This window comes from Hibiscus syriacus, unplaced genomic scaffold (assembly GCF_006381635.1).
Source record: "Hibiscus syriacus cultivar Baekdansim isolate YM2019G1 unplaced genomic scaffold, ASM638163v2 tig00117000_pilon, whole genome shotgun sequence".
Lineage (NCBI taxonomy): Eukaryota > Viridiplantae > Streptophyta > Magnoliopsida > Malvales > Malvaceae > Hibiscus > Hibiscus syriacus.
In genome coordinates, this window is record NW_024063516.1 from 905,068 (window position 1) to 1,049,246 (window position 144,179).

At 33.8% G+C, this 144,179-nt stretch overlaps 8 protein-coding genes, 1 long non-coding RNA gene and 2 pseudogenes across 9 annotated transcripts; 2 read left to right on the forward strand and 9 right to left on the reverse strand.

Annotated features, from left to right (window-relative positions):
• Positions 1-15,507: 15,507 nt before the first annotated feature.
• Positions 15,508-44,421, reverse strand: LOC120194701 (cytoplasmic tRNA 2-thiolation protein 1-like). The gene is made up of 11 exons (XM_039196939.1): positions 44,228-44,421; positions 44,006-44,120; positions 43,591-43,733; positions 43,337-43,456; positions 42,953-43,065; positions 42,736-42,828; positions 42,594-42,634; positions 42,358-42,424; positions 42,158-42,269; positions 41,802-41,987; positions 15,508-15,546 (listed from the first exon to the last, which is right to left on the reverse strand). The coding sequence occupies exons 1-10, from the start codon at positions 44,324-44,326 to the stop codon at positions 41,823-41,825; spliced, it is 1,068 nt and encodes a 355-aa protein (XP_039052870.1). The 5' UTR covers positions 44,327-44,421; the 3' UTR covers positions 15,508-15,546; positions 41,802-41,822.
• LOC120194729 lies at positions 28,296-30,148 on the reverse strand (annotated as a pseudogene).
• On the reverse strand, positions 33,630-35,757 carry LOC120194731. The gene is made up of 5 exons (XM_039196956.1): positions 35,741-35,757; positions 34,407-34,636; positions 34,163-34,252; positions 33,973-34,068; positions 33,630-33,736 (listed from the first exon to the last, which is right to left on the reverse strand). Exons 1-5 carry the CDS (start codon positions 35,755-35,757, stop codon positions 33,630-33,632), a joined length of 540 nt encoding a protein of 179 aa, XP_039052887.1.
• On the reverse strand, positions 36,808-40,098 carry LOC120194700 (L-ascorbate oxidase homolog). Its single transcript, XM_039196938.1, has 8 exons — positions 39,829-40,098; positions 39,597-39,706; positions 38,548-38,818; positions 38,365-38,467; positions 37,930-38,275; positions 37,483-37,848; positions 37,321-37,399; positions 36,808-37,238 (listed from the first exon to the last, which is right to left on the reverse strand). Exons 1-8 carry the CDS (start codon positions 39,958-39,960, stop codon positions 37,026-37,028), a joined length of 1,620 nt encoding a protein of 539 aa, XP_039052869.1. The 5' UTR covers positions 39,961-40,098; the 3' UTR covers positions 36,808-37,025.
• Positions 44,422-45,196: 775 nt separating the features above from the next.
• LOC120194732 lies at positions 45,197-47,768 on the reverse strand (annotated as a pseudogene).
• Positions 47,769-55,109: 7,341 nt separating this feature from the next.
• LOC120194706 (phosphoprotein ECPP44-like) lies at positions 55,110-55,959 on the reverse strand. The gene is made up of 2 exons (XM_039196942.1): positions 55,630-55,959; positions 55,110-55,509 (listed from the first exon to the last, which is right to left on the reverse strand). Exons 1-2 carry the CDS (start codon positions 55,876-55,878, stop codon positions 55,120-55,122), a joined length of 639 nt encoding a protein of 212 aa, XP_039052873.1. The 5' UTR covers positions 55,879-55,959; the 3' UTR covers positions 55,110-55,119.
• Positions 55,960-60,225: 4,266 nt separating this feature from the next.
• LOC120194707 lies at positions 60,226-62,556 on the forward strand. Its single transcript, XM_039196943.1, has 2 exons — positions 60,226-60,567; positions 61,821-62,556. Exons 1-2 carry the CDS (start codon positions 60,323-60,325, stop codon positions 62,026-62,028), a joined length of 453 nt encoding a protein of 150 aa, XP_039052874.1. The 5' UTR covers positions 60,226-60,322; the 3' UTR covers positions 62,029-62,556.
• Positions 62,557-63,317: 761 nt separating this feature from the next.
• On the reverse strand, positions 63,318-63,701 carry LOC120194733 (auxin-responsive protein SAUR68-like). Its single transcript, XM_039196957.1, has one exon. It carries the CDS (start codon positions 63,699-63,701, stop codon positions 63,318-63,320), a length of 384 nt encoding a protein of 127 aa, XP_039052888.1.
• Positions 63,702-106,203: 42,502 nt separating this feature from the next.
• LOC120194685 (cytokinin riboside 5'-monophosphate phosphoribohydrolase LOG5-like) lies at positions 106,204-107,618 on the forward strand. The gene is made up of 7 exons (XM_039196924.1): positions 106,204-106,399; positions 106,492-106,589; positions 106,670-106,700; positions 106,803-106,902; positions 107,000-107,070; positions 107,151-107,294; positions 107,419-107,618. Exons 1-7 carry the CDS (start codon positions 106,277-106,279, stop codon positions 107,515-107,517), a joined length of 666 nt encoding a protein of 221 aa, XP_039052855.1. The 5' UTR covers positions 106,204-106,276; the 3' UTR covers positions 107,518-107,618.
• Positions 107,619-119,248: 11,630 nt separating this feature from the next.
• On the reverse strand, positions 119,249-122,729 carry LOC120194594 (nitrate regulatory gene2 protein-like). The gene is made up of 4 exons (XM_039196858.1): positions 121,758-122,729; positions 121,494-121,666; positions 120,593-120,816; positions 119,249-120,037 (listed from the first exon to the last, which is right to left on the reverse strand). The coding sequence occupies exons 1-4, from the start codon at positions 122,659-122,661 to the stop codon at positions 119,317-119,319; spliced, it is 2,022 nt and encodes a 673-aa protein (XP_039052789.1). The 5' UTR covers positions 122,662-122,729; the 3' UTR covers positions 119,249-119,316.
• A 15,560-nt stretch (positions 122,730-138,289) lies between these two features.
• LOC120194595 lies at positions 138,290-139,349 on the reverse strand. The gene is made up of 3 exons (XR_005522984.1): positions 139,251-139,349; positions 138,908-138,954; positions 138,290-138,581 (listed from the first exon to the last, which is right to left on the reverse strand). It is a non-coding gene; the product is annotated as an uncharacterized LOC120194595 (long non-coding RNA).
• Positions 139,350-144,179: the final 4,830 nt, after the last annotated feature.

Below are 144,179 nucleotides of genomic sequence, written 5' to 3' on the forward strand. Positions count from 1 at the left end.
TGAGTTTGAGTTGAACTTGATAATTTTTAGCTTGTGAGTTTGAGTTGAGTTGAGCTTACTTTTAAAGTTTTCAAGTTCGAGTCGAGCTCAGCAATACTCGAGTTCGACTTGGCTCGTTTAACAAACGAAGTTGTTTGGTTTTATTTTCTAAAAAAACAAAAATCTCGGTTTTTTTCGGTTTTCAGTCGGTCTAATTTGAACGGTTCAATGATTTTGGCTGATTCACTAATAACGGTTCAACCGATTTAAATTAAACTGAACTAAATAATAATTTTCAGTTAAATCAACCGATCCGATCCGATTTTCAAAACAAAGGGCAAAAAGGCTTCTAATGGTGGGTTATTTATTTACTACTGGCTATGTTCATTATGATCCACTGGCTTAGGCTCCTCCCCCACTAGCTTTTTATCTCGTGTCATTCCAAGCCTGACATCTCTGCAGGCGAAAGTGCTTTTGGATTTGCTCTCCCTGTTTATTGCTTTCTCCAAACGATGACATGCACTTGGGCTTCTTCATTATGATTTCTTGAACATATCTTAGTGACAATCCATAAAAATGTTGTATTTTTGTATTTTTTTTACTTAGGTTATTATTTGTTTTAAAGTTGATGTCATAGCATTTTGGTTATACAGTTGTATTTGATAGTAAAGTCTTGTTGTAGTATGGATTTATTGAAAATAGGTAATGTTAAGGGAAAGGTTTTGTTTTTTATGGTGTTGAGTAGACGATAAAAGCTTAAGGAGAAAACATGGCTATTGAGGCATGTTGGAGAAATTGTTGTTGTAGCATTCTGAATATGGAAAGCTGAAAGACTTGTCACAGCAAAAGATGGCTAGCAGATTTGGAGCATAAAAGACAAAATAGTAAAAATATCTTTGGTTAGCTGTCTGGCCATACGTGACTCATCACCCCTACTATAAATTCTAGGACCACCTACCACAATAAACCCTCTTCACGTGATAATGATGTCACCTAGGGTACAAAGAGAATTTTAGGCCCAAAATTTAGAAATATTCCCTCTATAAATACCTAAGGTGTCCTAGATTTTAAATAGACTTGGAAAAGTTTTGGGAGGTGACCTAGAGAAAGGTGGTTACTTATTTACATCTTCTTCTTCTTTTCATCCCCTTTTTCTGGTGTCATCCATAGCCGAGCTTCAAGGGAGGTATCAGCTAGACCTCGAGAGAGGGTAGCTTGTTAAGGCAGTGCATAATGGTGGAGCTAAGTCACTTCAGCAGTTCATTTAGGAGTATTCTTCTCTTTATTCTTTATTTTTCTATCTTATTTGGGCTTGTACTAAACCTTTTTTTTAAAGTTTGCAAAGTACACCACCTCAGGGACCTCATTAAAAAACTTTTCTAACCCTAAATGGAGGAAAAATAGTATACCAAGAGGTGAAAATGATAAAATATAACTATGACTCTTACATCAAACAATACATACCCCAACCACAACCCAACTTAAACAAGCACCAGAACAGTTCACACAACAATAAGAAGATAGGCCAAAAAAACTGCAAAATCTGATCTACAACAGACACAACTATAATGTGAGGAATCCGACCACCAGCCAAAACCAAAGTCATCATACCTGCTACAACACTAGTACAATTGCTAGAAATCTCACAACATTCACTATAGCAAGAAAACATGCAATTCTAAAGCAGACCAGCAGAACTATATAGGACTGACATATCAGGAATCACTTCCTTAAAATGCTCCATAAAGACTGCCAATGTCAGACTAGACACTCCTCCACTTTGGATTCTTCAAAACAAAAACTCTATTCAGATAATACACTCTTTATGGCAATTTGAATCAGCACAATCTAGTCCAACTACAATCCTACTGACTTAAAACCAATGATCGGCGAAACAATCAAGATAGAGAGACTCTTATGCTTTAACATTAACGGCAACCCACATTTTCTTCAAATCCGAATCAGAAAGAGTTCTACCTGATAATTCAAAGACTATTAGATCAGACTTCAACAAATTAAATCTCTTCATCGCTCGGTCTCTTCTTTTTCTCTCCGCTTTCGATAAAACTTTATCCAGAATATCCAAAAAAGAACCAAATTTGTTCTTCTTTTTATATTTTATAATGGACAAATCTTTTTCACATGAATTAATCGAAATATCCAACTCAGGTGACTTAGAAATAATCCCCTCAACCACTACACTAGTTGGAGATTCCTCTACACTAGGAATCTCCACAAACCTTGACACGTTGGATAATGTCTGCACTTCATGTGAATTAACTTCAGGAGCAACACACAAGCCCACTTTGGGCACCACGTGCCTTTGACAAGCTGTCTCCAAATCATATAAAATACCACTCGCCTGGCAAAGTGGAAAATGTGTAGGCGCCATTAAAACCTTTGTGAGGACAATTTCCATTATCTCTATAAACTTTCTCAAAAGTATTAAGATAATTCCATTGCCCAAAAAAACATGCTCCACTATTCCATAACGCAATGTCTTAGAATCAAATACCGAGTGCCCCATGCTATCAACAACTCTCTTTTTCGAAAACCCATCAATTGGCACACTCGGCGCATCAATACCTTTTTCTTCTAGAGTAACGCACATCTCCATCTCAGAGCTCACGTGCGCCCTATTAGCTGCTTCCAAAGCAGTAAACGAGCCAATCTTCTAACAACGAAAATCATGTGCTGCTACCCCATAATGCACTGTCTGAGGAACTTTAACATGAGCCCATAACTCTTCAAAACGAGATCTTTCACCTGCTTCCTCCGCAACTGAACACCACAGACCATCACCTACAATCGAGTCATCAAGGAACTCTCGTAACTCTTCCTGACCAGTCTCCATTTGAATGGAATCAAGAAAAGATTGGGAATTCATTCCAACAAATACCTCTATCTCGGGATACTTTAAAGGTAAGACATCAACAATATCCTCCACCAAGGATAACGGAGAGGTAACATCCAAATCCATCGAAGATAAATCTTCCCAAACAGAATCAGGGCTAAAACAAGGTTCAAACTCATAAACATATACTGTAAAAATCCTTTCTCTGACTTTCAAATCGAATGCTTCTTCCACTCGAGATTGATAACTCGTAATAATCTGAAACAGAGCCCTATCAAAGGAGCCGGGATTTAAGGTCACTTCCTCAATGGAGATGAGTTCTCCCCATTTCTGTGCAATGTTTCTGAATGTGGAATGACTCCACGCAAACGATGGGATCCCCTTGCATGATAGCCAAGCCCGACGGCTGCTACACTGAAAATTCTTCGACCACACTTCCACTTTTTCAATGCATTTTTTCAACGCTCCAGACTGGTTGAATAAAGTATAATCGCTACTCTCTTTATCTTCAAAAATGATTAAGATTGCTAATCCGCTTAACATCATAATTTTCGATCCTAATATACTTTCCTTATGCATAATAACGACCAAATCTTTCATTTTCATAAATTTTCTACACCACCCTACCAGGCTATCTCTGAGAGTAATAAGCTTATCGTCGTCAACAACACCGATAATGGGAACCTGAGAAGGACTTTCAATCTCCACTCTATTCTTGACCTCGATTGGATTTGGACCCGAAAACTTCTTTCTTTAGAAAGCTTCTCGAGGTTGAAATCTCGCCATGAAGACTCTAACTTTATTACCTTGCATCCTCAATCTATCGGCACAGATGATAACCTTCCTCGCATCCTCCAATCTGGTGAAGCGAACAAAACCAAATCTACATCTTCCCTTGCTTTTTTTTTTAGGGATGAAAGAATCGACCACCTCTCCATATTTATCAAAAATTAACCGAAGGCCTTGATGATGAAAAAACTCTGGAATGTTAAAGATGATCACCGAAACGTAATTTCTCACAAACGAACTTCTAACCTTACTCGCCATAAAGAATTTTTTTTGGAATCGCCTGAAAATTTTTGAAAACGCATGATTTTTAGAGAGAATGAGGGCTTGTACAAAACTTGAATATTCTTGGACGAACTTAGCCACACCATGAACTTACTTATTTGGTATTGGATGATTATATTTTTTGCGTTAATGGATAAATGGATGTTTTTATGTTTTAAATGTTGTTTGCTCATTGTTTTTACCTTTATGTGTTATAGCATTGTAAGAGCTTTTGAGAGATTTCCATTTGTTGTAGCGTAATATGCTTAGTCTTGTAAGAGCTTTTGAGAGATTGTCATTTTCTAAGTATATATACCTAGTATCGAGAGAACTAGGTTAGATCTATATGAGCAAGGGAACTAAACTGAGATAGGGAGGTTCTAACCTATTTTAGAGATAATGAGAGGGTTTTATTTGACTAAAAGGGATATGACTTAGTCGATAGGCTAGTGTTGCAGTTCAGTTGAGAGATATTGTTGTAGCATTAGTTTTATCAGGTTCCTTGATTAAGAGAGTTTATGAGCATTTTCAGCAAATCCTGTCGGGCAACATACTCATATAAGAAGAGATCATCCAGAACATAGAATATTATCGTCATAGCAAATACATGCCATTTACCTCCATAGAAGCTTGATTGTGTGAGGTTGTCAAGTATAATCTCATTTTTTCAAGGTTTAATTTATTTAACTATTTTAGCAAAGTTTTACACTTTAGTTAATTTCTTGCCTCAACAAAATTTTACATTTCCAACAATTTTTACCATAACAACTCTACTCCATTTCACTTCCTTCTTGCCACAACATTCCATCACCATATATATATACAATTTTCCATAACTCTACCTTCATTTGTTTATACCATCATACATATATACTTAGGTTTATTTTGTGACAACTTTTATTTGCTATAGCTAGCTTTTAAAATACCTCAAATACATGTGAAGACGATTCTCACTCACTATTGTATTACTTGCATCGATTGTGTATACTTGTATAGATTTACGTACCACAACACTATATATTTACACGCAGTCAAGTTTTTGCCATTTTCGAGGATTGAAAGTTTATTATTTTTAAAGTTTCGCTATAGCTAGAGTTTTAGTTAGTTTTTGTTTTTAGTTTTACTTGTTAGTTTTCTTTATTTCCTTTTCAGGTTTTGTTGTTGCATGACCCGAAGAACTGTCAATGAACCATTTTATCCTCTAGTTTCGGATATCGAGCATTTGTTCCATCAAATACGACATGCTCAATATGTTAATCGAGTCATGAACAATCAACCAAACCAAGGTGTTCAACGAGTTCAAGATCATGTAGATCCAAATGATACAACATTTTAGAATTAAGGACTTGTACTAAGAATGAGAGCTATTCGAGATCACCTAGGACCTATTATAGAAGATCTCAACCCAAGGAGCGTAGCACCCAAGATTCAGGCAGCCCACTTCGAGCTTAAACCTGTCATGTTCAACATGTTGCATTCGATCGGCCTATTTGGTGGCTTGCCTAACAAAGATACAAGGCAACACATTCGTGCCTTTTTGGAAGCTTACGACTCATTCAGGCAGCAAGGAGTGCACGAAGATATGATAAAGCTAAAGTTGTTTCCCTACTCCTTGCGTGATCGAGCAAGAGCTTGGCTTAGTGGAGTTTCATCCGGCTCGATAGAGACTTAGGCTGGTCTTTGTAAAAGCTTTTTGTTGCGGTATAATCCGCCAAACATGAACACTCAACTTCGAAATAACATAGCAAGTTTTCATTAAGCTAATGATGAATCAATGTATGAGTGTTGGGACCGCTACAAAAGTTTGCTTCGCAAGTGCACCAATCACAAATTCCACAATTGGACTCAAGTTGTGATGTTCTACAATAAAGTGAATGCACCCACACGTATGATGTTAAATGCTTCAACAAATGGTACTTTGCTTGACAAATCACTTGAAGAGGCTTTTGACATACTTGATAGGATAACTAATAACGACCATCAATTTTTCTCTTCAAGGTTTGGAACTGGAAGGAATGCACCTGAGACATTCGAGTTAGATGCTAAAGATTCAGTGTATGCCCAACTTTCTTTCATAAAAAAATATGTTGAAAAATATACAACGTGTAACACCCCCAACCCGTACCCGACCCGGATACGAGTCTGAGGTGTCACATTGACTTTTCAAACTTTAACTCTTGACAAAATTATAAAGAAAATTTAAAACTTTCCTTAAAGTAAAAGCAGTTTAGTTACGTAATTTGACCACAATAACCAAAATCGATCAGAGCATATTTAACTCAATCAATTAGTACATGTCAACTATATTCAAAATAACAAAAATCATTTAACTCATCTATTTTCTGATCTGAAATCTTGTAAGGGAGATGCTGACCTGTATTACTCTTCTTCTCTTCTCTTCTTGCTTCTGTACCCTACGTGTGAAACAATCACACGCTAAGTCGAAGACTTAGCGAGGCATAAAAACTTATAATGCACTTTATAATATATATCAATACATGCATGTTTTGTTCTATCATGTTATACCAAATTACATGATTTCCTCGTATCATATAAAATCATATCAGCTTAATTACAGTAAATACATACATACACATAACTCATCATTAACAGTTCATCATGTAATCACATACTTTTATGCTTAGCCTTTTCAATCAAACACTATACACACACAACATCATATCATTTCTATAACATTTATCATATCACTAACATATATTTGTTTATATCTCTTGATTAGCCCATGTACATATGTGATAACTATAGATATGTGAGTTTATGGATGTTGTGCACTAATGTTGTCACCACAGCTCATATAAATGCACCGAAGTGCCATATAGAATTGCACCGTAGTGCCGCGTAGAATTGCACCGTAGTGCCATATAATAATGTCCATAAGGACCACATATCATTCCTTAAGAATCATATACATATACTAGGGATCAAGTATGTGTCTCACCAGACTTCACACATGTTCCAAAGAATACATATATGTCCCGAAGGACCACAATGTCCCGAAGGACCACAATGTCCCAAAGGACCACATATCATTCCTTAAGAATCATATACATATGCCAAGGATCAAGTATGTGTCTCACCAGACTTCACACATGTTCCAAAGAATACATATATGTCTCAAAGGACCACATATCATTCCTTAAGAATCATATACATATGCCAAAGATCAAGTATGTGTCTCACCAGACTTCACACATATTCCAAAGAATACATATATGTCCCGAAGGACCACATAGACCCTCGACTCTTGGCATGCCAACTATACCCCTAGCTCTCATGACACATAACATGGGCATTGTCATTTATATCATTTCACTTCACTTATTCATATCATTTCCTTTCTGTCACGTACCACATATAAGTGTAATCATTGATCTTACAATCACATATTTCATATAGTCACTTGGCTTATTTCATTTCACATTGGGCATGTCTCATAGCATATATCACACATGCATATAATCATGTAACATATATAATAACCTATATCCATTTCATGTATCCATGCACATATCAAAATCATAAATCAAATAACATTGTATTATTACATACTTTGTTCCATAGCCATATATTTACACATCTTATACTTACCTAGTTTACTCTATTTCACATATAGTCACATAATCACGTAATATACTTACGCATAGATCATTTTCATACCTAAATCATATAACACCCAATTCTTCCTCATAAAGTTATATATTATATTCATATAATATCATATTATCCTATAAGTAAATACTTATCTTATGGTTTGGTATCATCATTTATACTCAATTCCCTTCACTAATATATTATTCTCATATTACTCTATAGTTTAATCTTATTTAACTCATCACCTTTCTCATGTAGTCATATAAATCTATTATATTAATTCTTATAATTGATCACGTATACTATTAACATGTATGGTCACCTATCATATAACCTATTTCACATTCCCATACAATCATATAGACCATTCATATTAATTCCTATACTCATCACAATACATGTATTCACATAATCATTTAACACATATTGTAATATTTATCACATACCCAAATCAAACATATGCCTATGATCATAAATTAATGCATTCTAATATAGGAAATAGACTTGTCGCAAGTCTTATTTCCATTAAACATCATAAACTAACTTGTATACACCCACCTGGCCTCACTAGTCCATTCCAATCTCTTATCTTCCCTTTTTATCGATCTTACTTGTCAATGATTCCGGAACTCGTTTAGGCTCTGAATATACATAATTATATATTTTAAGAAAATTATTAGATACATATACCTTGTAATTTGATACTAGCAACTTAAACGAACTTATTAAACCAATATTTACAATTTTCCTTTAGGGGGAATCGGTTCCCTACTATGGGGGTATCGATTCCCTCATGACATTCTGGAAATTTTGCTCGTTTGAAGGGGTATCGGTTCCCCTTGAATGGGTACCGATTCCCCTTGCCCAGAAATCATATTTTTGAGCTCGAAATTCACTTCATTTCAGCTTAAACCTTCATATTTTACTTCCTTTAATATTCCTAACTTCCATACACATATTTAAACTCATTTCTATTCCATAATCACTTCTTTAAACCCAAAATTCCATCATTTACATGGCATTCAAGAATCACACTAAATTTTCAATGTGTTCTAATTCCAATTCTAACACTTCATACTTCTTAATTAGATTGATGACAAGTCAAATTCATCCATAAAACTTCAACAACCATACCATATCAAAATTTCATCTTAAAACTCATATTTCAAATTCCTTCTTAATTCCTTTATCTTATTGTTTAAATCCCATATAAGCTTTCCTTAAGCTTATTTAATACCCAAAGAATCAAAACTAATTTATAAATTCAAGAATTAAGAAGCTGAAATTAAACTCACCCTTATGAAGTAAACCAACGGGAAGAAGAAAGAAGAAGAATGAAGCTTTCCAGATACTTTCTCACCCATAAGATTCTCTCTTTAAATAAAAGATAAATATCTTTTACATAAAAAGACCATAATACCCTTTCAATTCTTCCCTAATTACCATTTAATCCACTATCAAAATATTACACTTTAAATCCCTAAACTTTTCAATTTTTCCTAAATTGATCACCAAATTCTGAAACTTTTCAATTTAGTCACTAACCCGGTATTGCGGATGTTACAACTCTCCCCTCCTTATAAGAAAATTCGTCCTCGAATTTTCACTGCACATCTTAATAAGAACATATCTTCTAATGTTCTTATGTTGCTTCCCTGACTTATTCTTTCTTGTCACCATCAGAAACTTACTTTTCAATCCTTTAGTTTTCCAACTATCTTTTTCGTTTATACATTCATCTTTTGTTGCTTATCATATAAACAATAACCAGTAATACCAATCCATTGTTGTTTTTTCTCTCATTCGATTATGCATTTTTCCTTTGACCTTTCTAAAATTCCATATAATGTCACTCATCTCGTTGACAGTAACATCCATCTCATCACTCTATATCATAAATCCATCTATTTCTTCATAACTCTCTAAATACCTTATAACCATACCAAACTTGTATTTCGTCATCATTTGACCAAAACACAACTTTAAATCTTCTTCAATTGTGATTAAACATATACTTTAAGGAGTCAAACAATATTTTCACATCACCTTGCACATTTTTCGTGTTTCTATATCGAACTTATCATTTACACTTCCATACGAATCCTCACTTCATTCACTATATCACATTTACATAATCAAAATATACAACTATATCCAATACAATTTCATCACAAAATCTTGTTGGTCAACGCTAACTCTTTCATTCTAAAGTACAAATCCTTATCATCTCCACACTCTTTCTTATACACAATACTATCCCATTGTTTCAAATTCATAACTCTGATTTCATTCATATAATGTTACTTATCCTGTAGACAGTAACATCAATTCTTATCACTCAAAATCAAAAATCAATCAATTGATTTCTTTCCTCATTTTCTAATTAATTCACCACAATCCAAACTTTTATTCATTCTTTCATCCTTGTCTGTATTACGATACACATAATCTCTTCATATAATCTTACATACTTTTCTTACTTATATATCAAAATTATAATCTACATTCCATATAACCTTTATTGTATTTGATCCTTTAACTCAATCTCTTTACATTTCTTTATTTCATTCTTCCTTTATTTATTCCTTATACACAAATCATATCTTTCCTTTCATGTTCACATACTCTTGTCTTATCACCTATATTCATCTCTGTGTAACAATCTTCATTGCATCCTCATAACTTTGATATCCTTATTTCTTATACCGAACTTTATTCTTTAGCATCTCTTGTATTTGTATTTTCTTCTTTAAAGCCACTTTTTAAAACATACCAATGCTTATCTCTTTGCCTACATCATATCTGTATGATCAAGATACATAACCACATCCAGATTCATATCATATTTGATTAACTCCACTTTATCTTTCCTCCAATCTTATAACTCTAGCACCTTTACTCTGACAGCTAGATAATAACTTTTGTTCAATCTAGGGCACAAGCCCTATTATACCAATCATATACATCCTTTCCAATCTAAATTATCTCAAAATTCGCTTACTCAACTTATCAATTTCACCTCTATTCTCATACATCCTGAACTTTCTTTTGCTCAAACTCAACATTCTGACTTCTTGTGTCCTATAATCTGATCATCGATATACACATTCTCAAACTCTTCTTATCAATCCTCAGCTTTACTCAAATATACAAATTCTTACTTCCTTTTCCTTTACTATACCACATTACTATGATCTAAATATGCAATTGTATCCAGATCCATTTCAGATTTGGTTATCATATCCTGACAATATCTTATAATCTTATAATTTCAGTACATTTTTATCACATACTCTGGTTAGCCAATGCTAACTCTTTCCATCTAGAATACAAACTCTTTTACAAACAATAACCACGTCACTTGATCTTTTAAAATCCTTATGGTGACACTCGTTCACCATATTCCATCTTATCCACATAATAACAAACTTCTCAATTTAATTTCTCCACTATGGAGAAATGAACATCTTCTAGCATTATCTTCATATCATATATCCAAAGGTCTGTAATAACAGAGCCTTCCTCAAATTCACCCTTGAGATCGGGTGCTCATAACTCTTTTAACTATTTCGATACATTCATTCTATGAGTTAACGAAGTATACAATTAAAAACACATCGGAATATCATTCAATATCATGAATCATTCTCTAATCTTATACAAACATCCCCTGAGGTTTTCGCTCTTCTCCCTGCCTGGCCAGGGCAGGTGAATGCTATTACCCTCAGGTCTATCGCCTTGTGCTTCACTTTGGGAGCTCTCATATATTCATGTGCTCATATCCTTACTTCTATCACATATCACGTGTGCATATGATCATCCAATTCATATCATATAACGTATGTCATTTGTATATGTTCACATATCATCTATCATATTATATAAACATATATATATATCTCATAACTCATTCTCAGTATTCACTTATCTTATATAACATAACAATTTAACTCTATTAACAAGACAGCACACTCCTTACCCTATCAGATCAGAAATTTTTCACTCTATGTTGGCATGTTTATGACACTTTGGACTTCGGTTTATGCCGAGAATCGGCTAAACCTTAGCTCTGATACCATTAAATGTAACACCCCCAACCCGTACCCGACCCGGATACGAGTCCGAGGTGTCACATTGACTTTTCAAACTTTAACTCTTGACAAAATTCAAAGAAAATTTAAAACTTTCCTTAAAGTAAAAGCAGTTTAGTTACGTAATTTGACCACAATAACCAAAATCGATCAGAGCATATTTAACTCAATCAATTAGTACATGCCAACTATATTCAAAATAACAAAAATCATTTAACTCATCTATTTTCTGATCTGAAATCTTGTAAGGGAGATGCTAACTTGTATTACTCTTCTTCTCTTCTCTTCTTGCTTCTGTACCCTACGTGTGAAACAATCACACGCTAAGTCGAAGACTTAGTGAGGCATAAAACTTATAATGCACTTTATAACATATATCAATACATGCATGTTCTGTTCTTTCATGTTATACCAAATTACATGATTTCCTCGTATCATATAAAATCATATCAGCTTAATTACAGTAAATACATACATACACATAACTCATCATTAACAGTTCATCATGTAATCACATACTTTTATGCTTAGCCTTTTCAATCAAACACTATACACACACAACATCATATCATTTCTATAACATTTATCATATCACTAACATATATTTGTTTATATCTCTTGATTAGCCCATGTACATATGTGAGAACTATAGATATGTGAGTTTATGGAGGTTGTGCACTAATGCTGTCACCACAGCTCATATAAATGCACCGAAGTGCCACATAGAATTGCACCATAGTGCCGCGTAGAATTGCACCGTAGTGCCATATAATAATGTCCATAAGGACCACATATCATTCCTTAAGAATCATATACATATACTAGGGATCAAGTATGTGTCTTACCAGACTTCACACATGTTCCAAAGAATACATATATGTCCCGAAGGACCACAATGTCCCGAAGGACCACATATCATTCCTTAAGAATCATATACATATGCCAAGGATCAAGTATGTGTCTCACCAGACTTCACACATGTTCCAAAGAATACATATATGTCCCGAAGGACCACAATATCCCGAAGGACCACATATCATTCCTTAAGAATCATATACATATGCCAAGGATCAAGTATGTGTCTCACCAGACTTCACACATGTTCCAAAGAATACATATATGTCCCGAAGGACCACATAGACCCTCGACTCTTGGCATGCCAACTATACCCCTAGCTCTCATGACACATAACATGGGCATTGTCATTTATATCATTTCACTTCACTTATTCATATCATTTCCTTTCTGTCACGTACCACATGTACGTGTAATCATTGATCTTACAATCACATATTTCATATAGTCACTTGGCTTATTTCATTTCACATTGGGCATGTCTCATAGCATATATCACACATACATATAATCATGTAACATATATAATAACCTATATCCATTTCATGTATCCATGCACATATCAAAATCATAAATCAAATAACATTGTATTATTACATACTTTGTTCCATAGCCATATATTTACATATCTTATACTTACCTAGTTTGCTCTATTTCACACATAGTCACATAATCACGTAATATACTTACGCATAGATCATTTTCATACCTAAATCATATAACACCCAATTCTTCCTCATAAAGTTATATATATATATCATATAATATCATATTATCCTATAAGTAAATACTTATCTTATGGTTTGGTATCATCATTTATACTCAATTCCCTTCACTAATATATTATTCTCATATTACTCTATAGTCTAATCTTATTTAACTCATCACCTTTCTCATGTAGTCATATAAATCTATTATATTAATTCTTATAATTGATCACGTATACTATTAACATGTATGGTCACCTATCATATAACCTATTTCACATTCCCATGCAATCATATAGACCATTCATATTAATTCCTATACTCATCACAATACATGTATTCACACAATCATTTAACACATATTGTAATATATATCACATACCCAAATCAAACATATGCCTATGATCATAAATTAATGCATTCTAATATAGGAAATAGACTTGTCGCAATTCTTATTTCCATTAAACATCATAAACTAACTTGTATACACTCACCTGGCCTCACTAGTCCATTCCAATCTCTTATCTTACCTTTTTATCGATCTTACTTGTCAATGATTTCGGAACTCGTTTAGGCTCTGAATCTACATAATTATACATTTTAAGACAATTATTAGATACCTACACCTTGTAATTTGATACTAGCAACTTAAACGAACTTATTAAACCAATATTTACAATTTTCCTTTAGGGGGAATCGGTTCCCTACTATGGGGGTATCGATTCCCTCATGACATTCTGGAAATTTTGTTCGTTTGAAGGGGTATCGGTTCCCCTTGAATGGGTACCGATTCCCCTTGCCCAGAAATCATATTTTTGAGCTCGAAATTCACTTCATTTCAGCTTAAACCTTCATATTTTACTTCCTTTAATATTCCTAACTTCCATACACATATTTAAACTCATTTCTATTCCATAATCACTTCTTTAAACCCAAATTTCCATCATTTACATGGCATTCAAGAATCACACTAAATTTTCAATGTGTTCTAATTCCAATTCTAACACTTCATACTTCTTAATTAGATTGATGACAAGTCAAATTCATCCATAAAACTTCAACAACCATACCATATCAAAATTTCATCTTAAAACTCATATTACAAATTCCTTCTTAATTCCTTTATCTTATTGTTTAAATCTCATATAAGCTTTCCTTAAGCTTATTTAATACCCAAAGAATCAAAACTAATTTATAAATTCAAGAATTAAGAAGGTGAAATTAAACTCACCCTTATGAAGTAAACCAACGGGAAGAAGAAAGAAGAAGAATGAAGCATTCCAGATACTTCCTCACCCATAAGCTTCTCTCTTTAAATAAAAGATAAATATCTTTTACATAAAAAGACCATAATACCCTTTCAATTCTTCCCTAATTACCATTTAATCCACTATCAAAATATTACACTTTAAATCCCTAAACTTTTCAATTTTTCCTAAATTGATCACCAAATTCTGAAACTTTTCAATTTAGTCACTAACCCGGTATTGCGGATGTTACACAACGTTCCAGCGAGGTGAAGGAAGTCAAAACGCCTAGTTCTACATGTTTCTTATGTCATGGCAATCACCATGAGAGTGAATGCCCTAACAATCAAGAGTTCATCAACTACGTGGGAAATTTTAATCGAAACAACAACAATTCTTATTCTAACACTTATAACCCAAGATGGCGTCATCATCCTAACTTTTCATGGGGTAATCAAGGGGTAAATAACAACATTGTAGGTAACTTGAATAGGGCACAGCAGAATATTTTTGAACCTTCAGCATTTCAGCATCAACAAATGTCGTGGTAGAATGTTAACAAGGGTTCAACTTTTTCTTTAAACTGTAACTCTTTTGAAGCTATTGTGCAAGAGTTTATGGCTTAAATTAAAGCTTTACTGTATGAGCACTCAGCAACAATTAAAAGCCAATCCACACTTTTGCAGGATCAAGTAGCCTTCTTGCAAAGCCAGAGCTCATCTTTGAGATCATTGAAGAACCAAGTGAGCCAAATTGTTTTAGCATTACATACTCACCCACAAGGTAGTCTCCCTAGTGATACTGAAGTCACTAAGCATCATGGAAAGGAGCAATGCAGTGAGCTTATGCTGAGGAGTGGCACCCAACTTAATCAAGGAGACAAGTTTAGGGGAATAAGCAAGAAAATTCATGTCATAACATTGCGCAAGCAAAATATGAAGAGCAACAATAACCTAAAGTACAAGAAGAATTGCATGTGGAAAAGGACAAAGACAATGGTTCAACCAATCACTCTACTGATGGAGGACAAACAGATGCCCTACACTCCCTCAAGAAATTAAAAAATGTAGTGTTGATATTTTATTAAAAAATTAATAGTATGTATCAATCTCACAATGTTAATATTTGTAAATATTAAATTTAAAAATATATTTAAAATTTTCAAAAATATTCACTAATTTTCTTAAAGAATTTTTAATTCATTGTCGAAAGCATTTTACCATAATAATTTCACCCCCAATAATTATTAAAGTATTGTAATATATATATATATATATACACGTAACAACTAAATGCATCATACTCTTATTTTTTATTTTACACATATCAACTATTAGCTAAACAATTAATCAAATTAGTTTTTCAAACCAGCTAATCAAATCAGTTGGTCAAACCAGCTATTGGAATCAGCTACCAGTTATCAGCTATCAATTGTTTTCCAAACACCCCCAATATATTAAGACTTTATTTTAAAAAAATTATTAATAATATTAACATTTATGTGTTGTTGTTTTTAAAAAAATACATTATAAGGTTTTAATGTATTTAAGATTCAGGTTTTGAGTTTGAGTTTGAGTTTGATGTTTCAATCTAGTTAAGATTCTTTTTCATTTAGCCTTTTTGATCTTTTATGAGTTTCAGTTCATGATTTCGAGTTCGAGTCAAACTTGAAAATTTTAGACTCGCGAATTTTTGAGTTGAGCTCTATTTCAGAATTTTCAAGTAGAGTCGAGCTCAACAAACTCAAGCTAAACTCGGCTCGTTTAGGGCTTGTATCTATACTGAGCTAGTGTTTCAATGGGTGAGTGGATTGAACTTATATCTATTATTGGTTGTGCCACTTTAAATGCCACCTTCAATTTTCATGACAAGCTAATCCCAGCACAAAAAACCCCAAAAGAAAAACTTGGGTTTGTCTCTAAGGTCCCAAGGGTTTTATACAAACGTAAAGGCCTAATATAATTGGGCTAAAATGTGCATTTTTTAAGTACTCCGTCTCAAAGATTATCACCACCTTATAATTTTATCTCATTTTTTTAATAAATTTTATCGCATTCACTTGTCTATAAAAATAATATTTTTAAGTAAAAAGGATAAAATTTGGGAGAAACTATACAAATAGTCATTGAAGTATGGGTAAATATCTTTTTCTACAATTAAAGTTTCACGAGTAATGAAAAGCTATTAGTGTTATTGTTTTATAACAAATCGGTCATTCGATTGCGATTGTTACCCCAGTAACAAATCAATTACATCAACCATCGTTTATTGGAACAACAATTATTAATGACTGCATGATATATTTGTCATAAAACAATAATGTTAGTGACCTTTTTTATTACTTTTAAAACTTCAATTCAAGGGAAAAACTTGTATTTCAACTATCATTTATGTAACTTACCCTAAAATTTGATTATTCACTTATTCTTAATTTATATGGAATGTTTGTTATTGTAATATATAAAAGAGTGCATCTTTTTTAATAGGCTTAAGGTGATTTATTATAAGATAATTTTTATATTGAATTTTTTATAATTATTGACAACACATTCGCAAACAAAACTGCTCGAGCCCAATACCTCTATAAAGAACAGCTCTCCATTTAACCGTTGAACTCACTTAATGAATTCCAAACAAATACATACTAAACATGTTTAAACATACATTATTTTGTGAATGAAGAGTTTGGGGTATGAATAATTTATAAGCATTATATAAAAATATAAATCTTATTAATAAAAGACTATACTATTTTAGCAATAAGAAGAAAAAATTAAAATAATAAACTGAATTCATTAAGTGATTTCAGTGGTAAAAAATATTATTTTCCTTAAAAATTTTGGGTTCGAGTAACTGTATTTATAGGGTGTGTGTACGTTATTAATTAATTAAAAGAGATTTCGAACATATACTGCCATGTAATCATAAACTAAGTAAAGTTTAGAGAAACTGGGGAGAAATTCTGTCCGACAATTTGATTCACAAGTTCAAATTAGCCAGCAGAAGCCACCATCATAGACATTCATATTTGACTAATCGGTTCGACCAAACAAATTTATCATTAATTAACAAATATATGATGTTTGCTTCAAATTCCAGAAAGAACCAAGTGAACGGATTAGATAAGGTTAAGCATAATCATTCCAAGTTCCATTATTTGACATCCCCATGGGCTGTTAGGTTGTTCATCTTGAAAATGGGCTCCAAACTTAGCCTCCAACAAGTAGGGAACCTTTCTAAAATAATGGAGAGAACTTTATGTAGACATATCTGCAGTGCAGAAATGACAGATTATTTGGTTGTCTTTTGGGCAAATTTAGTAGAAATATTGGCAGAGAGAGTCACACGGAAATAGAGCTGGAAAGAGATAAGAATAGTAGTATGACAATGAAAGCAATGGTCATCGGCATCATCATTCATGTTTTGAAACTAACATTCCCCACTACGACTATCAGTATAACACAACCAAACTACTTTCCCAAAGATTTTCATGTACCTAACACCTCCTATACAACATGCACTGCTTCAAAATCAGTCATTTCATCCCAGTTTTTTTTAATACAAAAGAATTCAATCGCCTTCTTTTTCCCCCCCAATATACTCCAATCTCAATCATCACCCTTCTTTAGATATATCCAATGTTTTTCCTTGGAAGTTATTATTTCTATCAATTAAATAATTCATTATACCCCTTGTACTTCCAAATTTGGCTTCTATCTAATTGCAACGATGACGTGCCATTTTTATTTTAAATTATGACTTCCTCTAATTTACTTTGATCCAAATATCACGCGAGACTTTAGATACATACTACTATAAAAAAATCTTAAAATTTTATGATTAAATTAAGTAACAATTGAGTTTGAATTATAAATATCATTTTAAATTTAATGGTCAAATATAAATATAATGCCTAATAAATATAAACTTTAAATTAAAAAAATTACGTTCAGTTTATATGAACCTAATTGTAGGCTACTCGTACAAGATCCACTCGAACCACCCTCACACATTGCTCACGATGATTAGAAAAGGTGGATTTCCATGCACCGGCCTGAGATGGAAATTCAATGAAATAAATTGAAAAAAAAAGTGACTGGAGCACCCGCTGATTCGCACAAGAGAAAACAATTGTCCCCACAATCGCACATTTGAAAGAAAGGTTCCCGTAAAGGATAACAAAAGTTGCAGGGAGCAAAGTGTCTGACTTCGTTATTTTTTTTTTTTTTTGGTTACAGTCTGACTTCGTTTTTCACAAAGCTAAGATTGAGCCATTAAAAGGAGTAGAGAAAGTGGATGATATTACTCCTGCTTTTTGCTCTTTCACAATTAGATCTATTGTTCTACCTTATGGGAAATAGTACTACCTGTTTAATGAGGAACAGTGAAGAAAATCCAGATGCTGTCATTAAAAAGTCAAGGCCTTCCCTTTATTCCTTTAAAACCTTTTTGAAATGATAAGGTTCCATTTACTATAAACATTATCGAACCACTTCTCCCATTTGCAGAATAGGTTCCTTCCAACCACTTTTTAATCATGAATAATTTGAAGGGGCTTGTCCAATATTATTATTTTTCTTAATATTAACCTCCACATGTCACATAGCATTGGCTATGTTGTATTTATTAAAAACCTCTAATAAATAGTTTTTTAAAAAAATAACCTTTTAACATATTATTTAAAAAAATAATCTCAAATTGTTCACCTAGGATAATTTGAGTTTTATAAAAAGCTAGATCAAATTTTACGTTTTACGAAAAATAAATTTTATGAGTTTATTATTATTTTTATCTACTATTAAATATTTTATATGAAAAAATTAATAAATCTCGCGTAAAAACATAAGATGCATTAAACACCTTGTATTTGATTGTTCCAATGATTCAATCATGGCTGGGTCTGAGCGTAGCTTAGTATGACAACTGGTGTGTATCCTGGAGAGACTAACGGGACGTTGAAGGAACAATGTCAATATCAACCTGCAACTTCTCCAAGGTGAATATATAGATACAGGTACTGATGCCTATTTTGAAATTTTGAACTGTAAACAATTAATAGAATATAGTTGGGGGTAGGTTCAAATCAATAAATGGTGGTGTGTCATTAATAATCTGTAAAAAAAAGTAATTGTGGGAGTTTGTTCTCTCCTAAACATTAACAGCTGGTTCTGGGAATTAATAAACAAATAGTATATTACTACCATCGGAAGAAAAGGTTTAAGGAGGTAGCTGAGGTCGTATGAGTGATGAGTGCGATGTATCAGTCGACAAAAGGGAAGATTTTTTTTTTTAATTTTGGGATTTCACTTCTGTATCTGTCTGAGCCAAGGTTCCAACTCCATTTCTTCTTTTCTCACTTTTCTTCTTCTTATTTCTCTACTCCACGAATCATCTTATTTGTAATTATAATAATAATAAAATATATCACTTTTGAATATTGACCATTTGATCAGGTAAAAAAGGGATTTGGGGTTTAAAATTTGAAGGTTGAAGGGCCTAGGATTCCACACTTAGTGGTGAAATTCGTAGGACCCATGAGATTGGCTCATTTCCACCAAAAATGGATTAATAAACAACCACCATATTACATACCCTGTGGATGTCCTAAAAACATTGAAAAATTGAAAGTTGGACAGAAACTAGAGGCTGAGTATAGAGAACATAGGGGGTGGTCCAGCCCAGACCGGAAAATTTAGTAACGATTTTAGACTGGTTATTGAATTATTTTCTTTCCCACATAAGCAAATTAATAATGACATGCTCAAGGAGTAAACTAAGTCCATCAATACTCACTAGCCAACTACCTAGCAAAGAATTTGAAGTTAAAAAATAATACCAAACAAGCCTTAATTAGAAAATTTTCTCGATATATAACCGTTGAACCGTATATTTCCTGATCAGGCACCGTTTAGATTATATTTTTTGATCTAACATCATTTGTAGAAAGGCACACTCCCTGCAGCGCGCTTTACACTGATTTGGTGTCACGTGGGGTAAGATGCCCCCTGAACCGCGCCTTATGCTGACATGGTATACACGTGTATAAAAGAGTTATAGCGCCATACAAGGGTAGCACATTACCCCAAAATCTACCACGCATCAGAAAGGCGCTCCCTCCTACGGCGTGCCTTAACTATAATTACCCATATACTCCGACATTTCACACCTTAATCCCTCCCTATAAATATCACAATCTTCAATCACTTTCATTACACCAAATTCTCTCAACTTCTTTCAAATACTCTTATAATCTCTGTCTAAGGTATATTTTATTATATTTTTAATATTTTGTAATTAATTTATTTAATATTTTACTTAATTAATTTTTTTGCAGAAATAAAATGGAAGACAGTCTACTTCGCTTGGATGGAAATCATATATCTCGACACTTTGCTAATACGTTAACATTTTAACGTTTTAATTTAATTAAAATTATTAGTAATAATTTATTGATTTATTTAATGCATGATTATCAGATTAAGAATTAATTTTTGTAATTATTTAATTTTAGGATAATGATCGTGTATTAGATCTTTTTATTAGGAATCTTAAGTTAGTGATACATAGTTGTGTCTTGCCGTATTTAGTAGAGGCTAGATTCGGTTACATAGGTAGATATCAGGGTCACTGTAAGATAGAACCAGACCATCATTTCAACATCATCATTGTTCAATAGTTCGAACACTGTATAAGTTAATGTCAACAATAATGTTGGAAATCTGTACTGCAACGACGACATTCTTCTACTACTTCTAACATGAATCTTCCTCGAAATTTTCGTTATTAGCTCCTCAAGAGTTATGTTTCTCTTCAATGATATTTTAACACGCTCATTTGATACGAAAACAACGCTAGTTTCATCTTCTCAAATTTCACCATCATAATAAACAATAGCTGAAAGTTGCGTCATTCTTTGAGTTTAAAAGTGCGGTAATATTATATCTGTAAAAAAAATTGAAACAAAGCTGATTAAATAAATAATATATGAACGAAAATATAACACAACGAAATTTGTACACATAAACGTAAATAATTTAAATAATATAATTTTATATTATTACATGTACCGCAAAACTATTTCGACGTATCCTCCCGCTTTCTAATTTTACAAACACAGAAATTAATTAACAACAATTAATATAATATTTTTTCAAATAATCATAATAAACAATAAGTATAATAAAAAAAATTATCACAAAATTACCTTATAACGAAAAATCGCACGAACTTCTGAATCAAATATGAGAAGATTGTCGGATTATTGTATTAATTTTTTTCTAATTGAGAGGAGATGTGAGGAGTTACTGAGGGGAAAGGGTATTTTTAGACGGAAAAATCTACAAGACGCGGTACCTACACCGCGCCTTACATAATTATATCAGATAATGCTAAGACGAGCCCCTGTTACGCGTCTAATATAATTGTATTAAAGGTAAGATGTTGTCCCTTGCCCTGCGCTATACTCCTAGGTGGCCTACAGCGTGCCCCAGGGGCCGCGCTTTACACACATGTATATTATGTCATAATAAGGCTCGCTTTAGGGGCACATCTTATCCCACGTGACACAAAATTAACGTAAAACGTATTACAGGAGCGTGTCTTTCTGTAAATAATGTTAGATCAAAAAATATAATCTAAACGATGTCTGATCAAAAAATATACTATTTAATGATGATATATCGGAAAAATAGCTCCTTAATTACAAATTCATTGGATTTTACAGGTGTCATTTCTCATAAATAAAAGAGGGTATAGATGATGAAATTGCCTATGTATTTGATTGGACATTGGGGCCGACCTATATTGTTAAAGCAGTAATTTCCAAGCTTTTTACTCGCATTCTCTTTCGATTTTCCTTTTCCCTCCATATTTCTTTGATGCCCATTCGCTTAGTAAATTGATCACTGTTGTTGTTTTTGACTAATTATCGAGGATGGCCGAAATTAGACTCATGCAGTCGTTGATTTCGACAAATTTAATTGAGTAAAAGATAATGAAAGCAGTTAAACTCCCACTGATAGACCAAATTTTGACAATCTGAAGCCGAGTTTAAAAGGAGGATAGCGGAGTATTTTCATCGATATTAATATTGACCCCATTTCATACTGTAGCTCAAAGTTGTGCAATCGTTGTTTTATTTAAATCAAGAAGTATTAAATTTCTGAGATTTGAATCAGATAATTTAGTATATTTAATCACTCAATAAATTAATAGATCTTAGAATTGAGGTAAAATCGTTGAGGAGTGTAACGGATTCATAAAAATTCATACACGTATTATGGGATTACCAATAAGGTGAATACAATTAACAAGTGTCTAAAAGGGGGAATTTGTGGCTCGACATGTCATTAAAACCACTAATTGTGGTGGTCTCCATGCCTTGGAAGAACAGTTCAATTCAATCTCCCACGGGCAAAAAACACTTTCCTGCTCAGCTCCACCATGATCCCAGACCTTATGAAATGGTGTTTGGTTTTGTCATTTTTGGATTAATTACCACCCACAAGTTCCTTGCTCAAGCAAAACCCTTTTCTTCATCTATCTATATATATATATATATATAGGGGGAGAGAGAGAGAGAGCGCTTGTTAAACGAGGGAAGAGACGAGAATAACCAGGATGGTGATGACGATCCTTTGATCCTTCTAAATATGCTCTTCCCTTACAGGGGTATGAACCATCCGAGCTTATTTATGTTTATCTATTTATTTATTTAATTACACGGCAATTTGACCAAAAAATATCCATATTAAAAAAAATTACCTATCAAACACCATTTCTTAACTATTTATCGATCTAAAACTTTTTTTCAAGAGAGAAAAGGAGGCGCACGACAGGGGATGTGCCTTAGTCAGGGGAGAAAAATCGCGTCGCATGAAACACCCCTTTAATGACATGTCGTACGTAACGCGCCTCCCATGCTCGGTGGTTTTAGGTTTAGGGTTTTATGTTAAAGCGATTTTAGGTTTTGTAATCGGTTTTAGTTTTTTTGTGTTAAGGGTGTTATATTTGTATGGTTTAGGGTTTTTAAAGAAATTTAGGATTAAAATTGATTGTATGTTAGAATGGTTGTGTTTTTAAAGTAGGGTATGGTTAAAGTTGATTGTATGTTATATTGTAATAAATAAATGTTAAACATTTAATTAGAAAATTATATAGATAAACGAAAGGGTCATCTTGTAAAATAAACAAACTAAAATCACATTAATGAAAACTAAAAGAAAATGAAATAACATAAGTTTAAACATTAGAAAATATGATTACATGAGTGGTGGTCAACGGTTACGTGATGATGAAAGAGATGAACACTTTCTCCTATTGTGGTTGGATTTATGCAATGGTTACATCTTAAGTTTTGTCTTGACGTCTCTCGAATATCTATATTACAATGAATTCGAATAGATTTTTCTTATTACCTGACCACCTATTTAATATATATATATATATCATTATATAATAATAAAAAATATTATTTAAAAATAAATTTACTAATAATACCTTGAAAGTAACGAAAATACATATAGCTCATTCACGAGCTGACACAAAAAAGTCATGCGGTACTATGCCCACGAATAGAGAAGCATGAGACAATCGCTCTGATTTCGAGATTTATCAGACATCAATATACCTCCAATAAGTTGTAGTATATATGTCCGGGAAAATACTTTTTCCTCATCCTCCGAACAATTTTCGCGCAACTATTTAAATTCACTTTTCAACCACCCTAATGTTATTCGGCTACTGTTGAAACTGGGCGGACAACTTCCAAGATAATCCCTGCATAAACCCCCGATCATCATTTGTCATGCTACAAAAGACAATTCCATCGATCGAAATCCCCAATTGCATTGAAACATCCTCTAGCGTAATAGTACACTCCCCACATGGTAGATGGAACATGTGTCTCTGACCTCTATCTCTCAATTAGTGCAAATATCAGAGTGGGTTCAAGTTTACAACCTACTTCAATTTTTATTAAGTAACTGAATCTAGTTGTAGATAAATATGGTCATATGCATCTCGGTGTTTCCATTCTTGTTGCGAATAAAAACTTCTAATATTTGATCATTTTCTTAACAAATAAATTCTAACCATTAAAATTTGAACTACTATTTCAAATTATTTAAATAAATTCAAATAAATAAATTCTAATAATTTAAATAATATATAATTAATTTCATAATATTTACAAATTTAAAACTAATGTAGTTTCATATTCTTACCGTATCGACAAAATGACTTGAAATATGATCGGCATCGAATCGCAACAACGCGCCATCCATTTTTTAACTGTAATTAGTAGATATTAACTAAATAAGTTTATAATTAAATAATCAAATAAAAATAAAATAATTAAATACTAAAATAAAATAATTAATTATTTTAATAATAAAAAATTTAATGAATAAAAAAATAAATTATAAAAACAATTGTACCTTACTATATTGACAATTAATAGGAACGAGACATACTTATGTGTGATTTATGTGAATTGGGGGATAGGGTGACAAAACTTTCGAGATAATGTTTTGGAAGAAATTAATTCACGAGATAATGTACTCCCCAGATTAATTGCTCAGGGTGAAATCCACAGTGTTGGTCGTAGGTCGTCATACCTTCCGGGCGACCTACTACGTGGCCAGCTTCCCGGCGAACTCACAGAGAGAATGAACATGTTGCAAGGTATATGCACGTCCCAACACATAGGTCGTCATGCCCTCCGGGTGACCTTATAGGTCGCCATGCTCTCCGGGCGACCTTGAAGGTCGCCATGCACTCCGGGTGACCTACCCTTGCTCGCTCGCTCGGATGGCCTCAGATGCCCAGCGTGTTGGGACGTGCATGACATATGCAATATCTCGTAGCTCGCCGGGAAGACATGACGACCTACGACTAACACTGTGAATTTCACCCTATTTAAGCAATTAATCATGGGAGTGCATTATCTCGTGAATTAATTTATTCCAGAAAATTATCTCAAAATTTTTTCCAGATAAAGTTTATATAGGCAACCGTTTGGGGAAATAAACAGATAGGCCAAAGAATTCGACAAGAATCGAGACGGGATGCGCCTTCTAGTGGTATCAATAATTTTCAACTAAGGCGTTTCATACCAACCTCGCCTTTTATTGAATACGTCTTTTTTTTTTTAAGTGTTAAATCAAGAAATAATTAGAAAAAAAGGTGCTTTGATATGTAGTATTTTTTTAATATGATTTTTTTTTATCAAATTGCCTAATTACACCCACCACTCCCCACCGATGTTTCTTCGTTGCATCTTAAATAGGAGAAGCCCATGAGCATCAACTCCAGTCTCCTGTTTCGCCCTCATTAATACTCTTCTCCTCACTTCCCTTACCTGCTTACTCTGCGTGTCTTTCTGTGTTGAAAACAAGGACTGTTATTTATGTTTTTGTTTGCTTTCATGGGGGGTTTAGCAAAGGGTTTCTCACAGAGTTCATTGGCATTCTGTCCACCTCCTCCGTCGTGAAAACAACGACCAGTTTTTTCCCTCATGGAGGTGGGCATACTGCCAACTGGGTTCTGTTGGCATCTCTTTGTAAAAACCTTGTGATGCGTTTCCTTCCAGTTTTCTCCTCCGGCTCATGGAGTTCCAGGTAACCTATCAAACCTTAATATCTCATTATCTTCATCTATATTTCTGCACTTTTTACTCTTTTCTGTATGATGATCATATGTTTGGCAGCATCTCAGTCTTGACCCTTCTTGGTAGGTAATTTTAACTCTACTGTTTCACTAGCTGTTTGGTACTTTCATGGTGCTTCTGCTGTTTGCAGGGTTTGATTATGAGTTGTTACACATGTACTGATCGCTCAACGGATGCCTGAGGGTTCGTACCAGAAACATGATGCACACACAACCTTTGTTTCTAAACTGGACATGTTCTAGATCTACTTTTGATGTTTCGATTGCCACTTGAGAACCCTAACCAGTTTTTTTTCCCTTTCATATTTCATATTCGTTTTCTCTATTTTCTCCCTTCGCAAACATTGAACACTATTATTTTGTTTATAGTTGCAGGACTTTGATCATGTGTTCCATCTAGGGTTTTATGAAAAGCATTATGTTTTTCCATATGCAAGAAAGATCCATAAAGGATGGATCTGTGAATTTGATATCAGTGAGCAAAAGGGAAAGGGTGGAAACTGAACAGTAACCCTAAAAAACCAAAGGACAGAAACAAGATTATTGCCGGTGCTGCATGAGACCCAAATGATGGGCTTCATTGAAGGGTGTTTGAATTGAAGCTTTGGGAAAACCTTTTTTTTTTGGTTTTATTGAAACACTTAGTCTGATAGTGTAAAATATTGATTATAACCATGTTGATTTCGGATACAAAAGGGGTTTTCTATGTTCATGGCCTCTAGTTATGATTGCGCCACCCATTTCAAAAAATGTCAGTCATTTATTTATTTTACTTGGTATATAATATTAATGATAAAATATACATATACAGTTCAGTAATGAATCTGTAGGGCAGGCGGAGCCTCTTTTATTTAGCTTTGATTGGAAACTGGGTTTATCATTTCGACTGTACACATACATACATTTATTCTAGAACGTGGTCTGATGTATGTTCTCATTAGGTCTATGGTGCATAGGGTATAAGGAGGTCTGAAAGTGTAGTGAATTGGTCAAGTCAGGGCTGGCTCGGAGCAGGAATCTTGGATTTTGAGGTTAATAGTGGGTGGACCATCGTCCGACCTTGACCACATGAATTTGGGTTATAATAAGGGAGATGAAGCATCAGTGGGGGACCCTACTTGATACATTCTAGTGCTACTTTCTTTTGTTTCGATATCTCTTCTGTTTCCGGTTAATTGTGGTGAAGAGTTGGCCCTGCAAAAAAACTTAGCTTGTTCTGGGGGTGGGGGGGTATTTGGTTTTATCGTCCCTAATGTCACCACATTCTTCAATTGGTTGCTGCTCTGGGCCCTCAAACAAGTGGCAATCATACATGATCACCTTCTGAAATCGGGTGGAAATGATTTGATTCCATTGTAGACAGCTTTCACCGTCGTTTAATCATGAAATGGAGGTTAAGATGTAATTTTCTTCTATAGACTTGTTTAAGATGGTTTAAGTAATACCTCTTTTTTTTAACAGAAATATAAATTGGATTGACTATTTAACTTGATAAAAATTCTAAGTGAGAAGAGACTAGGCCTTAATTGGGCCTAAAAATCTTTTAAATAAAGACTCGTTTTTGTTGCGACTCTGATGACAAGCCACTGTCTCTGAGTCGTCGGCTCATTCTTCAACAGATACGCGGCTAGAGCTTTGGGTTCTTCTTGTTTGGGAATTTATGGTTTCATGTTCTATTGACAGGAATTTTTTAATCTCTCTCACGGTACTAGTGGTCATTTAGGAATATTTATTTAGCCTTGCAAGGTAGTCTTTGCCGATTCGTCTCATGCTACTTGGGTCAAAGCATAAGTTAGTGATGTTTTGACTTCTAGACTGTCGCCATCTAGGGTTCAGCACTTCACCGTAGAAAAAACCTCGATTTACCCTGTAAGGTATCTATATTTTTGATCCAAACTTTGAGATCTGTATAAAAAGAATAATCCAACTGCATCGACGGAGTTAATACCGCCACCCAAACTTCTTGTGCCCTCAAGCATTCTCGCAAAAGATGATATAAAAATTAAATGAGATAAAAAAAACTGCACTTGGATCCCATCTTTATTTTTGAAATACAATTGAGGAAACGAGGTTAATTCCAATGATCATTGGCAGTGTATAGAATAGAAACAATCCATTGGTTTATTTTAATTTTATCCCCAAAATCTAAGTTCCGGTTGATCATAATTCATACTGCTTTTCTACCTTTGAGAAAAAGAAAAATGCTAGTAGTTCCTGTTACAGGGGTGACACTTTAAAGAGATCCAGCTGATACAATATCCCTGATTATCTGAAAAGTGATGTCCACTTTCAATGTCTGACCCTAAAGGAATATATACATATATACAACATTCAATCTAATCCGTCACAACTAATGACAAATCAGATCTTTGAGGTGCATGCATATGACGGTGTGGGCTATCTCAATCTTAACCTGCAAGTGCCACTATCAGATATTTTCATGGTTTCCAGGGTTGGTGATGCTTTCATTCCTCAAAAAGCAAGTCTTACCAGTGAGCCATCCAATGGGTGTCTAAGATTGCCATGCCATTATTTGTAAGTCCACAAGTCTTCCCTATCAGAGCTTTCACTTATTTCATCTGAATCGTAGGACGCTGAAATGAGAGAGAATTTGTTGATATCTGACATTGTTTAGGAAGACCAACATCAAATCACCCCCAGCTCATAAACAGAGATCGACTCAGCTCCCTCTCGTTTCTTTGTGGCATCGTCCACGTATAGCATATCATCAATCCTCGCCGTTATGTTGAATGCTAGGCTTTCCATCACTCTCGAGTAGCTCTCGAGGATTGAATGTCCTACATCCTACAAAAACCCAAAAAATGCTTCAAGTAGCAAAAGATGGAATACCTTGTTATGCTGAATTTTGCTCGTGTCTAAACATGTCTGACGAAGGCCTGGAAACCGTAGCCTTAAGTTCTGTAAGAGTGCCTCAGCCCGCTCAGCCAAAACCTTTGTCTTTTCTCTATCACCCACAAAACCCTTAACTTTGCCACCCCATGCCGACTCATTCAACTTTGCACGCAGCGAGTGCCTTCTCAAGTATTTGTGTTTCCAAATATGCACAGAAGCTTCAACCCTGTTGGCCATTTCCAGAGCACTGTATTCCGATTATAGGTCTAAGTAATCAAGAAGACACTGGGGGGAGAACTGGTCGGCAGTTAAGTAATGGTACATAACCTCACCCAAGCAATCCTTTCCACGCTGCAAGACAAGCAAAAAAAGAAGGCATAGTGAACAATATGCTCCCTAAAGGAAATAAAGAGATGCATGGGCAATAATAACCAATCAAAATGCATGAATCTGGCGTGTACATTCCCTACACTGCTGGAATCTCTTCCTTGAATCTTCTGATAAACCAGAGGGGGAGCCTTTGGAAATGGGAGCCAACACTTCTCTTCTAGTCTGACAGATGAACTCCCAGATGGCAAAGACGAAGGAAATGCCTCAATACCACCAGCATCATTGATAACTACTACAGGATCAGGATAATAAAATTCTGAATTATAAAAGCCATCAAGAATGCTTATCAGCATTGCATCGAGTTTCTTCAGTGCTGGGAGGTTTAGAAGGAGATCCGAGCGTGGCCGGGGCACCATGACCTCAAAGGTTCCCCCACCTGAAAACTCTTGCAAAGATGGTTTAAACTCCACTATGGAATCAGTTACACACAAAATTCAATCCATCTCTATACGCCACATCAACTTCCTTTACGGTGATAATGGCTGTAACTTCCATAGTTCCCCAAACACAGAAGCTGCAAGAAATTAGGAAATCAATTTGGATTTCATCCTTTCGTTAATGGTGAACCAAGAAAAACAAAAACAAAAAAGAAATTTGAGTACAAGAAACTAACCAGAAATATTTGTAATGGCAATGGAAATGGCTAGAGCAGTACAAACTCCATTCCCTCCACCAGACATATCTTCACCAAGCAAAAGTTTAGCGAACCTTTCCTTCATCATTTTTACTTCTGCAAAAAACATCGACAGAAATTAAAACACAATAGATCTTAAGCAATATGAATTGGAAAATTTTACATCCTTCGCCTTACCTGACTCGATCCGAAAAATATATACCCTCCATCTGACCTAAACCGACCCGATTTTTTGAGATAAAATCTAAACCCGATCCGATGTGATTTAAAATAATAAAAAATATTATTTTTATTCAATAAAATCGAATCAGGTTAAGTTGAAACTCGTCGAGTTCAGATCTCATATCTATCGCTATTTGCGTTGATCCAATAGTAGAATTGTTGGATTTCCGTGAGAATGCAATGTATTAGTCAATTTTATATTAAAAACTCCAAATAAATAATTATTTAAAAAATATGACACTTGAAATTATTTGGAAAAATAACCTCAAAACGTTCACATTGGACGACCTCGCAGCCTGCAAACCGCGTGTTAAATCCTCGCACCCTCCAACACACGAGATACATCTGACGTGGGCGAACTTTTCAAGTAAGTCAATAAAACAATTAGATAAAATGACATCGTGCATTGCGAAGCACGAGGTAGTATTTATGATCCAAAATATTGCGAGATTTATGGGGACCTCGCGGCATGTAAAACGTAAGGTTCTTTCTAATTCAGTAATCTAATTTGAAACATAGAAATTAAATGAATATAATAAATGAATATAATATTAATAATTAATAATATTAATTATTAAATATACTAAATAATTATGATATATAAATATAGAAATATAGAAATTAAAATAAATATTTTATAAAAAAATTATAATATATTTTGTAAATTTTGAAATAATGAAAATTTATATTTGTAAAATATTAAATATAATAAAAATAATTAATAATATTATAATTATAATATATTTTGAAACTTAAAGCATAAAATCTGATAGTAATCTCACGTCTTGCAAAATCGCGATGTACTAGGAACGAAATAAGTTCTGCGTGTTTTCAACGTCACTCGCATCTTGCAGGACACGAGTTGCATTTAAAACCTCGTTTCCCCGGGTGCGAGAAGGGCTATAAATAGGACCCTTCACTCTTATTCATCACTTTGAGATAAAAAATTTCTTTTATAGAAAAAACGTTGAGGGTTAAAATACCTTAAAGAAAGAGTAAGAGGCAAAATTAATACTCTATCAAATATTAGGGATATTTTTGTCCTAAAAATAAAACGTCGAAGGTCAAAATGATCTAAAAAAATAGAATAAGAAACAAAATGACTATATTAATAAACGTTGAGGGCTAGTTTCAACGTTATGCCAATAAACAAAGGTACTCGTTTGAAACAACCCATTCCAACAGGCGGTAAAATTAAAAAACTTAAAAAAAAAAACACGCGAAAATGCAACTAACCATTGTTGACAAAAGCCCAATAGGATTCTACCACGTCATCATTTTTGCCCTTATTTAATCGCATCTTACGCTCAAATATCACCATATAAATATTCATATTAACTCCATAAACATCCATCGCATTTCAAATTCAAATTATGACCGAAGGTATCTTAATAAACACCTTCGGTTCGATTCAAGTTCCACATTCCTTTCTCCATTGCTTTGTGTAGTCACCATATTTTTCATCCGACCCCTTTAATATTAATTATTATTGTTATTACTACTATATTATTACTTACTAAATTTATTTACATGTACAAACAAATCAGGCCCAGAATACAAAATCAAAATACCCAGCACCCAAAGCCTACAAGAGGAGGCCTACTGGGATTAGGTTTTTATATCTTTCTCCTTATCTGCCGAAAGTCTCAACGGATCAGATCTAATATGATAACTCAAATTAAGGATATAAACGAGTCGAGTATCGCCTAATTCAACTCGAAAACTTTAAACATAAACTTAACTCAAAAACTCACAAATTTTAAATTTTCAAACTAAACTTAAACTCGAAAAATAATATTGAAAAACTCTAACTCAAAAAAACTCAAATTAAAAAAAAATTCAAAAATTCAACTAAATCTCAAACTCAAACTCAAATTTGACTGCTTATGGTAAATTAATTTATGTAAATTAAATTATTGAGTTAGGGCTTTAATTTATAGAATCACTTTGGAACACTTGCTTCTATCTTAAAGATGTGGATATAAGGTCACACTGTGAGTGAGATATATGGCCAGAACTCCGCCCTCTTCCCGTGCTCCGCACCCTCTTCAACACCCTGTTCGGATCCACGTTCCCGGTCACCGTCACGTGCTTCTATCTACAATGTGGGTTTCTTCTTCCCTGTAATTGGTGCCTGAGAGGAACAGAGAGTCGAAGAGGGGGTAAAGCTTGGGTCTTTATGAGTTTTGAGTGATGGACAGAAAGAGAGAATAACTCCATTGTAGTGTGTTTCTGTTGCTTTTAAAGCTTTTATTTAACCTGGGTTTGTTTTTATTGTCGGGGTTTGGGAGCTAGATGGACACCGAAGGAAGACCAGAACTGATATGAATTTGAATGAGTTGCTTTCGAACGATTCATCTACCAAACCAGTTTTGCAGCAAGGATCATCTTCCAGGCCTACCATGGTTACTAGCCAAGCCTGCTTGTAAGAACGAGCCCACTAGTGAAGCAAGGGATTTCACTGTTGGAGAGTTGAGCTTCTCTCAATCTTCTACAAAGCAGTCGACCATTAAAAATGAGACGTTTCATTCAAATTTTGACCAGAAGCGGGCGTGGCAGGCGGAGGCGGTTATCAGTAGCTACTAAATCCTTTCCTGCTTCGGTAGCCGAGACAATGTCCACAACACTGGTGCAGCAGCTTAATAACACCGAAGTGGGGTTGGAGGATAGAAGCCTTACTGGGTGGGGGGAAAACAACTAGACGGCCTCGCAGACAGAGATGCCCTGCAAGTAATCCTCTACCTCTTACCATAACCTAGTAACGAATATAGGCTTTTAATGTATTAATTGAGAATACTATAACTAGTTCATTGCATTGAGAGGCGAGGTCTAAAATGATGATCCATGGATCTTGCCTTCGTACATTTCTTATCCTGAAATTTGGATTGTTACAAAGAAATAACTTGTATCATCCATAAATAATGCTCTGCATGCATCATTTCTTCATAGTATCAATGGTTGTTTCAGAAGATGATAGGTTTAATCTAAGAGATGATAACATCTTACTATTTGTTTCTCTTCTCTTTGAATCAAACAAATGTATATTTCTTTTGAATCAATAACCTTGTGTATACAGTTATTTAATGAACAATAATAATTCAAGTTTATGAAATGGAGTGCTAAGAAAAAAAATAATTCAACAATATTTTGGTGCTTATTTGGTTTGATTATTCAAGTAATCACCTTGGATCATAAAATAATTTCTGGTGCACTTTATTCAAGCAGTTTTTCCAGGTAAACTTTCTGTACAAGAACATTTGAAAAGCATACGGGACGATTCTTATTTTTCATCTTGCCTTGTTTTTTTTCATGGATTTTGATTTAAACCAAACTCAATACAAAAATGGCCATTGCCAATACATTTATTCTTTCATATGCTTTGACCTAATATATCCAACCAATGAAATGAAAACAAGAAAAAAGAAAAAGAAAAGTCCCCTCCATTTCATTCGACTCTGACCTTCTACTTCAAGTTGCAATGAATTCTTTTCTTCTGGTGACATCGCCTCTACCGAACAATCCTACTCCCATCTGCTCCTCGTAGGCAGTACTTGTCTTGAATTTTTTGCTTGTTCCTGCAATTTTCCAAATATTTGCAGCAAACATCACAATTTTATCCTGATGACTAACCATATAATGCAAGTTCAAGAACTTATAAGTGGTTCATGTAACCATCTTTTAATATACGTTTCAAGTTGGATTCAGACATCTCGAATTTCATATCAACTGAACAGATAAGGACAAATGAATTTGAGAAATATAGTCCAACTGAAGGAATTTGATCCTGATATAGGATAAAGAAGTGAAATACTTTCTTTGTTCTGCTTAGACCGCTCTAACAACTGCTTCAGCAAGGGAGATGACTTGAATCTTGCATCAGCTTCAGCGTACTTCTTCTGGTTTTCTTCTGAAAAACCCGTTTTTTAAGGCTAATTTCGTGTCAGCAAAATAGAATATAAAGCACAAATGTTAATGAATTGGACTGTGAATGATGAGCAAACCATTGAAGCGATTTAGGAACTCAATCTCAGGTAATTTAGGACCAGGAACTGATTCGATTCCAGGGAATCCTGACAACAGTCCATCTTTAGCTGCAAAATGAAAAAGAACCTCAAGTTATCATTTTTAACTATGCCCTGAATTTCAACAATTTCGCAGTTTATTTGACTAGTCAAAAGAACAGTCGATGCAATGAACTGAAATTGAAGCCATGGAAATGTACCATCAAATAATTTATCGATGTACCTGGAACTGGAGAAAGAAGAATAGCAACAAAAGCAGCCAGAGGTACAAGAGACTTGGGTGACACCCAGGTATTCAATGGTAGACAACAAGGTGAATAAGAAGAAGAAGGTTTAAGGATTTTAGGGGAGTTAATGGGGAATTTTTTTATCAAAATAAATGGGGATAGAGGAAGCTGTTGAGCAAAACATCGTTGGGTTGTTGTCCTCTCTCTGGCTCTCTCTTCCTGTCTTCTAGATGAACAACGTTAGTAAAGAATGAGAAGGTTAGGGCTTGAGGCTTGAGCTGCTGAAATGAATATTTAGTTTAGGTTTATTTTAATTTAGGTTCTAAATCATAATTCATTTTAGGATTAATTATCATTTAGTCACCGTAATCTTAGGAGTAAATTAGCTTTAGGCTTTTAAATTTATGCGTTTTGTATAAAACAGTCCCTCAATTGTTTAAATTTTAGTTTAAATTAGTCCTTACATTTAGTTTTTTCTTCATTTAGTCCATGTTTAGGATTGTTTTGTTTAATTAGTTGTGTATATTTATTTTGCATATTGATATGTTTATGTATAAATATGTGAATTATTTATTTATGAGTCATATAACATCATTTTGTATAGTTTGGATGTTACCTTCATGTGCATAACTTAAACCCTAAACCCTAACACATTAAACACAAAACCCTAAACTTTAAACCTTAAATCATAACACACAAACCCTAAACCCTAAACCTTAAACCTCAAACCTTAAACTTTAAACCTTAAATCCTATCACATAAACTATAAACACTAAACCTTAAACTCTAAATCCTAAACCCTAAATCTTATCAAATAATTAGTTATGAGGTAAGTACAATATAATATCTTGATATTAAATGCTCAAACCCTTGATATTTATGATATTTGAACCCAAAACCTAAAAATATAACAACAATTTAAAAAAATAATTATTACAAATATTATTATTAGAAATATATTAAATATTTTTCATTAGATAAATAATTTTTTATTAATTTAAAATAAATATAAGAATATTTATTCAAATATAATTTTTAACCATTTTCAATTCAATAATATTTATTTATCAATAATGTATTTTTAATATATTTTTAATAATGTAATTTTAAAAAATCTAAAATTGTAATATAACATTTTTTCGAGCTGCTAACGAGTTTTTCGAGTCGAATATCGAGTAGCTCGTTTCGGCTCGTTAAGAACTCGAGTCGAGTTCGAGCTCGTATCGATTTCATTCGATCCGAGTATTTATCGAGCCAAAATCGAATCGATCTCGAATAGCTCACGATCTGTCTCGTCTCAACCTAGAAAAATTTGAGGCATTAAAAATACAAATCACTACCATGCATAGGCAAATGATGATTGACAGAGGAGCAAGTAGATATCAAGTTTTATTTTTGTAAAAAAAAATATGTATCTTATCTTTGTAAAATTCAAGTATAAAACCCTAAAGAAAACATGTAAAAGGGATCTTTTTTCCCTTATTCTCACAAGAAGCAATACAAAAAAAATCAAGGTAAAAACATTTTTCCCAACAAGTTTTGAATAAAAAAATATTAAAAGGGGAGAGCTTCGTTTCGCCGGGGGGTTCGTCGGAGTAATAGAAACTGAAAGGTCGGGTATTAGTTTACGGGGTATCTAGGTCTTACTTAGGGGGTAATTTTAGGAATTCCGACCATTATAAATGGTGGTCGAAGATGTGAAGTCAGATGTTGGTGACGAGAGAGTGAAGAGTTTAGATAGTTTTTTAGAGGTTTTTTTTAAAATTTAAGAAAAAAAAAATTAAAAAAGGTATATTTTATACCTTGAAGTTAGGGGTCAATCGCATAGTCCCCCGACTTCCGCTGGATCTTTTGCAGAAAACTATGGGTCGTCGTTGTCTTTTAATTTTCTAAGACGTTTGCTTTCCTTTGTTTTCAAGCTTGTTCTGTTTTTGTTTTCCAGAACTTTAAAGCTTTGTTGCTTTTAATGTGCCACAGCTGGGTTTTTTTCATTAATAAATGATGTTGACGTTTCAGTTCAGAAAATACTACTAAATATACAAGTTATGCATAATGTAATAGTAAGTAGTAAAATTTGATTTAACATATTTAATTAATATAATTTAATTTGAAGTTAAATTTTAAAATTTAAAACATAAAATAATCAAATTAAAATTCAGAATTTGTTTTTAATATAAAAATAAGAATAGATTTACAAGGACTAAATCATGAAACCTAAAGTTTAGTGTTAATCAAAACCTTGTTTTAACAAAATATCGGATGTTGGCGAAGCTTAGATATTGTTGTTAGTTTATAATTTGTTTAAAACCAAATACAACAGAACATGAATAACATAAAAAATAAATAAACACGACACATATCGATTTATTACAGGGTAAAGAGCATATATATATATATATATATGATCGGAATAATTAATGGATGAAAACTTGGAACAATAATACAATGGGAATGCAAATGTGTAGTAAGAAAGAATGCGACCTCGAGTCGAGGTCTTTTTAAAATCGTAACCATCATTTCCTTACCATCTTTCATATTAGAAAGCAGTAATAAACAAGTTCATAAGCCAAAACCCTGCCGCTCAGTGTTGTATCCTTTATTCTTCTATGGGTGGCTTAAACGGGTCGGGTTCTCCTGCCGCTTGCCCTACCGCAGAGTAGTGCGTTCTTGGGGATCGGGTACTCATCCCTCAATGAAGTTGAGGTTGTGAACACGCGCAAATAAAACTGTTGTCCCAGGTACCGTCTTGCCCAATTCTCGGACCTTAAGTTCCACATTCCCACATTGTCGAGTGCCACATAAATGGCCGTCCATGACTTGGGGTACACCTGCATTCACAATTATAGCCAATATCTCAAACCTTGTTCTTCAGATGAATGAAGAAACATCAAAGATGTTGAGCCTTTTTACCTGAGTGGTACAACGAGAAACAGCGTCGCGGAGGTTGTATCCGTTCCTACTAGCCGGTGTCCATTGCCCTCCATCCATACTGCATTTCACAGAAGTTTAGAAATCAATGAATTCACCACAAATTTTGAAGCACACGTTTTGAAAATGATGTGTTTAACTTACCCAACAAGGAAGAAATTGTAGCCGTCGAGATGCCAGCTCTGTATAATATCCTCATCGTTCTGAAATACAATCTCAATGAAAGCTCTGTAGTCTGTGTTCATAACCGAAGTGTCAAGGTATATCCCCCCGCCGGTAGGTCTATCAGATATGCTTCCTATACGATAAACTCCGCCGATTTTGAAATAGTCCGCAAGTTTCAAAGGAGTGTCTGCTGGAACAAAGGAAACACTGTTAACCGCATATCTTTGCTTGCCATTGACTTGGCCGGCAGAATTTGAAAGAATGATGGTTCTGGTCGTGTTGATGAGACCATAGTGATACGACCCTTGTGGGTTAGGCCGTGGTCCACTTGCTGTAAGGTTCTTCCTGAAACAAAAGCATGTCAATAATGAGATTATAGGCCATAGCATCTTATCATGTATTGGTTTGGGATATTAAAAAACATACCTAATAGATCGAGCTTGGCTCAAAGACCAATCGATTTGGATGGTGGGTCCACCAGGAATAGGACCAGAGACCGGGCCGGTCGAATTGCTGTAGCGTAGAGTTGCTGTAGTGGTGAGGACCGGGGTTGTAAAGCGAGAAGACACCACAATGTAATAGTCTTTGGCAGGCTGGTCAGCTGTGAATAAAACAGACATTGATTGGCCAACGTGAAGGTCTATTGAGGAGTAGGTAGTTTGCAGAGTGTGGGTTCCCTCGACTTCTACCAACTTCAACCTGTGGTTTTGGATACGGAAATTGAGAGAATTTTGCAATCCAACATTTGATATCCTAAGCCTGTATGTTTTCCCTGCAACAGGACGATGCACAATATTATTGATGATGGATATTCTTGAACGATGACCGGAAAAAGATGGAATTTTGGACCAACGAAAATACCTTGTTCGACATTGAAGGAAGCACCTCCAGGTCCACGACCGTTGATAAGGATTCCATCAGGGAAAGGTAGCTTCCTACCACCATCTAGGTGAGCTTTCAAGTCCTGCACCAGCACATTTACTTGTTCCTAATCCAAAAGCAAGTAAATTTAAACATACCAGTTCTTTAAGGTAGGATCATTACCGTGTGATTGGACTTGTACCAATCTCCAATAAGAACAGTGTAATCCCCAGCAGGATCCGGGAAGGGAACCGGTATCCGTGGGCGGCTAAGGATCCTAATCCCTCCAAAACCACCAGCAGCCTTGTGGAAATCGAGAGAGGGGAAGTAATAGAAGCTGCCTATTTGATCCTTCACTTGAAGAATGTATGTAAAATTCTTCCCCGGAGGAATGGGGCAAGTTGTTCCGTAGACACCATCTTCATAAGAATTCCTCCTATTTTGGACCCCATTCCTGCATTTATCATTTGGATACATGTTACAACTTTACTTGCACTAATCTTAGTGTCACTTAAAAAACATAATAATATTTTCATATCGTGGTTAATAATTCGATCGAATTCACAACAAAATAGTCCTATGGCACTTGGTTGACATTTAAGATGCCAAGTTCATAAATGAATCATTCCATACTAAAAACTAACATATTCCTTGTTCTGGTACGTATCTCTATCCAAAAAATTCCTAACCCACCCGAAAATCTAGCTATATCTGTCATGGGGTGGGCTAATTAAAAAGTGGACCACTTGGATGATTAGTGGGTATTGAATTAGGATAATCGTTGCCTCTCCAAATCAAGGGATATGTCGCTTTCTAATTACAGAAAAGAGAAGAACCTGCTTACTTGTATGTTGATTCTAATCAATGAATTTATGAAAAAAAGATAGTTATTTAGGCTCCACTAATAACCACGATCAACAGTGGAAATCAAAGTGCCCAAACAGTAAAGAAGAAATGCAATGAATTTGGTGACCGGATGTCACCAAGAACATTGATGTTTCCTCTAGCGTTACGTTTAGGAAAGTAGAAAAGAAGGCAATAATGGCCGGTCGAGCAGACGTCTGAGAGACCGATTAAGGAGGATGGTTGCGGGAAGAAAAGTAATAGATCTCAAATATTTCAATGGGATAAATCATTAATGATGAGCTAGATTCGTCTTTTAAAAAAGAAAGGGCGCGTAAAAGTTGGTCGAAAAATCCTCATGGTAACATGAAGGGTGACTGGGATATTACCAGGAAAGGAGGAAAGGAACGTCTAAGTTGTTAAACACGTTGATGATGAGATTGTCATTGGTAACAGAGTGGATATCAGGGCCCGGGAACTGTCCATTGATGAGAATTCCCTGCATAAAAACGGAACCAAACAGATCCTGAGCATAATTTTGTCGTGTATGGATCCACAAACATGATCATTTATCAATTCAAATGAGCCATGTATATATATATCATGGAAGGAGACGCTCACCGTCTGACGAACGCCGAGAGGGAAAATGTCACCGTAGGTGACATTCCAGTTGAAGAATCTGTAGGGATCTTCAGCGCCGGCAATGGAGAAAAGAGTGGCACAAATCAATGCCACAGAGAAATGAAGGCGCATTTTGGAAGTTAAGGAAACGAGAGATTCCCTTTCCCGTTACTCGTTTACTGAATAGTGAAAGTGAAAGTGAAAGTGAAGGGGAGAAATTAAAAGGAAAGTGGGCGTTGGGAAGAGGGAGCAATGAATGAGGAATGACGAGGGGTGGGATGGGACTAGTGTGATACAGAGGATGAAGGGAAGTTTAAAAACAAGGTTCTGCCCTAAACAAAGGAAAGAAAGAGGAAACTCGTGCGTCGGTGATGAGCCGACTATTTTGCACTGTCATTGTCTGCCACATGGGAAGATGGAAGAATATTTCTTTCTTTCCATTAGTACTGCTGAGCTAGCCCTAGGGGGTGTTTTTTTTTTTTTTTTGGTTTTGAAATACGGATGGCCCTCCCTCGAGATGTCACATTACTTTTACACCTTTAATTGCTGCTGTTTTTGTTCCAATAATTCAATCCAAGTTTGTTGGTTTCTTCTGTTTGAGCAGCGCTTAATTCACTAACTAGGCTCAGGTCAAACTAAAGTATCCAATTAAGCAAACTTGAAATCCTTATTATAATTACATCATTACAAATTTAATTTTGGGACTGCTGGTTATTATAGAATGTAGTATTTTTACAGGAAGTTGTAGTATCAACTCTTGGATATATTCCTCTATGAGCATGTGCTGATGCAGATCAGTGTACGCTGCCCTCGGAAACATCTTGCAAATGGGAAAATGTGAAGGTCGTTTTAATAAAATAAAGTTAAAAACAAATTAATTTTACAATCACGACACGACAAATGATTGAGTCAAACTCGTAACATTTGCGTAACTGAGGAATCATGGTTTGCACTCTGATATATATATATATATATATATATATATATATATATTATATGACTCAATGGCCGGTCGAAGCCTTTCAATCAAAAAACACCTTTTAAAGGATTGCTTAGTGTGGAAAACGATCCCTACATAACTTTTCACTTCATCCCCTTAATTTCAACCAATTTTGGAGAATTAGCAAAATGGAGGTAAGCTTTGATTTTGATCTCTCTCATCCCCAATTTCAAAGATTAATCTAGAGTTCGATTCCTCCTCCGGTTAAGCTACAATGTGTACAAGAACAATGGATTTCGGTGGGTAGGGTCCGTAGTGAGTTTGAGAAAATAATAATAATAATGGTGCTACAGCTTCCAATCACATTGGCGAATCGTGCCAAACTTAATAATGGCGAGTTTCCATAGTTCCATCTCCACGTCCCAAATGTGGATCTCAGTGGCCATGTGCCATGATTCCCTCAAATTGCAAGACCTTGGTTTGATGACCATTGAATAATAACATCACCTAAAACACGGCAACTAATTACGCGCTTTAAATGCAAAATACATTTAATTATGGATTTTCTAAGATTTGATCAGGACCAATCAAACCGGCATTAGTGGGCATGCTATTACCTCCTAAATCAAACAAATTAATGTTTCCAAAAGCCGACTCTTACCATTTGAGATTTTACCTGGAACTAGCTTTGGTATCTTACAGAGAATCAACCAGCAGCAAGGCAATGACAGTGTATAATTGAAAGTTAATTAAAAAATTATTACAATTCTTCCATAAATTATCCAAAACAATGAGAGCAGGGCTTGCAAGGCAGCTAGAGATGCTTTCCCCTACTATTGTTCTTATTACCATTTGTTCTTCATCCAAAAATGATTCGATATAACCATGCTTTCTTTCTAGCACTTGATAGCGTGCAATGAATTGCTTTGTTTGCCAAACCATTCACTTGGACAAAGTGAAGATATGAGACCTTGAGAGGCCAATCTGACAACAGTTTTGATAATTCCATAAACAAACAAAACTCTAGTGCGATGAGCGATTGCTACACACTGCATCAGAATTCCAAACTTCCACATTGCTTGCTCTCCATACTTTTTGTTCTGCCGTCTTTCTTAATATCTTTCTTGGCATCCTTGTTTAGGCCTTGATTACGACCAATGCCGAGCTTTGGTAAACCTCGATTCAGCCCCTCCAGCAAGACACAAGCTTTACACCATTTCTGTGCCCCCAAGTATACGGATATATCAGTTTTGGCCACAATGCAGAGGGCTATTAGTGCTTAAAACACTCTAGTGGAAGGGGCACAACTTCATCATAAATAGTGCATTCCAAATGCATGCCAAATTTAAACAATCCTAAGGTGTCAGGCAAGGTAAAGCAAATTCTCACCTGGCTGGAAATATAACCACATCTTTCACAACTTCCCTGCTCAGGCATTTTTGTGGAAGTGGCAATTCGAAAATCCTCCCCTGATTTGATGATGTCAAGTATAGCCCTGGGCCTGAAATAGTAAGCCGAAAAAGCATTCAACAACAAAATTTTCAAACTTCACATATGTGAGACTAGGGCGGAAACACAAAGGTATTAACCTGATTCTCTCCAAATCTTTAATGAATTCACGAGCAAAACCACGATACGCATTTGGAGAATAAATGCCTGAAATTTAAACACCTCCACCAGTTTGTTAGTGTGACATTATGGGGCATGCTGCAATACCCTCTAAACATAAACCTTAACAAAGGAAAAAAGGAAAAAAGGAAAAAACAATCAAATTCAAAATAAAACAGGAAAAAAGGAATATTAAGGAATGGCAAGAAACACTTACATTCAGTCGAGAAGTAGTCCAGCTTCTTGAAATAAGCATACGTGGAGAACTTGTTAAGGTTTTTGCAACCAAGTGAAATGATTGACTACTATAAATTAGTTCACAATTAAAACATTCAGAACGGCAACCATTTCAAGGATATATCACAATCTCCTTCTCATACGTGTATTTAAAAGGTTTGCATCTTGGAATAGGTCCATCTTCACCAGTAATAATTGAAGTGCATCTACTCAGCCTACAGAAGAAAAAGCCATTATCTCAGCAAAACAATCAATTTTTTCTTTCCTTTTTTTTTTTTAAAAAAAAGCATAACAATCAGTTGAGCCAAAACAAAAGAAAAAGTTCGGTAAATACATTACCTTGCAATATCTCCTCGTAATATGTTCAAAAGGACAGTTTCAGCAATATCATCCGCATTATGTCCAGTAGCAACCTTGTCGACATTCAGCAATGCAGCACCTCGATCAAGGGCCTTTAACAAAAAGAAAGTCAAACAAGTGATTCTATCCTCAACCACAGAAACAAAGCAAAGTGCTAAAACTACAGAAGATATATTGGCAATTCTACAACATATAAAACGTCTATAAACTCCCCTAATTGGAGTTGATGAATTTAGTTGTTTTTAAATTTATTAATGGGAAATGAGCCATGTCTGAGGAAGGACCCATCCTAAAATTCAAATATCAAGGACATGTACAGCCTAACAGAAATAGCATAATTAATGAAAACAGAAAATCTTATACCTGACGGCGGAAAACACCGCAAAACGTACAGTTATTTTTTAAGCCAATCATCTTTACTATTTCATCCATGGTCCACCCATACAAATCCTTGTAGGAAACAATTTTTAGTGGCAGCCCATACTGCACAAGAAAACAAGGAGAATCATACATCACAAAAAATGAAGTAAAGGGGTTCCTAAACAATCAAAGCAAACAGCTTGAAACAGTTCATTTCTTTTGGAAGAAATTCAACAAGATAAAAAGAATAAACTGACCTGAAGTTCATTTCTTTTGACAGTTTCGAGCGAGTCATCTCTGTAGCCTGTTATCCCCTCGTCAATAGATAAAAGGAAAAGATCAAGGCCATAGTTATGTCGTCGATTCAGTTCTGACAGCACGTAAGCAAGGACTGTGGAATCTGTAACAACCCCAATTGTAGATATTATTTGAAGCACGAGAAGAAAAGCTACGAAATTGTTTCTATGAGAGTGAGTGGTACTTAATATCTGATTGAATAAAGAGAATAACCTTTCCCTCCAGAGGCGCCGATAGCAATACGCTCACCAGGCTTGAACAGTTTGTTCTCTAAAATAACCTGGTGAATCTCCTCCTCGAACACCGCGTAAAAACACTCTCTGCATATCTTTAACCATGGCACAATTTTATATCTGATTGAATAAAGAGAATAACCTTTCCCTCCAGAGGCGCCGATAGCAATACGCTCACCAGGCTTGAACAGTTTGTTCTCTAAAATAACCTGGTGAATCTCCTCCTCGAACACCGCGTAAAAACACTCTCTGCATATCTTTAACCATGGCACAATTTTAGAATCCATGACAATAGACGAGTTTCCACAATTCGATTCAAGTTTGAAACTGAATCACCGTAAGGAAGAAAGGGTTAAGAAATTACCTGCTCTAGGGTTTTAGGTCTTTTGAGGGCAGCCCTTTGCTGGTTACAAACGCAACAGAGTCGAGCTCCAGGTTTCTTTGGTTTGGTATCAGCTTCCATAAACGACAGATGTTGCGACAGAACTGCGTTTGGGGTGGGCAACACTTTCTTAAGGCATAAGATTTAGGTTCAGGCAGGGTTCAAGACCTTTAAGAATCTGAAACCCAAGTGGGTCAATATGAGAAAAAAGATGGATAAAAAGCCTAAGATAATTTTTTTTTTACAGATATTTGATGAATACGAAGATAATATCTATTAAAAGATTTTCAACCATTAACGTTCATTAATATTTGTGGTGCTTAAATTTGGGACATAAAGGATAACGAAAAAAGTTGTTTGGTTAGTCGGAGGTAAAATCTGTTTTACCCAAAAAAAAAGATTTTAGTAATAAAAACCCTTCTAATGTGCACAAGGCCGATCTCTTCCAAATTATTCGGTCAAAGCCCAAGAGAGAATGAAGTATAATTGACGATGTCGATTTTCCTCCTCGTTGTAGCAACTCCTTTAACGTGTATCAATGACACTATTCGTAATTTTATTAAAAATTTCGTAAAATTTCAAGTTCTCAACCCTCCTTGTTCAAAGTTTTCTCGCGTTGAACCTCTTTAATAGGAATAAATTAAGATCATAACCAAAAAAGGAAGATTACCAAGAAAGCATATAGTGTCATAATGACAATTTTCTATTTCATGTTCAATGGAACAAGACAAACATTTGAACAAACAAATCAAATGTAAAATGAAGAGCATAATACCAAACACGACCCCCCCCCCCGGGGGGGCCGGCAAAGCCAAAGCTTAAACAAGAATATCCTCGATTACGAGATGTAAAACAAAGAAAATGACCCCGCCCCTCAATACAGTAAGAGGTAATTAGAGGCAGACCTTCATTCAACAAATTGTAATATTTTATTTTCATAGTGAAGAAATGCTAGTACTTGTCCCCCTCATATTTATCCTGAAATAGTTGACGTATGACCTGGTGTAGCATCTCGATGTATTCCAGGACGTGTCAGAGAATACTATTGAGTTTCCATGAAATTATCACCAAGAAAAATTAGGCAGACTGAAAGGACAACCTTGCTCAATCCCTCTTCCTTCTTATAATGGAAGCAATTTTTTAACTACAACGGGCTTTAACTGCTGGGAAACACAATTACACATCAAAGACACGAACACAAAGTCGCACGGCCAGACTACGTACCTTAGCAAGATCCTCATCACCACACAACTCACTCAAAAGTTCTGCATTCCTCCCATTGCCATGTACCTGAACTGCGTTTTCTGCAACGGCATGGAAGACGTCACAAGGTGAATTAAATTGCTCAATTCTCTGGGCTATTGACAAGAGTCCCCATGTCAGCATCTCTTGCTATTTAACCGACTGTTATATGATAAAAATGTAACAAAAATTATATTAGAAAAACCTGAAATTTCTATCAAGAGGCTTATTAGCTGCATTAGACTTCCTCCCATCATGATGAACCTGTGGTTTAGGTTCTACAGCATGAAATGGAGGGGGTGCAGATGCCCCTTGACTAAGAGCCTGAGAAACAAAAGCATCATTTGTTGGACTATGTGTGGCATATCAATTCCACCACCTTGTCCTCCCAATCCTGAAAACATGTTTCCAATGTCCTCGCTATCAACCTGCTGAGCTAGCTGATTGACCGTGTTCATTATTTGTGGACTTTGAGTGAGTTGCTGCAACTTATTCCTCAAAACATCTGGTGAACCAATACCAGTCTGCTCAGAAACCCCAGCCAATAATCCATTTATTGCAGGGCTTTCAAGAACTTGAGAGACGGCATTAGCAACATCTAATTGATCATCAGAAGTTTGCACTCCTGATGATCTACTACTCTGAACACCATGATTACTTGAGGAAGCATCATCTCCCAGCCTATCCGCAGAAGAGCTCGGAGATGTAAGTAACTGCAAAATCTTTTAACCAATCATTCTGGCGCTTGAGCTCTGATCAAAAGACCTGGTTGTTCCAGTATTTCCTGTACTGAGAGATGATTTTGCCTGGTTAACCCGTCTCTTACCACAATGGATATTATCAATTTTTATAGTAACTCGAACAATTTAGAATTAAATAAGAAATTATCATCACCTTGCGTTCCAACCCCCCCCCCCCCAAAACCCAATCCAAGTGGAACAGGTTTAGCACTTTCCTCGGTGGATCTCAAAACACTTGCTGAAGAGTCTTCTGAATTTACCATGATTTTTCCACTTGAGCTTGGAAGGCATCCAACTGTGCCAGTTGATACATCCTTCAAACTCTTACCACTCTTGGTAACATTGTTACTATGTTCAGCATGTTGCTGTTGTGACCGAGTATTAATGGTAACTGAGTACAGGTTAGAGTACTAAACAGAATTGCTAATGAATCATTTAAGCTTATTCTGAAAAAAGCACACCTGTTTTTTGGTTTCATGAATTGTTGGTAATGCAACACTAGAATCCCCTGCTCTACTAGCAGTCATATTATCAGGCTGTTCAGTTCCTGCATCATTACCTGCACCAGACACGACATGAATTTCACATCAGATTTTGATTGACCTTAAATACCAGAGAAACCATATGGACAACTGGCATTGTTGTTATTTGCATCTTAAAACCATTCAGTACCATATGCCTGATGCAAAACAGCACTATCTGTACATATTAATAACATACTGTATGAACAAGTAACATTGTGGTTATTAGCATCTAAACCAATTAATAGCCAGCTACCTGATACAACCTGGCTCTTCCCCTGCACATTACTAACAAGGTCTGGAAGCCTTGAATTAACTTCCACAAGAGCAGAGGGTAGAAATGAATCAATGGGTGCAGATTGTGCTACACTAGACACTACACCAGTGGAATGTGCTGGACCAGCAGCAGCAATAATATTTCTCATGGGAAGAACCCGCATTGGACCAGAGCTAGCATTATTAATACATTCTCCTTGCACCCCTTCACCATTGCTTGTTCTGTTACCAACTGCTGAAACCACAGGTGCCAGTGTGGTGCCTGATAAGTGATAATAACGGAAATAATTAAACACGATAAGTCACCTTGCTTCAGTTTATTGAAAAGACAATTACGGTCTCTGTTGAAGCAGCTTACACCTACCAGCATGTATATGGATATTTATGTTCCTTTGAGCATTTCCAATACCAATGGGACCTACATTGAGGGCATTTGATGGAGAACTGGAACTACTAAAGAGGGAGTTGGTTTGAAGGGGAAAAGGTTGCAAAACAACCGACCAATGCTTCCATGATGAACAGAAATCCAAAGAGAGTTCAAAGTTCAAACACTTGAATTAGCAGGACTAAGTAGCATGAAAGTATCTTATACGTTTGCTGCATTGCTTATAAGTGCTCTGGTAATCAGTAATGGTCCTAATGGATATCTCAATATCAATATATGCACAGGATATATCAGCAGGTATTGCACTTATTTGACCATTTTGGTACAATGCCAATAAATATTTAGCAAACCTGGACCATAATAGGATTTGGTCGGGAAGGAGATATATAAACTGTTTTAAAAATTAAGGTATAACATTTTCGGTTATCAATAAAAAAATATTATGAAGAAGGTGAAATCTTTTTTGATTGAACCGAAAATGTTAAAACTTAACATTTTAGATTGCATTCAACCGAGAATACTTTTTATAACATTTTCGGTTGTTCTTTGATATTAAATTAGACTAACGTTCCTCAAACTCTCCCATATATATATATATATATATATATATATATATATATTTTTGTTAACGGTTTATTACTGAAATATACTGAAAATTTTAAATTATTTATAAATATAACATCTTCTAAAATTTATGTTTTATCATGTAATATAAAGGATTACGTCTATTCAGACGTATTTTTTAATATTGTATTTGACATTATATTCTTCAAATAATACAAATGAAGGATTCATTGTATATGGTTCCACCTCTTTTAATTCGGCCCAAAGATTGTTACAAGTCAGTATTATCAAACTCAATGTTGATTTCATTTACATTATTATTAACGAGTGATGCTCTTTTATCAGAACCACCATAAGTAATTTGAGCCTGTAATGACACATTCATCGATGATATATTTTAGATTTTAATAATGTACTAATGATGAAATTTTTGATCAAATATCTCCACAGCTGTTATTCTTTAAAGATCACGCATCATCATGCAATTGAAATGCGTTGATAAGTGAATTTGTCTGATCAACACATATTGATGTTCATAAAGATCTTATTGACAACATTGGAAATAATGACGATTGCAATTTTATTGACGAATATTTAGTGAAGGTGTCATCTAAAATTATTGTACAGCTTCTTTCGGATAAGAAATATAATATCTTTTGTTAGGATAATACATTACTGGAGGTTGTATTGGCACAAATCATTAGTTAAGAATTTGTTGTCTCGGAATTCCTTTGTTGGGTTTTTTTTCGAACAATTGTCCATTCTCCAACTGTTTCTAGAGGCTTTTTTTCTTTATCTATTAGGTCTGCTAAGAAAATCAACAATAACATTATTAGTGTCTTTGATATATAAAACTTCAAAACTAAATGTACATAATTAATTATGCAATCTAATTCTTCTTAGTATTGTCTCTAATTTTTTATTAGTGAGAAATTGTTTAACTGTTTGGTTATCAGATTTTTATTACAAATTTCTCATGTGCTAAATAAATAAGAATTTTTTGTATACCATTTTTTATGGCTAATAATTTTTTTCAAAATTTACATAATTAATTTCATTTGGTTTAAATTTATCTAATGCATATTCACATATCAATTCTTGATTATCCATTGTTTTGGCTTTTAAAACACATCCCTAATGTTTTTCTGAGGCATTTGTTTCTAATATTAGTTTATTACCTTGTTTAGTTAGATAAACTTTTTAAATATATGTTATTTCATATTTTAATTTTTAACTATTTTAAAATATTGTTTAGTAAAGGAAAAGGGTACATCATTTTTTAATCTATCATATACCATACCTATTTTTTCAAATTATTTTTGAAATAAATTTCTTCCATAATTAACTATTCATAAAATTATTAAAGTTGTTTTTTTCTTCAATATTCTCAAAAAATTCTTTTATTTTAATTGTAATATGATCTTGTAGTTTAAGATCATCTGAAGATATTTTTAATCCTAAAAACTATGTTTATGTTTTTTCTAATTCTATTTTTGTATGACTAAATATAATTCCATGTTTTATGAATTATTGTGAAATAATATTTAAATGTTTTCTATGTAATTTCAGTTTTTTTGAAAATATTAAAATATCATGTATATAAACTACGCCAAACTTTTTATATTTATTAAAAATTGAACTCATCTATCTTTGAAATACTTGTGGTGCATTACATAATCCAAAAGGCATTATCGTCCATTGATAATGTCTATTGGGTGCACTAAAGACTGTCAATGGTTTTGACTCATCAGTTAACATTATTTGCCAAAATCCTAACTTACAATCAAATTTACTAAAATATCTAGTTTGTTTAGCTTGACTAATTGATACACCCTTTCTTGAAATAAAATATCCATCAAATATAATATTTAGATATAATCTTTTATAATTTATGACCATTATAGCTTTTTCTCTTTTAATCTCAGTATAGTTTTTTATCATAATTGTTTGACTAAAGTTTGGACTATTAGTTTATTTTATTAATCCTTTTTCTAATAGTTCTTTTATTTGAATGTCAAATTCATCTATATCTTGTTTAGTATAGATTATTGGTTTTACTCTTATAATTTTATTGGGATTTTTCAATTTTATACTACAATATCTATGACTATTTTTCCATAATTTTAATGGTTCTTCACTAAAATTATTTTCTAATATTTTAAACATCCAAATATTTTTTTCTAAATGCTTAATTTTTTTTCTTGGGGGATTAAATTTTTTTCACATATAAATTTATGATTTTACACTAATGGTATTTCTACATAATTTTTTTCTGCATACAAAATTACCTTATTTTTATCTATATAAAATGGTAAGTGTTGATATATAAAATTATTTCCAAGTAATATATCTCCATGCATTTTTGGAAAACGTATTATTCTAGGAATTACAAATCTTGCATTGTTTATGTAGATTAAAATATTCCTAGCTTTATATTGAATAATGGTTTCATTACCATCTATTCTACAGCTCTAATTGGATTTTTCATTGGTTCCCATTTTCTACAGAAATTGTATTTTTCAACAACTACTGGTTATAGCTCACGTGTCTAATAAAACGTGTAAAAATATGTATTATATTCTTTAAACTGAAATATTATTTCAATATATGTATAATATTTTTTATTGAAATCTTGAAAATTTGATTATTTCTTTTTCAATCTTCATTTTTGTATTATAACTGATGTATTTATTTCCTCTATTATATTGTTTCTAGAACTTCTACTTGGTTCAGTTGGGAAATAGGAATATGGATTGTTTTCATACCTATCGGTGTATTATTATTTTTGTCTCCATAATCATTTATTTGACTAGAAGATGGTAAAACTATTTTTTTTTTATAATTTTAATTTTATTATCCAATATGCAGAGTTATGCTACACAAAATATCCCATCAGAAGGATAAAGAACAACTACTTACAACATAAAGGTAAAACCATGTTTTGGTTATTTACTACTGCTGTATTTTTAAAATATAATTTATCTCCTAAAGCAACACACTATATTGTGTTTAGAGGTTTAGGAGTACTAAAATTTTCTAATATTCAGTCTCTTGGCAAAGATAAATCTTTTAAGTGTAATACTTTAAGTTGAATTTCAAAGTAAAATTATTTGATTCAAAGAGTTCAATAATTTTATTATTTACCTCTTTTATTTTTACTTCAAATGTATTAGTATATACATTTATAGAAGTCCAACTAAATGCTAGATCTTATGCTAAATCTTTAATATCAGAAATTTTTTGTTTGAATTCTTAAACATAAACATTCATCAAATAAGGGATTAGCTATGGAAATAAAATAGTTTGGTCTAACTTTAAATACAACTACTCCCGTATGTAAGTTTCATTGGATTACTCCCATATGTGCTTTTATGGGGTTTTCAAATCTTTTGTCAAGTAGCACTACCAATATTAGAACATCATGACCTTTCTTATATAGTGTTATTATTTGTAATCATTATGACACCTAAATGTATATAACTAACTTGGGTATATTTTTTCCTTATTCTTTTTATTTTATCTTTAGTAAATAATGAGATTTCGATTAATCCTTTTTTTTTATATTTAACTACAATATTTCCACTGATTTTTTCAATATGTCTTTGACTCCAAATTTTAAATTTTGATATTTTATATATTTATTTTTTGAAATTATTATTTTTATTTATTTTTTCTATCATTTCATTATAGAGATATTTTTCTTCTCCAATGATAATTCCTAACTTTATTACTTCTTGTTCCTTATTAGGTATTTCTTCTAATTTATTATTAGAATTACTACCAAACATAAATATAGACTCGTGATCATCAATATCATATTTTGTTTCTGATATTAATTCATATAACATTTTTTCAGGATTTATTTTTTATTCTGAACAAATTTCTAACTTTTGTTCTTCAAGTGTTTTTATCATCTTTTTAGCATTTTTACATTTGTTAGGACAATTTGTTGTTATATGACTTTCTTCATTACAGATAAAACATTTACAATTAATTTTTATTTTTATTATTGTTAGAAGTTTTTCTTCTAATAAATTTTCTCCTCATATTATTCTTTGGATACCTATATTGTTTCCAATGTTTCCATCTAACTAATTTATATATTTTTTTATTTTTTCTTTTTGAACGTATTTGTTTACATCCAAATTCTCATTCATTTTCTAAATTTTTTGTACAATATCTACTACTTAATTTATTTTTCACTTGTTTAGTGACTTTAGATCTTAAACAATATAAGTGTCGGAACTGTCTTTCGATTGGGCCCGAAATTGGGCTTCGACTTGAATTGATTGGGTTAGAGTCGCCACCGACCATTTAAAACGAATTTAGGTGGGTCGGGCACCATCTTACCTGATCTGCGTTTTACCATAAATGTGTCGGGCTCGGGAGTCGGTTACGGTCAAGGAAGGATTAGCACCCTTGAACTGCCCTTTCGGTACCAATTAATTTTCGGTTGTCTTTAATTGCAAAAATTAAAATTTAAATTGAAATTTAAAACCTTCGATTCAAATTACTTACATTTGATCGATTGAGATTATTACTAAAAAAAAGGTCAAAATGATGTTAAATTGAAAAATAAATAGAAAAATATCAAATAAAAGGAGAAAAAAAGTTAGAAATAAAAAAGGTAAATCAAATAAAAAAATAAAATAAAAAAAAAAAAAAACAACAAAAAATAACAAAAGTAAAAAAATACAAAGAAAATAATAAAATAGAAAAAAAGGAAAAAATAAAAATCATTAAAATATGTTAAACAAACCACACAAAAAGTGTTAAATTTTACAGTAAATAAAATAAAAATGATATGAAAGAATAAAAAAGAATAAATAAAATAAATAAATAAATTAAAATAAAACTTAGAGTATTAAATTGAAAAAAGCAAACTGCAAAAAAAACAAAATTAGAGGGTTAATTCACAAAGTATAAACAGTGACTAAATTTAATGAATTGAGAATCCAGATGTCGAATTACAAGTGGTGACCGGATTGTAAAGAGAATCAAAATTATAGGGACCGCGGAGAGGATTTAAAAATCTTCTATTTGCAAGGAGGCCCCTGTTATATAAATAGCCCAATTATCATTTTTTCTCTCATTTGTAACTCTCCCATAATGAAAGCTTCTCCCATTCTCTCTTACTCCACCTTCCCCGGTCGAGTGTCGGCCATCGCCCTGTGGCCTATCTAGTGCCGACAACCGTCGTAGTCGTCGCTCCGGTAGCCGAAAAAATAAAAATCACTCAAATGAATCCTCTCACCCCCGTAACCTCAGATCTGAGGCCCGATTCACACAAAGAAACCCCAATCGGAGCAGATCTAAGGGCAAAGATCTCGCTTCCCTAGTCTTCTGGTTTTTATGCTTTGCTTGACCTTTGGGTTTTTCGTGTATGAGTATTTTGGCTTTTTCATTGCACTATTTGGCTTGTATTTTGCAATGATTTTTGTCTGTTGCTCGGTCGATATTCGAATGTTATTTATGTGTTGTGGGTACTGTTGATGATTTTCTCTTGATGTTTTGTGGTTGGTTCTGTTTTCAGCTTGATGGTGGTATGACCCTCTATTTACTGTGTAGATGTTGTGTGTTTCGACTGTGATCTTGGTTTATTGTTTTCTCTCTGTTCCGGTGTAGATGTCCTTGGCAGTGGCTTGGTGGGGTATTTATACCCTCACCGGTGGCCTGTTGGTTCCGATTACTACGGTGACACTCGTCGTTGACCGGGGATTTCAGGATGGGTTAGTCCCGATTTCCCCGGCCGAAAATCTCGCACTGTTATGACGTGCCTTGACTGGCTCTCGGTCTCCCTGCTTCCCTCCTTTGCGATGCCTAACTAGGGATGTGTGACTAGGGTTTCCAAACCCTAAACTACACTGGAATAGGTCAAGCCCAATGTTGGACTTTTGCTAGACCCAAGACGATGGACCTGAAAGACAAAAACAAAAAACAATAATAAAAATAACTAAAATAAATAAATAAATAAATAAATAAAATATTTTTTAAAAATATTTTTTATATATGATTTTAAAAATGATTTTCTAAACCATATAACATAATATATTTTCAAAAAATATTTTAAAACTATATATATTTTCAAACATGTTTTTAAAAAACTGTATAATATATAATTATTTTCAAAATATTTTAAAAACTATATATTATATAAGTTTTCAAAATGTTTTAAAAAATTATATATTATATATATTTTCAAAATGATTTTTAATAACTATATAATATATAAATGTTTTCAAAACTGTATATTATATATTTCAAAAATGTTTTCAAAAACTATATATTATATTTATTTTCAAAATGTTTTAAAAACTATATAATATATAAATGTTTTCAAACATGTTTTCAAAACTATATTATATATATATATATATATATATATTCAAAAATCATTTGCAAACTATATAATATATAGATGTATATGTAATAAAAAATGAACAAAAATTAGTGTCCACAATAAGGTTAATATTTTTTTAGCAAAATTAATTATATTTCTTATAGAATTAATCCCACTAGTTTCTACGCCCGATGATTTAATATGTTTCTCAAGATAAGAGAATGCGATCAACTTTCCTTTAAAGTTTAAAGCTAATTTAATGGATATCCGCAGTATTTGAACAATTCAACATTAGTTTGAAATGAAACGTTGGGACAATACTTGCAAGTATTCAATATTTTCAGTACATTAAAAATTATCTAATTACTATATAATATTTAATATTGAATATGTGTCTGTAATGATCAAAACATTAATAATTCAAATTATAAAATAATTTTAATTAACATCTCATCCATAGAAGCAAGATGTGATGCTATGAAATTATCTTGATGGCTAAAGTTTATCCAACGAAACATTGATCATAATTCATTCAGAAGAGAATAGGAAAAGCAAGTGGGTCTCGATATGATAACGATAAAGCAAGAAATTGATCCATTAAGTACTGTTCAAATCACAGAAAGAAAGGTAATAACATGTCCTTTCTTACATACTGAGCATGAATTGTCAAAAAGCGGGGAAAACAAGGGAGAAACTTATATGAAATATACATATACAAGCCCGAAAAAAATAAAAAGAACAGACAATTTCAGCAATTTAAGAAACACACGATTCCATCATCATTTTTCTTTCTTTGAACTTCAAACTCAAGCCTTCTCCTTTTCTTTCTCTTCATCTGTTTTGGAGTGATAACCAGGAAGCTTCTCCTTGATTTTCTCCAAAATCCCCTTCTTTTCCTTTGAGTCGCCTTCATGATGGGGCTCAGCCGCTGGTGGTGGTGCTGGAGGTGGGCTACTCAGCTCTTCAGCTTTCTTATGTTGTCCGGGGAGTTTCTCTTTGATCTTCTCAAGGAACCCTTTCTTTTCAGGCGTCTCCGGCTGAACCACTGGTTCATCAATCTTCTCAACTGGGATTACGGTGTCCTCTTCTTTCTTTTCTCCTCCTAACTTCTCTTCGATCTTTTCCTTCAGTCCTTTCTTTTCCTTCTTTTTTTTCTTCTTCTTCTCTCCATCTCCACCTTCTTCCTCATCGCTGGACTGCATGTTTCAGACAAAAACAGATTACTAAATGTTAGATAATTAAAAGTATAATCCAAAAGTGAAAATTTGACGATACAGTTAAAACCATAAAATAAGGAAGTGATATAACGTTCTTACGGAGCTGGAGCTGCTATCTGATCGGTGAAGCTTCTCCAGTAGACCATGTTTCTTCTTCTCCTTTCCCTCTGCCTTTGATTCTTCAATCTTAACCTTGTCAAACTCGGTTACGAGCGCCTCTTCTTGGGGCTTCTCCTCTTCTTTCTTCAGCATGAAATCGAACAACCCTCGGTCCTTGGACTCCACAGCTTCTTGACCGGCGACGTTGCTCTCGACCTCAGGGATCTTGCTGGTATTCTCCTCAGCCATTTTTTGTTTGTATCAAGCACGAATATCAAATATGATCAAAGCTAGCTAGAGTTGCACTTATCACTTATTTAGAGAAATGGGAACCCTGGGATTTTATAGCATACAAAACCTCGTCATCACAACGCGGTTCTGACGCGATTAAGAAAAGGGCGCCATCGAAAAGTTAACGGAAGCTAACGGGCTAGCCAATCAAGCGCCATTCATGTAACCGACGTTTGCATTAATCTATGGGTATACTCTCTAAATACAAATGCTTGTATCCTACTCGCTTTTTTGCACTTTGAGCACATGTGCCAGCTAATGGAAGGGAGTGCAGGCGTGGGTTATAAGCTAGCGCTGGTGGAAATGAACAGTCAAAAGGGCGGAAAGTGAAAGGAGACGAGAAATTATTTTATGAACTGGACTTACAGTGTCATTTATGATAGCAATGAATGAAAAAACTCAAATTTTATAATTACTTCTAAATAATCATTTACTTTTTATTTATATGAAAGAAAAAATATAAAAAAATAATTTAAAAAATAATATAAAAATATTATTATTAAGATCACAGATGAGTGATAAACTGAAATCATACAATAATTTCTCTAAAGAAGACACTCTGTACTATAAGCCATGCAAGCATGCGACCAATTGGACCGATGACACGTGGAAGAAGAACGTGGAGAGCTGTTTTGGCATGCGAAGGTCGGGTAGGACCAGACAGAGTGGATGTTGGACCACGTGTCATAACTTATTAAAGAAGGAGGAGGAGACTTCCAGATACGTGACCGTTAGGTTTCTGGGGATGGGGCCCCATGCCCAGAAGGAATGAATGATTGAATAGTGGAGTTGGCATCGTTGGACGTTAGTCTAACTTTTTAAATTCCGTCACATTCTCGGGGCCGGGATACATCACTATGGGCGGAGCCCATGTGACCGTGACAGCCTTGGTCGGTTTGGAATGCACAGTTTTAAGATTTTCACCAAAACCCATAATAAGTAAATAATAGAATGGTATTATGGAAATTATATAGTATAAGATATGAACCATATATTGTAGAAAATGATTATTATAAAAAAATTATATTTATTCATTTTTTAATTATTAATAATATCAATATATCTTGTAAATGCAATTATTTAAATTTAAAATATTAAAACAATAACATTCCATTTATGAATTATGATGGTAATTATAGAATTGAAATAAACTTTATCTTTGTTTTTCAAAACTATCATCCACTCTAAATATTAATTTTGAATTATCTTGACGTGGTCTGATAGGATGAGACACTAGGTCCTTTAAGCAATGTCAGAGGTTCAAATCTTGATGATTACAAATTGAATAAACTGGTTTGGTAGGGTCATCTTTGCCTCTGCAATACCCGATCCGGATTAATCAATCAATAGATCAAATATCAATGATTATAAAAAAATTATTCATTTTGCACTTATTTATTTTATTGAAAATATCATTCAAGTATGTGAGGATTTGGCTTTTTACCCCTTTTTTTTTACATAAAGTTATAATCAAATGTGTAGTGGTAGATCTATTTTGTACTTTCCATCCTAAAATCTAAATTATTTTAATAGTTATTTATTTTACTGGTCGTATCTATTTTAAAATTTTATTTGTATCTATTATATATAAATAATTTGTATTGTTAATATATATGTATCAACCTTTAAAAAAAATTTAGATTCCTCATTGTGAATATATGTGTAGTAAATTTTTTTTGAAGAAAAATTATAAATTGCATATTATCGGAGGGAGTATTTATAAATATTGAGGAGTTTGATCCAAGTTAAAATGTTTTATGTGCCGAGAATATGTGATGAATCTATATTCAGATAATTTTTTTTTAAAAAATATTAATTTATTTAAATTTCGTAAATAATTTTGGTGTTCTTTATTTGTGTTTCTACATTTTTTATCATCTAATTTTCACGAAATAATAATTACAATATTACATTTAATCACTTCTTGATAAATTAAAATAAAAAAATAATTATAATTATGATATAAATTTTGACATTATACATATATCTTATCGTAAGTAAATATTCTTGGTGTGTAAAACTTGTTACAATTAATTTCTCGTATCAGAATCAATTAAAATCGACGGATACAAGAATACAGTCAAATTTCATATAAACTAAACAATTCATAAATAATTTAATTAAAGATCAAAATGTGGTATACAACTACATGTTCCAAAGTTAGCATAATCATACGGAAATAAATTAATGGGATTTAAACTAACAAAAATAATAAATTAAATAGAAACAACAGTACAATAAAATGTTAAATAACAAGTGAACCTACTTAATTCAACAAAATATTAATACTAAAATATCACTTGATAGTACATTTCTTATAAATAATAGAAAAAATACGAATAAAAAATAAAAAATGGTTTAAAAATTCAAGACCTTTTTAAATTGAAAAATTATTATTATTTTTTAAATTATATGAAAAAATAGGCTTAAAGGTCCTTGTACTTAAAAAAACGATGTAGCCCTCTTAATTTTTTTTTCATTTAATACGGCCATCTAACTTAAAAAAAAATTAATCTAGTCATTTAACCAACACTTTCCATCATTTACCATGACGCCGTTAATTTCTGCTAACGTGACATGTTTTCTATCCGTTAAGGGTTAAAAAAATGAAAAAAAATGTATTGTTGTTGAAACAAAACGCCTCCTCCTCCTCCGATGGTCATCACGAACAAAGAGGCAAGGTCAAAGAGTTTTGGCTCCCCGAGTCAAATCCGTTGTCATTTTCCCCAAAAATTACTTCGATGATCACAAATCCTCCCGAGTCAAATCCGTTGTCATTTTCCCCAAAAATTACTTCGATGATCACAAATCTACAAAAAATACTCTTCAGTCGTCGCGGGTTCCATCTTCTCAATCTTCGTCATTGGCCGTTCGATGAAGCCACCTCCACAGCATGTTGCTCACACCGTCGTGGGTAACATATTCATCGTTGGGATTTACCAATGGTCGATGGGGACGACGCGAAAATTTGTCCGCCACATAAAACATAATGTGAAGATGTTACCCACGACAGTGTGAGCAACGTAATGTGTCAGTGGCTTCATCCAATGGCGGATTATGAAGATTGAGGAAATGGAACTCACGATGACCGAAGACTATTTATATATATTTGTGCTTATCGACACGATTTTTAGGAAAACGATGACAAATTCAACTTATGGGGACCAAAACGCTTCGATCTTGCCCTTTATTCGTGATTACCATCGGAGGAGGCAACAACGACGGTCATCGGCGTTTTGTTTCCAACAACAAGACGTTTTTTTATCTTTAACGGATTGAAAACGTGCCATGTCAGCAAAAATTAACGACGTCGTTGGTCAACGGACTAAGTTGAGTTTTTTTTTCAAGTTGGAGGGCCACATTAGATAGAAAAAAATACGAGGACTACATTGATTTCTTTATTTAAAGTAAATAGGTCTTTGGTGCCTTTAAGCCTAAAAATATGATAAAAATAAAAAAGAAAATAAAAATATGATGTTCAAAATAGAAAAATAAAAATATAATAAATTATATTATTAGAACATTAAAAATGATTTTCACGACTTTCAAACCTAATCTTCGATAAGACGATAACACTGAGTCCCTGACCAGAAATTAATTTAGAGGATTATATTGAAAATATAAAATAAAAATATGATGTTCAAAACAAAAAGCGACAAGTAGGCGTCTATTGAATTCTCAACGGAGAATGAACCCATTGAGGGGTTATGCCTTCTTGAGGTTTATTTTGGCCGGCCATAGGTTAAACTGTTTTATTAATTATCCTAATAGGTATATAGAAATTTATTTTGAGATCTATAATATTTACTATAATGTTAAAGAAAATCATCCAATTGAGGTGATGAGTTTTCTTAAATAATATTTTTTTTATTTAAACTCATAACGTCGAGAAGATGAATTTTAATAAAATATAATTTTAATTAAATTTTATCATATCAAGTTAAAAAAAAAATTGAAAAAAAATATTTTTAGAAACTTATCACCTTGACATGATGAATTTCAAATCAATATAATAAATATTATAGATACTTAAATAAACTTCTATATGATATATTGAACTAATTAATTGAAATTTTTACCATATTGGGAAAATGCCTTCGGGATAAAAACAAACCCCTAAGATTTCTAATTTGGACTTAAATTTGGCTGGCCCATACTAAATGTATTAGCCCATTAAGTTATAGGCCTGACGGGTCGTGCTCAATCTAATTGAAAGGCCATCAAAGACGGCGACTCTGTTTATAATTATTTATTTTAGTTTTAAAATTCATTAATATTTTAATATTTTTGAGGGGGGTTAAAAGGGAAAAGAGGGGAGTTAAAAAAAAAAACAAATTAGGAGGGAGAGAGGGTGTACGGAACGCCAACGAAACGAACCGAGGCCTAATTGAATCGAGCATCGATGATATCACTTGCCTTTTTTCTAGCTCCGATTCGCATATTGCTCTGCAAATTCTCAATATTTAACGATTTTTTCACTCCCAAACACCAACAAAACAGAAGGCCGACAGTCAGGGAAAGAAGAAAGGAAGGGATGATTACGCGATCGAATTTAGCAGAGCAGTTGAGAGAGTATCAGATTCGATCTAATCACGATTGGGCCTCCATTTCGATTTTCACTTCGACGTCTAATCTTACGTCCTCTAGGTATGTCCAATTCAATGATTTGCGTTTTTCAGTATTTATATTTCCTTAATTTTCTCTTTTAAATATAATTTTCGTTAATTAAATTTCAAGATCTTCGTGCTTTACGATCTGGTTATCATTATTTTTCCATTTGATCTTAGATCGGAAAACTAAACCGATTTACGTATGTAAGATAGTTGGAATAAAAAGTTCAGCTATACTTTCTCCAATATATTTTTTAATTTCTTTTGTAAATCCCGTTTCTCAATCCATTGATTCATTCACTAAGAATAGGGGGGGGGTTAGAGCAATTAAATATCGTTTTGAAATACTTTGAAATTTTTGGTAGTCTAAGAAGCGAAATTGACTCCGGAGTTTTATAGACTGCTACCGGTCCGAAATATGTGCATTAAACCCTCAAAAAGTATAGAAAATAATGTTTGAAATTCTCTGTTCATCTCAATTTTCATCAGAAATAGAAATAAGATGTCTGAAAGAGGCCTGCTGTTGGGGGTAGTCGTGTAACTGGAAAGTTCATCTATTGGTTGTTTCATGTAGCTGATTCGTGGGAATGCGAGTTTGTTGTGGAGATGAGTATGAGTTTTGGAAATGCTGTAACAATCATTTAACTTTAGTTGTACATATGACATTGTTGTTATCTTGCTAACCTTGCTTTTCTACTTGTCTAGCGGGTTTTATATTTTATATTTTATATTTTCAACTGAATGAATTGGGTCGTTGGTGTGCGAATTAACTGTATGATGGTAGGATTATACAATGCTTGCTTATATCTCGTCACAGTTGTAATAGTTGAGTATCACGTGATCTCCAGTTTTTCTCCTAGCTTTGAAGTTTGAAGTATCTGGAAGAGCAGAATGCTTACCAATCTGTTGGGAATAGGTTCTTTAAAGAATTGTTCGGATTTGCTGAGATCATGGAAGATTAGGGTAGGAGTCCTTATTGCTCAGATTGAGAAGCTTTGATGCTAGAAGTTGAAAACACTAAAGCTGTTAGCATCGAACCTATGCTTTGCAGGATGTATGCATTTGATTTTTTCTGATACTTATGATGCATGTGTACTGTGTAGTAGTTCCAAAAGTATTGAAATGTTGGTAGGGCTTCGATTAGATTAAATCAATAGTATGAGAATGATGATTCCAACCTTGCATCAGAGAATGCGACATATAGACTGCTTAGTTTAAATTGTGATTCATTTATTTGGTCTTCTTTGACCTGCTTTCTAATTGTCGTGCTTTCTTGTTTTGTGGTTGCAGGGTCGATTTTGTGCTCTTCGTTATATGGGAACTTGTTATTTTAGCTTTCCTGGTTTTCTCAGCTGTTTCTTTATATTTGAGGCATATGCAACTTGCCTTCGTCCTTGTATGCATCACAATGCTATTGCTTCTCTGCATGAAAATCACAAAGCAAATTAGATTGGCTAGGAAAAAGAAAAGAAGGATGCTTCCTCCGTTATCTATGTAAAACTACTTGAAGCTTGATTTTTTTTAAACAAAAAACTGACGAACTCGCGGGGTAAATTTGATACCTATTGATCACTACATTTGGCTCATGCTTACTGTGGTAAAAAGTATGTAACTTGGCCGAAGGCTAGCTGATGATGGAATATAATTTCGATATGATCACCTCAAAAACCGGGGAACCAATGGCGAGTCTAATGAGTGGAGGTGGAAAGTGGGGGATGTTCAATTGGACTTGTAGCAGTTAACTTCAGTCTTCAAGGCACGGTTTGGATCTCACCAACTTTTCGAAGATCCGAGAAACTAAATTTCAAATGCTGATCCAGGTGGGAATGTAGTAAACAATATTTGCTTTATTTTGTAATGTGTTTAGACTTGGTTGTAGCCTAAAAGACAACATGGCCACATAGGATAGGAGTGGATGCTTTGAGTGACTGAAACATTTTTGCATGTATGATGTACCCGTAAAGTTAATTTTCAACAGATCAATAGCATACGTTGAATGAAGAGTTAAATTCCCCACTGTTAAATTATACTGTGGTCAATTTTTGTTTTCTATCTCCGTCTATTTCTATATATACTTCTTGGTTGAGTTTGTTGTAGACATCCAGTCAACCGATACCAATTTAGATGGAAATTTATTAAAAATATAAATCTCAAGCGTTGGCAAAAGCTTTATGGTTGAGCCACCAACGATAATAAGGGCAATATGCGCCTACCGATAAGTTACATAAGTGGAATACAGCGTAACAGTAATAAGGAAATGCGTCAGGATATGAACTTTTGTCGCCCTAAACAGTTCTAGAAATATTATTCTTCAGTGAATCTAGAAATATTTTATAAAAATATTTTTAGGACGATCACATATATTAATCACACAATTTTTATCTGGAAATGACAAATAAAATTTAAGAGTGGACCAATACATAAATTAGTTAACTAATTGAAGAAAATCTAAATTTAAGGATGAACACTTGCCTACCTTAACTTAGACGTGCATCTGCCACTAGATGCATCACATTTAATTCGATCGATGAAGATTTCATTTATCAGATAATGTTGGGATATATATATATATATATAGCTTTCTTCTCTTTGTTAGGGTGGGGAACAAGTCCTCCACATTTAACCTTGTACATGAAAATAGAGCTAGGACAGCCTCTAATAAACTTGTACTTTGAGCTTGTTTTGTATTTATGCTGAACTAATAAACAGAGTTACTTGACTTAGCTTCACATGGAGTAGTACAAACAATTTGGGTTTTACATGGTGGAAAGATGGTCAACACAACTCCTATGAAGCAACGGTGGAGTAACATTGATGCGAGCCCGATAAATCGAAGAAAGCCTTCTCCAGCATTTCGGTGTTGCGTCTTTCGACCAAAGAAATTACGTACTCCAAGATTACTGCATCGCATGGCAGAGTTATAGGGCCATCCTTCGGTGATCCGAACTCTTCCTCCAACAATCGAAAGAGCTCTTTAAAAACTCTGGTGCGTAGATACGCCAAGGGAACAACAAAACGTCCCTCTTCCACATAGTAGACAACAAAATGATATGCCCTTGCAAGCTTGCAGTTGATCCTAGGGATCGATATCCTTCTTCTAATACCCGTCATTGTTTTCCACTTCCTCGCGAGAGCAGCCAGTTTCTTCGAGCTAATCATGGGAAAAACCATGTCCTGCAGACTGCAGTGGCCGTCAAAAGAAGAAAGTTGTCAGCTTCTTCTGTATTAAATTTGTAAACAGGCTCTGGTAAGAACAACTCTACCAGTACCGTACTAGACTACAACATATATAGATGCCGTAACCGGTTTTTGTCCGGACACGAATTTTTTACTTGACGGGAAAATTGATGTGAATAAATGGTTTTGAAAATAATTTGGGAGTCGCCATCGGCCTTTTGGGTCAGGTAGGTCGAATACCTAAGAATTATTTTTTAATCGAGTTTTTTTAAGAAAACATCAATTAAAAGATGAACTGATCTGCGTTTATAACCAAAAATTCTTTCTTTTAATAATAAAAAGGGATTCGTGGTCGGTTACGTTTAGGGAAGGATTAGCACCCCTACAACGCCCAAAATTGGTACTTTTTAATTATAAATTGTCTCTATTATTAGAAATTTAAAAATTCAAAATATATTTAATTCATAATTATATTATTTCAAATAATTTAAAGAAAATATATTAATATGTATAAAATATTTATTTATTTAGAAATATCAGAAAAGGGCTTTTAGGTGCTTTAAGACAGCTCTTTTCTTGATATTAATAAATAAATAACTAAAAAAACATTTTTTTTAAAAAAATAATTAATATATAATTTATAAAAAAAAACAGGATATTTATTTATTTAAGAATATCAGAAAAGAACTTCTAGTTGTTTTAAGACAGCTCCTTTCTTAATATTAATAAATAAATAAATGTTAATAAAACATTTATCTAAAAATAATTAAAATATATTAATATATGATTTATAAAAATAGGACATTTATTTATTTAATATTATCAGAAAAGGACTTAGAGGTATTTTAAGACAGCTCTTTTCTTAGATATTAAAAAATAAATACATATCAAAATATGTTTTATTTTTCTTAAAAGTAATTTATAAAATTAAATTTATAAATAGGATTTTTATTTAATAAACAAATAGAATAAATAAATAAATATTATATATATATTTATATAACTTAATAATAAAAATAATCATGAAGATATATATCAAAAGTAATAATAAAATAAAATAATAATAATTAAAATGAAAGAAAACAAAGTAATATATTAAAACTATTGGATCATATTCATAAATATATGAACCTAAAATGTAAAAATAATAAAACTTATGGTTAAAATTAAGATTATATAAAATTTAATGATCAAATTATAAAATATAAATATTTAAGAGACATGGTTATAATTATCATAAAATATAAATACTAGTAGTATAATTAGCCATTAATTATTTAATAGGTGATTAAAATAGAAATATTAAAATTATTAGGGACTAAATGTGATATTTATCCTAAATATATTATTTAATACTGGTAAGGACTAAAACATAATAAAATAAAATTCGAATACTGAATTAGAACATTCAGAAGTTAGTTTTAGTGACTAAAATGAATAATTACAAAACTCGGATGGCTACGGAAGGGGTTTAGCCATACAAGTAAATTACGCATATACCCCTTCCCAAAACGATATCGTTCGGGAAGGGGTATATATACCCCTTCATAGCTGGCCCGAAGGGCCAGCAGCCTCATTGTTCTCTTCTTCTTCTCTCAAAAACGAGAGAAGAAGAAGCTCTCTCTTCATTCTCTCTTAATTCCCTCACCGAAGGGAATTCCGGCGCCGATAGCCACTGCCAACCTCACCGCCGGCCACCGCCTCTGGTGGCCGGAAAATAAAATTTTATACCACAACGTAGATCGGATCGTCCTAATGACGATTCCGATATTTGTTTACCTTAAAAAGCTCCCAATCGGAGCAAATCTATAAAAATACCTTCGGTTTCGAAGGTTTGTTGTGGAACGTGGAGGTGCGTGGTTACTCCGGTGGTGGTGTGGCTTTCTCGATAAGGTTTCTTTCGATTTTTATCGTATTTTGGGTTTGATGGTGGTGGATTGCTTGTTGTTGGTGTTGTTGTCTCCGTTTTCTGGCTGTCCTTTTCTTCGCAGGTGGTCGATGGCTTTATAGCCACATCAAGACGCTCATGGACGATTAAAGGAAAGGAGTTCGGTGAGTCACCGAGCTATGTGGTGACTCACCATAGAGCTCGACATGGATGGTCGGTGTTGTGGCAACAGAGCTTCTGGAGGCTTCTTCGAGGTGGCTTCGTGGCACTGGTGGAGTGTCGGCAACGGCGATTGGAGCACTTGGCATCAAAGGCTGAGGCATCTGGAAGTTCTGGCAGTGGAGAGGCGGCGGCGGCGCGGGGCTTCTGGAAACGGCGGCTGGGAGTAGGGTTTAGAAACCCTAGCTGAAACTCCCAAATGATTTGGGCTTCTCGGGCCTGGTTCAAGTTGGGTTACTGTTGGACCTGATCGGGGCTCCTGGATCTTGTAATTGGGCTTTGTCATATTAATAAATAATATATAATAATAATATAATAATAATACTAATAATAATAATTTTAATAATAATAAATTTAAATGAAAAAATTGATGTCTACAGCTGCCCCTCTTTGCTCATCCTTGTGTTAACAAGAATAGAGCAAAGACGAAAAAGACAATAATTTTTTTCATTTGGTTTCTTTTGAGCAGAATGGAAATGTTGAAAACATCATGCACTGAAGGGCTTACAGACCGAAGGTTTTTTGAAAACATCAAAAGCTCCCGAAGGCTTTTTGGAAACATCATGCATGTAGGACTTACAGATGACCCGAAGGTTTGAAAACGTCAAAAAAGCTCCCGAAGGCTTTTTGGAAACATCATGCACTGTAGGACTTACAGATGACCCTAAGGCTTTGAAAACATCAAAAATCTCCCGAAGGCTTTTTGGAAACATCATGCACTGTAGGACTTACAGATGACCCTAAGGCTTTGAAAACATCAAAAAGCTCCCGAACGCTTTTTGGAAACACATGCACTGTAGGACTTACAGATGACCCTAAGGCTTTGAAAAACATCAAAAAGCTCCCGAAGGCTTTTTGGAAACATCATGCACTGTAGGACTTACAGATGACCCTAAGGCTTTGAAAACATCAAAAAGCTCCCGAAGGCTTTTGGAAACATCAGCACTGTAGGACTTACAAATGACCCTAAGGCTTTGAAAACATCAAAAAGCTCCCGAAGGCTTTTTGGAAACATCATGCACTGTAGGCTTACAGATGACCTAAGGCTTGAAAACATCAAAAAGCTCCCGAAGGCTTTTTGGAAACATCATGCACTGTAGGTCTTACAGATGACCCTAAGGCTTTGAAAACATCAAAAAAGCTCCCGAAGGCTTTTGGAAACATCATGCACTGTAGGACTTACAGATGACCTAAGGTTTGAAAACATCAAAAAGCTCCCGAAGGCTTTTTGGAAACATCATGCACTGTAGGACTTACAAATGACCTAAGGCTTTGAAAACATCAAAAGCTCCCGAAGGCTTTTTGGAAACATCACGCACTGTAGGACTTACAGATGTGAGAAATAGTTTACTAAGTAAGAAACTATGAAATCGTTTTCTTACTTTTCAACAATTTCATTTTAGAAAAGATTGAATGCACTCAGATGTATCAATGTAATGCATTGTCTTTTGTGTAAATGATATTCTTATGAATGCATGAATGTTGATGCAATCTTCGTTTGCACTTCATCATTTATTACCAGGGTTATCTCTGGATATTAGTGTAGAAACTTATGCTATCAAGCTTGCATTTCTACAGAATCTTCTGATCAACTTGTATCTTGGCATCTTCTTTGCTTCATGAAAGTCTCAGAAGAAATGTTTCATTTGTGGAACTCTTGCGGTAGTCAAAATTATAACCCTGATGCCCCATTTTGTCTTGGATTAAACTAACTTTATTTGCTTAGACTTGTGTGTAAATCCCATAAAGCTTTCATTTTTGAAAAGAGAATATATCATCTTTAAAAAGAGAATCTATCATCTTTGAAGAGTGTAGATGTAGATATGCCTGACTCAGCAGGGATTAATTAGGAGAGTAGAGTCTGTTCTAATTTAACTCTTGAAACATCACAAGGAAGATTTATTCCAATTCCTTTCATGTGTCTCCACATATAATCAGATCTCGAATAAGGCAACTTGGACCAATATCATGTCGAGATGCTTAACAACCTGTAGTTCAACCTTAGTTGACCCTATTAGTTTCTTGTTTAAAATTTCAGCTCTCATTGGAAAGAAATCTTCATTATATCTTACTTCTAATCTTGGGGTTGAAGAAGACAAACTTCATCTTGAATGGAAACCATATGATTGCAGCATTGGTTCAGCACCATAATCATTGGTTCGTAAAACATTTGACAATACATTCATCTTTTCCTGTGGTTTCTGCTCAGATTATTGGTCAAGGAAGAATTTGACAACACATTCATCCTTTTCTGTGGCTTCTGCCAAGATTTCTCAATCATTGAAGCTCTTTGCCTAGTGTTCAAAGCTTTTGTATGATGTCACAAGACCATTTGAGAACAAAACTCAATAGGGATACAAGTGATATGTTGGTATGACCAAAAAGTTGGTCAAATTCACAATATATGATGGTGTCGAATTGAATAGAAGACACTAATTACTCTTGATATCATCTCGGGCAAAGGCAAATGTAATACCGATCACATTTTCTTCTGTAATGAGCGTTGTAAAAAGTAGAAACACTTTCAGCTATAGGATCTATATACAAAAAGATATTCATGGATTTCTTGTTGCTGGGGATGAAACGCACATGATAAACCCCAAAAAATTCAATTCAGCCTGGCTGGCAATGATAACTTCAGTAACATCGGGAAAGAGCAATATACATGAGCTTCTCTCTTCAATGTCATCAAGTAAACAAAACTGATGTGAAAAACAGCTTCGTAACCTCAACAGTATGGTTGAAACTAACTGACATGAATCTCAAAGAAATATTTTCAATTATCACCGACACACAAAAGGCCAAATTCAGATTTCGAGGTCTCGAGGAACTGATCCTTGGATTGAATGGTCTACAAAGGGACCATCTTTATTCATGCAACCATGATGTAGCTTAACAAAGAACACACTGTCAGGTGACACATGGTTTAAGAAGATTGGGTATTTGAAACCATACTTGCTGAATAAATATTTGTTCAACAACAGGACCCTAATGCAACTGCCTGATGAACGAAGCAATTATGTGTAGTCAGATTGACTGTTATTGTTTCACCATTTTCATTCTCTATCTTATATCTCATTGGAATATTTGTTCAAGTCAATGATCTTGACACATGATGATGTGGGCATTCAGCATGCCCTAACAATTGCTGATACGAACGTTCAAAATACATCAACATTCTTCATTCTGATTGAAATGGGCTTTCAGCATGCCCCGATATTTGCTTCTTGTTAATCTGAGCCTTCAAAACCCACATGGATCTGTCTGAAGGAACCTTTAAAATGCCCAACATTTGCTGATACAGATGTTAAAAGTGTGCTCAACATACTTCTTGTTGAGATGAGCCTCCAAAATACCCAATATTCATATTGCTGTGAGCCTTCAAAATGCTCCAATATTCTATTCTGGTTGAAATTGGCTTCAATATGTCCCTCTAGATCTGTCTAAATTGGGCTTTCTAGATGCCTCAATTTCTATTTTTGGTTTACTCTCGACGTCTGTTTGACTTGAATATCATGATCCTACAAGGTTCAATTTTGACAATACACTGTGGTGGATACTTGTGGCTTTATTCGTGCTCCAAATATGTTTATCCTGAATACTCTCATTCTGGTGTCACTAAACAATAATATTATCAAGTAACTGGAGAAATTCTCTGTGATATTGTCACAAACTTAAGAAGTACTCAATCATTTGACGAAACGTCTGAGATATGTGTCTTCTGAATGAGGTGACCATTTTCTGTATCTGGAGGGATTTAGTCGGACAGAGTAGTAAAAATAGCTTGGTAATCCGTTCCAGGCTGACACGGTGGCTTATCATCTTTCAGTGAAGACCATCTCTGAAATATACTTTTCTGTGGGAGAGAAACCAATTTATGCAAACAGTAATATGATGCAATGGCAAGACTACATATACAATGGTATAAGCTCATCAAAAATCCGCACCCATGCAACATGTTGATCCTGATAACAACTCATTTGATTATGAAGCGATCTTTCAGGATGATTTCACAGATATTGATAGTTCTTCTGATATCGAGGAAATCATGAATTCTGATTCTGATGAGGAGAGTAAACTGTTATACTTGACAAAAATGGGATTCTCAGAGGCTGAGGCTTCAATAACCATGGAGAGATATGGTTCAGATTCATCAATTGCAGAATGACAGATTTTTATGGCTGATCAAATGGCTAAGGTTACTGATGCACTTCTTATGGTAGAAGATAGGAAGCCATTATGCAATGATCCCAATTACAAGCAAAGGCAAAACTTGGGCTATGATTTGTGGAAAAGGAAGAAGCAGAGGAAGCTTGAAAAGAAACTTCTTAATGAAGATGATCATGCAGTTCATCTTTCAATTCCAATGATCGGTTCTGGGGTTCCTACCGAATCAGATCAGATAACTCAAAGAACACTTCCAGAAGATGCTATTGGGTCTCCTTATTTCTACTATGAGCAAAATTCATCTTTCAAATCCAATGATTGATTTTGGAGTTCATACCAAATCAGATCAGATAACTCAAAGAACACTTCCAGAAGATGCTATTGAGCCTCCTTATTTCTACCATGAGCAAATTCATCTTTAAAATCCAATGATTGGTTTTTGGGGTTCATACCAGATCAGATAACTCAAAGAAACTTCCAGAAGATGCTATTGAGTCTTCTTATTTCTACTATGAGCACATGGCACTTGTTCCAGTTAATGTTGGACTGGAATATCACAGTACTTATTCGATGTAGAGCCAAAATTTAGATTCGAAGCATTTTCATGCTACTACACTGAAAAGCTATTTCATAATTCTGCCAATTGGAACATATTTCTCTATTTGCTTCCTCCATGTGCTGATGCTTTTCCATTGACAAAGAAATGATGGCCTCTTGGGATCCAAGAACAAAGTTGAACTGTTTATAACATGTACAGGAAGTGCCAAATTGACAGAAAGGATCTGTAAGGCTCTTGAAGCTTATGACAATGAGCCACCTTCGAGTGTCCAGAAGTATGTTCTTGATGAGTGCTGAAAATGGAATCTGGTATGGGTTGAAAAGAATAAATTGTTCCACTTGAATCTGATGAGGTGGAAATGTTCTAGGTTTCCCTAAAAACCATACACAAGGATCTGTATAGACATGTTCCATGGTGGTATCAATGTCCTGTCTTTTCTCTGGGATCAATGATGCAGAAGTTGCCTTTTTGTTGGTATACTTTTGAAAACAGATGTTGTGAAGAACTGAATGATGATCGGTTGGAGCAATTGAGGAGTTTTTGTCGAATTCGACCTGTTGTAAGTGGCATCCAGCGTAACAACCTTACTGGAAGAAAAAACATCATTGTGATGGGCTTGAAGATTTTTGTTGGTGCATTTACTTGCAATGATTGCTACAACAAACTGTCTTTTCTGCTGCTTCAATATATCCCACTCTTTTCGAATTATGGAACGGTTTAGTTGACACTAAATTTGTCATCTTCAACTTTTGGAATCATGTAACCAATGTTACCCTATATAAAAGGCCTATAAGGGTAGATTCTGTTCCAATGTCTTATTCTGTGCCGGCCTATAAGGGTAGATTCTGTTCCAATGTCTTATTCTGTGCCATAAGTCCTCAAATTCAAATTCAGCAATCTTCTGAAGGACAATGAATATCATCTTGACAAAGAAAATGATCCATAGAAGAAGTAGCAATAATGTATCAAGATTTGAGCCAGCATCACGGTATAACCAGAGTGCAGGTAGTGACTTGCTCATGGCTTTGATGTAATCTTCTAGAGAACATTGATGGTTGGGGAAAATAATTTGTCTGGTGATGCTTATCGCCCTCAGCATGAGATAAACGATAATCTTCTGATGAATTGCTATGTCATAGGAGAGTGTCACAAGTTCAATTCTCTGACTTTCTGGCTTCTTGGACCACTTGCCTTCAAAAATGTGAAGAGCTTCATTCTTCTGGCTTCGTTCATTCTTCTTCTACAACAGAGGTAGAATAAGCAACAATTGCTTCAAAGACCTTTCTCATTTGAGATGTCCTGTTTGAAAATGTTTTTTTCTCCTTTCTTTATTGAAGAATGAAAGAATTTTGCAAAGTATTGCCCTTCTTAGGTTCACAATAGAATCAGATCATAAACAATGAGTTTAATAAATATCAAATAAATCAACTACACTTTTAAATCATTCAAAAATCATAGTTCTATGGCAAGTGTCAAAATTATTGACTGATTTGAGGTGTAGTTGATTTTGGTAAAGTAGGTTCTTTCAAGTTGGTTAATATGTCGTTTCGGCTTCCACTATCTTGAGAAAAAGGTTGTTATGCTCATCTTGTAAAGATGCTTCTCATTTCCAAAATCTCAGGAACGTCTTTGGGATGTGCGGTGCTTCTTTTAAGAGCTAAAATTGTCTCTTATGTCGTTGTTGCACCATTCATTCGAGCCGCCTTTTCAGGTTTTCAACTCAAATCCTCCTTTGGTTCTAAGATGTTATTAAAAATTTACATCTTGAACCCCCCCTTTTATCATTTTTCATATCATGTATAAAGATTTTAAAAACCAATTTTTGCAAATAAAAATCAATCTGAGAGGCGTCTAGATCCCTCTAGACTGCCAAATTTTGGATTCATTTCCATTTTCTAATATCTTCAGCATTTCTTGCTCTTCTTGTTCGTACTTGATCAACCTTGTAACTTGAGGCTCAACAAGTCACCCCTTGATTCGATTTTCCTTTTCTTCTTCTTTTTTTTCTTCTTTCTTTGTTGGATAAGTATAATACTTCAATTTCTTTGAGCACCTTTTCCTTTTGCATTTTGGAGATTTTCCATTATTCTTGATTGGATTGATCTTCAAGCACTCTTGCCCCCAATGTAGAGGGTGATCCTTGGTTAGAGTTGAATTAGAAGAAACATTCAGGCTCAAATGGGGACAACCAAGGATATATATATATATTAAAGGATAAATGAAACAATGTCATTCATCATCTCATACACAGAAACCTTTGTAAAAAGAGGTATCCACAGGGGGATGAATATTCAAGATTAACTTTATTTACATGAAAAAAATGTAATTAATGCATGATATATTTATTTCAATCAATCACTTTCCCCTTCTTCTTTGGTACCTAATCACTCGAAATTATCATCAATGAGTTGGTCCCTGATGCCTCATCTCGTTTCTTCTTGCAGTAAAATTCGAATAGTTGAAGTTTGGTTCTTTTGAGGTCTTTTGGTTTATGATGGTTTTGTGTTCGAAAAGACAAATGTGTGACTTTTGAAGTCATGTATATGGTGGAATGTAGTATCATCAAACTATACCCGAAAAGGTAAACATGAGTAGGTGTAAAAACAGGTGGAGACATTTCTTCAGAATCTTTGTAGTGTCAGGATTTGGTTTGAGTAATTGGCATTGGATGGGATATTAAAGATATAATTTTACCACTTGCCAATAGATCTATAACTCTTGAAAAATTAAAAGAACATTTAATCTACTTGATACTCAATAATCTACTTGATACTCAATAATCTCAAGATTAAAATTTGATTCCTTGCTCATAACCTTAATAAGCAACACACATTTATTTATTGCACAAAAAGCGGAGAAAGGAACAAAAAACAAGTTCAAACAAGATGCTGAAAATAGAAAGTACTACAGTGGTAGATAACACTTCCACTTGTTTATACATCATGCCTCCTCTAATGTTGGGTGTATACTTGGACCAGAGTCATTGTCTTTATTTGCCCCCCATTTTTTGATCATTTCTTGTGTCAGGAATCTTTTGTCAACAAGCATCTCTATTTCTTTCAACAGTGGCCTACAATTGCCTGTAGAATGCCCTTTTACCCCCAAGTGGAAATTACAAACACTATCTTGATCATAGCTATGAGCAGAAGGGTTTGATGTCACTTTAGTTGGTCTTGGTGTGATGTATTGACCTTTAACCAAATGAGGATACAAGTCTAAAATGGAAGTTTGGAACACTTCCAAAGTTTTTCTTGATCGCATGACTTTCTTTGGTCGATCTGAACAGTTACTTGCTCTTTTTCTTTTGCAGTTGCGGGGATTCTGGATGCGACATACATTTACATCATCAGCTTTTGTTTTCTGATCAGTTGGGCTCCTGGATGTGACTTTTGAATTTTCTTCACTGATTACATTATCAATTAAATCTCCAGTTGTCACAAGATTCTCGAATTCCTTTGTCGGATTTGCCTGCATCAACTCGCAGAAAGGAGCGGGAAGGGAATTACGAAACATACGTGATATCTCTTCTTCTAACATGGGAGGTTGAACTTGTGCTGCCACTCCTCTCCATCTTAGGGCATATTCTTGAAATCTTTCATTGGTTTTCTTCTTTACTCTTCGAAGATCCATACGTATTGGAGCTAAGCCTTTAATATACCGATATTATCTCAAAAATGCATCAGCTAAATCTACCCATCTCTTGATCTGTTCTTGGGTCAACTGATTGTACCAGACTACTGTTGGGCCAACAAGGCTATCATGGAAAGAGTGAATTAACAGGTCATCAGAATTTAAATATATCCTCCCATTTTTCTGTAAAACATTCTCAGGTGGATTAGGGGACAACTTGTGCCATCATATTTCTCAAAATCAGGCATTTTGAATTCATGGGGAATAATCAAATCTGGAACCAAGCTAAGCTCTCTTGCTTCTAATTCTTTGTGGGAATTATCAACACATTTCATATTTTTGATTTCTTCATCCATCTTCTTGAATCTTTCCTCATATTGCGAATAATGAACAAGGCTATTCTTTGGGTTCAATTGGGATGCCCCAGAGGGTTTTACCATTTTCGACTCTTCACTCTGACAGCATGGTTGCTCTTTAAATTATCTTCTTTATCAGATGTCACATACTGAATAATTGATTTGATCCATCTGGTACTGAATCTGATGTTTTTCCTTATATCCGGAGGTAACCCTGTCAATTGTTCTGGCCACTGATCTTGTAGTCCCTTATAAGATTGCTCCATTGTTTTCATGATGACAGTAAAGTAATATGAATGAATGACATTGGTTTTACTGTTACAAAACCTTTCATTAATTATTAACATGTTTTTATAATTAAAGTACATAACAATACTTAAATAAAAATGCGAAAAATGCATAAATGGAAAAATAAGAATGCCAAATGTGCAATTCAAAGATATAAAAAAAATGAAAATGCACAGATACAAAATGTAAATGTATGTATGAAAAGGTGTTACTTAAGAGTGATCATCTTAGAACAGATTTCATTGAACACAAAAGCTTCAGTACATCAAACAAAACTTTTACATTTAGGGGACAACTTTCAGTCCTAACTTCAACAAAACTTTACATATAGGGAATAACTTTCCCATTTTCTTCTCTAAAACCAAGTTAGTTTAGCAGCTTATGGGCCATATTGCTTGTCTGGACTGCAGCTTCTTCCATGACATTCTGGTGTTCTTTCATCTCCTATGTCAATTCTTGGAGTTGATCATTTTCCTTTGTGAGAGAACATTTGTGTTCAAAAAGTTTTTGGACAAGATCTTCATGTATGTCGTAACTCTTTTTCATTTTGGTGACCCCTGCTATCCACTCTTCTGGGGTGTTTCCTATACCATCATTTTGAAAGGCTTGACTGACCTTCTGGAAGTCTTCATGTATGGTTTCCATTTTGGTGCTCAATTTATCGTTTTCAATCTTCAAATGACGTATTTGAGCTTCAAACCTCAGCAAATCTTCTTCTCTCTGGGCGCCCCTACTGATATTCTTACCTTTGAAGACTTTTGGTATTAATCTGGAAGGATCTTCAGTTACCAAACTAGGTTGATCATTTATCATAAACTGCAAGATTCCCTTATCCAAAAGACTTTGAACTCGACGTTTGAAAGCCAAGCAATTCTCAATGGTATGTCCTTGAGCTCCGGCATGATATTCACAATAAGCGTTGATGTCATACCACTTCGGATACGGGGGTTGGAATGGTTTTATGTAGTATGGGGCCACTTCTTGTGCTTCAAGTAGCTTATCATATAGTTTTTTATACGATATAGGGATAGCATCAAAATGAGAACCGCCTTTTATCTTGGATTGATCCTGAATTTTAGATGTCGGAAGCCGACTAAACTTCGATAATTTCAGATTACATGATTTCTTTTCATCTCTGAGAGCTTTTACAGTGGTCACCATTTCTTTGGTATCTCCAGACGATTTGTGAATACGAATGATGATTGTTGGTAATTTCTCAAATTGATTAAGAATTGAAGTACCTTGCATATTTGAGATTGCAGGATTATGTTCATTAAGCTTTCTCTCTTTCTGTGTAGGAATCTCTTTTCTTTTGGCCAAAACATATATTCTATCCATCATCTTGGACATCTGCTCTCATATTTCTCTCGTATCTCCTCTTGCTCTTTAATGGGCATATGATCTTTGGGTGCATAGCTTGCTTCTATCCTTGGAGTTTCCTCAGGATGTCTATTCTTGGCCACATCATATTTTGTTTGATCATAAAACTTTTTGTCCATTTATGATTTCTTTCCAATTTGATGAACACTCTTTCAGGTCAACACCTTTTGGTTATGCCATGATCATGTAATGCAGACAAAATAAATAAGAAAAAAAAAAGAATAATTAGTACCAACTAATAAAAAAAATCTATCTATCAAGATAATAAATCCTAACCTCATGCTTTCTAGTTCCATGCTTTGTTTGGAAAAAATTAACTTAATCACATGATTTCTAGTTCGCCTGTAAAGAAAAGGAAATAAAATAAATTAAAAGCTAGAGCTTATTTCTCCTTTGTGTACAACTAAGGACAGAGGTTCAGTACTGTCTTAGATCAGGAGAAGTTCTAAGGTTTAATATATGCAGGGTTTTAGTTCTAGGAGTAAAGGTACTCGAATTGTCCTTGTTAGTGCCCCCTTAAGCTGCTAACCCTCAATCCTAGTCCATCATAGACTTAAGTGGATCGAGTTTAATTCGAGGGGACACATTTCTCTATGCCTGACACGGAGAATAAATTCTCACGAAGACATAGAGCATATGAACCCCGAAAGTTATTTGCTAGGTCTGACACGGAGAATAAATTCTCACGAAGACGTCACTTTCACTCCCACTTAAAAGGGACAAACTCAATTATAGAGCTTTATGTTATACAATGCAAGTGTTGTGTGTGAGGAGAAATGTTAAAACCTCTAGCAAATAAATAATTAATTCTTGAATATAATAAATAAATAAAATAAAAAATAATAATATTAAAAATAATAAGTAATGAAAAATTAAAAATTAAAAATATGAATTTTTAATTTCTAACTGATAGAGACAATTTATAATTGATTTTAAAAGTTTGACCGCATCCCCAGTGGAGTCGCCAAGCTGTCGTAACCGGTTTTTGTCCGGGCATGAATTTTTTACTTGACGGGAAAATTGATGTGAATAAATGGTTTTGAAAATAATTTGGGAGTCGCCATCGGCCTTTTGGGTCAGGTAGGTCGAATACCTAAGAATTATTTTTTAACAGAGTTTTTTTAAGAAAAATCAATTAAAAGATGATCTGCGTTTATAACCAAAAATTCTTTTTTAATAATAAAAGGGATTCGCGGTCAGTTACGTTTAGGGAAGGATTAGCACCCCTACAACGCCCAAATTGGTACTTTTAATTATAAATTGTCTCTATTATTAGAAATTTAAAAATTCAAAATATTTAATTCATAATTATGTTATTTCAAATAATTTAAAGAAATATATTAATATGTATAAAATATTTATTTATTTAGAAATATCAGAAAAGGGCTTCTAGTGCTTTAAGACAGCTCTTTTCTTGATATTAATAAATAAATAACTAAAAAAACATTTTTTTTAAAAATAATTAATATATAATTTATAAAAAAAACAGGATATTTATTTATTTAAGAATATCAGAAAAGAACTTCTAGTTGCTTTAAGACAGCTCCTTTCTTAATATTAATAAATAAATTAATAAATGTTAATAAAACATTTATCTAAAATAATTAAAATATATTAATATGATTTATAAAAATAGGACATTTATTTTAATAGTATCAGAAAGGACTTAGAGGTATTTTAAGACAACTCTTTTCTTAGATATTAAAAAATAAATACATATCAAAATATGTTTTATTTTTCTTAAAAGTAATTTATAAAATTAAATTTATAATAGGATTTTATTTAATAAACAAATAGAATAAATAAATAAATATATATATATTATATAACTTAATAATAAAATCATGAAGAATATATATCAAAAGTAATAATAAAATAAATAATAATAATTAAAATGAAAGAAAACAAAAGTAATAATATTAAAACTATTGGATCATATTCATAAATATGAACCTAAAATGTAAAAATAATAAACTTATGGTTAAAATTAAGATTATATAAAATTTAATGATCAAAATAAAAATAAATATTTAAGAGACATGGTTAGAATTATCATAAATAAATACTAGTAGTATAATTAGCCATTAATTATTTAATAGGTGATTAAAATAGAAATATTAAAAATTAGGGACTAAATGTGATATTTATCCTAAAATATTATTTAATACTGGTAAGGACTAAAACATAATAAAATAAATTCGAATACTGAATTAGAACATTCAGAAGTTAGTTTTAGTGACTAAAATGAATAATTACAAAACTCGGATGGAAGGGGTTTAGCCATACATGTAAATTACGCATATACCCCTTCCCAAAAACGACGTCGTTCGGGAAGGGGTATATATACCCCTTCATAGCTGGCCCGAAGGGCCAGCAGCCTCATTGTTCTCTTCTTCTTCTCTCAAAACGAGAGAAGAAGAAGCTCTCTCTTCCTCTCTCTTAATTCCCTCACCGGAGGGAATTCCGGCGCCGATAGCCACCGCCAACCTCACCGCCGGCCACCGCCTCCGGTGGCCGAAAAATAAAATTTATACCACAACGTAGATCGGCGTCCTAATGACGATTCCGGTATTTGTTACCTTAAAAAGCTCCCAATCGGAGCAAATCTATAAAATACCTTCGGTTTTCGAAGGTTTGTTGTGGAGCGTGGAGGTGCGTGGTTACTCCGGTGGTGGTGTGGCTTTCCTCAGTAAGGTTTCTTTCGATTTTATCTCGTTATTTTGGTGTTTGATGGTGGTTGGATTGATTGCTGTTGGTGTTGTTGTCTCCCTTTTCTGGCTGTTCTTTCGCAGGGGTCGATGGCTTTATAGCCATCATCAAGACGCTCATCGGACGGTTAAAGGAAAGGAGTTTGGTGAGTCACCGAGCTATGTGGTGACTCACCATAGAGCTCGACATGGACGGTCGGTGTTGTGGCAACAGAGCTTCTGGAGGCTTCTTCTAGGTGGCTTCGTGGCACTGGTGGAGTGTCGGCAACGGCAATTGGAGCACTTGGCATCAAAGGCTGAGGCATCTGGAAGCTTCTGGCAGCTGGAGAGGCGGCTGCGGCGCGGGGCTTCTGGAAACGGCGGCTGGGAGCTAGGGTTTAGAAACCCTAGCTGAAACTCCCAAATTGGCTTCTCGGGCCTGGTTCAAGTTGGGTTACTGTTGGACCTGATCTGGGCTCCGGATCTTGTAATTGGGCTTTGTAATATTTAATAAATAATATATAATAATAATTATAATAATAATACTAATAATAATAATTTTAATAATAATAATAATTTTAAATGAATAAATTGATGTCTACAATAGATATAATGTGTGCGCGAGTGCGGGTAAGTGTGGATATTTAGCAGAAAGTAAGCGAAATACGAATTTCAACAAAAAACCATATGCTAATTGGATAAAGAAGATGATATGGACGTGGGTTCGTTTTGGATTTTCCCCAACATGTGGCGAGGGTCCTAGCAATCCACACGACTTTTAGTCCCTACGGGCTTTCTGTTTCCAATAATTGCAGTTCGCGATGAAAATGGTTTCTTTTTTATGCACTGAAAGGTATAAGCATTACACAAATCCTTTACAAAAAAATGTATTAGGAAAAGGAACATTTTTTTTAAGTTTGATCTAGTAAAGTTTTATAACTAGCACTATGAACCAACATCTTTAACCGCATCGATAGTGAATTGTAGTATTTAATAAAATGAAATCAAAGGTATAAGCATTACACAAATCCTTTACAAAAAAATGTATTAGGAAAAGGAACATTTTTTTTAAGTTTGATCTAGTAAAGTTTTATAACTAGCACTATGAACCAACATCTTTAACCGCATCGATAGTGAATTGTAGTATTTAATAAAATGAAATCATTGGCTTATGGGGGAGGAGAAATGGAGGATGTCCAAGTCCATGTGCAAACATCCTTCCAGATAATGCTAAAGAATTCAGTGGTTAAACTCGAGTTTTTTAGAAGCGTGAAGCCTCATGTCCAACTAACTAAACGCCTCATGATACTTAAACCTTCATCCTCTGACACCAAAGATCTTCACCATAAGCATACAACTTGCGGAAACCTAGGGCAGATTCCACAATTAACTGAGCAAAAAATCACAACATATGATAAAGTATGTAACTGCCCAGATTCTGGGTATTCCCCCTCCCCCTATTTTTACTAGGCCAAGGGCTTGACTTGGTTAAGCATACATTGTCTATGGTTATGTGATTTTGCTTTGGATCAGAGACTCAAGTTGCATAAGTCGCTTTTCTTCATGCAAGTCTAAGCAATTATCCTGAGCCCAAGGCAACCCGACTTCATCTCTTAATGGTCTTGAACTTTAGTACCTTTTAACTTACTCTTTTGTCGGCATACATTTTGTATTTGGGCCGAGGAGAAGCTATTTTTCCTGGGAATGAATTTCAATAAAATTATTTAGCATCCGTAAGAGTAACGACCCAAAAGCTTGGTTTAAGAGGCGAACCCAGGATCCGGTCCAACATATATATGAATCAGGCCATCAAATGTGGATCGAATGATCAATTTCGCATACGGTTGGGAGCGTTCAAGGCAAAACTACATCAAATGTGGATTGATTGATCAATGTCGCATCCTACGGTTGGGAGTGTTTCAAAGCAAAGCTACCAGGAAACTATTGATCATTGATAAACTCCCCCGAGTCGAGTCCAGAGCCACAGTTTCAGCTTTTAGCATTTAGTATTTGAGATAGGGTTATAGAGACAGATCGCGAGTTATTCGAGATCAACTCGATCAAGACTCAATAAATACTGAGATCGAATCTGAAACGAACTACTTGATACTCAATTCGAAAAACTCAAGAGCAGCTCGAAAATATTATATATTAAGATTTTATTTTTTAAAAAAATAAATTATTAATAATAATATTTACATGTTGATTTTTTTAAATATAGTAAGATTTTCATGTATTTAAGGCTTATGTTTGAGTTTGAAGTTTCGATCGAGTTAAGTTTAAGATTTTTTTTTCATTTCGAGCTGCTTACGAGCTTAAATTCAAGATTTTGAGTGTGAATCGAGCTTGAAAATTTTAAGCTCACGAATTTTAGAGTCGAGTCGAGTTCAACAATACTCGATCTCGACTCGGCTCGTTTACACCTTAAATTTTTGGATAATTTTTGATGATTTAGGGGTTTGATCTCACGCACAAGAGAGAGAGAGATGGGAGGTGGCCATGGAGGTAGCACCACTTAAAAAGGTGTAACTTTGCATCACCCAAAGAGATGGCATACCATCACCGGCAAGGGCTTATGCGCCGTCATGTGGTAATCTCTTTTGTTTTTTCTTTTTCCCTTTCTTTAAAATTTTCATCTTATTTATCAATTTTCTTTGAGTTTGACTTGATCTAAATCTTCATTTGTCATATTTTGCATCAATATGCATAATCGAATAAAATATGCTTGACTATAGTTCCCAATCCGTCATTTTTGCTTTATTGGATTTATTATTGAATAAATCTGCTGACTTGAGCTAGGCATTGGGAAATCGGGTGCAATTTAAGTTAGGATAGCTAAAGAAGAAGGATATGCCTTGAGAGGGAAGAATTACTTTCTAGAGTACAGTGAAGGCTTGAATTTGGATCAAATTATCTCCACTCTCATAGGGTTTTTATGTTTTATGTCGCTAGTTTTCAGGGTTAGGCTGCAAACTTTCATTTATCAGATAATGTTGGGATATATTATATATATATATGTATAGCTTTCTTGATGTGATCCCAATCAGCCCTAACTTTTGTCTTGATCTGATTAAACCATTGAAGTTCACCAAGGATGATTCAAAGGGAGTTCTACCTTACTTCATCCTATACCTGCTCATTTATGCACTATATTTTATCATATGTTTGTATTTACCTCTTAGGATATGCTTATCATATGATATCATTCATTGCATGAATTTGCATGAGTTTTATTAGTTTCATGACATTTATTGCATTTAATAAGTATGGTGTTCATTAAAGCATGCATTGCATTTAAGCATGCATTGCATTTAAACATGTATTTCATTTAGGGAAGTAGTTCATTTATGCATCTAGTTATTTAATAAACTAATTCATTCATGCATTTAGTTCATTGAATAATGTTATTTCATTAAGCAAACTAACTCTTAACTATCCCATGCATTTTTACATGTTATGATTGAATAAAGTTTATCTTTATGTTTAGGTGCAATAGGGAAGCTGAACAGTCTCAACAGATGCAAGATTATCAGTCAGAATGTCTTTCAATTCTGGATTCGATACAGACGTGTTTGGGTCCAACAATCAATTGGACATTATTCCTCTATCTCTTAGCTTTCCAATGCCTTTTATCTTCTACCAAGAGACAAGCAATTGAAGACTATCTTAATGCTTTTATTCAAAGCAACTCAAGGATGAATTCTTTTCACCTTTTCAAGGATGTTCATATTCTTGGAGAGACAATGAATTCAATCCTTCATAATTCACCCATTCAAGTCTTACTTATCATTCTTTGAAGGCTATTCACATGCTACCAAGGAAAAAGCAATGAAGGCTGATTTTATTTCATTTAATCATCAAATTAAGTGATAAAATCAGCAAGGAATTTGAAGATACAAGGTGATTTGAACATGTAGGATGTCCACATTCATCCTATGACTTCATTTATCATCTTTTCTTCCATTTGCAAGAAAAACAAGGCAGCCCAAGAGTCACCCTCCTTTTTGGACGAATTTAAGGCTGAAATTATCTCAAATTAAAGCTTAATTCGTCCATTTTCAATCTACATGGCCATCCATCAAAGGATAAGAAGAATGACAAGTCATTTAATTGAATTCAATTGCATTTAGGTGATTGTTTTCTTTTAATTGTAAAAACTCTTCATATGGTGCCTATCAACACTATAAATAGGCACCTCTATTGCATTTGTACATAGAACTTTTTGCATAATAAACTCTTTGAAAGGTTGCTTTCATTTTAGTTCTTGGATTAGAACTCTATCGATTTCTTGTCGGTCTTGAAGCCTTCATCCATTTCATCTTGTTATAGCGTTGGTTCCTAGCTCTACTATAGCTAGTGGGTTGCGTTCCACCCTCTATCACTTCGATTCCATCTTTATTATATTGTTTGTTCCTAACTCATATATAGTTAGAGGGTCATAATCCATCCTTTGAATTACTATCATTCTCCACGCCAACCACAAACACCCTTCACCATTTTCGTTACATCATTCAACCACTATCACACCACACTTCTTTCATTACAATCCACTTCAACTTCATTCTATCATTCCATTACTTCCATGCACATATTTATATATACATATTTTCCTTCTTATAACGTTGTTTGTGCATTTTCAGTCTTCAATCAAAGCACTGCGAAATTCTTACTAGAATCACGATCAGGCAACATCGTATATGACTCGGAACAAATAATTGGGATCTTATCATTTCTTCTCTTTGTTAGGGTGGGGAGCAAGTCCTCCACATTTAACCTTGTTCATGAAAATAGAGCTAGGGTATCCTCTAATAAACTTGTACTTTGAACTGGTTTTGTATTTCTGTTGAACTAATAAACAGAGTTACTTGACTTAGCTTCACATGGAGTAGTACAAACAATTTGGGTTTTACATGGTGGAAAGATGGTCAACACAACTCCTGTGAAGCAACGGTGGAGTAACACTGATGCGAGCCCAATAAATCGAATAATATCTTCTCTAGCATTTTGGTGTCACGTCTTTCGACCAAAGAAATTATGTACTCCAAGACTGTTGCATCGTATGGCAGAGTTATAGGGCCATCATTCGGTAATCCGAACTCTTCCTCCGACAATCGAAAGAGCTATTTAAAAACTCTGGTGCGTAGATACGCCAAGGGAACAACAAAACGTCCCTCTTCTACAGAGTAGACAACAAAATGATCTACCCTTGCAAGCTTGCGGTTGATCCTAGGGATCGATATCCTTCTTTCAATGCCTATCATGTTTTCCACTTCCTCACGAGAGCAACCAGTTTCTTCGAGCTGATCATGGGAAAAACATGTCATGCAGACTTCAGTGGCCGTCAAAAGAAGAAAGTTGTCAGCTTTTCTGTATTAAATTTGTAACAGACTCTGATAATAACAAATCTACCAGTATCGTACTAGACTACAAATGATCTACCCTTGCAAGCTTGCGGTTGATCCTAGGGATCGATATCCTTCTTTCAATGCCTATCATTGTTTTCCACTTCCTCACGAGAGCAACCAGTTTCTTCGAGCTGATCATGGGAAAAACCATGTCATGCAGACTTCAGTGGCCGTCAAAAGAAGAAAGTTGTCAGCTTCTTCTGTATTAAATTTGTAAACAGACTCTGATAATAACAAATCTACCAGTATCGTACTAGACTACAACATATATAGATATAATGTGTGCGCGCGTGCGGGTAAGTGTGGATCTTTAGCAGAAAGTAAGCGAAATACGAATTTCAACAAAAACCATGTGCTAATTGGATAAAGAAGATGATATGGACATGGGTTCGTTTTGGATTTTCCCCAACATGTGGCGAGGGTCCTAGCAATCCACACGACTTTTAGTCCCCACGGGCTTTCTGTTTCCAATAATTGCAGTTCCCGATGAAAATGGTTTCTTTTTTATGCACTGAAAGGTATAAGCATTACACAAATCCTTTACAAAAAAATGTATTAGGAAAAGGAACATTCTTTTTGAAGTTTGAGCTAGTAAAGTTTTATAACTAGCACTGTGAACCAACATCTTTAACCGCACCGATAGTGAATTGTAGTATTTAATAAAATGAAATCATTGGCTTATTGGGGAGGAGAAATAGAGGATGTCCAAGTCCATGTGCAAACATCCTTCCAAATAATGCTTAAGAATTCAGTGGTTAAACTCGAATGTTTTTTAGAAGCGTGAAGCCTCATGTCCAACTAACTAAACGCCTCATGATACCGAAACCTTCATCATCCGACACCAAAGATCTTCACCATAAGCATACAACTTACCGAAACCTAGGGCAGATTCCACAATTAACTGAGCAAAAACTCACAACAGATGATAAAGTACATAGCTGCCCAGATTCTGGGTATTCCCCCTCCCCACCCCTTTTTTTTTAACTAGGCCAAGGGCTTGAATTGGTTAAGCATTCATTGTTTACAGTTATGTGATTTTGCTTTGGATCAGAGACTGAAGTTGCATCTCCAAGTCGCTTTTCTTCATGTAAGTCTAAGCATTTATCCTGACCCTAAGGCAACTCGACTTCATCTCTCAACAGTCTTGAACTTTAGTGCCTTTTAACTTACTCTTTTGTCGGCATACATTTTGTATTTGGGTCGAGGAGAAGCTATTTTACTTGGGCATGAATTTCGATAAATTTGTTTAGCATCCGTAAGAGTAACGACCCAAAAGCTTGGTTTAAGAAGCGAACCCAGGATCCGGTCCAGCACATATATGAATTAGGCCATCAAATGTGGATTGAATGATCAATTTCGCATACGGTTGGGAGCGTTCAAGGCAAAGCTACATCAAATGTGGATCGATTGATCAATGTCGCATCCTATGGTTGGGAGCGTTTCAAATGCAAAGCTACTGGGAAACTATTGATCTTTGATCAACTCCACCGAGTCGAGTCCAGAGCCACAGTTTTAGCTTCCAACATTTGAGATAGGGTTGTTGACACAAATCGTGAGTTATTTGAGATCAACTCGATCAAGACTCAATAAATATTGAGATCGAATCCGAAACGAACTATTTGATACTTAATTCGAAAAACTCACGAGCAGCTTAAAAATATTATATATTAAGATTTAATTTTTTTTAAAAATAAATTAATAATAATAATATTTATGTGTTGATTTTTTTAAATACAGTAAGATTTTCATGTATTTAAGGTTTATGTTTGAGTTTGAAGTTTGATAGAGTTAAATTTAAGATTTTTTTTTCATTTCGAGTTTTTTTCGAGCTGCTTACGATCTTAAATTCAAGATTTCGAGTGTGAATCAAGCTTGAAAATTTTAAGCTCGTGAATTTTAGAGTCGAGTTGAGTTCAACAATACTCGATCTCAACTCAGCTCATTTACACCTTAAATTTTTCGATAATTTATGATGATTTAGAGGGTTTGATCACACGCGCGCGAGAGAGAAAGAGAGAAGATGGGAGGTGGCCATGGAGGCAGCACCACTTAAAAAGGTGTAACTTTGCATCACCCATAGAGATGGTATACCATCATCGGCAAGGGCTTATGCGTCGTCATGTGGTAATCTCTTTTGCTTCTTCTTTTTCCCTTTCTTCAAAATTTTCATATTATTTATCAATTTTCTTTAAGTTTGTTGACACTAATTTTCATCCTCAACGAACTCACCATGATCCACTAAAATCTCAACCAACATCCCACCAAACCCATTAAGCTCATTAATCTGGAAAATTCAGGATTCAAGTTACTAAACCCATACACAAGCAACTATAAAGAGGGGGAGAGCTTTTGGAGTTGTGGGGAAGAAGAAGCACCGAGTCCGAGGAAAATAAAGGGGATGAGAGGAATAGGAAGGGTCTTTGCTTACCATAGGTGAACTGCTTAGCGATGTTGGGGAGGAATTCGGTGAAGCGCTTGAACACCATCTCCGCCATGATGCCACTCTCCCACCACAATCATTTCCTGATTCCATTGATGCCTCATATCAATTCTTAGACCTCATCAAACTCTTCCAGGAAAACTTCGAGAAATTGAAGGTGGCACTCGATGATTCAGATCATTCATGGACAACTCTAACTTTAGAGCTATGCACCGCTTTGAAAACTGCAAACAAGTTGGCTCAGTCCACCGACACAAATGTTTGATTGCTGTCAGAGAGGGTGAAAGAATTTGAGAGAGACGGGACAGAGAGGGTCAAAGCTTTGGTTTCTTAAAGTTGTCCATGTTTTATGATTCAAAAGGGGTCATTCATGCTTCAATCATCACTTTTTTGTCTTGTTTTATTTTGGTCCTTTTTGCATGAGCTTTGATTTTTATCATTGTAATTTGGCATAGTATTTCAATTCGAATACAATTTAATCCATGTTCATGCTTTTATATTTATGCAATTAAGTCCTCCTAACATTTTATTTTTTTTCTTGCAGTTATTTTTTAGCATCAATTTTGATTTATTTCAATTTGGTCCTTTATATTATTTCTTCTCCTTATTTGTATTTTCTTTAAAGTCTAACCTTTTTTGTTATTTTTTTTATTTTCCCACTTTTTCTATTTATTTATTTATTTATTTTCATTTATTTTATATTTTATTATTTTTTTGTTAGTATTATTATTTCTATTATTTTATTATTATTTTCTCTCAAAATTTAATATTTTCTCCTTTTTTGTCTTTCTTTCAACATTTTTTTCTTTTAAAATTTAACATCTTTTTTTATTTACTATTTAATTATTTTTACTTGATATATTTTTTTATTTTTTTATCATCTAAAATTTTTTATTTTCCAGTCGTAATTTCAATCGATCAAAGGGTAAGCAATTTGAATCGAATTTTTAAATTTTAATTTAAATTCTTAATTTTCACAAATAAAGACAACCGACAAACTAATTGGTACCGAAAGGGCGGTTCAAGGGTGCTAATCCTTCCTTGATCGTAACCGACTTCCGAACCCGACACGTTTCTGGTACAATGCAGATCAAGTAAGATGGTGTCTGACCCACCTAAATTCGTTTTAAAATGGTCAGTGGCGACTCTAACCCAAATTATTCAAGTCGAAGCCCAATTCTGGGCCCACCCGAAAGAAGGTCGCGACAGCTTGGCTACTCCGCTGGGGACAGGTAAGTGAATCAGACTAGAATTAATTTTTGGTTATCTTTTTATGCGAAAATTGTAAATTGTAAATTTAACTTTATTTGTTCGATTCTAATTATTTATCTTTGATTATTTTTCAAATAAATAGTTGTACTGACATTTTTTTAATGTTTCAGATTTTGAAAAGTTTCTATATCTGGCTCTATACCCGAGCTCCGGACCCTTTTTAAGTGGGGGGTGAAAACGACGTCTTCGTGTGAATTTATTCACCATGCGGGCCTAACAAGTAGCCTTCGGGATTCATATACCTTTTGTCTTCGTGTAAATTTATTCATCGTGCAGACATAAGGGAATGTTTCCTCTCGAGTTTAACTTAGTCCATAAGCTTGTAATGGGCTTAGGACTAAAGGTCCGGCAAGCCTAATGGGGTACCGACAAGGAGAACTCGAGTACTCTCTTTTAGAACCTAAACTGAGAGAGTGCAAGGAATTAGAGCCCACCCCAAAATTCATTGCAAACCCTAGGCTGCTTGGTTTCTATTTCATGCTTTACTTTTTGTTCAAAGCATACGAACTAGCCAAATATGCAGTTAGGATTTGTTTGAAATTAGTATGCGGGATAGAGATCATGTCCGGGTAGGAATAATAAGCATGCGAGATAGATATCATGTGGGGTAGGACTTTATTTTTTTATTATTTTGTTTTATCATTTGCATCAATTAAAAGAGGTGTTGATCCACTAAAAACGTGTTTGTTAAACATGAATAATCTGCATTAATGGACAAAGGGGTTATAATACAAGAGATGAAAAGCTCAGAGGTCCAGTTATGGTCAGAAATGATTCAGAACAGACCGGGATTACACCGAGCACACCAAAAGTCAACTTTGTGAGTTAGCAAGAGTGACAGGGGCAAAGGTTGCTGACCTAGAGAATCCCTTGAAAAGTAACAAAAACAAGATGGTGAAACCCTAACCAAGCTGGAGACCATTATTGACGAATTCAAGAAATAAGCTTCGTATAGTTCCCATCGATGGAGGGCTCCGGTGGCACTTTCGTTAGGAATAGGTTCAACAGAGAGTGAAAGCCGGAGATGCAGTCATTCGAGACTTCTTTTGGGAAAGCAGCTTGTCACTTGCACAAGTTCAGCAAAAGGAGCCGGAGCGGTTCGACAGGATATTCAACCGGTAACAAAGAAGACGGAAGATAATCAACTTGTGAGAAGCTGTTCGGGGTCTATACATTTCAAATGTTTTTTGTCTCCTAAGACGTAATACTTTTGTCTCCAATAAGTATTATTTATAATAACATGCACATTTTTGGATCAATGCCTCGAACATTTAATGCATCATGCATTCTTACATATTTCGTATTATTTTTTTCTTTTATCTTCTTTTCTTTTTTATATTTACATTAACTAACAAGAGTTGGACACACCTCATCCACATAACACTTGTTTAAACGAAAAAGAGCGGGAATTTTACGATGAAAGCAAGGACACTCCCGAAGCAGAAATTTGTGCATCTGAGGGTACATCCAAATGAGCTCTGACAAGTGAAAATGTTGAAAAGGGGGAGAAAGTATAGATGAAGGCCCTAATCCTCGACATTCTGGAAATAGTGGGGCATCCTATTGAGGCCTTATTCAATTGTGAGACATCTTGTTTGAATTTGTTTTTTGAACTTTCTCATATTTGGAACTTGTTTTTGAACTTTCTTTGGATATTTCAATGAATTTATACGAAGCATTGAATCAAATTTGCAAACTTTCAATTCTTTGAATATCAATTGAATTAAAAAAAACTCTGTAAATGATTCAGAGTTACAGATCTTTGACAAAGTAACAAAACAAGGACTTTACCCCGAAAAGCTCGAACACTATACATTTCCCTTACAAGAACCGATATAACCTTCTCCTCTCATAGAAGAATGAAAAGATGCTTGGTAGTTAGATGTGCATAGTTGCAGACAACATGGGGCATCTTTTGCATATGACATTTATATACTTTTTGTTTAAGACGTTCAGTGATGATAATGATCTTCACAGATGGAATAGTCGAGTAATCAAATCTAGTTTATGTCAGTTGTTTGGAAATTGAACTCTAAAGATGAGATTCATTAACTTTCAAAAACACCTAGACTATAATAGGTTCTTCTTGACAAACTTAAGAAGTTGGACACTAATACCCATATTATAATATTATATATATAATAATAAAGCTTGAGATGTCCCTCTAAAGTAATTGGTTAAACGCCCAAGCTTTATGGATAATATTCAGCTAGCCTGATAAAGGTGATTATAATATTTATAAAATGATATTAAGCTGTCCCTCTAGAGCAATTGGTTAAACGCCCCGACTTTATGGATTCAGTTAGCTAGACAATGGCAAATTTAAATAAGGAGTCTCTGTAACATCCGCAATACCGGGTTAATGACTAAATTGAAAAGTTTCAGAATTTGGTGATCAATTTAGGAAAAATTGAAAAGTTTAGGGATTTAAAGTGTAATATTTTGATAGTGGATTAATGGTAATTATGGAAGAATTGAAAGGGTATTATGGTCTTTTTATGTAAAAGATATTTATCTTTTATTTAAAGAGAGAAGCTTATGAGTGAGGAAGTATCTGGAAAGCTTCATTCTTCTTCTTTCTTCTTCCCTTTGGTTTACTTCATAAGGGTGAGTTTAATTTCAGCTTCTTAATTCTTGAATTATAAATTAGTTTTGATTTTTTGGGTATTAAATAAGCTTAAGGAAAGCTTACATGGGATTTAAACAATAAGATAAAGGAATTAAGAAGGAATTTGTAATATGAGTTTTAAGATGAAATTTTGATATGATATGGTTGTTGAAGTTTTATGAATGAATTTGACTTGTCATCAATCTAATTAAGAAGTATGAAGTGTTAGAATTGGAATTAGAACACATTGAAAATTTAGTGTGATTCTTGAATGCCATGTAAATGATGGAATTTTGGATTTAAAGAAGTGATTATGGAATAGAAATGAGTTTAAATATGTGTATGGAAGTTAGGAATATTAAAGGAAGTAAAATATGAAGGTTTAAGCTGAAATGAAGTGAATTTCGAGCTCAAAAATATGATTTCTGGGCAAGGGGAATCGATACCCATTCAAGGGGAACCGATACCCCTTCAAACGAACAAAATTTCCAGAATGTCATGAGGGAATCGATACCCCATAGTAGGGACAGATTCCCCCTAAAGGAAAAATGTGCATATTGGTTTAATAAGTTCGTTTAAGTTGCTAGTATCCAATTACAAGGTGTAGGTATCTAATAATTGTCTTAAAATGTATAATTATGTAGATTCAGAGCCTAAACGAGTTCCGGAATCATTGACAAGTAAGATCGATAAAAAGGGAAGATAAGAGATTGAAATGGACTAGTGAGGCCAGGTGAGTGCATATTAGTATTATATGATGTTAAATGGAAATAAGACTTGTAACAAGTCTATTTCCATAGTAAAATGCATGAATTTATAAATAGAAGTATATACGTGTATGATTTATATGTGTTGACATGTTATTGTATATAGTTTATATGGTTGATGTGAATGTGTGATATGTTATGATGATATAAACCATATGATATGATAATAAACTATATGAATATGTGATTATGAATAGGTAGAAAGGAAACAAATGATGATATAAGAATCCATTATAAGATTTATGATATGAAAATATGATAGTGAGCTATGTGAAAGAACTATGAGATATATGAGTTATATGTAAAATATATGCGAACAAGATATGACATCTATGTTTATATGAAACAATGCAAGGTGATATGAGCTGTGTGAGATATGAATATAAGATCATATGAGAAGTGAAAATAATTACATGAAATAGACTAAGTGATTACATGTATATGTGAAAGAAGCTATATGATAAGATCTATATGATTACATGCAACATATGATATTAGATATATGTTTACACATACATGTGGTATGTGACAGAAAGAAGGAACATGTGATTATGAGATCAATGATTACACGTACATATGATACGTGACTGAAAAGAAAAGATAGGTGGTTATAAGAGAAAGAATATGAATAAATAATGTGAACTGTTATAAATGATAATGCCCATGTTATGTGATATGAGAGCTAGGGGTATAGTTGGCATGCCAAGGGTCGAGGGTTTACCTATGTTCTTCGGGACATATGGACTGTTTACCTATGTTCTTCGGGACATATGGACTGTTTACCTATGTTCTTCGGGACATATGGACTGTTTACCTATGTTCTTCGGGACATATGGACTGTTTACCTATGTTCTTCGGGACATATGGACTGTTTACCTAGGTTCTTCGGAATCTATGGACTGGTCCTTCGGGACATTGATCGAGCTGTGGTGACAGCATATGTGTGCACAACCTCAATGTACTCACATACCTTAAGTTCTCACTAGTGTGCATGGGCTAATAAAGTGATTAAACAAGCATACTGAATGTGATATGTATACGATGGGTTTATAAGTGGTTTGAGATGTGTTACATGAATCATATGATGTTATGTGTGTTTCTTAATGATAATGATGGTATATGTTTATGTATGATTTATGTTATATGAAATATTATATGTTTTATATGCCTCACTAAGTCTTCGACTTAGCGTGTGATTGTTTCACACGTAGGTTTCGAGAAGAGTAAAGAGTAATGTGGAGCAAGACAAGTCAGTTTTCCTTACCAAATGTCAGATCAGAAAATATATGTACTGTATATAGAGTGTAGTTGGCATGTAGTCTAAAGACATAAATTGTATGAACTCTGATATATATTTTGTAAACGTTTTGAATAAGTTAAATGTTATCAAAGTTTTTAAATTACTCACTATTTTATACGAATAAATGTTTGAAAAGTCAATGTGACACTTCGGACTCGTATCCGGATCGGATACGGGTTGGGGGTGTTACATTTAATGGTATCAGAGCTAAGGTTTAGCCGATTCTCGGCATAAACCGAAGTCCAAAGTGTCATAAAAGGTGTACATGCCAAAAAAGATTGAAAAATTTCTGATCTGATAGTGTAAGGAATATGTTGTCTTGCTAATAGAATAAGAATAGTTTAATACAGTAGAAAATCCGATCGTGATAATTTCGAAGTAAGTGAAAGGTGATATTCCTGATTGTGATAGCTATTCACCTGCCCTGGCCAGGCAGGATGAAGAGCGGACACCTCAGGAAATGCCTAGTAAGATCAAAAGTTGATTTCAGAAAGCTGAAATCATATCTGAATAATGATAGAAAGTTTTCATCGTTTGGAATCGGAAACACGATATAGAGTAGTTTTGTTATTATGTGGATAAGATAGAATATGGTGAACAGGTATCACCATAAGAATGTTAAAAAGATCTAATGACGTGATGAGTACGTATAGAAGAACTCAAGGATAAGTGCATCAGTGACAAGTGTATAAGATGTATAAAGTCAGAGCTTATGAGTTTGAAACGAAGTGATAGTATTGCGCATGAACAAGATTATGTTTATGATAAGAGTTTGCAGTTAAGATGGAAAGAGTTAGCATTGGCTAACTAGAGTATGTGATAAAAATGTACTGGAATTATAAGATTTTAAGATATTGTCAGGATATGATAACCAAATCCGCAATGGATCTGGATACAGTTGCATATTTGGATCATAGTAATGTGGTATAGTAAAGGAAAAGGAAGTAAGAATTTGTATATTTAAGTAAAGCTGAGGATTGATAAGAAGAGTTTGAGAATATGTATATCGATGATCAGATTATAGGACACAGGAAGTCAGAATGTTGAGTTTGAGTAAAAGAAATTTCAGGATGTATGAGAATAGAGGTGAAATTGATAAGTTGAGTAAGCGAATGTTGAGATAATTTAGATTGGAAAGAATGTATATGATTGGTATAAGAGGGCTTGTGCCCTAGACTGAACAAAAGTTATTATCTAGCTGTCAGAGTAAAGGTGCTAGAGTTATAAGATTGGAGGAAAGATATAGTGGAGTTAATTGATTATGATGTGAATTTGAATATAGTTGTATATTCTGAGCAGATAGCTATGATGTAGAAACAGAGATAAGTATTTGCATGGAACCTTCAGGAAGGAAAATACAAGTATAAGAAATGATAAAGAATGAAGTTATGTATAAGAAATGGGTTATCAGAGTAATGAGGATGCAATGAAGATTGGTACATAAAGATGAGTATAAGTGATAAGACAAGAGTATGTGAATATGAAAGGAAATATATGATTTATGTATAAGGAATAAGGAGTAAAGAAATGAAAGGGATTGATTTAAAATAATCAGATACGATAAATATGGAAGTACAGAGGACAGTTTTGATATAGAGTGATGAGATGAATGCTACTGTCAACGTGATGAGTGACATTATATGGAATTTTAGAAAGGTCAAAGGAAAAATGCATAATCGAATGAGAGAAAAGACAACAATGGATTGGTATTACTGGTTATTGTTTATATGATAAACAACAGAAGATGAAGGTATAAACGAAAAAGATAGTCGGAAAACTAAAGGATTAAAAAGTAAGTTTCTGATGATGACAAGAAAGAATAAGTCAGGGAAGCAACATAAGAACATTAGAAGATATGTTCCTATTAAGATGTGCAGTGAAAATTCGAGGACGAATTTTCCTATAAGGAGGGGAGATTTGTAACATCCGCAATACCGGGTTAATGACTAAATTGAAAAGTTTCAGAATTTGGTGATCAATTTAGGAAAAATTGAAAAGTTTAAGGATTTAAAGTGTAATATTTTGATAGTGGATTAATGGTAATTATGGAAGAATTGAAAGGGTATTATGGTCTTTTTATGTAAAAGATATTTATCTTTTATTTAAAGAGAGAAGGTTATGAGTGAGGAAGTATCTGGAAAGCTTCATTCTTCTTCTTTCTTCTTCCCTTTGGTTTACTTCATAAGGGTGAGTTTAATTTCAGCTTCTTAATTCTTGAATTATAAATTAGTTTTGATTTTTTGGGTATTAAATAAGCTTAAGGAAAGCTTACATGGGATTTAAATAATAAGATAAAGGAATTAAGAAGGAATTTGTAATATGAGTTTTAAGATGAAATTTTGATATGATATGGTTGTTGAAGTTTTATGAATGAATTTGACTTGTCATCAATCTAATTAAGAAGTATGAAGTGTTAGAATTGGAATTAGAACACATTGAAAATTTAGTGTGATTCTTGAATGTCATGTAAATGATGGAATTTTGGATTTAAAGAAGTGATTATGGAATAGAAATGAGTTTAAATATGTGTATGGAAGTTAGGAATATTAAAGGAAGTAAAATATGAAGGTTTAAGCTGAAATGAAGTGAATTTCGAGCTCAAAAATATGATTTCTGGGCAAGGGGAATCGGTACCCATTCAAGGGGAACCGATACCCCTTCAAACGAACAAAATTTCCAGAATGTCATGAGGGAATCGATACCCCCATAGTAGGGAACCGATTCCCCCTAAAGGAAAAATGTGCATATTGGTTTAATAAGTTCGTTTAAGTTGCTAGTATCCAATTACAAGGTGTAGGTATCTAATAATTGTCTTAAAATGTATAATTATGTAGATTCAGAGCCTAAACGAGTTCCGGAATCATTGACAAGTAAGATCGATAAAAAGGGAAGATAAGAGATTGAAATGGACTAGTGAGGCCAGGTGAGTGCATATTAGTATTATATGATGTTAAATGGAAATAAGACTTGTAACAAGTCTATTTCCATAGTAAAATGCATGAATTTATAAATAGAAGTATATACGTGTATGATTTATATGTGTTGACATGTTATTGTATATATGTATTATATGGTTGATGTGAATGTGTGATATGTTATGATGATATAAACCATATGATATGATAATAAACTATATGAATATGTGATTATGAATAGGTAGAAAGGAAACAAATGATGATATAAGAATCCATTATAAGATTTATGATATGAAAATATGATAGTGAGCTATGTGAAAGAACTATGAGATATATGAGTTATATGTAAAATATATGCGAACAAGATATGACATCTATGTTTATATGAAACAATGCAAGGTGATATGAGCTGTGTGAGATATGAATATAAGATCATATGAGAAGTGAAAATAATTACATGAAAATAGACTAAGTGATTACATGTATATGTGAAAGAAGCTATATGATAAGATCTATATGATTACATGCAACATATGATATTAGATATATGTTTACACATACATGTGGTATGTGACAGAAAAGAAGGAACATGTGATTATGAGATCAATGATTACACGTACATATGATACGTGACTGAAAAGAAAAGATAGGTGGTTATAAGAGAAAGAATATGAATAAATAATGTGAACTGTTATAAATGATAATGCCCATGTTATGTGATATGAGAGCTAGGGGTATAGTTGGCATGCCAAGGGTCGAGGGTTTACCTATGTTCTTCGGGACATATGGACTGTTTACCTATGTTCTTCGGGACATATGGACTGTTTACCTATGTTCTTCGGGACATATGGACTGTTTACCTATGTTCTTCGGGACATATGGACTGTTTACCTAGGTTCTTCGGAATCTATGGACTGGTCCTTCGGGACATTGATCGAGCTGTGGTGACAGCATATGTGTGCACAACCTCAATGTACTCACATACCTTAAGTTCTCACTAGTGTGCATGGGCTAATAAAGTGATTAAACAAGCATACTGAATGTGATATGTATACGATGGGTTTATAAGTGGTTTGAGATGTGTTACATGAATCATATGATGTTATGTGTGTTTCTTAATGATAATGATGGTATATGTTTATGTATGATTTATGTTATATGAAATATTATATGTTTTATATGCCTCACTAAGTCTTCGACTTAGCGTGTGATTGTTTCACACGTAGGTTTCGAGAAGAGTAAAGAGTAATGTGGAGCAAGACAAGTCAGTTTTCCTTACCAAATGTCAGATCAGAAAATATATGTACTGTATATAGAGTGTAGTTGGCATGTAGTCTAAAGACATAAATTGTATGAACTCTGATATATATTTTGTAAACGTTTTGAATAAGTTAAATGTTATCAAAGTTTTTAAATTACTCACTATTTTATACGAATAAATGTTTGAAAAGTCAATGTGACACTTCGGACTCGTATCCGGATCGGATACGGGTTGGGGGTGTTACAGTCTCTGTAAAAATGGACTAAGAGAGTTAAGGAACACCTGTTATAGTCAACCTTACACGAGGACTCAGGAATTTCATTTTTAGACCGATATTTCTGCACTACCTTTGTTAGAGAAACTTACAAAGCTTGAACAAACGGAAGATTTCAGAGGACTGAAATAGAAGGTCTAGTAATTGATAATGCTATTTGCGTCATTTTGTCCACATCCAATTAAAATGTCAAGCCAAAGAAAAGCATGTTGCAATGACCGAAAAAAATGACATTTTTTATGACAGAAACCTTAGGTCAACCTAAAGCCAACTCATCCACTTGAATATTTGTCAAAGAGCTATAACTTTCAGTATTAGCTATTGATTCATTTTATATTCTTTGAACTCATGTTTATGATTTGATTCGATTTGATTGCGAGTCTGAATTAAGGGGAAATGTTTTACAAAATTCTTCTATTTTCATTTCCTTTTTTCCCTCTTAAATAAGATAAATGAAAAAACATTTTCAAATATGACAGTCTCAAATGTGAAAGGCTGCAACCCGAGAAGGAAATGGGGCATGATCGATTCCGAGCACAAGATCGACATTCAAAATGAGGCTCCATGCAGAGCCAATTCATGTTACATGCATCTTAGGCATACTTAAGAGCATCACATTTATTATTTTTTTGCATAGATGATTTTTTACAACTTTTAGAGTTAAGTTTCGACTTCAAGACTAATGATACTCGATTCGAAATCATCTTTAAAGATTGATGGTGGTTGCTTGACTCAGCAGCAAGAAGCTACACCTCAACCAATTCGACAGATTGAAAGATCGATAATCAACTTCAGATGAGTTCAAGAACTAGTTCAGAAAGTGTCTACTTCAGCTCAATTCAATAATAAGCAGCATGTTTCCAGTTAATGTCTTCAAGCCAGATTTTAATTTCACAACGGAAGAGATTTGGCTATCAGAATTTATCAGTGGGATTTCCCATAAAAGGGGAGTCATTCAAAAATCATCTCACTTGGTTCAGACCCGCTCAAATGAACCACTTAAAGAATCATGATCGGCTTAGACCCGTGAAGGGAAACCATTTTTTAAAGAAATCATTTGCAGCATAACTCAATGATAGAAGGGCTATCTGCCACCAAAAGACCTTCGAGTTCGACTACGCTCAGCTCCAAGGCATATCATTTGCAGCATAGCTCAAGACTAGAGGGTTATCTGCCACCAAAAGACCTTCGAGTTCGACTACGCTCAGCTCCAAGGCATATCATTTGCAGTATAACTTAACTCGAGAAGGGTTATCTGCCAACCAAAGACCTTTGAGTTCGACTACGCTCAGTTCCAAGGCACATCATTTGCAGCATAGCTTAAGTCGAGAAGGGCTATCTACCAAAGACCCTCGAGTTTGATTATACTCAGTTTCGAGGGAACATCATTTACAACATAACTCAAGGCTAGAAGGGTTATCTATCACCAAAAGACTTTCGAGTTCGATTACGCTCAGCTCCAAGGCACATAATTTGCAACATAACTTAAGTTGAGAAGGGTTATCTGCCAACCAAAGACCTTTGAGTTTGACTACGCTCAGTTCCAAGGCACATCATTTGCAGCATAGCTTAAGTCGAGAAAGGCTATCTATCAAAGACCCTCGAGTTCGATTATACTCAGTTTCAAGGGCACATCATTTACAGTATAAGTCAAGGCTAGAAGGGTTATCTGTCACCGAAAGACCTTCGAGTTCGACTACGCTCAGCTCAAAGGCACATAATTTGCAACATAACTTAAGTCGAGAAGGGTTATCTGCCAACCAAAAACCTTTGAGTTCGACTACGCTCAGCTCCAAGGCACATCATTTGTAGCATAGCTTAAGTCGAGAAGGGCTATCTGCCAAAGACCCTGGATTTCGATTACACTCAGCTTCGAGGGCACATCATTTATAGTATAACTCAAGGCTAGAATGGTTATCTGTCACCAAAAGACCTTCGTGTTCGACTACGCTCAGCTCGAAGGTACATCATTTACAGCATAGCTTAAGTCGAGAAGGGCTATTTACCAAAGACCCTCGAGTTCGATTACACTCAGTTTCGAGGGCACATCATTTACAACATAACTCAAGGCTAGAAGGGTTATCTGTCACCAAAACACCTTCGAGTTCGACTACGCTCAACTCCAAGGCACATCATTTGCAGCATAACTTAAGTCGAGAAGGGTTATCTGCCAACCAAAGACCTTCGAGTTCAACTACGCTCAGCTCCAAGACACATCATTTGTAGCATTGCTTAAGTCGAGAAGGGATATCTGCCAAATACCCTCGAGTTCGTTTACACTAAGCTTCGAGGGCACATCATTTACACCATAACTTAAGGCTAGAAGGGTTATCTGTCACCAAAATACCTTCGAGTTCGACTACGCTCAGCTCGAAGGCACGTCATTTGCAGAATAGCTTAAGTCGAGAAGGGCTATTTTCCAACCGAAGACCTTCGAGTTCGATTACACTCAGCTCATAGACAATCCAAATTTACAGAATAGTTCAAGGCAAGAAGGGTTATCTGTCAATAAAATTATCGAGTTCGATTCCATTCAGCTCGATGACACATCAATCACACTACTTTCCGGTGGTAGCCGAGGTTTTCTGGTCGAGAAGAAGACCAGGGTTAGACGTTTTCCCGGCAGCATAACTTAAGTCGAGAAAAGCTATAAGTTAATGAAGACCTTTCGAGTTTGATTCCATTCAGCTCGAGGGCCTATCAACCACATGGTGGAGTCAAGGAAACACTTTCCAGTTAAATTTTTAACCGAGGTCTTTAAACTGAGAAGAAGACCGAAGTTGACTACAATTTGGTAACGAAAAGCCACATTCCGAACTACGGCTTCAGTTCCATTTCAAGATAGACTCAACTTCGCGACGGAGAAGTCATCCACAACTCAATTCAATAGGGAGTTATTCTTAATTGAAATATCAGAGTTAATTTTTAACTCTACCGAACGAAAATTTGTGTCTTTCTATCTTTGTCCTATTCCTATTTTTCGTTTCACGAAAAAGGACAAAGAGGGGCAGTTGTTGAGACTAATTTTCATCCTCGATGCACTCACCATGATCCCACTAAAATCTCAACCAACATCCCACCGAACCCACTAAGCTCATTAATCCAGAAAATCTGGGATTCAAGTTATTAAACCCAAACACAAGCAACTATAAAGACGGGGAGAGCTTTTGGAGTTGTGGGGAAGAAGAAGCACCGAGTCAGAGGAAAATAAAGGGGGTGAGAGGAATATGAGGGCCTTTGCTTGTCATAGGTAATCTGCTAGCGACGTTGGGGAGGAATCCGGTGAAGCGCTTGAGCACCGTCTCCGCCGTGATGCCACTCTCCTACCACAATCACTTCATGATTCCGTTGATGCGTCATATCAATTCTTGGACCTCATCAAACTCTTTCAGGAAAACTTCGAGAAATTGAATGTGGCACTTGATGATTCAGATCATTCATGGACAGCTCTAACTTTAGAGCTATGCACCGCTTTGGAAACTGCAAACAAGTTGGCTTAATCCACTGACACAAATGTTCGATTGCTGTCAGAGAGGGTGAGGGAATTTGAGAGAGACGGGACAGAGGGTTCTTAAAAAATCAAAGCTTTGGTTTCTTAAAGTTGTCCATGTTTTATGATTCAAAAGGGGTCATTCATGCTTCAATCATCACTTTTTTGTCTTGTTTTATTTTGGTCCTTTTTCATGAGCTTTGATTTTTATCATTGTAATTTGGCATAGTATTTCAATTCGAATACAATTTAATCCTTGTTCATGCTTTTATATTTATGCAATTAAGTCCTCCTAACATTTTATTTTTTCTTGCAGTTGTATTTTAGCATCAATTTTGATTTATTTCAATTTGGTCCTTTATATTATTTCTTCTCTTTATTTGTATTTTCTTTAAAGTCTAACATTTTTTGTTATTTTGTTATTTTCCTACTTTTTCTATTTATTTATTTATTTTATATTTTATTATTTTTTTGTTAGTATTATTATTTCTATTATTTTATTTTATTTTATTTCTCTCAAAATTTAATATTTTCTCCTTTTTTGTATTTCTTTCAATATTTTTTCTTTTAAAATTTAACATCTTTTTTTATTTACTATTTAATTATTTTTACTCGATATTTTTTTATTTTTTTATCATCTAACATTTTTTATTTTCCAGTAGTAATTTCAATCGATCAAAGGGTAAGCAATTCGAATCGAATTTTTAAATTTAAATTTAAATTCTTAATTTTTACAAATAAAGACAACCGGCAAACTAATTGTTACTGAAAGGGCGGTTCAATGGTGCTAATCCTTCCTTGATCGTAACTGACTCCCGAACCCGACACGTTTATGGTGCAACGCAGATCAGGTAAGATGGTCTCTGGCCCACCTAAATTCATTTTAAAATGGACGACTCTAACCCAAATTATTCAAGTTGAAGCCCAATTCCGGACCCACCTGAAAAACGGCCGCGACAAAGTTTGACTTGATCTAAATCTTCATTTGTCATATTTTGCATCAATCTGCCTAATCGAATAAAATACGCTTGACTATAGTTCCCAATCCGTCATTTTTGCTTTATTGGATTTATTATTGAATGAATCTGCTGACTTGAGCTAGGCATTGGGAAATCGGGTGCAATTTGACAGCTGAAGAAGGATATGCCTTGAGAGGGAAGAATTACTTTCTAGAGTACAGTGAAGGCTTGAATTTGGATCAAATTATCTCCACTCTCAGAGGGTTTTTATGTTTTATGTCGCTAGTTTTCCGGGTTAGGCTGCAAACTTTTCGTTAGTTATCATGATCCATGACAGTTGTTATTTTCATTCGAAGATACTATTGCTTTGTCATGCTGATCTATAGACAATAATAAGAGGAAGAAAGTTCCTGGCTAAGATTGAAAAAGATGATACTACAATGCTGGTTGAGTTTCTGAAGTTCCTCAAATTTTGGTGTTTCAGGTTTTGGGTCCTCTATAGGGTTAAGCAATATGGTCCTGTAGTGTTGGTAAGAAATTCCTCTATTCAGCGGTCTTCATAATCAGCCTTATTAACTGTAACTAAACTTCATTCTTAGGGCTAACTTTGTCTCTCGACTCGTAGGGTTGGCGACACCCATGGGAGGAACATGATGACCATGGAGACAAACATTAGGTACTGCTTTTCACTTTATGTGATTATTGATTACCCAGAATGCTTTGTTTAGTTTCTGTTTTGTGTAATTATGCACTAACGATAGGCTAGTTTAACACCAGTGGAAGGGAAGTCATTTTGTTCTTTGATGCTCCATAGCTTTATTTATTTACTTATTTTTTCAGTAATACCAGTTTATTACGAAACTTCAATAGGTAGCTGCATTAAGACGTGAATGATGTTTAGGAAATATTCGTATTATCAGAATGTAGGACATGAAAGAAACTTGCTTTCCATTTCAATGATTAATGCCATTGTGTTTAGCTGCAGGATTATCTGCTTATGGACGACTGGTGCAGATGCTCTTCAGAATGTGTTGTGTTAATTTTCGTCGGTTTAAATAAACTGACGTGAAATGGAATTGTGATCAGAATGAGATGAAAACTGAATCTCTTCTGAGTATGTTATTTCTCTCATTTTTCATTTCATGTTTCTTCCTTGAAAAAATCACATTGTTATACCAATTAAATTATTTATCCTTAATAGTCATTATGATAAGTAATTTGTTAATGATGTTTTTTTTTCTATACTAACATGTGAAATGGTGCAAAAATAACATTAACATGAAATCAGTGCATGAAAGTATAAAATTTGTCTGATTCAAGTTGTTAAGTAAAACACAACATAAAACATGATAGGATTGGTAACTGAGGTTTATAAGCCCTCTCTGCTGGCTATCATACAAGACACAGATTATGGTCTCAGAGGCCCATTTTACTAGCTTGGCGGGCTCAATGTATATGAGTGATCACAGACACATCATAACTTTGCTCTGCTACTAAATATTGGGATTCCACACACAAATAATGTATCCTCCACATCATTTTGATGCATTTATGGGCGAATGGCAAAAAATAAATAAAAGATTCTGAACTGAATAATGTAAACACAAGTATTTGAAAAAAATATTGTATTTAAAGTTAGTATAATATTATTTTTGAAAGAGGTTGATTATGATTTTAATGTTAAATATTACTACCAACAAATATTTTTGAGAAGATAAAGTATTTATTCTAAATATAATAATAAAAATAAATTAATTTAGATATTCTATTAATATAAAACACATTAGTTTAAATTTCAAAAAATAAAATAAAAACACATTAGTTTAAACTATAAAATAATATATAATAGCTTATTAATAATATTTTAATATATGAAATTCAGTTTTACATATTTTAGTAGCAACACAATGGGTGCCGTAATCAACACCGCCTCCGTTTCCCTTGACTTGTCACTAATCTGTAATCCCTCCTAGACTCGGCCAAGAAAGGACCCTGCAAAAGCTTCTACTTCAATCACTCACTACTTTCTTTGCTTTTTCAAAACCACAGATCATAGAAAAGTTATATACGTAACAACAAAGATAATTTAGAACAAAATTCATCAAAACTAGACGAGCACGTAAGAGACATCAACACAGAGACTGGATATCGAATTTCATACGCGATTTTCTGCCGCATTTGGACGGATAAAAACGACCCACGAATGAAAACAAAACCGTACATATGATTTTTTTTATTCGGATCAACTGATTTTATGATTTATATTATGATGTCAATTTTTTCAAGGAATAAAGCAAATTACGAATCTCAAAAAAAAAAAATTCTCAAGAAGTATTAATTGTTTTTAAATAAAGTTAATTCTAATGCTAATAACATTTTAAATAAAATTATGAAACAAAAATCCCTTTAAAAAAGTGAAGGTTTCAAGTGACGCTCATGTTTAAAAATTGTTACATATTTAGATTTACTCGGAAGTTGCAGCAAATAGACGTGAATAATGGAGATTCCTGCAATTAAGATGCGACTTGAAGAATAACAAAACTAAAATCGTTGTACACTTACTTCGATTAATTAATATTTATTCTTTGGATCAGATTGTGTTGGTTGTTAGGGTGAAATTGAAACTATGGAAGTATAATGGAATATGGTAGGTCCAAGACGCGGATAAGACTTCTCACCATATATGCCCTTTTCCTACGTTAACTCTAAGTTCAACTCAATCAACCTTTTTTTTTTTCTTTGAAGAAAATGACAGGTATTCCGTATTCGCTATTCCTTTTACCAATAATAATGCTTCCTTGTGGAATAGTAATACTGCCTCCACACTTTGGAATGCTTTTCGCTTCTCAACGAAAGCATCTTTTGGAGCAAGCCACAAGAAGAAGAGTGAGAAATAAACTAAAGTAGTTAGTTTAAACATATTTTTTAGTAATTTTTTTATAATAATATAATATTTATTTATAATCTTTCTTAATAATACACAACACAAAATCTTATATATATAACTGATTGAATTTAAGATATCTAAAAATCAAAATATTTGTATTCTACAACACCCCATGAGTTATAAAATTAGGAAAGGATTACCTAGTGTATCTTACCTATGACACGTGTGGCAAAATTGTTCGGTCGTTGTACGGAACTAGTTGACGCCCAAAAGCTGAGAGTTGGCAGAAGGGCCTCACGGGCATTAAAAATAGGCAAAGGTCAAACTTTTTAAACGGGCCTCCAACTCGCCAGCAGCGCTCCTCATAACGACTTCCGTGGACCCTTAGATCATATGCCACTCCTCCACTTGGCTGCAAAGAATACTTCATTTTCCATCTCTTAATAATTGAAAAAAAAATTAAGTTAATATGATTATAAAGTAGTATATATTTTAAATATTTTTAATCATTTGTTAATGAATATTCAATCACCCTCCAGCAGCCACTAGTGTTTGAATCTTTAACTCTTAAGATCAACAATGATTTTTTAACTAACGAGGTAATTTGGTTCATGTAAAAAAAACTTTAAGTAATTTTCTTGCATAGATTTTGTATAAAATTAATGAGATATATAGTTTTAGGTAGTTTTCCTAAAATATAAAATACTTAGATATATAGTTAATCTTGTGGGTTATATTTTTGTTCACATGCATACAGGAGCATGGCTTCGTTAGACAGCTAAGACTACCACGAAAATAATACCGGTCGACGTCGTTTTGTTACTTAAATAATGAACAATTATGCACTCAAGTCGTAGTAAATAGTGTTCCAACCATTGATTTTAGTGCCAAGCTATGCTGGGAACAGTGAAACTCTTACCGATGCCGGCCGCAGCCTTGAGCAATCTGGCTCGCTGCTTCTCTTTATCATTTAATTAAGGGTAAACTGTATATATAGTTATCAAACTTTTAGGGAGCTTAAATTTTGATTACCCAATATTTGAAACTTGCACCACAGTCATCAAACTTTTAATTCGTTTGCATCATGGTCTCTGTCGTTATCAGCCGTCAGTAGAGAATGACGTGGCATGATGTGGCACATTAGTCTGCCGTTTGGGGCTTATCGCAATGTGATACTGTCATTTTGCCATTAAACCGTTGAATCATTAAGGATGTCCAATGAGCAATAAGACATATAGAACAACTGCACGAAGTGATGTTAATATTGTTGCCAAAAAAATAATTTTAATATTTTATAAATCAACATGGTTTTTATGAATTAATGGTCGGCAATAGGAATTTAATGGTCTTGATACGGCGACTGAACTTCAACAAGTAACTGTATACTATTGTATAATAAACTATTAATAATGATAAATTAATTTATTGTACATAGATAAAATAATATTTTAAAAAAGATTTTGTTTTAACATAATTGATGTAATTCATATTAATTAAAACGAAGTGAATCGAGAGGATAAAAAGAGAGATTAAAATGGTGTGGACCGTGGAATAAAATCAATGGATGAGAGCGGGGAATAGAAAGGAATCCTGTCGGCGAATTTGGTAAAATCAAAGATTTCGGGTTTTTTGTTGCACAAAATGATTCCGCGTGTAATCAAATCAGATTAAATTGGGGGGTTCCTATAAATGGTGTACTCCCGTGTTCCACTTTGGGTCCTGCTTTGCCCAAGAACCTTTAGCTTTTAGGTTAAATCAATCAAAATAGACAGAGCAGTAAAATCAATAAACGCACACCACCGAAAGCAGAGAGAGAGATGGACGAGAAGAATAAAGCATTGAATTCCAGCAGGTTCAAAAGTGTCTGTGTCTTTTGTGGAAGCAGCTCCGGCAAGCGAAACAGCTATCGCGAAGCCGCGCTGGAGCTGGCACAACAACTGGTTGGTACTCTACTCTTTCCTCATATGCCTTCCTCTGCCCTAACAACTCTCCACTAATATCGATTCCTTGGGCTTTTCAATTCATCCTCAAGTTGTCCCGCAAGTTGGATCTTGTTTACGGCGGAGGAAGCGTCGGGTTAATGGGTTTGGTTTCTCAGGCGGTCCACCGCGGAGGAGGCCATGTTTTAGGGTACCAATACGAACATATATTTACTCCTCGCGGAATTCGTTTAATACATTGTTGTTGATTTTCTTTGTTTTCTTCCACAGAATTATCCCCAAAACACTGATGTGCAAAGAGGTGTCTACAATCTGTTCAATCTTAATCTCCCTTCTGTTTTTTTTTCGTATTTAATAACGTTGAGTCTCTTTTCAAAACCATGCTTTTGTTTTGGTTAAGCAGATAACAGGGGAAACAATAGGCGAGGTCAAAGCTGTAGCGGACATGCACCAAAGGAAAGCTGAGATGGCCAGCCATTCTGACTGTTTTATCGCCCTACCAGGTCCCTTTCAAGTTTCATATTGATTACGCGATCACCAGCTGTGCAATTATACGTAATTTAATTCACTTAGTCCTTGTTTAATTTCAATTAAACCCAGGTGGATATGGAACCCTCGAAGAGTTGCTAGAAGTCATAACATGGGCCCAGCTTGGAATCCACGACAAGCCTGTAAACCCATTTCATCGTGATGAATCAATTCGGCAACTGTTTCTCCATCATTCTTAATTTTTTTTATGTAATGAGAACAGGTTGGGTTGATTAATGTGGATGGCTACTATAATCATTTGCTCACCTTCCTAGACAAAGCCGTGGATGATGGCTTCATTAAACCGTCGCAGCGTAGTATCATCGTCTCTGCTCCAACTGCAGGAGAACTTGTCCAGAAACTTGAGGTATCACGGGGCAGATTAATCAATTACTGGGTTCATTTTATCAGCAAATAATGTATATTTCTTTTATTGAATTATTGTGTGTTCCGAGAACTTAGGATAGTGTTTTGTTTGGATATGTACATAGGAATACGTGCCAATTCATGATGTAGTTGTTGCCAAGGCACGGTGGGAAGCTGAACAATTGGTGCTCAATTCATCTTTGCAAACTGGAATTCATCGGTAACTACAGAAAGATGACAAAAGGTCTCCCTTCCATTCTTTTTTTCTCTTTAATATTTTGCAAATGTAAGTAAGCAACTAGCTAGGGTTTATCCTTTCAAATTTTGGTTGTTACTTGTTTACTTTAACTCTGCCTGATGGATAAATATGGCAAGTGGATGGCAATTGTTAATTTTCACTGCCATTTGCTTCCTTTGTAAAAGTTGCAAGGAAAAGAACATCAAGGAAAAACCAAAAAATATAATTGGAAAAAATGAAAAAGAAAAACAGCTTTTAATTCTCTTTTTCGATGCCCGCTGTTTCTGTTCTACTGCTCTGCAAATATCCTTTATTGTATAGAGTTGGGATCTAAAATTTATTTCTATATATTTTCATTTGATTAAATTTAACGTTTTAAGTTTTATTGAATAATCGTAGTTGATTATCTCATTTTAAATTTTTTTTTCTATACTAATTATTATAATATAAACTTAATTTATCAAATAAATATGACATGTGAAAATATTTTGATAAAAGAGATCTAAAAAGTATGTATATATGTATAACTATTCGAAAAAGTATATATATAAATATTGACATAAATTAACTATAAATAAAATAATAATGAAGAATTTAGAATTCAATCTGATTTCAAAATTAGATAAAAAATTATTTAACCAGAACAATTAGACATGTGACTTAATATTATTAATTTTAAAATTGATAAAAAAAATAAATAATTTGATAAATTTCCAAATAAAAAATAGCATGACAAAGCTATAAGTCTATAATTCATCACGTCAATATGTAAATTTTAGGATTTTTGACCAAACTTGTTTTTTTTTTTAAATTCTATCGTTATAACATCTGTTGATCCATATTTTTCGAAGTAGTATCTTTTCGGTTGAAGTGACACAAAAGCGTATTTCCGAGGACACGCTTTCACGGGATATTTGATGAATCGGCTGCCACATGGGGAAGGCACATTCCCGATGACGTGGCTTCCATTAAATGTCATAAATGTCCCATCCATTTTACCTCAACTACCCCTTCTCATCCCCTATATAAACCCCTCTCAATCCCCTCAATATATAAATTTTACGCAGCTACTTTTGCTTTGTCTGATATTTTACTAAAAGTCTGTCATACGGTAATTTAATTCAAAGTTAAGAAATGATAGAGAATAAATGTGATTAAAAATATTTTATTAAAAAATGATAGAGAATATATGTAATTAAAAATATTATAAAAAATAATATTTTTAGTTGAACGTAATTTATAATGTTAATTTTAAAATATTTTTAATTGAATCAAAAATGTTTTAAATAAGAATTGCAACCAAAAAATATTAAAAAAATAACATTAGCCTGTTGTATCTGAGCCTGGGCAAGAAGGAGACCTGCACAGGGTCCATGATTTTTATAATATTGTATTATATTTGTAAAAAAATGTTTTATCATTTATATGAGCTAATTATTTTTAATACTTGTTATTAAGAGTTCAATTTTTCCTCCATATTTATTATTATGGGCTCAATTCTAATATTTATTACTAGATGATTACTCTTATAATTTATTTTTTTCTAGTATTTTAATAAATTTCCAATTTCTATCAATATTTTTAACATTTGTTATTAAAGGTCTATTTTTCTCCAATACTTATTATCATAAATTTAATTTTTTAATATTTATTATTAGAGACATATTTTTAAAATTTAATTTCTTTTATAATATTTATTTGTTATCATGAGTCCAATTTTTCTAATACTTTTTATTACATGTTTAATTTTTTCGATATTTGTTATTATGAGTATTATCTTAAAATTTACACTTTTTAATATTTATTAGAGACCTATTTTTTCAATATTTATTATTATGGAGTTTTATATAATATTTATTTTTCAACACTTATTATTAAGAATACTTATTTAAATAATGATCTATAACCACAACAATGATTATTATATAGTGATAATGATATTGTCCGAAACCATGATATCAACAATTTTAATATCCATAATAATATATGTTGTTAAAAAATTTCAACCACAATATTTACAATGATTGTAATACCATCCATTATATCCACAAAACACAAATACAAATTGTAATTCAAATATCTGATCATGATTTAATTCTTTGATTCGTCTCAAGGTCATTAAAATTTCAAAAACAAACATACATTTTAAGTTGTGTCTAATAAAAATATTATATTTTTATAATATTTTCAATTATATTTCTTCTATATGATTTATTAATCTTAAATTAGGCTATGTATCATATACATTCCCGAAAGGGAGAGAGCTTTAATTTGATTGTAAACAGGGAATGATGAGTTCCCTGAAGTTTAGCAAACCGAATCATGGCTTGGCGGGTTAACAAACCGAGAAAGGCCAAGTCGAATACGCCCTATTAGGGATAGGGATGGCAAACGGGCGGGTCGGGTGCGGATACCCCATCCCCATCCTCATACCCACATACTATTTTTCAATCCACCACCCGCTCACCACCCATGATGGGTACAAATTTTCAAATCCACACCCGCCCACGCGGGTACATTTTCAAATCCATCCCCACACCCGCTACCCACTAGTGACATACCCATCTAGACCCGCCTTGTAACACCCCAATTTAGGGGTTAAAATTTAAGAAATTATAAAGTGGTGAATTTAATTGGTATTTTTGGAAGAAATCGGGGATTAAATTGTAAGATTTCAAAGTTGGTAGACCGTTTTATGAATGCAGGAAGTTCAGTGGCTAAACTCTTGGTTTACCCATTATTTATATATGTTGAATTATAAATCTCTTCTCGTGCGCAGATGCATATTTTCCAGTTTTCCCTTCTCCAACTGTCCTTTTTTCAACTCCGATCTACTCGCCATCCGACCTCCGATCGACAAACCGAAACCACCATCGTGTTCGTTGTCGACCGAGGAACAAAACCCTTCAAACCTTTCATCGTGAATCGTCTCCCTTCGTCGTTAATTTCAGTCGAAAGTATCGTTAGCAATAACTCGATTTCAGTTGGTTTTTCGTCGATTCACGACGATCCGGTCATCCGTTTACGACACCTCCTGCACCATCGTGTTCCTTGCATCGTTCCGAGTCCTCCGGTGTTTTCCGTTTCTCCGTCGTCGTCGGCGAGTGGAGGGGTGAGAAAGTCAAAGTTTCTGACGTTTCGGAATCGAGCTCTCCACCGTTCAAAATTGTGAACCGATCTTTGTAAGTGCCTCAAAATCGCTTAAAATAATTTTTAGGAATTTTCCGGGAATTTTCCGACACCGTATCGCTGTTCACGCGCCACCCCCGAGAGTGTGCATCTTCTGGGTGCTAATTTGGGAATTAATTTCTGTTTGGGTGCTATTTGTGTAAAATTCGGGTGTTATTTTGGTAAATATTTACAGAATGTGGCTAATTTGGTAATTAATTTTTGTTAGGGTGATATTTGTGTAAAATGGTCGACTGTTGACCGTTGACCGGCGCCACTATTGACCAAAACTTTGACCGGCGTAGACCGGGCATTAAACGACCTTTGACTTTGATCGAGTATATCTATCCTGATATTTTTCGACGTTCCAAATCCGATTCCGCTGTCCGTTTTTCGAAATTCGAACCCGAAGACCTCGATATTTCCAGTCAAACCCGTTGACTTTGATTTTGACAGAAAATTCCAAATTTTTGAAAAGTCATATTTTATGCTTACGATGTCCTGAATCCGAATCCGAAGTCTGTTTCGCCAAATTCGAACCCGGTAAGCTGTTTTTCACTGATTTATCATCCGATTCGATCCGTTTTTCAGAATTAAGCTCCGTTTTTGATGTAATTTCTGTTTATATGGATCCGAGGAATTATTGGAAGTTGAATTGAAGATCAAAGGTGTTCGAATGTAATTTTTATGGTCGATCAGTATGGCACGGAAATCGAGATAATATTTTACTACCTCTTTATGCTTTATGAAGCATGTGAATATTGGTAAATGCATGAATAAGATAATATTGGCCTCATTGGTGTAGTTAATGAATTCCTACACTCGATCCGAATACAATAGAAATTTGGAAACTGATTATGGTTCGGATGATTGAAATAAGAAATTGAGGGATTGTTAGAATTAAATTATAAGTTCTGTGCTTAGTGATAAAGAAATCAACCTGGATATGTAACTCATAATTTATTTCATTAAAGGTTAAATGTTAAAGGTACTTGGATGAGAAATTATGAGAATACTCCGATATGGTAAAATTACGAAAATACCCCTATGTAGTAAAATGACAAGAATTGTTCATGGAAGTTGATTAATAACTCTGAAAAGATTTATTGATGTGATAAAACTACAGATGTGCATAAGAAATGTTAGTATGCTTAGAAAATTGGGATAACCGGTTTTTAACCCCAAGAGGGTTTGTGCAAGATACTAGAAGTCTGTTATGAAATCATTTCAATATCAGAGAATGTTCAAGAAAGTAATTTATCATAGAATCTCTAAATCATATTATTTTTGTTAAGAGTTAATTACGAAATTATTTGGTTAATAAATTACGAAAATGCCCTTGAGAGGTAAAATAGTCCGAGTTGACCCTGAATGAGAAAGTACTTTGAGGATTCGTACTTAACTCGATTAAGTACATATTTGATTGTTAAGATCCTGACTTCGTGTAGAAAATTCATGATATTCCGTTTGTAAAGTCTGAGAAGACACTTGACCATAAAATATCCGAGTTATGAGTAAATACGTGAATAATAAATTATCAAGGGTGTTATTTTGTCAGAACTATTCAAAAAGAACTGGAAAAGATGATACGTTTGAATTAAATAATAAGATCAAATGGATGGAAATGATTGAAATACATTAGATCTGTCAGAATAGTTCGATGAGCCTGACATAAATGATAAGTTTGAATTTAATAATAAGATCGGACGAAATAAATTATTGGACTACAATGGATCTATAAAATGACCAGAATACCCTTAGAATACAAATGACCAAGAATATCACCAAGCTCAGGAATGAGTGGATATCCTCAAGCTCTGAAATGAATGGAATAAAACTGAACACCAAAATGACCAAAAAACCCTTTTTGCCTATACTAAGTAAATGTCTTGGATTAATTAGGAATCCAAATAAGCATAGGTGTTGGACTACCTTTTGAAGTTATGGAATAACTTAAGTGAGCCGATCAACCGTAATGATACGTCAGTACCTGAACGATATAAGTATCATTTAAATGTGTGTTCGTCTTCTCAAGTGCGGTTCGATGATAATTTTGAAAGTACTCAGCTCAGCTCTAGATTGCATTCAGTAAAAAGAAATGTATATTCGTTAGACAAATCAACCACGAAGACCAAATTGAATTGAACAGAAGTACAATATGTATATGAAATTCAGAAACGTTTGGATTACCCTGGAAAGCTCTGAAGTAACCGGAATAAACTTGACTACTAAGTGAAATAAGTAACCTCAGTGACTAAGGATTAAATAAGTGATTTGGATGAGTCTGGAAATGTTAATGAACATACATGATCTAATGTTATTATGGATCATGAACTATAAATCAAGCACGTCCGCAGTTCATGATATAGTGGAAGCGTTAACATGAAATAAAGACCATTAGAATATCTGTTCGTCTCCTTAAGATCTGTTCAGTGATAATTCAGAAGATGATATGTGGATAAGAATATTTGGTATTAAAGAGTAAATACCTTGGAAGGTTAATGATTTGACAAGTTTACAAGTATTAGTTTTGGGAGCTACTCATCTGGAGTTGCTAGATAATCCTAGTAATCGACATAGATTGTAAAGGTCATGAATCTTCATTTCTTCCTTATCAGCTCAAGTTTCATTCTGAATAACTGATGATTCCGTCAGTTATTGAATTCTTCCATTAGTGATTCTAAATTCCGACATCCTATCGGTATACTGAAGATCTGTGTATCTCTGCCTGTTAAGATTATCCTGTACCTCTGAATAATATATGTAAACTCTGGTGTGTTCCCTAATCATATAAATATTTATCTGATTTCTGACTTGAATTCTGTTCTGATACATTACTTGAATTCTGTTCTGATTTCTGATATGGATTCTGTTCTGATATCTGATCTGAATTCTGTTTTGATTTCTAATATCTCCGTTTACCGACGGAGAAATATTTTATCTGGGGGGTTTATTGTTGGAGGAAGATTACTGCAGGCTCCTCGGTTGTGTGCTCAGGGCCTTACTGTTACTGGTTGTGCGGGGTTGTATGGTTCTGGGGAACCTACACATTTTGTATAAATTATATGTAACATAGTGCGCCTAAAAGTATTGATGCATGTTATTAATAAATGAATACTAAAATTTATATAAATATTTTGTAACATATCAAGCATGATTATTTCAATCAAAATATTTAACAACTTATCTTGAATATATATATATATATAATAATATCATTAATATTTAATTTTTTGATTAATCAATTTATATGAAATTTTATAAAAAATAATAAAAAAATAATTCTCTTAATTTATTTTTTAATTCACCGCAATAACATTTAATTTTTAATGTATTTTTATTTGACCAGTAAACTTTTTAAAAAATTAACCCTGACACTATAGTTTTAGTTTTCTTTTATAAGTCACTCGGTCGGAATGACAATCTTTGATAAATCGATGAAAGAAGCTTTAGATCGTGCTAAAAAAATGAGATCAAATTATTTTTTTAAGATATTTTTTTTGTATGATTAATGATCAGAATAGAAATACATTAAAAATTATGGACAAAGACGAATGCAAAATTAGTGAACTTATAAAACCCAATGAAACGAAAACAAGTTATTAATAAAAATTATATAATTAAAATGAGAATTTAAAATTTTTAAAGACGACCGCCCTTATCAACCCGTTATCCATCTCTGACCTTAGGACAAGGGACATTTGGGATAGTTAGATATTTCATGGCAGTTAAATAATGTGCATCATATAGTTTAATTTATATTGAATTAAAATTTTAATATATGTAAATCATCTAACTATGTTTTGATTTATTTGGATTAAAACTAGTGTAAATTCAAAAGTAAATCCAAAAATATATTTTTAAAAAGAATACGTATATTGATAATATAAAATTTTTGTATGTGCGGGTGAGTACAAAGAAAATTTTAAAGTTGGCACAATCAATAAAACAAATAATTAACCGATTTTTTTTTAATTTCAGGGTCAAAACTTATGCACTCTCACTATAATGTACATCCACCATTGATTAAAATCAATATGTATAGTGTGAATCAACTTATATTGGTATTTCAAATAACTTTTAATTTTTGATATTATGTTTCTATTTTTATAATTACATTTAAATTAATAAATAGTAATCATCTAATTAATAACTTTAAAATGTATACTCCTATATAAGTATAATTAAGATATATTTATATAAAAAGTAGTATTAATTGAGTTGGCGTTGGGCATTGAGTAACCAATTCTCACTCACGCCCTCCTTATCCAAACTCCGCCCAATCAACCGAGCTCATCCCTCACCATCACTGGCAGTACCCCTTTTACGCGTAAACTTTTTGAATGTTTTTGATCCGTCTTTATCAACCTCTGCCTTCCTTCCCCCATCATCTTCACTTTATTCTTTCCCCACTCAAATTGCCTTGCACTTTCAGCTTCGAAAATTTGTTCCCATAATCTTTTTGGATCCAAATGCATGTTTAACAAATGGTAATACGACATTTTTAACAACCCAAAAAAAACTTGATTCAGCATTTAAAAGACTTTGGTGTGATTAACAATGCACGGAATAGGGAACTCCATATACAATGTCTTTTTGTTTTTGTTATTATATTTCAGTTCTAAGGTTTCGTCCTTATTAACATGGACCAATTCGGATTGTACACCCGACTTTGATGGGTGTGTCTTCTAAAGAGATTTTCTACATATACAAAGACTTGAACCTGATACTTTGCTTAAACGATATCAAACTGCTTACCACTTATATACAATATGTCTTTACACCCAGGGATGGAAGAGAAAGTTGCAAGAAAATACGTCCCCATCAAACACCAATGCATTCCTCCTCCAGTCGAACCAACCCCAATCTTTTTGCCCTTCAAAATGATGGATCTTTTCAGCCGTGGGGACGGGGTAGAGTTGAACAACGTTTTTGAGATTCCGTAATGAGCCCGTGGTCCTTCTGGGCCCAGTCCACTTGCAAGCAGTTGTTGTTTCAATTGGGTCCCCTACAAAACTAAACGCGTTAGCTAGCAACTTGTCTCAAGTCGTATACCGTAGTCGCACTGTACAAAGGGTTAAAGAAAATAAAGGCCAAGTTTGAGTTTCCCACAGTTAACCACTGGATTTCCCTTTGTTAGGTGACGTACTCTTCAGAACGCCAAGGCTCAAACTCAAAGAATGTCAATTATTGCCCCTTCTCCTGGAAATTTGGGATAATAATCCCGTTACCAACTTTGAACAAGATTTTTTTATGGAGCGTCCAACCGCAACAGGGGACTATATGTTAATAACGACAACAATGGCAATTAAGAGGTTAGACATTAGAGTTACATTATGAGGAATTCGTTGCAATAGAAAATATGTGATTGAAAACTAAAATTGGCTTTTATACTTGCGGTCTGCATCTTAATCAAACTCCAGTTACTATTTGGGTCGACGGTAGGCAAAAGTGTAGTTTCTGGACAATCACAAAAGCTGATATTGTCCTTCACCTTCTTGGGCGGTCGTTTTGCAGAAGAACAAATGGGGAGGGATGGTTTATTATAGACAAAATGATAACTGTTGCCCTTGTAGTAGATATAATTTATCACTTTTGCCCATATTATATTTTTGCATCAATTTAGCTATCGAAATTACTCAATTGTATTATTCTATAACCCTACCTCTAACTTAAAACCCTAAATTATAATCTCTAAATCATAAACCATAATCCTATTACCTCTTAACACCAACTTATGGTTTATAGTTTAGGGGAAGGGCATGGAATGATGAAATTTAAAATTTTAAAGGCTAAATTGATGCGAAAATACGATATGAGCGAAAATCATAAACTTGATATACTACAGGGATAAATGTGACCCTTAAGCCTTTATTATATTATTATTAATGGATGAGTCTACAGCGCACGTTGCACAACGCAACACACTGAAACATATTATTAATTAAGTTGTCCTTATTAAGTAAATATTAAAAGGATAAATTATACATTTAGTACTTACACTATCATTTTTATTTCGTTTTAGTATATAAATTATATTTTTTTTTCAAAACTATTAACGACAATGCTGCTATGGCATGATATGTCAATTTTTTAAAATTTTTTTAATTTCCAAATCACTTTCTATTTCTCCGTTAACATTTTTTTATTAATTTTATTTAACCAATTAAAAGGTGACATGTGTCACCAACTATGGGATAAAATAAAATAAATTAATCTTGCTCTTAGTATGAATTGAACTTATGACACTTACATAAGATGTAAATCACTCACCCATTGAGTTAAGCTAGTCATTTAAGTTAATTTCACCACATTTTGTATTTAACTTATATAATAGTATCACCACAAATTTAATATTTTCCGATGATTATAAAATTCAAATATGTGACACTTTAAATTAATAATCAAAAGATTAGCCATTCAACTATAATGTGAATCTATTTTTATTATATCAAACTTAATACTTACTTATATAATTATAAATTTAAAGAATAATATTTTAATTTATTTGTAAATAAAAATAATTAAATAATTATTTATATATTTATAAAATTTACATTAATTTTTTTTCTAAAAATATATTTATAATATTATAAAAATATGTAAAAATTATTATTTAATTTTTAAATCATGTTATTTATTTATTTGAAATGATATTAAATTATTTATTTTAAATAATATTATTTTTAGATTATATATTTAAATTTAAATAATATTATACAGAACCAAACTGATAGTTTGATACTAAATGTTTATTCTACCCTAAATTTGAAATTATTTAAAATTAAATAGACAATTTAAAAATAATATTGTTTCAAATAAATAATTAATTTGATTTTAAAACTTAAATAAATATTTTTATAATATTTTAAATATATATTTTTTAATGATTTCATATAATTTTTATAAATTATATAAATTATTTAATTATTTTTTATTTATAAATAAAATGAAAAATTAGTCTTTTAATTTAATAATGATATAAGTAAGTATTAAGTTCAATATAATAAAAAAATTCACATTATAGTTGAGTGTCTAAGCTTTCGGTTGTTAATTTAAAGTGTTCCATATTTGAATCTTATAATTATCGAAAATAATGATTTTATGGTGATATCGTTATATAAGTTAAATAGAAAATGTGGTAATGTTTAACTTATGACTAGCTTAGCCTAATGATCGAGTGATTTGTTTTGCTTGTAAGAGACTCAAGTTCAATTCATACTAAGAGAAAGAATGACTTCAATCTTTTTATTCCCATAGGTAGTGTCACTACCTAATTGGTTGAATAAAATTTATTAAAAAATACTAACGAATAAAGAAAAAGTTGATGTGGTAATTAAAAATTTGATATGTCTTACCACATAAGCATTGCATTAATGATTGTTTTTTTAAAAAAAAACTAAAGTTTAGATATTAAAACAAAATAAAAGTAATAAATTAAGTATAAAAACATGTATTTTATCATTTTAATATTTAAATTAAGTATAAAACGTGTACCATTTAATATTTACTTAAGTTAACTAATGGTATATTTCGGTGTGTCGCTTTTGTGTTATGTTACGGTATGCTACGTGTATATTAGAATTTTTCATTGTTCATGAGAATAAATGAGTCATAACGGCTATAAACTATTTATTACTTTTGATTTGGTCAAATAACTGCAAGCGGTTGGTTAGATGACTGTTAGTTGGTATGAAAGTCATCTGTTTTATGAGGAAGAATAATGGATGAGTGGTTGTTTCCTTTTTCTTTCGGTTTTGATCAAGGGATTTTATAATAATCTTTAGTTCTTGTGTCATACAACTACCTGTGGGTCGATAAGATACACAAATATGTTTGATGTGATCAGCCGCCAATTAATTCTAATAAATATTGTGGACCTCATGGGGGTCATGTCAAAGTATCTATATTTGGAGATGCGTTTCTGGGATTCCATCGTAGGAAAATTCTCTGAAGGTCTTGTGCGGAACAGAGAAGATTTGAGAAGGGTATAACGTACATGAGATTGTTGTCATTGATGGTCTTATGGATGGAGATGTTTGGATTTTGCTCGAAAGGATACACAGGAAAAGCAAGGTTTAAGTTCGGGGGTCAAAGCTTGTGAGTAGGGTATGATAAAAATGATAAGGCAGAGTGAAAAGCATTGGTAAACTGCTAGAGATGATGATGAAACATACTATTAGGGCATTTATTCTTGATTATAAGGTTGTTTGGGACTGGCCAATTAATCCCATCTGTATGCTTAACTGGCCTGTGGTCAGTTTTCTGTCTAACAAACTTATTTTGTTTGAAGATTGTTTTGAATTGTCGTGGGCTTGAACTATTTTGAGCCGTAATCTGCTTTTTATGGGTATAAAGATATGCCGAAATGCCCCGAATCCGGATCCGAAACAAAACTGGTCTAGTGGTGCTACACACATTCCAATAATCCATGACTATACAATTCGGTTCCTTGACTTTCAGCAATGGAAACGCAATCAGAATCAGCTGCCTAAAACAGGTTTTCAATTCTTAATAGATATGAGAGACGTCATCAGGCATGCAGGGGTCTTATGGATAATTACCTCCCCTGTCGAAAACCATAATGAAATACTTGTTGAGTGAATTAATGAGGACATTAGGCGTTATCTTGAGTGGCTTTGGCCTTGCACTTTTCAATGCATTGGGGAAGCTCCTCATAAACTTGCCTGCTCTGGGAAGCAAGCTTTTCCATTGTCATGAAAATCTGTTTTAGACCATACTGTAAACTAGCAGAAGCATCACTGGTATTTCTTGGTGGAACAACGGCACTTTCTTTGCTCTCCCACAGTGCCATCTTTTTCACTCGAGCTTGCATCTTTTGCTCCTCTTTTTCCAAATCTTTTAATTTTCTTTCCATATCCTTATCAGCAATAATCCTTTGCTGCAGTTTAGAATTATAGTGTTCCAGCATTTGGTTTATGCTCTTCCAAAATCCATGCATAGCTTCAGCCACCTCTTTCTCCGACACTTTATCCATGACTTCTGACCACTGGTTAAGGATCCCAAACACTGGGGGTACTCCGCATCCACTAGAAGAGAAGGATGAAACACCGTCTGCTGCTATTTCCTCCGGTTCATATAGGAGACATCTATGTAGCCAACCATTCAAAGCTTTGACATAGCCCCTCTGAGCTTCAATCCAACTAGAGAAGCTAAGAATCCAGTTTTGAAGCTCAAGCTTTAGTTTCATTGCCACTTTGAGATGAGTGTCGCTAAGATTTTCATTCATAGTAATGATATCCAAACATTTTGCTTCCATAACCTTTTGGTACTGACAGCTATGGCATTCTAGCATTACCTTCCACATTCCAAACAATCTAAAACAAGTTAATTGCAGTCAGACACCTTTCCAACTTCAGAAAACCAAGCAATTTATTGTCGCTTCAGAAATGAAAGAAAAAGAAAAACCAAGGTCCGAGAATCATCTAATCACAAGAATTTTCTTGATTTTCTCCAATGAGATTGATTTCCCTAATCCTGACTTTTAACTAGCAAACATGTGAAGCTTCAGAGAATCTAAGGCTTCTCTTCAAAATCAAAAGTATCTCTATTATCAGGCCATTTATATTGGTTATAGTTGACTGCAAACTTATTCCCAAAATATTAACCAGATTCCGAAATATCTACACCTAATTAGTGTGAGAATTCAAGTACTATGATAAATGAAGAAGTTAAAATGTATCTAGGGAAGATAGGCTCCTACTGTAAATGCAAGTCACTCCAAACCTAATTGTTTTATCTTTTTCGTACAACTTTGGTACGTTGAAAAGTTGAACACTGATGTACTCTTTTAAGTCTTACTTGTAATACCCCTGAGTGTTGCATAGTGTAAAACGGAGTAACGTATTAAATTTACTAGAGTTACAATTTACCTGTGAATCAGCTCATTGATCTGTGGCCTCAACTCTTCATCCATCAGCTTATTTATGGTAATTGCTATGTTGTCAATAACTTGAACTGCAACTCTCATTTTAGTAGATAAGGCCCTGATCGAAGCTCGTGTGGAATCAACTAGGTGAGCATCAGCACCCTTCTGATCCATGCTTTTCATCTGGCTATGCTTCTTTGAGTGAATTATACGCAGCTTTTCCTCAGCCTTAAAAATATATAACGAAATGAGACAATTGGCATTCTTAAAAGCGCAACCTTGTGTAGGTATAAGGCTAAAGATGGAGGAAAAATTGAAGTATATTGGACAACAATCCAACATGCTCATCATGATATTATGTTTCTAAACAGTCTTATTTCAGTGAAGGATTTCAAAACTGGGTCGGATAAGCTGCATGACAAAAAATATAATGCTCGAAACTTTGATTATAGAGCATTGTACAGGCGCTGCCTAAACCTTTGTGAAACACTGTACTTCCAGGAACGAACTTTATTAAATCAAAATGAGTGATGTGTGTACCCATCAGGTTTAAATTTTAAACTGTACGGGGTTGATCGCAAACAATTCAAGCCTCATGGCTAAGGCTTTTTCTAGTAGGTAGGTTTGTGTCCAAATATATATAACAGCCGATTTGGTTGAAAACAGACCAATTTCATAGATTACATGAAAAGAGCGCAGTTTTGTTATATATATATATATATATGCTATAAAACATATCAATTCTGCCTGAAAAGCTAAACTTTTTTAAAGTATAAATCAAGCTTATAAACTCTGGTTAAGTATTTACCAAGTCATTCATCTTTTCAAAACACAAACACGAACTAAAAGAAAAAGGTGAAAAGATAAAAGTAGAATTCAAAAGCATCTTGATTCTTTAAACGTACTTTGACGTCATCATAGAGCTTCTTCTCCCATATACACAGTTTCCTCAGGGTAGATGAAAGATTCTGTGAACTCAAAACCTCATCATTATCCATAGAATCAATCTTCTCTTTTGGCAGCGAGGACTCTTTTTCCGATGAATTTGAAGTAACCATATGAAACATCTTCGCAGGACCTAAATGAACCATTGAATTGAAGAAACCATAAAAACTATGTAATTGAAATTCCAAACCCGCAATCAGTAAAGAGAATGTTAGAAACTATACCTTGATAAAAATACTTTTTGTGATGATAACGAAATTTTCCAGTGTCAAGCAGATCCAAAACTTCATTTCCGGACTCCGAAGCTTTCTCAAACAGGACCTGTAATTCTTTGATTACCTCAGAGACACTTTGTTTACCGCTTTGGTTTTTGGGTTCATCTGTAACAACTTTGTTTTGAACCTTGTCAGCCTCTGCATCACGGTTCTTTACTGGAACAGCTTCTCTGCTCGGATTTTCTCTTTTTTCTTCAGTATAATCTGCGGTAGATTTCTCGTCTCCGTGAATTTGATTTAATACGTGTGCTTCAAGATAATCATCAGCTCTTTCTCCCTTCACTGGTTTGCTCGAGAAATAAGGCAACTCGTGTCTCTCGTAAATTTCATCAAAAAAGTTCAAGTAATCCCAAGCCGCGCTCCTCGGAGCCGGAGGTGGAGGTGTTTTCCAGCCCGAGCCACTGATTTCTATGCTTTGGTTCGTACTAGCGTGATAATCATGATTAGACATAGGATATGATGTTAAGAACCCCTGGTTAAGATAACTTATATGGATTTCGTTACTACATTTACTAAAATCTTCGCCCGACTCTTCCTCTTCTGAATCGGTATCGAATTGAATGTGCGAATCTGAGTTAGAACTCGAAAAAGAATTGTCAGGCGAGGACAGCGGAGAAAGTATCTTCGGCGGCAGCTCGATGGAGACGGCGGAGTCATCGCCGGACGAAGATTTGAGACATTGATCGAAGAAATGTTGCAGTGCTGGGCCCAGAGTCTTGAGCGACTGCATGTATGCCAGGTGTGCATCGGCAAGGGCGTAGCTTTGCTGGAGAGCGTCCTGGAGGAAGTTACAGCGGTCGCGGCACAAACAGACCGCCGGTAGCTGATCGAGTTTCGAGGTTACGCAACCCATTAAAACCGATCACTTGAACCCGCAAGAACGATGAAGATTTTCGAGGTCTCAGTTTCTTTTTCCTAATAAGGTCTTCCTCTTAAGTAAAAGCAGCGGCTCTTGGGAAGCAGAAATCGTAAACGGAGATTAATGGAGGAGGCTGAGGCTGCCGTTACGAATTGTTCTCCAATTTTGTGGCGCATTTAAGATGCATCTTTACTGTGTGGTCGGAAGGATGGGGAAAAAAAAGATGACTGGGAACCACCAATGCAGTCGAGTGGGTTCTTATACAAATGGAAAGAATGGCGGGATAACCATAACGTCTCTTTGATGTTTCCCTATTCTTGCACCGGTGGTCCTGCTGCTTTCAATTTTTACAATTTTGCACTACTCTTTCTTGCTTTTTCCCTCCTCGTTATATCATATATTCTACCATTGTAATAGTATAGTATATTCTTGGTCAGGAATAGTTACCCTTTTTACTTTTTTGAATTTAATCATGTATTGTATAAAATTAAAAAAAAAATAGTTCAATTATTGTACATAGAGAAATAGGACCAAATGCATCATCTATATCGATATCTCATATAGAAAAGTCCATTTTATGATGATGATTTTGACAACACAAAACCTATGGAATCAAGTCCATGTCCATCATGAGCTTTTTGTCCAGTGGATGTGGAACTACACATTAACAAAATCTTTGCCTAATTAACCATCTCTTTCTTTTCTATCTTTCTTAACAGTGGGGAAATGGGTGGAGGGCATGGCCCTCATTTTCATCCCATGCTTTTTTACATGACCATAAATCCTATGAAAGCCTATCTTTTTTTTGCTGGTGCCCTTGTAATATATAGCCGAAGATAGGTTCTTTTAAAGTGTCATTGCATGCTATCGCCTGACTCTAGATGTAGGTCTAACCTCTACATTAGGGCAGGAAAAGGTTCCTCCCCCCTAATCCTTGCACTCATCTGACTATTAGTAGGCAACAATTGCAGGTGCCATTCATTTTCAGGACCTAAGTGCACAAATCTGGGGAAGGGAAAGAGCTTTTGTTCCTCATAAGCTCTAACTATGATGTTTTAGTCTTTTCATGTTTTAAAATACAGCCCCCTAACTTGTAATGCTGTAAGGGGTCACTGCCCCGCAATTCCTCCTTTTTTTCTTAAATGGTATCAGAATTTGTCTCATTGGGGGAATTATTTAGGATAATTGGAAATTGCAATTATAGCGACAAATGAAAGTGAATGATTATGCTGTTCGAGGCACAGCCAAAATGGAAATATGGCAATGTAATGGTCCTTAATTCATGAAGCTTGGAAAATGGAAATAAGGGCCACCGGGATTAGAGCCTCACAATCAGAGGGAAACTATTTTGAATTTGCAGCCATGTCAATGTGCATGGAAGGAGCTGGTTGTCCCACTTGAGCTTACTATGTACCATGTTAGGTGCATTATTTAGTGGTCCTTTTCCTTTTTAATTCAATTTCCCTTTTTATAATGTATATGGCCTAAAAAGAATTAGAGCTCTTCAATTATTTTCACTTTTCTTCGTTTCAACTTGGAAATCTTTCATGCCTTTAGGTGCTTTAAACCCATTTAAGGAAATTCAGTGTTATTGCCTTTTTAAAAAAAATCAATGTCGAATTCAGTAGTAAACAATTATATTTATAATGGAAAATAAATATAAACATAAAATATGGTTATTAAAATAAATAATCGCAAATATAGAATTTAAGATGTATATATATATATATATATATATCTTTTGAAATAAATTGGGCTTGAACCAGGCCTACATCCTCAGCCGAATGACAAAAGTGAAGAAGCCCAAAGCTTGGTTTGTTGGGCGAGGAAGGTCACTAAGTGGAGTTTATATGATTTTTAGGTAACGTAGGTTCAGATACGGTCCTTTTTCCCTTTTATTATTTGCCCATTTATAGTCTAATAATTCATCTATTTTTTGTCAATGAAAAAGATTGCTTTATTGATGCGAAAAGTCATATATCATGAGAAGGAAGTTATACCATACTGATCCAACAGACGTGAAACCGAAACGTCGGCAACAAAATTTCACAGACTAATGGTAATTTATAACGATAATAATTTATATTAGGATGATTTAAAAAGTTAATCTCCACACCCAAAATATATAATATATAGTTTTGAAATCATTTTTAAAACATTTATATAATATATAGTTTTAAAACATTTTTTGAAAACTATATAATATATAAGTTTAAAAAAACATTTTTTGAAAACATATAATATATAGTTTTATAACATTTTTGAAAACTATATAATATATAATTTTAAAAACATTTTTTAAAATATATAATATATAGTATTTTAAAAGATATATTATATAATTTTTTTTGAAAATATTTGTGTATATAATATATTATTTATTTATTTATTTATTTATTATTTTTTATTTATTTCCTTTTTGTTTTTTTGTTCAGGGTCCAAAATTTCAAATAGTCTGAGAGCTGAGCCTGAACTAGCCCAGTAGCGTATTAGGGTTTCATGACTTAAGCATGGCGCCACAAATATTGCACGTGAGAGTAACGCGCGAGGCATGCCAACGGCCAGAGGAGATCGGGACTGAACCATCCCAAAAACCCCGACCGAACGACATGTAGGAGGCATAATCGGAACAACCATCAACAAACATCGCACGAACCGGGTCAGTCGAATTTTCAGCAGGACATCCCGTCGTTTTCGGGACTCACAACGGTCGGTGGGGGGTTATAAAAGCCTGACCGAGAGCTACAAAATAGGGACAACAATACCCTTGACAGTAAACAGAGAAACCATAAGGGATTCGAACCACAAAACCATCATCATTAAGCCACAGTGAGTACATCGAGAACAATCAAAACAACAGGAAACACATACAAATCAACTCAAACACAAGAAAACCAACAGATCTTTCGAAACCCACAAAAGCAAAAGCAAAAAAAGACCATCAGTTCATCCGTCGAAACCGTGAGGAGCCAGAGGGTCATCAGAGCATAGAAGCATAGCCAATCGTCATAAAGTAAAGTATTTTCCAACCAAAAAAAGGGTAAAGCCGAACCTTGTTGCCTAGATATGTGATCGATGGGTGGATTTTAGGGTATTTGGGTTCCCGGGGTAAAGAGGAGAGCATTGTGGGTGGTTTATATTTTTTCAATTGGTGGCCGAGATTCAGTCGAGGAGGGCTGGTTGAGAGCATCTCTCATCTAAGGGAGATGAAGTTTTGAGGATTGGTGAGAAATGAAATGAGAAATGGTTTTTTTGGCCCATTTATATACGAGTGACCATTGTGCAAATAGAGGATTTTTAAATCTTCTCCGCAATCCCTCATATTTTGATTTGCTTTTCAATTCAACCACTAATTGTAATTTGCCCCCCAAATTTCTGATTTAATCAATTTAATCCTTATTTATGTTTTTTTTATTTTGCAAATTAACCCTCTGATTTTGTTTTTTTTCTTGCAGTGCATTTTTTACACTAATATTCACTCCCTCAATTTTAATTTATTGCAATTTAAATTTCTAAGCTTTTATTTTATTTTATTTTATTTTTTTGCTCTGTTTTGCTACTCTTAAAATTTAACACTTTTTTCTTTAGTTTATTTAACATTTTTTTATTTGTTTTATTTAATTTGTTTTTTTATTATTCTATTTTTTTAGTTTCATTTTTTATTTATTTAATATTCATTTATTATTATTATTATTATTATTTGTTTCTTTTTTTTTTCTCTAACTTTTTTATTCTTTTTATAAGAATTCCAATCAAAGGTAAGTATTTGAATCAAATGTTTTAAATTTAAATTTAAATTTTTAACTTTCGTAACTAAGATAACCGACAAATTAATTGGTACCGAAAGGGCGGTTCAAAGGTGTTAATCCTTCATTGACTGTAACCGAATCCCGAACCCGATACGTTTCTGGTAAAACACAGATCATGTAAGATGGTGTTCGACCCACCTAAATTCGTTTTAAAATGGTCGGTGGCAACTCTAACCCAATTACTCAAGTCGAAGCCCAATTCTGGGTCCAACCAAAAGACAATTCCGACAGTCGCGTCTTTCTTTAACCTTAAATTAGGTTGCATTTCCTTAGACTTTCCCGATATAATATTCATGTTTCAGTTCGTGAATATCTGAATTAATGTCACATCTTTTGCATTATATATGAGATCAACATAATCGAGACCAACAAACTAAGGGACCAACGATGTCCAATTAGGTATTGTCTTTGTATGATCTTCGTACTTTGCTTTTACCGGGAAAGCTAAGTTCTGCCCAGAAATCCACTGTCAGTGGCGATGTAGAATCTAAAATTTCTCAAGGCAAGTTGTAGGGAAAAAAAGCAGCTCCAATTATTTGCACAATTATATAGATTTATCATCTCGTATTTCATTTACAACGCTGCATTACATTGAACTAAACGGATGATGAAGGAATGAATAGTAAATAATTATAAGACTAAATATTAATTATTATATATTCATTTGTTTTAATAGACAATTTTTTAACTTAAAATATGACGAATGTACCTAAGTCTAAAGTCTAAACATGACGAATGTACACCATTGAAATAGGAAAAAACATGACAGGTTTACATGAATGAAAAGGTAAACTACACATCTCTACTTGGTGAGAATATTTAGCAGCGAAACCCTAGCTTTTATCAGACTCCTAAAAGCTTTGTCGCTGTCACTTTCGATATCAGCAATGCACCTCTCAAAGTCCTCCATTCTCTTCAATACCGTCTTCACTTCTTCATCGTCTCCCTTCCTTCTCATACGCCACACGTTTGCTTCACCGATTTGTTCGAATTCTTCGATACTTCCCTCAACCTCAACCTTGTTGGCTTTCTTACACAAGGCCAACTCGATCCAAGACCATTTTTTAGAATTAAACGCCATTGAAATCCCTTTGAAAAGTGCTACGGAAACCGAAACCGTCACTTCGATAACATCGTTGATAACACCGGTCAGCTCAGTATCCGCAATAGACACTTTAGCTGACGCTGATGAGTGTCGTCCAATGCGCATTGCATAGAGAAAACGAGCTTAGCTATCTCTTTAGCCAACTTCTTGCGACTTTTCAAATACATAGCGATCCTCGAGTCGTCTTTTCTCCTTAGAGCCACTCTCGCCACGAGTTGATCTTCTTTGAGCGAGATAAATGATGTTTGGAAGATCCCATAAACATCGACAAAACGTAGGAAATCTTTGAGGAGTTTCTCGACCCATTCACGCTTATGGCTTAACAACTCCTGGGTCTGTGGGAGCTGAAGGATATCGTGGAGTGAATCCTGAACGCCCTTTAGGTGGCTAAAACCATCACAAAGCTAAGCTGTGGTTTGGTTATCGGGATTGGACGACCACGTTTTGAGCACAGTGGTTTCATCTTTGAGTTGGGAAATCAAAGGGTCTGCATGGAAGAGAGACGGATCTCGAAAGTTGAGAGATGGATGGTTTAGATGGACGATTAGGGGGTTTGTTTGGGAAAGAGAACGAGCGCCTGAAAACGCCAACCATTATTTTTGGTCTATTTGATGTGGTTTGTAACTCGGGTCTAGCTAGTAGGGCTGTAAATGAGACGGGACAGATCGCGAGTTATTCGAGATCGACTTGTTCAAGGCTCGATAAATACTCGGATCGAATGGACTCGACTCAAGCTCGACTCGAGTTCTTAACGAGCCGAAACGAGCTACTCGATATTCGACTCGAAAAGCTCGTGAGCAGCTCGAAAAAAATGTTATACTATAATTTTAGATTTTTTAAAATTACATTATTAAAAATATATTAAAAATACATTATTGATAATTATAAAATTTTAAAAATATATTAAAAATTCTATAATACAACTAAACCATATTGTAATGCATTTAATATCAAAATACTATATTGTACTTACCTCATAAATCAGTACCAAGTCGATTAATTAATGTATTTGTAATTAACCCTAAACCCTAAACCCTAAATTATAAACCCTAATTCCTAAACCCTAAATCCGATTATGTGATAGGGGTTAAGTTATGCACATGAAGGTAACATACAAATTATACAAAATGATGTTATGTTGCTCCTAAATAAATCATTCACGTACTTATACATAAACATATCAACATGCAAAATAAATATACACAATTTGGTGATTGAGACATGATTTTATCATATCTTAATGATGACTATCGACACCAGCATTGCTTTCAAGCACTGACTCACCAACATAATATTTCAAGAACTGACTCGACGACATAATGTAAACGGAGATTTGATGTACAAATACAACTAAAACGATGGGATCATATTTTATCATACACTAGTCAACAAGTTAACATCAATATCACACAATCACCAATTTTTTAATGGAAAATGACGAGTTTGAATCATATGAATAGTTGAGGTAAATATATGATAGGATTATGATATATATAATTATAAAAAATTAAAGCGTTTTAGAATGGAAGTAGAATTTGGGATAGTTATAAAGTAATATATGTTTAAAATTTTCTTAATCAATTAATAATGCTCACACATCATACATATACATTTATTTAAACTCAAAACCTTTATGGAGAACAATATTTCCTTTTATTACAAAATTATTAATATTTTAAAAAATATATTTGAAATACATTTCATATAATATTTTATTTCTTAAAACTTGATCGACATTACGATGAGTTCTGTACATAATAAACACTGTCATTACTTGGTGTTATTCCCACGAGCAATAACTTTTCAAGAAATAGTTCGAGGGGTTCGTGAAACATCAAAGAGCTTGGTTTAATGCAAGAAATCAAGCTAGCTAACAACAATTCCGTTTTGTTTTATATGTAACATGAGCACTTCAAACAAAACAGAAATAACAGTAAAACACTTATATGATGAGACCAGATGCTCCGGAAATTCCCCGTACCATCGGCCGCAACGGTTAGCACTTCGCTTGGATCATATTCGTTGTCGATGCCTCGCAAGCGCCGACAATTACGATGCTGTTTTCCCGACTTAGGCAGCATCGAAATAGAGTTACTCACATGCTTGTAAGTACTAAGCAAAGATTTCACAATAACCGGTTTCAATGGACCAGATGCAGAATCTAACCCTTCTAAACATGTATCCTTGTTCGTGAGAGCTACACTGAGATAGACTCTCGCGTCAACTATCTTCCTCGAATCTTCATCTTCGATTCTCGACACTGTTTTTTTCAACAAAGATAGTGTTGATTCATGGACTTCCATGCAATCTTGCAATGCTCCTCTTTGTTTCTCGACGATCACGTTTCTATTTCCGCCATTGGAGAATAAACTTGTTAGCTTCGCAGCCTCGGATAATACAGTGTTGAGGGTTTGAAGGAGGTAGAAAAGCATGTTGGGACTGATGTTTACTGCAATGGAAAGCTTCAGTGAATCGAAACAAGAACCTGGGTATGGAGTTGATTTGCAAAAGCTTCGTATGGAAGTGAGATTTGGGTTCAGAGAATTTGTTGAAGAAACGTTGAGAAAGAAAGTTGAAGAGAAGAAAAAGAAGATGAATATTGGTATAATGATGGAAGCCATTAAAGGAAATTTTGTTTGAAATTTCAAACAATACGGGTTTCTAACTTGCGATTAGGATCTTTGATTTTCATCTTGCAATTTTGTTGCTTCACATATATATATAGATAGATAATGATTAATTAATTAGATGGCTTTGCAATTTGGTTTTTCATTTGGATGTAGTTTGAAACTTCATTTGGTTTTTACTGCAACCTTGATCTGGAGATGGAAATGGGGATCGGAGGTGAAGGTGGGGCGTGAATTTGGACAACCCATTGCTGTTGTTGTTGTTGAGCTGTTTGAAAGTAATTCATATCCCACATCGGTAGTTCTTGGGGGAATAAAAGGTAAAGAGAATGTATAAAAGCGGATGGGCTTCAATAATTAAAAATTAACCCGTCTTCGAGCTTCAAACGAGCTAGAATCGAGCTCGAATCGAGCTTCATTCGAGCTCGAGTCTCAAGCTTTGGTCGAACTCTTGAATTTTTTTTATTTCAAACCTTTTCGAGTTCGAGTCGAGTTTCAATATTATCTTTCGAGTTCGAGTCGAGTTTCAATATTATCTTTCGAGTTCGAGTCGAGTTTGAAAATTTTAGGCTTGCGAGTTTTCGAGTCGAGTCGAGCTTATATTTAAAATTTTCGAATTTGAGTCGAGCTCGACAATACTCGACTCGGCTCGTTTACACCCTACTCACTAGGAGTTGTGTGGCTTGACAGGTAAATTGAAAACTCGAGGGGTATATAAAGGGAGGACCACTAAGGCGCACGCACGAGTGGCAGGGTGAGCCGGATCCGCGAATGTTGAAAGTAAATCCGCTCAAGTAAATAACAAGGCAAATAAAATAAGATTTAAGCCATAATGTGAAGTCAACTAAAGATGATTGCGCAGAGCCAAGCTATAATGTTTCACGCAGTACAAGAGGGATTATATGGAGCCTAAGAATCTCTGAAGAATAATAATAAGAGAAAATCGCTTCAGTGACCAAAAATGCCTTATAATATACGATTTTAACCAATTTTTTTGGATTTGCCAAAATGACCAACAAAATCGCAATGCGATCTCTAATTCGCAACGCGATATCCAGTATCGCAAATTCGCGTTGCGATAGTTGAAAATCGCATTGCGATTTTCTATTTCGCGTTGCGATAGTTGAAAATCGCGTTGCGATAGTGTACAGTGTCGTTGCGATTTTCCATTTCGCGTTGCGATAGTCTACAGTGTCGTTGCGATAATTTTCTCTAAAAAGATAGTATCCGCGCGGACGTGTCGAAGACACGTATTACCACGACCACGGCCACGGCCCGAGACGAGACGAGACGACGGCGCGCGAGAGTCCCCCTTGTTCTCTTTCACTCAACAAGAAAATGAGAAATCCAAGCCTTAAATACACTTCCATATAGTGTTTCCAATACTATGTGGGATTGAGCATTACTCAACACTTCAAAGAAAATATAGTAATTTTTGTAGCATGTTTCCTACTTAATCCATATCTAAAAATATTAAAACATTTTATCATATTAAAACTATATGTATAAGTTTGAATTGAAATGTAGATATCTACAACTCTTTTAATTCTCTTGATAAAATGATAAAATGTTTTAGATATGTGGATTAAGTGGAAAACATGTTACAAAAATTGCTATATTTTCTTTGAAGTGTTGAGTAATGCTCAATCCCACATAGTATTGGAAACACTATTGGGAAGTGTATTTAAGGCTTGGATTTCCCATTTCCTTGTTGAGTGAAAGAAAACAAGGGGGACTCTCGCGCGCCGCCGCCGCCGTCTCGTCTCGTCTCGGGTCGGGTCGGGTCGTGGTCGTCAACTAAACAGAGATGGAGATGTTTTCAAGTCAACTAAACAGTGCATGGTTGTCAACTTCTGATTCAGATTAGTGGTCTGTTTAGCCTTTCTTCACGGATGGAAATGCATGAGTGCGTATCTGCTAGCAATTATACGTTATCTTATCGGAAACAATAATATCAGGGAAAAACAAGTACACGTTTATGAAAATTATTAATATAAGTGTAAATTACACTAACCACTCAACTTTACTTTATCTCTTATTTCACTCAATATACTTTAAATTCAATCATTTCCTCATTAAATTTAACATAATTAGTATTTTTGGTCACTCAACCGTTTTCTCATTAAATAACGTTATAAATGAGTTGTTATATAGATGAAAAGCGAAGTCATTTTGGTAAAAATTTTAATTTTATAAAATGACGTTGGTTTAATGCACCAAAAATGTTAATTGAATTAAATTCAATGAGAAAACTGAAAAAATTTAAAATACAGTAAATGAAATAAGAGATAGAATAAATTAGTTCAATGATGATCGGTGTAATTTATCTTAATATAAACAATGGCTTCTTCTTTTTTGTATTTTAATTGGCATTCCGGCATTCACGAGATATGCCGGACATTATTGGCTGCTGCATTTCTGCTCTCCCACGAGAGCTCTTGGATGTTGCACCATCATTCACTATCAGATATATTTCACCTTGTAATTCAGTATTGACATCAACGCTGAAAATTTGGAACCATAGAAAACTGAAATGAACAATTTTATTTATAATCATCTCATGACGTGATTTAGTTTGAGTTGTGAGTGTATTATTTAAAAGGATTAATACAAAATTACGTGTTTAAATTTTATTTTGAAAAACGTTTTAATGTTTAAAGAATTTTTTGCTAAAAATATGTTTCTAAAGTTTTTTCTATTATACTTTTAGGCGTCGGATGCCAACCGCCGTTAAATTTGACCGTTAAGTGACAAGTGTCACGTTCCGATAATTTTGAAAATTTTATTTAAAATAATAAAATAAAAAATATTTTTTTATTTTAAAAAACATATTTTTCAAATCTTAAAAAGAACCCCAAACATTTAAAACTTTTATTTTAATCCCTTTGTCACCGCCTGTAACATCCCAAAAGTCGGGCCAGTGACCAAAATGAAATTTTGGTAAATTTAATGACCAATCTTAGAAAAGATTGAATAGTTGATGACTTATTGGAAAATTTTTATGTTGGATTTAATAGCAAAGTTTGAAAATAATAAGGGTATTATGGTCATTTCACAGGGAAGATTTTTATTTCCCTTTATAAAGGGGTAATAAGCACGTGGGAAATGAGAGAATTTCTCCAGAGTCTTCTTCAGTTTCTTCTCTCAGCCGTGAACTCCAACTCGTAAAGGTAAGAATTCTTAGTAGTTGATTATTAGCTGAAATTTAAGTTGGGTTTTGATCATTGAGTGATACTTAAGCTTAAGTTGTCTTAAAATCATAAGATGAAGTAAAGTTAAGGAACTTTGAAATGAAATCTTGAATGAGAGTTGATAAGTTAAATTGGAAGTTAAATTTGACTTGTCATCAATATAATTAAGACATATGAAAGGTTAAAATTGAATTTAGAACACATGGAAAATTTGATGAAATTCTTTGATTCAAGAATTATGGTGAATTATGAGAGATGGTGAAGTGTTATAGTGTTATAAGAAGGTTTAAATATGCATAGATAAGTTTTAAGGCATAAGGAGGGGTTAATAAGTAGAATTTGAGGACAAAGTAAGAATTTTCGGGCTCAAAATGTAATTTCTGGGTTGTGTGCATCGATGCATATTCAATGTGTATCGATGCACTCTCAAATAAATGAACATCAAATGCAATTAGTGCATCGATGCATAAGGAGTGCATCGATGCACCCCTTAAAATGAAAACATCGAAGGTGATTTGTGTATCGATGCATGAGTAGTGCATCGATGCATATATTAAAGAATGCATCGATACACTATAGAATGTATCGATGCACTTCAAGGGAAAATGGAATTATACCTTTCTATTGGTATAAGAAATGATAGATTAGAATATATCAATTGGATACTGATATGTATCAATGTATGATTATATAGATATCTAGCACGAACAAGTTCCAGAACGATTATCAAGTTAAGATTTGATCGAAAGAGAGGAAAGCATAAAAGTGGATTGGAACTTAGTGAGGCCAAGGTGAGTGCATCTTATTACATAGAATTATATGAAAATTGACTTGCGATAAGTCTATTTCCGATAGTATAGTACATGAAGTATGTGATTAATATGAAATGTATGTATACTTGATTGTATGAGTGTATATATGCTATATGAATATATGGTTATGGAATAAAGTATGTAATAATACAATGTTATTTGAGTTACTTAACAATAGGTCATAAGATTACAAGCATACAACATAAGTTATAAGATAAGAAAATAAGTGCTTACATGTATTTGTGGGTATATATATACATATGAATAAGATATGATATATGTTTATGTAAAACCATGCAAAATGATATGAGAAGTGAACTACACGATTATGTGATCATATGAGAATGAGATAAAGAGTCATGAGATATATGAAAGAGAAAGTATATGTGATACGTGAAAGTGAATCATATGATTATACATATATGGATGACATGATATATGTGAACATGAGAAAACAAAGTATAAGATAGAAGCTATGTGATCCTATGAGAATATAAAAAGAAGCTATGTGACTACATGTATATGTGAAAGAAGCTATAAGCTTATATGACATCTGATATGAAAGTGTATATATGAAATGATATAAAGATAAATGCCCATGGTATATGATATGAGAGCGATAGGTATAGTTGGCATGCAAAGAGTCGAGGTTTACCTATGTTCTACGGAACATATGGACAGAATTACCTATGTTTTTCGGGACATATGGACAGTATACATATGTTCTAAGGAACATAAGGACAGTTTAACTAGGTTCTTTGAGACCTATGAACAGTTGCTGAGGTTATTTATGACCTCTGGATAGGTCATTCGGGACAAATTTCATAGCCCCTAGTGGGACCCATACAAGATGTGGTGACATCATAGTGCACAACTTCAATAGACTCACATATCTACAATTCTCACATATGTACATGGGTGAAGTTAAAGAATAAACTTGATATAATCATATGTCTGTTTTGTTGGGAAGTGATATATGTGCTATGATGTGATAATAATGGAAATGATTGTACATAAATATGTATAATTTGATATGATGCTATGTGTACTCGTTGTGAAATTATATATGTATATGTGTGTATTGGTTGAATGAAAGGATATATGCTTTTGTATGAGATGAAAGTACTAATTGTTTTTGCATAATATGTGTATAGTTCCATTATATGTTTTATATGTCTCACTAAGTCATAGACTTAGCGTGTGAGTGTTTCACACGTAGGTTACAGAAGTGAGAAGAGTAAAGAGCAATGTGGAGCAAGACAGGTCAGTTCTCCTTACCAAATGTCAGATCATAAGAAAGGTGAATAATATGTATTTTAATATATATAAAGTTCTAGTTGGCATGTATTCAAAATAATATATTGTATAAGCTTTGAATAGTTCTGTAAACGTTTTAAATAAGTTATATGTTATAAAAATTTTAAATTACTTACTATTTTATACAAGTAAATGTTTTGAAAAGTCAATGTGACACCTCGGACTCGGGTCTGGGTCGGATACAGGTTGGGGGTGTTACACCGCCGGTCGCCACCAATGGCGTCAATCGACTGAACACGCAACGACGTGTCATTGGCTAATCACCGATGACCAAAAGCCCAATACTTTCAAAACCAATCAAACACCAAAAAATGATGTAATTGAAAAAGTTTGTTTTAGGGTTTTGAAACCATAAAATTCTCTTATATCGATCGTGATAATCGACCGTTTGATCGGATGTGGTGGTCGGTCATTTACCGTTTGGTCGACGCCGTGGCAGTTGATCGTGGCGGGGAGGGGGAGAAGGGAAAAAAGGGGGAAGGAAACAAGGGGTTGGTTGGGAGGACGTCATTGTTCAGTTGTTTTTTTATGTAAAATATTTTTAAAAAATCAAAAATATCAAAACATGATACGTGTCACTTAACGTGAATTTTTAACTGTGATTAACGTCTAGACACCTAAAATAGTAAAGAAAAAAACGCTATGCACCTATTTTTAGTGAAAAAAATTTTAGGCACTAAAATATTTTTCAAAGTAAAGTTCATACACTTATTTTTGTATTAAGCCTATTTAAAATTAGGCTAAAATACATGTTTAGTACCTAAAGTATTACTTTTATTCCGTTTTAGTACCTAAACTTTCATTATTTTTCAAAATCATACCTAAAGTTTACTTTTTGTTTCATTTTAGTATCCAGACGTTAAAATTTTAGGTACTGAAATGAAATAAAAAGTAAACACGGTATTAAAATGAAATAAAAAATAAACTTTAGATATAATTTTTTAAAAAAATAAAAATTTAAATACTAAAACGGAACAAAAAATGATACTTTAAGTATTAAACATGTAGTTCACTCTTAAAATTATCATTTAGAGTTCAAGACGTATTGGAAGCAGCCTTCATCTTTAACATTTTATCTGGATGATCAAAATTTAACAGCTAGCTGCCACGTGATTGATGATAGACATACCATCATTGGCATGTCAGTGATAACTTCATTTTCATTATTAATTGGTAAAATAGTAAACTTCAAATCTTAGACAAAAGAATTTATTTGAACAATGAAGTTATCGGTTAAGGATTGATTTGATTTTATTGGCTTATGCCTTTCTTTATATTAAAAAAATTGTTTGTAAAATAGGTTGTAAAACTTATTTTTAAAATTGAGTGTAAGATGTTAATACTTAATAATATAATAATATTTTATATAAAAATGAAATGTTTATTTTAAATAAAATAAATTAATTAAGATAATACTTAAACGAGTCGATATAGATAATAAATTAATTTAAATAAATAAACATAACTAAAATCACTTATAATAGCATAAAATTATTTAAACCAGTGTACCTCAAGAGTAATGCCGCTGAATAAGCATGATTAAGTTTGAAGACCAAGCTGAGGAACCCACCGACGATAATCAGTCGAGAAAGACCCAATCCTAACGAAGAGTCCATTTTCCAAATAAAGAAGAAAGAATGGAACTGCTGCTCGGAAACGTACGCAATGGTGACGCTTGGGACTAAGAGTGTAAACGAGCCGAGTTCGAGTATTGCTGAGCTCGACTCGAAAACTCGCGAGCTAAAAATTATGAAGCTCAACTCAAACTCAAAATATATTATTAAAACTCGACTCGAACTCGAAAAGACTTGAACTCAAAAAAAATTTAGGAGCTTGATTGAAGCTCGATTTTGAGCTCGATTCAAGCTCGAAATCAAACTCGAATTTTAAACTACAAAAATCTTATATTATATTTAAAATATATAAATAATTTTCCCTTTAATCAACCATTACCAATACATTATAATATGAATGTATGAACTATAAAAAATCTAAAAAATAAAAATGCAATTACAAGAAATTTAAGATAATTAATATAAACTTTGAAGTTTTTAAAACTTCAAATGTATTGAAAGTTTACAAAATATGACAACAAAATGAGAATTTATTTAATTTACCCTCACATAAAAAAGGTGGAAATAAAATCTAGACCACATGCTACTTCAACCATTTATTTAATAATATTCATTTACTTTCAAATAACTCAAAGCATAAATGAGAATGATCCTGATGAATTTTTTATCCACTCTTCACAATCTTGTGTTATTCTTGATAAGGCATTCTCTATGAATAAAAAAATTTAGGTAAATGCAGAAATGAGAAGTGAACACATTATTTAAAGACAAATCAATTGATATATAAATTTCCGGTGTATTGAATGAAAACTAACTTACAATTAAGAGATTTAGTTGAAGTGTTTGCGCTTGAATTCATGTTTTGCAGACCAAATGTTTCAAATATATAATGGAACAACAACTCAAATAATTAAGCATATGCCCTGCAAAAATGTACTGAATCAAGAAAAATATTTAGAGGGAAAAGGAAAAATAGTGTTCAGATTGTATGCACATATGAGAACGTAGAGCTTAGGAAAAGAGAGGTTTATCCAGTACACAACTTAAAAAACAATGATACATCATCCATTTGATAACCAAACCGAACAAAAATGAACCGGTGAGAAAGCAACCACAACTTGTTTGTAGAGGCTTGAAACAAATAAAATAATTTAACGATAATACGTTTTGAGGTTATCATATATGAAAAAAAACAATGCATAAATCATCTAGAAAGTTGAAATCAATGACTTCATACATGCATCAGGTATCAAGAACAAGGGGCAGAGAATAAATAACTGACAGTTAAATAGCCTTCTTCTTTAAACTCATGACAAACTCCAAACAAGAGCGAATCCAGCTTTTGAAGGAATATTTATTTAAAGATAAACAAACTCATAAACAAACTCACCAGAGGGGAAAGGGTACTGTTTGGTCGTGGGAGGTATACGTGAACAACGAGGAAACTGTAATGCTCAGTTTTTAAGGGACAATTAACCACTGGGGAAAAGGAGATCACATACAAAAAAAAAAGAGGAATGAGCCGAGTAATTAACCGAGAAAACAGAAGCAAAAAAAAACTGTCCCCATTGATTCTTTTTACAGAGAATAGCAAAACATAAGGATTTTTACTGTATTTTCCTGCTATTTGAGGATCAAAAGAAACAGAGAGCATTTTTTTTTCCATCAAACCCAAGCAATACACATAATAAAAAGGGTATTTTTTTAGTTTCTATTCTCCATTGCTTTCTTAATTTTCTTGTGTGTGCATATGTTTTGAATCTAAACCAAGTCAAAGGCATAAAGGAGATAGCTTAAACGTTTACCTTAGTTGTAGTTCATCTCGCTTTGCCTCTTGGCCGTTCAAGTCTCACTGTCAAAATAAGGGGTTGTGTTAGTAAAAAATAAGTTCATTATAAAATAAGAAGAGGTGGGTCTTGATAGTTTACCGTGCAGTGCGTCGGAGTTTAGAGTCGAACTCATCGACCTTGGAAGTTAGGGGTCATTGTATGTAATCTTAGTGTTTAGGGGTTTTAAAATAGTGAAGATAGGAGAGTTTAGGGTCGGGTTAGGCTTATGTTTGAGCAAAATATATCTAAGTGTCACCATCTCATAGACAATGCCAAACCATGTTAAAATATCTAGGGAAAGAGAAATAATTGTACATACCTTCAAATCCCCAATCACAACTTTAAGTTGCTTATTCTCATTCATTAGCTTTGCAATTTCATCAGCTTTTGCTTGAAAATGAAACAAATTGAAACTGGAAATTCAAGAACTATAAAACTTGTTGAGTTAATCGATCGATGGAATCGGCCAAGAGGGGGTGAATTGGCAATAAAAATTTTGGTGGAAGCTTTTGCAAACAATTGAAAGTAATTGCACAACGATTTACAGTGGTTTGACTTTATCAACCAAAGTCTACGTCCACTACCTTAGCTATCCACACTAAAGATTTTCCAACAAATTCACTAATTTGTTCTTTCTTTTGAGGACAAAGAGTAACCTTACAACTCCCTCAAGAATTATACCACAAATTCTTAAACACACTCTTTTTCAAAGAGAAATACACAAATTTGCAAACTTACAAGGAAAACTTCACAAGGTAAGATGTTTGCACAATTCTAGAACAAGAAAGAACACTCAAAAATAATTACAAATGAGCACAAATAGTGTTCTTGAAAGCAAAATGAATATTGAAAGGAAAATTGGCTTGATTTGCACAAACTTGGTGTTTGATGATTTCTCTCTTGTTTCTCTATAATATCTTGTTGATCAAAGGCTTCAGAATTTGTTTAAATACTCCCTCAATTGATTCTGAACGTTGGGGATGATTAGTGGAGTCAATTGAGTCGTTTAAATGTGAAAACCATTAATACAACAACTTGGAGCGTGGGGAGAATCGATACCCCTCATGGAGAATCGGTTCCCTAAGTGTAAAATTCAAATATTTCGACCGTTAAACAGGAGGAATCAATTCCCTCCGAGCATTCTGTTTTTCTCGGAGCAAAACCATTCTGGGGGAATCGGTACCCCCTTGGGGGGAATCGGTTCCCTCTGAGCAATCTGAAATTTTTTGTTTTGAAATGGTTCAAAATATTTTGTAAAATTGTTTTGAAATTATTTTAAGATTAAAACTTAATTTTACACTTGAGTAAGGATTAAAAATGACATTTGAAAGATTTGGAGTAATATTTTGATATTCGAATAATTATATCGAATATATTTAGAAATTTTTTTGTAAAATCTTAAAATTCATTTAACTTAATTTGTTATATCGAAACATCAAAATATTTTCAACAATCTCCACATTTTTTATATAACAAAACATTTTAATAATTTTAAGATTTTATTTTGAAATCAAGTTTGAAATCAAGTTTGAAATTACTCTCCCTTACTCTAATACTTCTCCCCTTTAAAACATTTTTAACATTTCTCCTCCTTTTTGTTAAATCAAAAAGATTTTTAAAAGATATTAAACAAGGTTTTGAAATATTCAGCCAACTGATTATATATAGATAAATAGCTGAAGCTGCTAAGATCACAATCAAGAGAAACGTTAGCCATTAGTTTCATAATCAATATTCATAAACAATGTGACATGAAAAAATTGGTCATAATGCAACTAATATGTAAATGATGCAAAAATAAACATTAAGCTCAAAATGAAAGTAAAAATCAAACCAAATATATTTGCATATAAGTTCAAATATTCAACTATCCAACAAATTCAAACACCCAAAATAAAACAATCCATGAACATCAAAATGTTTCACACTTAAAAGTTCTGAGTTCGGGACGATAAACCCATTGACCCAAAGACCGGGTTTGATAAACAAATTACTAAGGAGACAACCATAAACCAATGTTTCTATATTCTTGGAAGGAACAATGTTTATGGAAACTCACTAAAGATGATATGTGGCAGATTAATCTTATTTTTATGTTGGATACAATATATCCACCATATATCTATGTTCCTAAGGGAAGAGTACCTATCTCCGGATGGTCTAAACCACCAAGAGATCAAATAATGAAGGAATCTATCAAGATGAGTTCTTAGGGTACTCTCACTATCCTTAGACTTATAGGGTGAATCCACAGTCTCTTTTTCATTAAACCTGAGTTATCTAGTTCAAAATGGGTAGCGATTGCCGGAGTCAATAAAAATGAATTGTCCTAAAAGATATGATCGAATTCCTATAGTTTCAGATCGACGTTCGTTTTGGACACATACCACATTGGAATAGAAAAATGCGGACTAATTGATGATAAACCAAAGGTTTGAGTTTAAAGAGTTTATCAAACTTCTAGGATTTAAGAGTAGGAAGATATTGGAAGTCCATATCTTCTATAGCTTGGATCGAAGGAATACGCTCTTCCCAGATTTTGAATGATTCAAAACAAGTATGATGCATATGGTATAGAACTTGTCCACAACCAGGTACGTTGAAACAAGAGTTCATAATGGTCATATTTGGGTTATTTGGATTGGGTGGAGGAATAAGAGTTCGATTTTGACTTGAGCTACTAGACAATATCCTAGGTCGTTTAGGATTTGACATGGTTTAATAATCAAAATAGAATATGTAACCTACAAATTTAAACACATGTATGCAATATAATCAAACCCAAAACTAAAATGAATCCTCAATATTTCAAGGTTTTTTAAATCGAATCTTAAAGGGCAATGTTTTGAAAAACTATTTGGAAAATAATGTTTTAAAATCATAATATGTATAGTTTTTATGAAAACATTATTGAATCAAAAACATCAATTAAAACAACAATTTTTTATTTTTTTAATTTTGAAATTTAAAGATAGTTTTGAAAAATTGAGTGTTTTGACGAAATTGGTTGTAAATCATCATATAACCAATGCCCGATGTAATGTTCATCTTAGAACTAATCAAAACTAGTCCTAAGTTCAAAATTAATGAAATAGAGGATTTTGAAATATTACCTTTAAAATTTGGATTTTATGAGAATGTGATGTTGTTTGCAAGGATTAGAAGTTGAAGAACGATCTAATTCCGACTTGCATTTGATGATTTTGGCAAAAATGGAGATTTAGAGAGAAAGAGAGGATGAACGACGTTTAAGAAAGAAGAGAGGTTTTGAGAGAATGGGTTTTTTGTCGTGATATATCCAGAACCCGTGGGAGGTATCGATTCCCTCAAGGAGGGAATCAGTTCCCTTTCAAAGGGGGAATCAATTCCCCTTCAAGGGGGATCGATTCTATCTGCACTAAAACTGCTAAAATTTAATTTTAAACACTCAAAATGCTAAATTAATTTTCTCTAGTGATGTTTGCAACTCATATTACGAAAAAATTAACTATGTTCAATCAATCAAATTTATCATTAAAATTTATTTGAACATATAATCAATTTTTCACAAAGAATCATAAACTCCCCCTAACTAATAGCAAAGAATGCAATCAAAATTTATTATAAGCATTTTTCATTTATTCTTAAAAGTGCTAAAATTATTTTAAACACTAAGTGAAGATAGGTCAGTTAAACATAATTCTCTCTGTTGAGTTAATCGATTGACGGAATCGACCAAGAGGGGGTGAATTGACAATTAAAATTTGGTGGAAGCTTTTGTAGAAAATTGAAAGTAATTGCACAGCGATTTAGAGTAGTTCGACTTTCTCAACCAAAACTTACGTCCACTACCTTAGATATCCACACTAAGGATTTTCCAACAAATTCACTAATTTGTTCTTTCTTTTGAGAACAAAGAGTAACCTTACAACTCCCTCAAAAAATATACCCTAAATTCTTGAGCACACTCTTTTTCAAAGAGAAATACACAAATTTGCAAACTTACAAGGAAAACCTCACAAGGTAAGATGTTTGCACAATTCTAGAACAAGAAAAGAACACTCAAAAATAATTACAAATGAGCACAAATGGTGTTCTTGAAAGCAAAATAAAAATTGAAAGGAAAATTGGCTTGATTTGCTCAAACTTGGTGTTTGATGCTTTCTCTCTTGTTTCTCTATATTTCTTGTTGATCAAAGGCTTCAGAACTTGTTTAAATACTCCCTCAATTGATTCTGAATGTTGGGGATGATTAGTGGAATCAATGTAGCCGTTGAAGTGTGAAAACCATTAATACAACAGCTTAGAGCGTGGGGGGAATCGATACCCCTCATGGGAAATCGATTCCCTAAGTGTAAAATTCAAATATTTTGATCGTTAAACAGGGGGAATCGATACCCCCTGGGGGGAATCGGTTCCCTCCGAGCATTATGTTTTTCTCGGAGCAAAACCATTCAGGGGAGAATCGGTACCCCCTTGGGGGGGGAATCAGTTCCCTCTGAGCAATCTGGAATTTTTTGCTTTGAAATGGTTCGAAATATTTTATAAAATTGTTTTGAAATTATTTTAAGATTAAAACTTAATTTTACACTTGAGTAAGGATTAAAAATGACATTCGAAAGATTTGAAGTAATATTTTGATATTCGAATAATTATATCGAATATACTTAGAAAATCTTTTTGGAAAATCTTAAAATTCATTTAACTTAATTTGTTATATCAAAATGTTTTCAACAATCTCTTTTTTTTTTGATATAACAAAACATTTTAGTAATTTTAAGATTTTGAAATCAAGTTTTGAAATTACTCCCCCTTACTCTAACACTTCTCCCCTTTAAAACACTTTAACATTTCTCTCTCTTTTTGTTAAATCAAAAAGACTGTTAAAAGATTTTAAACAAGGTTTTGAAATCATTAAGCCAATTGATTATAAATATATATAGCTTAAGCTGCTAAGATCACAATCAAGAGAAACGTTAGCCATTAGTTCCATAATTCAATATTCATAAATAATGTGAAATGACAAAAAATTGATCATAATGCAACTAATATGTAAATGATGCAAAAATAAATATTAAGCTCAAAATGAAAGTTAAAACCAAACCAAATATATAAGCATGTAAGTTCAAATATCCAATTATCCATCAAATTCAAACATCCAAAATAAAACAATCCATGAACATCAAAATGTTTCACAATTCAAAGTTTTAAGTTCGGGATGATAAATCCATTGGCCCATTTCCTTATCCTTTTTCCAACTTGCTTTCTT

What these genes read in the sequence shown, in the direction of transcription:
- LOC120194731 (XM_039196956.1), bottom strand. An exon ending in TCTTCTTTCTCCAGTTCCAG is followed by an intron (nt 34,253 to 34,406) that starts GTACATCGATAA and finishes TTCATTTTGCAG; the next exon opens with CTAAAGATGGACTGTTGTCA. An exon ending in GTTCCTAAATCGCTTCAATG is followed by an intron (nt 34,069 to 34,162) that starts GTTTGCTCATCA and finishes CGGGTTTTTCAG; the next exon opens with AAGAAAACCAGAAGAAGTAC.
- LOC120194700 (XM_039196938.1), bottom strand. Translation starts at nt 39,960, where the DNA reads ATGCGCCTTCATTTCTCTGTGGCATTGATTTGTGCCACTCTTTTCTCC. An exon ending in TTCCTTCAATGTCGAACAAG is followed by an intron (nt 38,276 to 38,364) that starts GTATTTTCGTTG and finishes GTCCTGTTGCAG; the next exon opens with GGAAAACATACAGGCTTAGG. An exon ending in TACAATTTCTTCCTTGTTGG is followed by an intron (nt 37,400 to 37,482) that starts GTAAGTTAAACA and finishes TGTGAAATGCAG; the next exon opens with TATGGATGGAGGGCAATGGA.
- LOC120194701 (XM_039196939.1), bottom strand. Translation starts at nt 44,326, where the DNA reads ATGGAAGCTGATACCAAACCAAAGAAACCTGGAGCTCGACTCTGTTGC. An exon ending in TCAAAAGAAATGAACTTCAG is followed by an intron (nt 43,457 to 43,590) that starts GTCAGTTTATTC and finishes TTTCTTGTGCAG; the next exon opens with TATGGGCTGCCACTAAAAAT. An exon ending in GCGGTGTTTTCCGCCGTCAG is followed by an intron (nt 43,066 to 43,336) that starts GTATAAGATTTT and finishes TTTTTGTTAAAG; the next exon opens with GCCCTTGATCGAGGTGCTGC.
- LOC120194706 (XM_039196942.1), bottom strand. Translation starts at nt 55,878, where the DNA reads ATGGCTGAGGAGAATACCAGCAAGATCCCTGAGGTCGAGAGCAACGTC. An exon ending in CAGATAGCAGCTCCAGCTCC is followed by an intron (nt 55,510 to 55,629) that starts GTAAGAACGTTA and finishes TGAAACATGCAG; the next exon opens with TCCAGCGATGAGGAAGAAGG.
- LOC120194707 (XM_039196943.1), top strand. Translation starts at nt 60,323, where the DNA reads ATGATATCACTTGCCTTTTTTCTAGCTCCGATTCGCATATTGCTCTGC. An exon ending in TCTAATCTTACGTCCTCTAG is followed by an intron (nt 60,568 to 61,820) that starts GTATGTCCAATT and finishes TTGTGGTTGCAG; the next exon opens with GGTCGATTTTGTGCTCTTCG.
- LOC120194733 (XM_039196957.1), bottom strand. Translation starts at nt 63,701, where the DNA reads ATGGTTTTTCCCATGATTAGCTCGAAGAAACTGGCTGCTCTCGCGAGG.
- LOC120194685 (XM_039196924.1), top strand. Translation starts at nt 106,277, where the DNA reads ATGGACGAGAAGAATAAAGCATTGAATTCCAGCAGGTTCAAAAGTGTC. An exon ending in GGAGGAGGCCATGTTTTAGG is followed by an intron (nt 106,590 to 106,669) that starts GTACCAATACGA and finishes TTTCTTCCACAG; the next exon opens with AATTATCCCCAAAACACTGA. An exon ending in TTGGAATCCACGACAAGCCT is followed by an intron (nt 107,071 to 107,150) that starts GTAAACCCATTT and finishes TAATGAGAACAG; the next exon opens with GTTGGGTTGATTAATGTGGA.
- LOC120194594 (XM_039196858.1), bottom strand. Translation starts at nt 122,661, where the DNA reads ATGGGTTGCGTAACCTCGAAACTCGATCAGCTACCGGCGGTCTGTTTG. An exon ending in CAAAAAGTATTTTTATCAAG is followed by an intron (nt 121,667 to 121,757) that starts GTATAGTTTCTA and finishes TGGTTCATTTAG; the next exon opens with GTCCTGCGAAGATGTTTCAT. An exon ending in ATCAATGAGCTGATTCACAG is followed by an intron (nt 120,038 to 120,592) that starts GTAAATTGTAAC and finishes AACTTGTTTTAG; the next exon opens with ATTGTTTGGAATGTGGAAGG.